Genomic DNA, 113,330 nt, shown 5'->3' with positions numbered 1-113,330 from the left:
AAAAGAAAGAAAGAAAGAAAGAAAGAAAGAAAGAAAGAAAGAAAGAAAGAATTACTATGTGATCCAGCAGTTCTATTTCTGTGTATAGCCTCACAAGAACTGAAGTCAGCGTTTCAGACAGATATTTGTACACCCATGTTTATAGCAGCAGGATCGACAACAGTCAAAAAGCAAACGGATGGAGTTAAGTCGCTGACAGATGAATGGATAAACAGAAGGTTGTATACACACACAATGCAATATTATTCTGACACTCACTACAACCAGGATGACCCTCGAAGACACTAAGTGCAATAAGCTAGTCACAAAAGGAAATACTGTAGGATTCCACTAATGTGGGGTGTGTGGTAGTCAAATTCAGAAACAGAAAGTGACAGTTGGGTGGAGAGAAACGAGTTAGTGTTTAATGAACATGGTTTCAGTTCGGGGACATGAAAAGGCTGTGGGGATGGATGGTGGCGAAGGTCGCACGACAGTGTTGAATGTCCTTCATGCCACAGAATCGTACACTTAAAAATGGTGAAAATGGCAAGTTGTATGTTACGTGTGTTTTACCACAAGGAAAGGGGAAAGGAAAGCCCACGAACGTTTTGAAATAGAGGTTTCTCTGTTGTGCGTACACAGTGACAGACTTGTTGAATTCTTCCGGATCTCCTAGGTGGATCCAGAAACGGACGGCACACAAATTCAAGCGACAGGCCAGCAGTGGGACTCTGTGGCCTTTACCACACAAAGGGAATCCTGCGAGGATTCGCGAACAAGTTAAAAGCGGTCTCTCAGCCCCGCCCAGTCCTTACATCGTGTTACTCCTCGCTTTTAAATTCTCGGAGTTGTCCTGAGAGACTTTCCTCAGGGGAAAAATGGGACAGACAGAGGCGCGCGTCAACCTTGTGTAACGTGATAAAGGAAACTGCCTCGGGGCGGCAAAGAGGACGCCACCACAGGCAGGAACCGAACGGGCCTTCCCTCAGTGGCATTTCGCCTCTTTTCCAGGCTGAAGGGCCGGGTGGGGTGAGGGACTCGCTCTGAGCCGGAGCCGCACGCAGGGCCGAACGTCTGGGAGGCGGCGGGCGCCCGGGCCGCGCCGGCGCGTGCCTCAGTTTCCCCGGCCAGAGGCCTTCGGAGCGCCGCCCCCTCTGACGCCGCAGGGCAGCCGGGCGGGCGGGCGGGCCGACAGGGGGCGCGAGCGCAGGGCGGGCTCCCGGAGGTGGGCGCGCGGGGACCGAGGCGCCCCAGGGCCGCGCGGCCGAGAGAGGCGGAAGCCGGGGCGGCGGGAGGCGGGGCGGCGGGAGGCGGGGCGGCGGCGCTGAGTCACACCGGATCGGCCCGCCCGCCGCTTCCAGGGGCGGAGGTGACAGCGGCCCGGGACGGGCGGCCGCAGCCAGCTGCCCGCCGCGCCGAGGGACCGCTGGGCGGCGGAGAGCAGGTCAGGGCCGGGCGGGGAGCACTAGTCGCTGACCCGGGGCGGCGGGCGGAGGGGACCCGAACCCCGAGGGACGCGCCGCGCGGTCCGGCCTGCGCCACCCCTTTCCCCGAGGCGGCCGCTGCCGTGGCCGGGAGCCCCCCGGGGGACGGGGGTGGGGGGCGCCGGCCCTCCTCGGAGCCCGGGTCGGGTCCCGCCCTGTGAGGTCCCGGCGAGTGGCAGAGGCTGGGCGGCCGGCAGTCAAGGGGATGCGGCCGTGGGCTCGTTAAACGGTGTCAAGCCCGGGGCTCTTTTCACTGCACCGCCCTGCCACTCGGGCAATGAGGCGGAATTTGAGAGCTGGGAAAGAATTCGGCATTAGCCCAGCCCCCTGATTTTACAGATGAAGAAATCTTCTGGCTTGCTCAGAGTCCCATCCAGTCGGTATGGGAGTCCGTGATTCTGTGTCAGGGAGGCAGGGAGGGATGATTTCCGAGGCAAGAGTAAGACCTGTTTGGCTAGAGATGCATGTTTGGTTATGCTGGAGTTTTGCTGTTACCCGCGCACACCTGCATTCCTGCCACAGGTCCTGACGTCCGCCAGGCATCAGTTTCTCAAAGCGCTTAACCTTGAAAAGGGTGACGGTGCTGTCAGTTGCGTAAAGGAATATTGGGGTTACAGACTGGTCAGGTCTGCTGCACATTAGGTGCTGTGGAGAATGCTTGGGGTGCAGAGTTCGTTTTTAAGTGCAAAAAAAGAAACCCACCCCGCTTTAAATGCAACCTCATTATCCTTTATTTTCATCAGGCAATAATGAATGGCTCTCCCAACGTGATTCTGTTATATTGATAACTTGCCTACTTTACAGTAATTTGCGGATCTTGTGTTGAAACACTTTCTTTACCTAATTAGTGATGCTGTGGTATGTGGCAAGCCAGTGGCAGGCTTAATGTTTAGGGTTTGAGCATAGTTTAGCTCCAGTTGTTTGAAATAGCTGAGTTCCAGGGGGGAGAGTAGCACTGATTAACCCCTAGTTGCATTTGGCAGACGAAGTCCCTGGCACCGGACAGGTGTGCGTTCTCAGTTAGTGCTGTGTTGATGACCCTCACAACAGGAATAGATTCCAGGTGATGAACGAGTTAGTTTATCCCTCCCCACCTGTGTTTCTCTAAATTATTGAATTAAAGGATCTCTAGCCCGTTTCCATCTCCTGACTTTATGTGTTAATTTGGAAACTGCCACTCATTGTGACAACAGAGAGTTTTCATAAAACAAGTCACTTTATCAGCATTGGCCTACAGAAGTGAAAAGTGATTTTTCTTTTTCTTTTTTTTTTCCTGGGTGCTTAATTTGTTTGATATGAACAGGTTTCCGTTTTGAAATGATTTCAATAGGTGTCAAGCCAAATTAAACATGCCTACTTTAAGACAATTTTTTTTCTGTCCTGCTTTTTATTTTTTATTTAAAAAAATTTTTTTTAACGTTTATTTATTTTTGAGACAGGGAGAGACAGAGCATGAACGGGGGAGGGTCAGAGAGAGAGGGAGACACAGAATCTGAAACAGGCTCCAGGCTCCGAGCTGTCAGCACAGCGCCCGATGCGGGGCTCGAACTCACGGACCGTGAGATCATGACCTGAGCCGAAGTCGGACGCTTAACCGACTGAGCCACCCAGGCGCCCCTCTGTCCTGCTTTTTAATTGGAAGATATATAATCAAACAAAGAAAAGTCCTTAAAGAAATCTGAAATAAATAACAGTATGATACCATCAGTTTCTTAGAAATAATGTACAACCTGTGATTACTTTTTTAATCTCAGCAGTGCCAAATGCCATACGTAATAACCTCTCAGCCATAGTGCAGTTCATAGAAATCAATCAAATGAAAAGGAGATTCAGCACACACATCTGAATGGAATTGCTTAAAATAAAAGCATCAAGCGTTTAAAAATTACAGATACTTCGGTGTTCACTGACGTTCAGAGACTGGAATGGGGTGCTTTGTGAGAACAGCTAAAATCTGACCTGGGAGTGGGGTGTATGCGGTGCACAGATAACTTTTGCAATAAACTGAGAACATTCTGCCTCAGGAAATGTGATAAGATGTCATTTCTGTAGCGCTCCTATTGTGTGTATTTTCGGCTGAGATATAATAATCTTTATAGACAATCTATCCAAATATGTACAGGTTCTTTATTTTGCTTTGTGGCCCTAAAGCAGAGCCTTTCCCACTTCTTGTTTCCTTTTTTTTCTGGCTCCTTCTGAGTGGCCCTCTTTCCCACAGAGACCCTTTCCCGTTCCTCTTTCATCCACATTGCAGTTCAGAGCCTCCTTCAAGCATTGCTTGAACTTACACCACTTCTTCTCCCCTTAAAGAATATGACAAATCCTAATTCTTGAGTCACCATGTAGGATCTCCTAAACACTAAGGGTGAGCGTTCATTTTTAGAACATAGTGCAAGACTCCTTGAGACTCTGGTTCTGAAAAAAGGGTGCAGTGGACTGCGTTTAGGTTTTTATCTCCTGTGTACTTGGAGGCTGCAGTCGAGGAAGCCTTGAGAGCCAGCAAACTCACTTATCTCTGCCTCAGAAGGAAATCCTTTCGTAGGATGCATGGTGAATCTTCAAATGTCTTATTGCCCTCAACCTTGCCACTTTACAGGATTGGGCTAAAATTAGCAAAAAGCTATTTTTCAAATTTGAGATACTTCAGTGATGTTTCAAATTGCAGATCCTTTTTACATTGTGAGGATTTTTTTTTAAATGATAAAAACAACTACAGTGGAATGCAGATGGAAACTTGCATGCCTATTCCCAGTATAAGGCTTGAACTATTCTCTAGGTTTATTATCCTGTTTCTGAAGTCAATTTCTTATCTACAACATAGCATTGTTAATGGGATTATCTGCTTTGACATTCTCAACTGGGATTGGTTTTTAGCTAAAGTGTCCTGAACATTCATTCAGAATACTTATGAAAAGTTTCACAACAACCGTCGAATTAATATTAAATAATTTCTTATGCTCAGTTTAGGAAGACATCTGGATAAACTAATTTTCAAGATTGGATAATGTAGTCTTGTTGGTCAGGTGTTAGTGATGAGATTTCAGGGGCATCTGGCTGGCTCAGTTGGTAGAGCATGCGACTCTTGATCTCAGGGTTGTGAGTTCAAGTCCCACATTGGGCATAGAGCTTACTTAAAAAAATTATGAGATATTAGTCTCTCACCTGGAAAGGCAGAAACCTCAAGTAGCAGCATCACAGAACAGCTCTATAATAAAAGGGCCCTTAAACCAAAGGTGTTAACTTTTGGTTGGGTGCTTTATCCTTGATGCTATAAAAGTCAGCCACAGGAGATAAAATAAACATAGAGTAGCTAAAATGTATTATTTCATTTTTAGATTTTAGGGCTTTCTAACTTGAAGGATGTAACCACCAAAACTGAGGCAGCATGGTGGAGCAAATAGGGCATTACACTGGGGGTCTCAAGTCTGAACTCCTGAATTTTGGTTCTGATTTGTTGATTCATTCACTACATGTTCATTGAGCACCCCTGTCCACCAGGCACTGTTCTAGGTGCTGGGGATACAGCTGTGAATGAAACAAAGCCCTGTTGACATGCCATAGAATTCTAGTGGAGTGGAGGCAGACAGATAAAAATGTGAATGGATAGACTGTCACGTGGTCGTAGTGCTATGGAGAACTTGAAAGAGGTGTAAGTGGGAAAGCATAAGTCTAGGGGTGAGAGGGTGGGCAGGAGGCCTCTGCTAAGATCACTTTTGATCTAGGACTTGAAGGAATTGCGAGGGTGAGGGTGTGGGGGGGGGGGGGCAGAGGGATGAGCAAGTTCCAGGCCCCGATGCTGCATATGTTTGGCATGCGTGAGGGATGGCGAGGCGTAGCGGCCACGCAGTGCCAAAGTGGGTGAGGGAAAAGCGGCAGCAGATGAGAGGTGGTGGAGTGGGAAGGGGCACATCAGTGTAGGCCATTGTAAGGATTTTGGCCTTGACTCTGAGTGAGGGGGAAGAAGCCAGTAGAGGGTTTTGAACAGAGTTGCTCATGATGACTTAAGTTTGACAGGCTCCCTCTGACTGCTGGGTGAGAACAAAATGGGGACAGGGCAGAGTCAGGAAGGCCTTCCTTTTCATGCTAGCTGTGTGACCCTAAACCGTAACCCTTCTCAGGGCCTTAGTTTCCTCATCTGTAGAATAACCAGGTCCTTTCTAGCTCTAGAATTTTAAGATTCTAGGTAGCGTGTAATATTTCTCTGGGGAGGCTAGGGGATTGCCTACAACGGGGTTCTAAAAGTAAATAGCTTCAAATGACCCGAAAACTTGATTCTGACCCGCCTTTAGCTGAATCACTCCAAATCAAGAGGTAATCAGGTCTTTTCGGTCAGGTTGTCAGGTCATGAGAACAAAAACACTGCTTCGTGAATAATCTCTGCTGATCCCTTTAGTACTCTGCTGATCCCTGAATTTTCTCTTCCTGCTTGAAAAAGGATGAAGAGCTGTTACTCATCAACAGAGCTGGCAAGCCAAGTAGCTTTTGTTGTTAGGAAAGTTGGAAACTTTGGGGAAGGAAACAATTCTAATTTTATATTTATCATAGGTCATTGAATTCTTTTTTAACATGCAAAGAGTCTGAAAGATTTCTTTTGCTTTTAACTCCCTTATCCCCTTCCCATTCCCCGTATGTATCGTAGGTACTTGTTCTAATGCACATGTGTTTCTTTTTGTCCGTATAGGATCTTGCAAAGTGGTGATGTTTGTTTTATGTGTATTTCAATTTATAATGTTGCATTTCATTTCGCTTCTTTTTTTCTCTAAGTACTGTTTTGAAGATCCATCTGTTTCTATGTGCACGTCTAATTCTTTGTTCTTGACTGATGTCTTACACTCCATGCTGTGTGCTCAAACCACACACTTATCTGCTGTCTGTGTGATAGATACTCAGGTTATCCCTACTCCCTAAGATATATATATTACTGCCATGAGCATCTTCATACCTGTCTGCTTATACAGCTGTGAGTATATATTCAGAAGGGTAATGGGCTTGCATATAATGAATTTGATTAAATAGTGCCAGATTCCTCTCCACAGTGGCGGCCCCAGTCTCTCTTCTGCCAGAAGTGTTGGAGGGTTCCTTTACCCTCACATCCCAACAGTGCTAAGCTTTATCCAGCTGTACATCTTTTCTAATCTTGTAAATACAAAGTGACCTCTTATCATTTTAATTTGTGTTTCTTTGGTTACTAAGGATTTTGAACATCTCTTATATATAATAGCTTCTTCTATAAATTGCCTATTCATATCTTTGCCCATTTTCTATTGGAGTTGCTATCTGCATTGTTCACGTTTAGACTTTGCAGATGTCTTCTCCTTGGTCAGCTGTTAATTTTGCCTTTGTTGTCCTTTGATCAGGAAACATTCTGGGGCAGTTGGGTGGCTCAGTTGGTTAAGTGTCCAACTTAGGCTTAGGTCATGATCTCGCGCTCTGTGAATTCAAGCCCCGTGTCGGGCTCTGTGCTGACAGCACTGTCTTTTTCTGTCTCCTCTCTCTGCGCTCCCCCACTCATGCTCTTTGTCTCTGTCTCTTTCTCTCTCAGAAATGAACAAATGTTAAAAAAAAAAATTTTTTTTAAAGAAACATTCTTAATTCTGACGTAATCAAAGAAATTCTTTGGCATGTTTAATACTTGTGGAGTTTTAAGAAGTCCATTTCAGTAGCTATTTCTGTAACTCATCGAGAGCCCTCATTGCATGTGATGTTAGATAGGGATCCAGTCCTCTTACTCTTCATTTAATGAGGCAGTATTTCCAATAATATCTCCAAGAACATCCATGCTTTCCTCCATTGAGTTGTGGTACCCTGTCTCTCATCAGTGGTTTCCATGGATACAACTGGTCTGTCTCTCAGCCTCTCTTCTGTTCCATTAGTTTGCCAGTTATTGCTCTATGTTTTATTGCAATGATTTTGTAGTAAGTTCTCATGACTGGCAAGTGTCCTGTCTCTGTTCTTCATTTTTAAGCTTAATTAGCTATTCTTGGACCATTATTTTCCCATATAAAATTTGGAATTAAGTTTATAAGTTCCTCAAACATTTTATTTTTAAGAAATTTTTATTGGGGTTACATTGAATTTATAAATTATTTCAGAGAGGTTTGACATCTTTTTGATATTAACTCATTTCCTCCAAGAGCATGTAATTTGTCTCTCCATTTATTCAGCTTTTTTTAAAAAAAGAATTTTGTTTTATTTGGAAATAACTTAAAACTAACAGAACAGTTCTAAGGTTAGTACAAAGAGCTCCTGTATATTCCTTACCTAGATGTACCAAAAGTTAGCATTTTGCCATATTTGCTTTATTACTCCCTCTGCTGTATTTCTATGCATGTTTTTTTTTCCTGACCCATTTGAGTTAGTTGCCTTTTTATCCCTAAATACTTCATCAACTCATTTTTAAATCCTTTATTAGAAATTAAAATTTTTCTCCATAAAAGTCTAGGGGGCATTTTTGGTTAAACTAATTTCTAAATACTTCCTAGTTTTTGTTGCTATTGTGAATCATGTCTCTATTATTATTTTCTATTTGGCTATGGGTAGTTTAAGAGAAATGGTGTTGATTATTGTATGATCTTGTATCTGACAGCCTTTCTTCCCCATCTCATACAAATAGCTGATTTCTGGGTCACCACCCCCCCCCCCCGCCCCCTGCCATAGTTAATCACATTCTTTGAAAATAATGATAGTTGTTTTTTAATGTTTTTTTATTTTTGAGAGAGAGCGAGCATGTGCACGCAAGAGAGAGTGGGGGAGGGGCAGAGAGAGCCGGAAACAGAGGATATGAAGTGGGCTCCATGCTGACAGCAGAGAACCCGACGTAGGGCTTGAACTCACAAACCACGAGATCATGACCTGAGCTGAAATCAAGAGTTGGCCACTTAACCCACTGAGCCACCTAGGTGCTCTGAAAATAATGATAGTTTTATTGCTTCTTTCCCATCCTTATACTTTTTATTCCTGCATTGGCTGGAACTTCCAGGACTATGTCAAAATAGTTGCTATGCTAGTCGTGTCTTTGTCTTGTTTTCAGTCTTTTAAGAGAATGAGTCTAAAGTTTTTCCATTTCATATACTATTTGTTTTAGGTTTCAGACTTTTTTTTTTTTCCTTTTAAAGAGAGTGCACGAGCTGGGGTGAGGGGTAGAGGGAGAGAGAGAGAGAGACAGAGAGAGAGAGAGACTGAGAATCTCAGCAGGCTCCATGCTTGTTGTAGAACCTGACATGGGGCTCCATCTCACAACCCTGGAATCATGACCTGAGCTGAAATCAAGAGTTGGATCTTCACCAGGCACCCCTGGTTTTAGATGTACCTGTGTCAAGTTAGGGTGTTCTCCTCTAGTCCTAGTTTATTGAACATCTTCATCATAAATGAGCATTAAGCCTTATCAGCTACCTTTTCAGGATTTGTCTCCAAAGAGCTAAGACGGCATCGGGAAGGTACGTACCCAGATTCTAGGCCTATGCTAAGGTTAAGTTTTAAGCAAAAGAAGATGAATAAGAGTCTTCAGTACTTCTGAGCCCTACTTATATAAATTTATGGTAAACATTTCATGTTTCTAATATAAGCTTATTTCACCATTAGATCAGCCTTTCCTCCTGTTAAGAGTCAGAATTTAAATAGCTGGTGTGAAGAATGGGAGAAAGAGCCATATTCAGCATCACAGCTGGGGCCGTCAGCATGATTGTAAATAGAAGACCTGTAAAATTATAGTTTGCTTACTCTGTGGATCCGTCTCTACTCCAGGTATAAATCTTATCCAAGTATATCTCACAGGCTATTGAGATACTTTAGCTCTTCAGCAACCGTAACTCCTGGGGAGTTGGGCAATTGATTGTCATGGCCATCTCTTTTGGTATATGGTTGGGTTTTTTTTTAAGTAGCTATTTTTTCCCAATTATAAAAACTATACATCTTCATTGTAGAACATTTGCAGAAATATAGAAAAGCAATTCTTTCGTCCTGACTTTTAGCACCAACTTGGAAAAATGTTGGTTATTTCTCTCTCTCTGGCCTTTTTTGGGGGAGGGGCAGAAGGAGGGGACGTGTTTGTGGAGGAGGAGAATGCACTTAAATTTGGGCTATATATAACTGTATCCCCCTTCCTCTTTCAAGGTTAGGCCGTCAACTCTTGTTGCTTTGATTGATCCTCTGAAAAAAGGCAAAAAGATAGGAGTAACTTATGGGGTGAAGTAAATGCATGCTGGTTACTTAGAAATTCTGAACAGGCTATGCCTGGGGGAGCCATTGTGCACAGAGAGCCCAGTCTCACTCTCCGAATATGGGGCAGTTGAAGCCCAAATGCTAATAGACCGAAGACTAGCTTGGTGCAGGAGAAGGGGAGAAGTCTGTCTGATGTCACTTTGCTTTGGTTCATTTAGGACTTTCCTTCTTTAGGCCATTTTCGGAAAAGAAAAATATGGAGAATATAGTTGTAATTTATCTTCTTTTGACTCTGAAATAAACCCAATACAGCTGTCTTGTTTCCCTCATCACCTGCTATGTGCTGAGTGGTGAGGGAGTGGTAATAAATAGCAGGAAGTGAGAATTTCTAGGTTAACATTCCTGTCAGCTGGAAGATTCCACATCCAACTGCCCTCCCCTTCTTACTCCCCATCCCTTTGTCTACTATTTTTTGGTTTTGTTTTTCATTTTGTCCTACCTAACACCTGTCACTTCCTAAAATGCTGTCTGCCTTCCCCATCCCTCAAGGAGGAAGTCCTTCAATGGCAGGGACCTTCTTTTGTTCACTGATAAATCCCAGGCAGGTGGCCGGCACATAGTGTGCTCTCAACAAATGGAAGCCGTAAAATGAATCAGTCTGTAAAGAGGCAGCTCTGTGATACACAGCAAGGAAATCTAAGGGAGGGGTGAGGAAAGAAAGTCCTCTCGGCCTCCTTTAAATACATGGGTCCAATAAGCCAGTAGAATCCCCGTTTCCTCCTTGACCTTGCGAACGTAACCTTCAACCAGCCACAGAGCTAATTTTTCTACCCCTGTTTCAGCAGTTCCTGTGGAGTGTAGGGTTTCTGAGAGTGGAGTGTGGGTGTCCGTGTTGCTGACAAGCACATGGTGGGAGGAGGGCCCCGGAGAGAATAATCAGTGCTGACGTTCTAGCCATGGGTTGTGGGCCGGGCACACACTCTGCATTGTTTTCATGAGGTGATTCTCTTAGGATAAATGATCTGCCCCATCAGCAGGAAAAGTTGCAATGGATGTGTCGGCCTGTGCTGAACTCCCCAGCCTCACGCCCCATGTCCTCCCACTTTCTAGTTTATTCTGCCCTCCCATCCCCAGGAACGCAGAAACCTTTTGGCGTTTCTGCCATTTCTGGATCCAGTTCAGGATTGTCATGATGAACACTCATGTCGCATATACCTGGTTACTTTATTATAAAGCGAGACCTCAGATTATATTGGTGGTAGCACAATATAGGGCGCTAAAAAAAGTTGCCGCAAATGCATCACAGTGTTGCCCTGGAGGCCAGTGTCACAGACCCAGTTTGTCTTGTACAGACCATTTTCTGACTCATTGTCCTGAAATACTGCTTTTGCTTATTACTCTAGTGTTCAATACTTGTTACCCACTGTTCCCCCCAATAAATCTTAAACCACTGCCTGGCCCTCAAGTCTGATCCAAATCTATATATATATTTACTTTTATGTCGCCATTTTCTACTCTCATCATTCATCAGCTTTCTTTTCTACAGCAATAATGATAGCAATAAGTATACTATTAATTATAATTATGGGGGTGCCTGGGTGGCTCAGTCAGTTAAATGTCCAACTTTGGCTCAGGTCATGATCTCATGGTTTGTGAGTTCAGGCCCCACAGTAGGCTGTCTGCTGTCAGTGCAGAGCATGCTTCTGATCCTCTGTTTCCCTCCCTCTCTCTCTGCCTCTCCCCCCCACATTCTTCTCTCTCTCTCTCTCTCTCTCTCTCTCTCTCAAAACTAAACATTAAAAAAATATAATTGTGAATATTTCATCTTTTATTTTACTGGGTTTCACTAACAGTCTGAATTCAAATGAAAGGGAAGGAATATAAAACAGCAATACTAATATCATAATGGCAGCTAATATTTTAGCCAGTCACCATACTAAAAAATATATCCTCATTTAATCTTTACAATGGTTTTATAAGAAGGTGCCAGTGTAATCGTCATCATACATATGGAGAAACTAAGGTACAGATTGGTTGAGAGGGGCACCTGGCTGGCTCAGTCGGTAGGGCATGTGACTCTTAATGTGAAGGCCTTGAGTTCAAGCCCCACATTGGGTGTGGAGCCTACTTAAAGAAAAAAAAAATTGGTTGAGAAACTTGCCCTGAAGTTATACTGCTTTTAAGTGGTAGAATCTCAGACCCATATCTATCTCCACAAAGCCCATGCTCTTTTTTTTTTTTTTAATGTTATTTATTTTTGAGAAAGACAGAGCACTACTGGGGGAGGGGCAGAGAGAGAGAGACACAGAATCCGAAGCAGGCTTCAGTCTCTGAGCTGTCAGCACAGAGCCCAATGCGGGGCTCGAACCCATGAACCGCAAGATCATGACCTGAGATGAAGTCGGAGGCTTCACCGACTGAGCCACCCAACCCAAAGCCCATGCTCTTAACCAGCATGCCATATGTAGTAGGCCTCAGGTAAGCAGGTAACTGAAGACAAGAAGTGACACACAATCTCAGGGTTATTGAGGACTGTCCTTTTCTCACGCATGCCATGTAATTTATTCACCAGTGCTCTGGGTTGTGGAGAGCACGGGAGGATTTTTCCTGGAGCCTGAACCCTCTGTGGGGGCTCCTCTCCAGATCCTGCACCAACTGCTGCAGACAGAGGAGGTGGCACCTCAGAAAGGATGGGCTCCGAAACTTTCCATCTGGGTAGCGTGCTTTGGCTTTTCAACCTTTCTCCTCAGGAAGTATTTAAGATTTGCAAAAATGAGGGGCGCCTGGGTGGCTCAGAAGACACAGAGACTGCTTCGGATTCTGTGTCTTCCTCTCTCTGCCCCTCCCCTGCTCACACTGTGTCTCTCTCTCCTTCAAAAAATAAATAAACATTAAAAAAATAAATTAAAATTCCTCATTTGTTTCAATTTTTTAAACAATTGACTTGTTTGAATCAGGATCCAAGAAACGGGCACATACTGCATTTAACGAATGTGTTTCTTAGGTGGTTTTTAATTGATAAGTCCTCCTTACTTTTTCACTTTAATTTTTTAGTTACAGTTTATTTTATTGAAGAAACTGGGCTTTTATCTTCTAGTTTCCCACATTCTGGATTTTTAAAATAGTTTTTGACTTAACTTTATTGACCTAATGTGAATTAAGTTACCCTTTTAATCTGTCAGTCACTACAGGAGGTTCCAAGTTATTCAGCTTCCAGAAATAGAAAGGATTCACTGGCCCACATACTGCTTGGTCTGGCCCAAAGGTAATTTCTGAGGAGTCTTCCAGAACATCCCAGGTGACAGGGAATGATGTTATCAACAGACTCTCCATATTTCAAAACATTTAGCCTCAGAAAGAATTTTATAACTTCTAACTGGCAAGGCATTTCTGTGTTCCCTAGGGTTAGTGGAGAGAACGGCAAAGGCAGTGAGTAGTCTGCTTTTCTTCCTTTAGACAGTGTTTGTTGCTTTAAGGATTTCTGGGGCTCAGTGCCAGAACCTCCTTGGGATATTATTGTCTTACAGTTTAGATCTGCTTATCAGGAAACAGAATCCCCTAGGGGTCAGGTAGGAGGAGAATGAGTTTACATTAAAACCAGACGTTGGTTAGTGGCTGTTGGGGTCCTGTATTCTCGAGCAGCTAGCGGGACTGTGGCATATACTAGTATATACATTTTCTAAAACCATAGTTTTCATTACTTCTTGCTGCTGCCGCCTAGGTGTCGTTGGTGTTGTTTAGTAATTATGAAAGCTGGACCACTGTAGACATGAAGAAGTCCAGTTTTGTCTCGTTTTTCTTGTAGACTTGCTGCCTTGAGCTGCTAGTCACCTGCGATAGTTCTGTAGGGCAGTGAGTCAGTATTAAAGTCCAAGGAATGAATATCGTGGAAGTACAAAGCGGTGCTTGGATTTATGTATTCACTGACTTGAAGATTGTAAGAATACAGTATCTCAGTGTCAATATTTTCATCTGGTTTCAAAGCCAAATGTTAATAAACCAAGGCTAAAAATCTTAAACACAGAATGAGGAAGGCATGTAATCAATTTAAGTATTTTAAGTAACTTTATTATAAGGCTACCTGCTTATTTTAAGAGGTGTGCTTTCAGGCATTGATAATAAAGGAATGAATCTCTGTGCTTTTACCAGAATGTTCAGACTCTATTACACTCTGTAGGTGCAAGTTAGGCTTGGTCTTTTTTCTCTTCTGGTGACTCTGAAAACTAACAAAGTAAAGCATATTTATTATTGGCAATTAAAGTGTTAATCAGAGCGATTTGATAGTTTACTGATTGTTGTTCCTTGCGGTGGTCAAGTAGCAATAAAAATAAGCACCTCACATTCACATCTGATCGCAGATGGCAACAACACATACATGAGATCATGTGTTTGAAAAGCAAGCTGTAGATTATTAGATTGTAATAATGTGTGTTGTAAAACTGTAGTGCCTTGCAGAGTGCTGCCAGCATTTTAGTGAGTCTAGAGTTTAGGGTATATGGGCGGTGGAGCGTGTCTGGAAATGAGGCTGAACTTGTGAGCGGGGACCAGGTCACGAAGGGCTTTGTACAGTCTGCAGAGGAGTTTTAGATACTTCCACAAGTGATGATTGGGAATCCCTTGTGGAACTTCAAGCAGCAGAGACTGACAGAATTTTGTGTTTAAAAAGATAATCCTAGTCACAGTGTGGAAACTAGAACAGAAGGAGACGAGACTGGTAGGGAACTAGTTAGGAAGATGTCACAGTAGTCCCAAAGGAAAGGTGGTGAGAGTCTAAAGTAGGGCAATGGCAATCTCAAACTTGTACATTTCAGCCCCAAAGAGCAATTTTTATTTTTTAATGCTTATTTATATATTTTGAGAGAGAGGAAGAGAGAGAATCCCAAGCAGGCTCTGCAATGTCAGCGTGGAGCACGAACGGTGAGATCATGACCTGAGCCAGAATCAAGAGCCGGTTGCTCAACCAGGTGTCCCCCCAAAGAGCAGTTTTTAAAAGGTTGATGTATTTGAAGGATTTAGTGTCAGTGATGCCTCTAGAAGTTCAGGATTTTTTTTAGAAGAGTAAATAAATTAATTTCACATCCCTCTTCTATCCCTGGAAGGCATTTGGCAAAGGTTTGCTTGGACCCATATGCAGGGATCTCGTTCATAAACTGCTGCCAAATCCTTGTGGGTCTGTTGTGAATACACAGCTCATTTAGAGCTTAGAGTAGAGGGGGTGTCAGTTGCTTTGTCCTTGTGACCAGTAACCACAGAATCACATTGTTCCCCCTTCTCAAGAAGATTGTAGCAATTTTGGGCAGTGAGCCCTCCCCCCCCCCCCCAAGTTGCTGCCTCCTCTGTATTTTTCATGTTACAATCAGTTTGAGTGATGATGATGGTTCTCTTACCCCTCCTCCTCCTTCATTATCATCATCATCCTGCTCATAGCTGACATTTACAAAATCTATGAGTACATACTATTTGCCAGGAAGTGTATTCAATGTTTTATCTAAATGGTTAAACTTAGTCCTCCTAACACCCTATAAAATAAATTACTATTATTATCTTCAGTTTACTGATGAGGAAACTAAGGTTCAGAGTTCTTTAAGTAACTTGCCCCACGTATGTAGCTTGACAAATGGTGGAACCAGAAATCGAACATAATTCTCTTTAATTTTAGAGTCTGAGCTCTTAACTGTTATGATGTGGTTACTACTTAATACAAGTTAGTATGATTTCTCTTTTTAAATTTGCTCTTTTTTGTAGCTCTGCCCAGTAAAGTCCATGTAATCAAACACAGTTTATTTACCCTCCATCTGCAGTTCATAGCAGGTATAAAACACAAATATAGAACATTTTTAAGACATGAAGCACAGGAAAAACTGTGGGGGAAAGTGGTGTGTGGGCAGAGTAGGGAAGCTATTTAAATTTCTAGCCTTTTTCAAGGCAGAATATTCATATATGCCTTCACTATTTTGCTTCAAGTATAGCAATTTTGGAAATAGGAAAGACAATTGTAAAAATCGAGATAACAATTCAGAAACTATAAAATTCACCCTCTTAAAGTGTATGATTGAATATGTTTTTTTGGAGTGTATTCATAAATTATGCAACCATAACCACTATCTAATCCAAGAACATTTGCTTCACCCTAAAAAAGAAATTCTGTACTCATTAGCAGTCATTCCCCATTTCTTCCTGCAGAGACACTTTCAACCCTACAATATACCAAAACATATCCCAAAGCTATGAAAAAGATTTTGAGAAGAATATTTATCCATGATCCCCTTCTCTTTAACACAGATAATAATAATAATAGCAGCCAACATCTGTATAATGGTTACTATGTGTAAGGTACTATTCTAAGTGCTTTACGTATTAACTCATTTCAATTTCACTATGACCCTATGAGCCAAGTTCTATTATTGTATCCATTTTACAGATGAGGAGATTAAGGCACAGGGATGTTGAGTAACTCACCTTAAATCATATAATTCTAATAGGGGATGGAGATAGGATATAAATCTGGGCAGTCTGTGGGGTGCCTTGGTGGCTCAGTAGGTTAAGCGGCCGACTTTGGCTCAGGTCATGATCTCGCGGTCTGTGAGTTCGAGCCCTGTGTTGGCTCTGTGCTGACAGCTCAGAGCCTGGAGCCTGTTTCAGATTCTGTGTCTCCCTCTCTCTGACCCTCCCCCGTTCATGCTCTGTCTCTCTCTGTCTCAAAAATAAATAAACGTTAAAAAAAAAAGTTTAAAGATAAATAAATCAATAAATCTGGGCAGTCTGACTTTGTAGTCTGTGCTCTTAATTATTACATATGTTTTAACGGGATCATATCTACATTTGAAAATGACAAGAGGACCTTGAGAACGTTATGCTGAATGAAACTAGTCACAAAAGACCACATATTGTATGATTCCATTTATATGAAATGTCCAGAAGAGGCATATCTATACAGAGTATTTATAGAATAGCAATTTACAGAGTGTAAATTACTGGTTGCCTAGGGCTGGAGGTGGGGTGGAGAGGGTGGGAAGACTGTTGGTGGGAAATAGGAAGTGACTGCTAATGAGTATGGAGTTTCTTTTTAAGATAATGAAGATGGGGGCTCCTGGGTGGCTCAGTTGGTTGAGCATCTGACTCTTGATTTTGGCTCAGGTCATGATCCCAGTGTTGGGGGATCGAGTCCTGCATCAGGATCCGCCCTGAGCATGGAGCCTCCCTAGGATATTCTGTCTGTCTGTCTCTCTCTCTCTTTCTTTCTTTCTCTCCCTCCCTCCCTCCCTCCCTCCCTCCTTCTCCCCCCCCCCCCCCCCCCCCCCGCTCACACTTAGTCTCTTTCTAAAAAAAAAAAAAAGTGTTCTAAAATTGATAACAGTGAAGGTTGCAACTCTGGGAATATACTAAAATCCATTGAATTGTACACTTTAAGTGGATGAATTATATATATGTGAATTACAACTTAATAAACCTGTTTCTTAAAAAAAAATATGAAGAGAAACAACCAGAATTATTTTTCTTAGACTACCTTTGTCTTCATCTAAAAAAATTTATATGTACATACACACACATCACCTTTTTCTCTTTTATTTGGGGATACTCAGTCACTTGCAACCAATTCTGATTCTAAGCACTCTGCTTGCCTACTCAGACATTCCAGATGCTTCCAAGTACCTAAAAGCCCAACCTCCTTAACCTGGAAGTGAGGCCTGTGAGATCCCATAGAGCTCTGTGGGAAAGAATAGCATGATTATCAGGAATGTGACTATATATATATTTTTTTTTATTAAATATAATTTATTGTCAGATTGGTTTCCATACAACACCCAGTGCTCGTCCCAACAGGTGCCCTCCTCAATGCCCATCACACACTTTCCCCTCTCCCCCACCCCCCATCAACCCTCGGTTTGTTGTCAGTATTTAAGAGTCTCTTAGGGGTGTCTGGGTGGTTCAGTTGGTTAAGCGACCGACTTCGGCTCAGGTCATGATCTCTCAGTTTGTGAGTTCAAGCCCTGCATCGGGCTCTGTGCTGACAGCTCAGAGCCTGGAGCCTACTTCAGATTCTGTCTCCCCCTCTCTCTACCCCTCCCCCGCTCACACTCTGTGTCTCTCTGTCTCTCAATAATAAACGTTAAAAAAAATTAAAAAAAAAAAGAGTCTCTTATGGTTTGCCTCCCTCCCTCTCTGTAACTTTTTTTCCCCCCTTCCCCTCCCACCTGGTCTTATGTTAAGTTTCTCAGGATCCACATAGGAGTGAAAACATATGGTATCTGTCTTTCTTTGCCTGACTTATTTCACTTAGCATAATACCCACCAGTTCCATCCACGTTGCTACAAATGACCAGATTTCATTCTTTCTCATTGCCAAGTAGTATTCCATTGTATATATAAACCATATCTGCTTTATTCATTTGTCAGTTGATGGACATTTAGGCTCTTTCCATAATTTGGCTATTGTTGAAAGTGCTGCGATAAACATTGGGGTACAAGTGCCCCTATGCATCAGTACTCCTATATCCCTTGGGTAAATTCCTAGCAGTGGTATTGCTGGGTCATAGGGTAGATCTATTTTTAATTTTTTGAGGAACCTCCACACTGTTTTCCAGAGCGGCTGCACCAGTTTGCATTCCCACCAACAGTGCAAGAAGGTTCCCGTTTCTCCACATCCTTGCCAGCATCTATAGTCTCCTGATTTGTTCGTTTTAGCCACTCTGACCTGCGTGAGGTGGTATCGTATTGTGGTTTTGATTTGTATTTCCCTGATGAGGAGTGATGTTGAGCATCTTTTCATGTACCTGTTGGCCATCTGGATGTCTTCTTTAGAAAAGTGTCCATTCATGTCTTTTGCCCATTTCTTCACTGGATTGTTTTTTGGGTGTGGAGTTTGGTCAGTTCTTTATAGATTTTGGATACTAGCCCTTTATCCAGTATGTCATTTGCAAATATCTTTTCCCATTCCGTCAGTTGCCTTTTGATTTTGTTGATTGATTCCTTTGCAGTGCAGAAGCTTTTTATCTTCATGAGGTCCCAGTAGTTCATTTTTGCTTTTAATTCCCTTGCCTTTGGAGATGTGTCATGTAAGAAATTACTGTTGCTGAGGTCAAAGAGGTTTTTTTTCCTGCTTTCTCCTCTAGGGTTTTGATGGTTTTCTGTCTCATATTCAGGTCCTTTATCCATTTTGAGTTTATTTTTGTGGATGTTGTAAGAAAGTGGTCTAGTTTCATTCTTCTGCATGTTGCTCTCCAGTTCTCCCAGCACCGTTTGTTAAAGAGACTGTCTTTTTTTCCACTGGATACTCTTTCCTGTTTTGTCAAAGATTAGTTGGCCATACAGTTGTGGATCCAATTCTGGGGTCTCTATTCCATTGGTCTATGTGTCTTTTTTTGTGCCAATACCATACTGTCTTAATGATTACAGCTTTATAGTAGAGGCTGAAGTCTGAGATTGTGATGCCTCCCACTTTGGTTTTCTTCTTCAATATTACTTTGGCTATTCGGGGTCTTTTGTGGTTCTGTACAAATCTTAGGATTGCTTGTTCTAGCTTTGAGAAGAATGCCCTTGCAAATTGATTGGGGTTGCATTGAATGTGTAGATTGCTTTGGATAGTATTCACATTTTAACAGTATTTATTCTTCCAATCCATGAGCATGGAATGTTTTTCCATTTCTTTGTATCTTTTTCAATTTCCTTCATAAGCTTTCTATAGTTTTGAGCATACAGATCTTTCACATCTTTGGTTAGGTTTATTCCTAGGTATTTTATGATTCTTGGTGCAATTGTCAATGGGATTAGATTCTTTATTTCTCTATCTTTTGCTTCATTATTGGTGTATAAAAATGCAAACGATTTCTGTATATTGATTTTGTACCCTGCAACTTTGCTGAATTCATGTATCAGTTCTAGCAGACTTTTGGTGGAGTCTGTCGGGTTTTCCATGTAGAGTATCATGTCATGACTATATATTTTGATATAGAACTTAAAACAGTTTAGTGTGTTATATCATCCATTCTGCAAATATTTATGGAGGGCCTTCTGTGTACCAGGCAGTGCTCTAGGTGCTTGATTGATATCAATGAATAAAATAGACACAAGATTCTTTGCCCTGTAGAGTGTAGAGGAGATAAGGTCTAATCCTATAGGCTTCATAGAGGAGGTATTATTTAAGTTGGATCATAAAAGATACCAGGATTTTATCTAGATGATAAGAGTTAAGTGTGTTTGATGGAAGAGTGAGGTGCCCAGCCAGTCCAGTCAAAACATATAGCATCTATATTGTGTCCTTTTTTTATGTTTTTAATTTAATTTTTTTTTTTTTTTTTTGGCTGTGCCACAAATAATTTTAAAGTCTCAGTGGTTTATACCAACAACCATTTACTTTCATTCTCATGGGTCTCTGGCTACAGTTTGGCTAATCTAGGCTGGACCAGGTAGAATTCAAAAGGCTTTCATTTGGGTTCAAGTCTCTTTCCCCTTGTCTTCCCTCTGGGGCCCTGTCTGAAGAGGCAGTAACTTCCCAGGGCATGCTCTTCTCTTGGTGGGTATTAGAGCACAAGGGGACAGATCAAATCATACAATATGGTGTAAAGCTTCTGCTCATATTCTGTACATTGGCACTCTCAAAGCAAGTCACATGGCCAGTCCAACAAAAATGTGACAGGCAACTATACTCTGCCCACAGTGGGAGGCACTGTATAGTCACACAGCAAAGAGTATGGAGCTGTAATTCTGTTATAAAGAAGGTGATGAATTTATTTTTATTTTTTTATTTTTGAGACAGTGAGAGACAGAGCATGAGCAGGGGAGGGGCAGAGAGAGAGGGAGACACAGAATCTGAAGCGGGCTCCAGGCTCTGAGCAGTCAGCACAGAGCCCGACGCGGGGCTCGAACTCACAGACCGCGAGATCATGACCTGAGCCGAAGTCGGATGCTCAACCGACTGAGCCACCCAGGTGCCCCAAGAAGGTGATGAATTTTGAACAGCAATTTGATCAACAAGAGTATTATAAGTACAAGAAATAGCTGGACAATGGGGCACCTGGGTGGCTCAGTTGGTTAAGTGTCCGACTTCGGCTCAGGTCATGATCTCGTGGTCCGTGAGTTCAAGCCCCACGTCGGGCTCTGTGCTGACAGCTCAGAGCCTGGAGCCCGCTTCAGATTCTGTGTCTCCCTCTCTATCTGCTCCTCCCCTGTTCATGCTCTGTCTCTCTCTGTCTCAAAAATAAATAAACATTAAAAAAATTATAAAAAAAACAAGAAATAGCTGGACAAGGCATGAATACAGAAGCGAATAGACATGGGTATAGAAATGACTAAAAGGTGTCAAAGATGTTGTTAGAGGATTGGAACAAATTGTGAATTATGGTGCTCCACTGATTCACAATACTAGTTTTCTGTGTTACTGCTATCAATTTTAAGTCACAGCACTATGGTGTAAAGACAGTAAATATTTCTTTATTTATCTAAGTCATATTTTACCTATCCCAAGTTCTCTTCCACCTGGTTGTTGGCAACTTTAATTTTAGGTATCATTGGAGTCCTTCCTTCCCTGCACCCAGTAGTACCAGAGAGATTCCTGGATCTACACAGTAGAAAACTGGAGGGGGAGCTGTATCTTTAGGCTACAGTGGTTGCTTCCTAATATTATGGAAAATCCTACTATTCACGTATACAAAATTCAGAGAGTTTAAAATGTAGAGTTAAAAAAAAAAGGTACTCTATGAACTCAAGAAGTTTAATATGAAACATTTGCGAATACAAAATGCTATGAAACGCTTCTGTCCTTTCTCTCCTAGATGGAAAAACCGGTATCAGACTTATATTCTCACTGTAAACAACTCTAAAACTGGGAAAACACAGGAGGCAGCTGTTTTCAGGCATCAGGCAATAGGCAGCGCTGGTCTGTGATCCTGGAAAGAAAGGAAACACCAGGTGAGTCCCGTATTCACCCTGGCTCTTTGCCTGGGAACATTTTCCCAATTACAGCCCAGGGAGGTGGCACTCAAGTGAGAGCAATTGGCCCCCTGAACAGAGGAGGAAGAACTCAGAGTTTAGGGCTACCAAAAGGGCTGAATTGTAGAACAGGGTACAGGAGGAGAGGGAGCAGCATATAGGTGTAGGGGGCAGGAATCTGCTTGGGTATTTACCTCAGTTCCTTGGCCAAGGGTCAGGTTGGGCATGCACAGGGAAGACTCTGTGAGACCTGATGCGGAATGGCTGCTGTGGGGCGGGCTGAGAAGTGAACAAAGACACCTGAGGGTGCACAGTGCTCAGAAATGTTGGTGTTCTAGTCCAGCCAGAGTGAGAGAACTTGATGAGCATTTAAGGTATGAATTTGGGATCCCAGATAGGACAACTTTAGGAGTGAGTACAATACCCTATAGTAGGGGCACCTGGTGGCTCAGTCCGTTAAGCATTCGACTTTGGCTCAGGTTGTGAGCTCATGATTCATGAGTTCAGGCTCTGCCTCAGGCTCTGCATTGATGGTCTGGAGCCTGCTTGGGATTCTCTCTCTCTCCTTCTCTTTCTGCCCCTTCCCCCTCCCCCTCAATAAATACATAAACTTAAAAAAATACCCTAGCGTAAAGGCTATACCTTAAGACTAGGCACAGAACCAAAATAAACCCACCTGACATGGCATAAAACCAAACCTATCAGGATCAAGAGGAACTGCCAGTAATTTAACTGCTTGTCAAACCAAAATTCAACACCCATTAAAGGAACACAACATAATCCAGACTGTGTACAACATATCATCCACCATACTTAGCATACAATAAAAATTACAAAAGCACAAAGAAGTGAAACTATGACAAGCAAAAATGTGACCCATCCTATGGAGAAAACATACAACACATCCTATGATGGTCCAGGTGATGGATTTAGCACACAAGGAATTTAAAGCAGCTGATATAAATGTGTTCAGATATTTAAAAGAAAAGATGGACATAATTAATGAATATATGGGGAACACTGGCAGAGAAATGGAACTATTAAAAAGAGCCAAATGGAAATTCTAGATTTCCAGATGGAAAAGTACAATAGCTAAAATAAAGATTAACTGGATGGATTCATGAGAGCAGGAGAGACATGCAGAAGAAAGAGTCCAATGAACTAAATAAACTGAATCTAAACTGAATAGCCAAGAGCAAAAAGATTGGAGCTAGGGGATAACAAAGCTGTAGTGACTGTGAGGCAATATCAAGTAGTTTAACATATATCTAATTGGAGTCCCATAAAGATAGGAGGAAAGACGAGGAAGAAATATGTGAAGAAATTAATGACCACAATTTCCCTAAATTTAGTGACAGACATCAACCCACAAGTCCCAAAACCTCAGTGAACCTCAGACAGTAAATAGGAAGGAAACAACACCTGAGAACATTGTACTCACCTGCTGAAAACCAAAGATAAAAACAAAAATCTTTTTTTTTTTATTTTTTTTTAACGTTTATTTATTTTTGAGACAGAAAGAGACAGAGCATGAACAGGGGAAGGGCAGAGAGAGAGGGAGACACAGAATCTGAAACAGGCTGCAGGCTCTGAGCTGTCAGCACAGAGCCCGACGCGGGGCTCAAACTCACGGACCGTGAGATCATGACCTGAGCCGAAGTCGGACACTTAACCCACCAAGCCACCCAGGTGCCCCCAAAATCTTAAGAGTAGTCAAAGTAAAAAGATATGTACAGAGAACAAAAGTAATAATGATAGCTGACTTCTTATCTGAAATTGGCAGAAGACAGTGGAACAACATCTCTAAAGTTTGAAAGAAGAAAAACAAAACTGTCAATCCAAAATATTATACTAAGCAAAAATACCTTCCAGAAATGGAAGTGAAATAAAAACATTTTCAAATAAACTAAAGCTGAGAGAATTTGTTGCCCGGAGACTTAATATTGCAAGAAATGCTAACGGATGTTCTTTAGGCTGATGGGAAATGATACCTGAAAGAAACTCAGATCTGTAGAGAGGAATAAAGAGCACTAGAAATGGTAATTATATAGGCAAATGTGAAAGACTTTTCCTTCTTTATTTAAAGGACAACTGATTATTTATAACAAAAATGGCATTGTATTATCAGGGTTTATAATAATTGTACCAATTATTTATTCCTGTGTAACAGATCTTCTCCAAAATTAATGGCTTAACACAATAAGCATTTATTGTCTTACAGTTTCTGTGGGTTGGGAGTTCAAGAGTGGCTTAACTGGATGTTTCTGGTTCAGAGTCTGTCATGAATTGCCATCGAGATATTGTCTGGGGCTGTACTGATCTGAAATCTTGACTGGGGCTCTCAGCTCTCCTTTTAAGATCTCAAATAGCTATTGGCAGGAGGCCTCATTATTCATCATGTGAGCCTCTCCATAAGGCTGCCCGAGTGTCCTCACGAATTAGTCTTGGAAATCACATACTGTCGCCACCACCACATTCTGTAGTTTAGAAATGAGTCACTAGCAAAGCCCACAATTAAGAGGAAAGGAACTATGCTCCTCTCTTTGAAGGGAGCGGTATCTAAAAATTTGTGGAGATACTTTAAGGCTACCACAAATATGTAGAGGTAATATATATGATAGAAATAATACAAGGTACAGGATGAAGTGGTAAATGGAATTATACTGTTGTACAGTTTATACAGTGTATATAAAGTGGTATAATATTAATTCTAAGTAGATGCATATTGTACTCCCTAGAGCAACCACTTGAGAAATCCAGAGGTATAGCTCAGAAGCCAATAGAGGAAATGAAATGGAATACTAAAAAATATTTGACTAGCTCACAATGTTGCAGGAAAGAAGGAACAAACCAATGGGACAAGTAGAAAAGAATTGCCATACCAATAACACTAAATGTAAATAATCTAAATATGTTAATTTAAAAGTATAAATGATCAGACTTATCAATTAACTGTTTAAAAGAGAGGCATTTGAGAAATAAGTCAGAGAAAGACAAATACTGTGTGAACTCACTTATATATGGAATCTGAAAAAGGCCAGACTCATAGAAACAGAGTTGAATGATGATTGCTGGGGGCTGGGGGATGGGAGAAATGGGGGAATATTGGTCAAAGAGTACAAACTTCCACTTATAAAATGAATAAGTTCTGGGATCTAATATACAAGATGGTGACTATAGTTAATAGTACTGTATTGTATACTTGAAAATTGCTAAAAGAGTAGGTTTTCAGTGTTCTCACACAAAAATTCTAATTCTGTGAGATGATGGATGTCTTAACTAATCTTATTGTGGTAATCATATTGCAATATACACATGTATGAAATCATCACATCATATACACAATGTCATATGTCAATTATACAATGTCATATGTCAATTATATCTTCATAAAGCTGGAAGAAAAAAAGATGTACTTTAAATATAAAAGCATAGATATGTTGGAAGTAAAAAAAAAAATAGAAAAATATAAACCATGTAAACAGTATGGAAAAAGCTGACATGGCTATATTAATGTCAAAGAAAGTAGACTTTAAGGAGTATTAACAAGATAAAGAGGGATATGTTGTTATGATAAAAGTCAATTCATCAAAATGATTGAAAAATTCGAAATGCGCTAATAACAGAACTTTAAAATACATGAAGAAAAACTAACAGAATTAAAGAGAAAAACAAATCCCAATAAGAGTTAGGGATTTAATTCCCCTTTCTCAGTATTGACAGAGCACGTAGATAAAAATCAGCAAGGATATTTATGATGTGAATGCTGCCATCAATCACCTTAACCTAACTGACATTTATAGAACACTATTCTCAACAACTGCAGAATGTACATTATTTTCAAGTGTGGGTAGAGCACTCACTAAGATAGACCATATGCCGGGCCATAAACATCTCGGTAAATTTTAAAGAATACAGAGTATGTTTTCCTACCACAGCAGAATTAAACTGGAAGTTAATAACAGAAAGATCTCTGGGTATTTGGAGTATTTGGAAAGTAAACAATGCACCCCTAAATAATCCATAGTTAAAAGAACAAATCATATGGGAAATTGGAAAATATTTTTGGTTGAATGAAAATGAAAGCATCATATCAGAATCTGTGGGATGCAGCGAAAGCAGTGTTTAGAGGGAAAGTTGTAGCTTTAGATGCTTATATTTAAAATGAAGAAGGATTTAAAATCTGTTATCTAAGTTTTCACAGGAATGAGAAAAAAAAGAACTAATTAAACGTAAGGTTGAAGGAGGGAAATAACAAAGAAAGAAGAAATCAGTGAAATAGAAAACAAACAGTAGAGATATTTAACAATGTCAAAAGTTGATTCTTTGAAAAGATCAATAAGATTGATAATCTTCTAGCAAGACTAAGAAAAAAAGAGAAAGCGAAATTTTCCAATATCATTACAGATCATACAGATATTAAAAGGTCAATAAAGGAATATTATGAACAACTTTATGCCAGTAAATTTGATAGCTTAGATTAAATGGGCACTTCCTTGAAAAATACAGCTTACTAAAACTGAGACAAGAATATAAATTTTCAATAGCCGTATATCTGATAAAAATATTGAATATTTAATTGAAAACCTTTCCTTGATGTTCTACAGGCCCAGGTTATTTTACCGATAATTCTATCAAATATGTAAGGTTGAAACAATACCAGTCTTAACATAGATTTTTTTCAGAAAATAGAGGAGAAAGGAGCACTTCCCAGTTCTTTATGCGGCAAGCCTGTCCCTTATACACAATCTGACAAAGACATTTAACAAAAAGATTAGAGACCAATATCCCTTTGGGAGCACAGGTATAAAATCTTCAACAAAATAGTAGCAAACTGAAATTTGCACTACATAAAAAGAATAATAGGGGCACCTGGCTGGCCCAGTGTGCAACTCTTGATTTCAGGATTGTGAGTTCAAGCCCATGTTGGGTATAGAGATTACTAAAAAAAATAAACTTAAAAAAAAAAAAAGAATAATACATCATAAGCAAATAGGGTTTATTCCAGGAATGCAAGGGTGATTTAACATTTGAAAATCATTTTAGTTTGCCATATTAACAGAATAAAGGAGAAAAAACGCGATTGTCTAAAAACGTTTATCAGTAGATACAGAAAAAACCATTTGATAAAACTCACTTATTTCATGTTTGTTTGTTTTTTTTTTTAAAAGGGCAGAACAAAACAGTACGCACGACTGAGGCAAAGTCCTGAACTATGCCCTTCGTTTCTTTTGGCAGGAATCACAACTATCACAGACATGCTAGCTGCCCAGAAGGCCCAGCAAAAGACCCCATGCAATCTCTAGGACAAAGTTAATTAATTGCTCTATGATTGTGTGCACTTGCTCTTTGTTAGGAAACTAGCATTCCAGCTTATCTCAACTACCAGACACAATTGTTGTTTTCTGTAGCAAATCTGTAATCTGATTATTAAAATGTCATCTTAGTTTTCTATCTGTCATGGCAGTCTGTCATACAGATCTCCCACCTGTTTTGTTCTCTTTTTATCTTATCCTAGCTACTATTTATGCATCACTCCCAGATTTCCATATAGGGTTTCCATATAGATACGTTATTTTCTTTACATATCCTACCACTGCTCCCTCTGCTCTTGTCAGAGATCTTTTCACACACGATGAGCCTTTTTACTGTTGAATTTTATGTTCAAACATCCTGATTTAGGACATTAAATCCTTCTGGTTGACACCGAGGAATCAGTCATTCATTGGGTTTGCCATGCCTTGGCCGTTACTCTCTGGTTCATCTTAAATAGAAATTACCAGAAGATTCCATATATACATTTTCCTTTCAAGTATAGTGGCTCTAGTTTCTACAAATGGCAAGTGTGTGGGTTTTTTTTTTTTAAGATTTAATTAAAAATTTTTTTTAGAGAGAGAGTGCCCATGAGCGGGGAGAGGGAGAAGGGGAGAGGGAGACAGAGAGAGAGAGAATCTTAAGCAGGTCCCACTGTGGAGCCTGACGCAGTGTTGATCCCATGACTCTGGGATTATGACCTGAACTGAAATCAAGAGTCAGCTGCTGAACCGACTGAGCCACCCAGGCACCCCAAAGTGTTAGTTTTTGTTATTTGCTTGTATAAAGCTGCTGGTTCCTGTTTTCCATGGTGCTTGGATAGTGGTGCTCTTTGAGAGAACCTAAATCACCCATCCTAAGAATGGTCTCAGCTATGTTTAACTCCAGTTGGACAGTTTTTCTTTCCTAGTTTTCTTCCTCAGAATCTTTCGTTTTCAGAATTGCTTTCCTGATTCTTCCTTCTAAAATATCAAGAGTATTTTATAAAGTAGGCTGAAGGGTAGAGAAACTCTTCATGTCTTTTTAAACCTTTTTCTTTAGCACAGAACTAGCTTGCCCTAGAAACAGATAAGGGAAAGAAACAAGATGCCTACCTTGCAGATCTTTGTAACATTTATCCTCACAGTTTGGAACACTGGGTTACATGTTCCCTGGAAACAGCCCTACAAACTGCCTGTCTTCACATGTTTGTGGTTATCTGTGCCTCACCCTAAAGTTTCATTTTATAGTGTCACCTTCATCGGCACTTCTGCAACTGCTAAGGGATGTTTTATCTGGGCATTTATTACACCCACAACCTAGTGGGGTTGTGAATTTTAATGTATCACTAAGCTGCTTAGCTCAGACATGTCCAATGTATTTACTCATGTGTCAGCAGTTCTTAAATTTCCACCCATAATTGAGATTCATGCATGATTTAAGAAATGTGTACCTGAAAGAGTACTTAAGGAACTCTTAGGTCGACCCATCTGAAAATATTTCTTTAATGCAAATATCCTCAACCTTGATAGGCCCTGAACTAGTAATTTTGGGACCTTCCTCCACCGGTGCAATTTTGTCAAAAAGACAAAATTGATGTAGAGACATATAAGCGAATTTTTACAAAATATTTTTTGGCCTCTACTTTATTTTAGATGAGAAGTGTTTGCTTTAAACCCTGAAGGGGACTGAAGGGCCCTTCCATGATTGGCAGAAAGTCAGATATATATCCTGTCCATCTGCTGAGGTTGCTGCCTTCCAGCTTGGGACCAGTTTGAAATAAGCAAATGTAATGTAAATTGTAAGACGGTTTATAATAGTAGATTCCTTTCCTACCTCCATTACTCTGATCATTCCATGTAAGTCAGAACAGGTTTTTCATTTTTTTCCTAGGAGTCCGACATTCCACAGCTTGTTTAACCAAAGTATATGTTGTGGAGTCAGTGCTCTTGTCATCAGAAGAGCAGTAGGCAGAAGGAGGTTGAAGGAGGACAGGTTGGCCCTGACTGTGTTACTCAGCCTCGTGGGGGATGCCATGATCAAGATGGGTTCTACTTTTCCTCCTCATCTGTTGCTAGTTCTCTGAGTAGTCACCTGGCAGTGACTGTTGACCTTCTGTCCAAAATGAACTCCGGTGACATAAACCAGAAGGGGAAATGCTGTTTCCCTAGCTTCTCTCATTTCCTTCCTGAAAGGAAGAACTTCATTTTCTGACACCTCTGATCCTTTCACACAAAGCAAAGAGACTATTCTTTTTATCCCTGTATTTTTAAGAATAAGACAACTGCACAATTGTCTTTTTTCTTTTTTTAATTTGAGAGAGAGCACACGAGTGGGGGAGAGGGGCGGAGAGAGAGAGAGAATCTTAAGCAGACTCCATACTCAGCATGGAGCCCAACACAGGGCTCGATCCCACAACCCTGCGATCATGACCTGAGCCAAAATCAAGAGTTGGACAGTCAACCCACTGAGCCATCCAGGTGCCCTCCACAATTGCTTTTTGAAATTAAATATTATTTCTCATTGCGCTATTAAAATTTTTAAAATGCATTTCCATTCCCAAAAGGTAATATTTTTGAGAAAGTCAGTTTCAAGACATAAAGAAATTCTCACATGCTCATGAAAGCATATTCCTTTGAAGGAACCTATACTGGAGAGTTCCCACAAAGAGGCCCCCTTCCCCAGCTTTTGTCAGGTAGGCAAAGATGTACCTGCTCCAGGGCTCCCCCCTTGCAGGACCAAACATGAAACAAGAAAGGAGAAACAGCAGTCCTTCGTTTAGGAAACCTCTTCAGAAATTTTGTTTTGGAATCCCAGAGTTTAGACTTACACTATGAATTGGGAAATCAAAGTGTCACTAGTGCTTTCTGAAAGAATAGATTTTCAAAACTCTCCTACATTGTATCCTACTTTCCTAATGGTAAAACAGATGGCTCGGAATTTTGAAACAAGAATTTAGAGTCTAGGTCCCACGCACGAGATCCATCAAAAGTGAGGCTATTTTTTTAGTGGAGTAATCCAGGCATTAATAATTTTATTCATATTTTTTAAAGGTTGCAAAATTTGCATCTCTAGCTCTTCTCTCTCATCTGGATTTAGAATGGTAGATTTAGGAAACCAATTTTACAGTTTTGTGGATTCTTTGTCCCCATTTTTTTTCATGCACATTTCTCAGAAATCCTGAAAATTCCTTTGGGCATGTATCCATCAGGGGCCTAGCAAAATATGGAAGGCCCGCCGAAGGTGGATCATTTGAGGAGGTTCTTCTTCAAATGGAATGGACAGGTGTGGGGAAAATAACAACCCCAGGCTTGCAGAAGAGCCACCCCAGGCCTGAAGGGGCAGGGAACCGGGAGCCAACTGATAGCCCAGCAGGGAAGGAGCCCGGGGAATAAACACCCCGACTTCTCTGTCCTTCTACCGTCAGCTCTTCTGCTATGCCACCCGTTGGCTGAACCCAACTGGAAGCCAGAGGCAAGGGAGCACCTTGCTGCGGTTCTTGTGGGTCAGCTCTGAGGAGCACAGCACAGGGTGCAGGGTGGAGGAAGGTGGAGGACAGGCCCAGGAGGGAAATGGCAGACCCTCAGCACACACTTATTGTTCAGTGTCCTCAATCTGTACCAGGCTCAGCTCTTTCCTCAAAAGGCTGGTTTGGAAATTACTTATTAAGCTGTGTGGTATCGGTATCAGGGTAAAAGTTTATAGTTTGTGATCTCAGGATTTTTTTTCAGTAATACGTTCAGACTTGCAGATATGTTACTTATTAAAAATTACCAAAGTTCCCCAAGCCTTCTCTCCCATCTATGACATACGTTTTAAAAACTCTTTTTTACTGTGGTAAATGTATATATAACCTAAGATTTACCATCTTAAACATTAAAACGATTTTTTTAAGTTTATTTATTTTGAGCGGGGGGAAGGGGCAGAGAGGGAGAGAGAGAAAATCCCACACAGGCTCTGCACTGACAGCACGGGGCTCAAACCCACGAACCATGAGATCACGACCTGAGCTGAAATCAAGAGTTGGATGCTTAACTGACTAAGCCACCCAGGCGCCCCCCATTTTGACCACTTTTAAGCGTACAGTTCTGTGGCATGAAATACATTGACACTGTTGTGCAGCCATCATCACCGTTTGCCTCCAGAACCCCTTCATCTTCCCCGGCTGAAACCCCATACCCATTTCCCCTCACCCCAGTCCCTGGGAGCCGCCATTGCACTTTCTGTTTCTTTGAGTTTGTTCTTGAATGATCATACAAATGAAATCACATAGTATTTGCCTTTTTGTTTGTGAGTTAGCATGATGTCTTCAAGTTGCATCCATGTTGAAGCACGTGCCAGATTGTCCTTCCTTTTTAAGGCTGAATGATGTTCCGTTGTATGTCTGCACCACAGTTGTTTTCTTTTTCTCCCAAGTTTTTATTTAAATTTGGGCTTGTTAACATACAGTGCAATATTAGTTTCAGGTGTAGAACTGAGTGATTTATCACTTACATAGGACATCAGGTGCTCGTTACAAGTGCCCTCCTGAATACCCATCACCCATTTAACTCATCCCCTCACCCACTTCTCCCCCCCCAGTAATCATCACTTTGCTCTCTATAGTTAAGAGTCTGTTTCTTGGTTTGCTTCCTTTTTTTTTCTCCCCATGTTTATTTTTGTTTCTTAAATTCCACATATGAACAAAATCATATGATATTTGTCCCTCTCTGACTGACTGACTTCACTTAGCATAATACTTTCTAGTTCTATCCGTGTCATGGCAAATGGCAAGATTTCGTTCTCTTTTATGGCTGAGTAATAATTCTGTTTTGTGTGTGTGTGTGTGTACGTGTGTGTGTGTGTATATATATACGTATATGTGTGTGTGTGTGTGTATATGTGTGTGTGTGTGTATATATATATATATATATATATATATATATATAAAACATCTTCTTTATCCATTGGTTGATGGACATTTGGGCTCCTTCCACAATTTGGCTGTTGTTGATACTATAAACATTGGGGTGCATGTAGTCCTTCAAATTAGTATTTTGGTATCCTTTGGGTAAATACCTGGTAGTGCAACTGCTGGATTGTAGGGTAGTTGTATTCTTAACTTTCTGAGGAACCTCCATACTGTTTTCCAGAGTGGTTGCACCAGTTTGCATTCCACTAAATGTAAGAAGGTATGCTACATTTTGTTTATTCATCTGTGGATGGATAGTGGTTGCGTGTTACACATTTTATTTTATTTTTAAAAGTTTATTTATTTTGAGAGAGAGGGAGAGAGAGAGAGATCGAGCGGGGGGAGGAGCAGAGAGAGAGGGAGAGAGAGAGAATCCCAAGCAGGCTCCACACTGTCAGCAAGGAGCCTGATGCGGGGCTTGAATTCACCAACCATGAGATCATGACCTGAGCCAAAATCAAGAGCCAGTTGCCTAACAACTGAGCCACCCAGGTGCCCCGTGATATACATTTTACTTTATGATCTTTTTAATTTTTATTTCTTTTGAGAGAGAAATGACACATGTACAAGCGGGGGAGGGGCAGAGGGAGAGAAAAGAGAGAATCCCAAGCAGGCTCCACACTGTCAGCACAGAGCCCAATGTGGGGCTCAAACTCATGAACCATGAGATCATGACCTGATCTGAAATCAAGAGTCAGATGCTTAACCAACTGAGCCACCCAGGGGTCCTCTGTGATCTACATTTTAAAATGTGATTTATTTCTGAGTATGTTCTCATTAAAACATTCACTATCATGACTGTAACCTACACATGTGCAGTGTGATGTCTCAGAAATCTACAAAGTGATATAAGAGGAAGGGCTATAGGAGCTGAGGCATGAAAGGTGGAAGTGAGCATGAGCAGGAGAGGTGGGCATCATTTGGAGAAAGTGGAGAATGGGGAGACTTTAAATATGTGCAAAGATGGGGGGACCCACCATGGAGAAAAAAGGGGCATGTAAACAAAGGAAAAAATTCTGGACAGAAACTGCTTTATCGGAGCAGAGAGCATTTTGATTGGTTAGGATTGCACTGAGGGCTACTCAAGTGGGGTGAGGTGAGGCAAAAAAAAAAAAAAAAAAAAAAAAAAAGTGTGCTGTGGGCAGAGAAATTTAGAAAACTGGTTTACAAAGGATTCTTAGGGGGCACCTGGGTAGCTCAGTTGGTTAAGGGTACAGCTCTTGATTTTGGCTCAGGTTATGATCTCATGGTTTATGGGACTGAGTCCTGAGTCAGGCTCTACACTGACAGCGCTGAGCCTGCTTGGGATTCTCTCTCTCTCTCTCTCTCTCTCTCTCTCTCTCTCTCTCTCTCAAAAAAGAATAAAAATTTTTTAAAAGCTAAAAAAAAAAAAAAAAAATTCTTAATTGGATTGTCTCAGTCTTCAATATACTAGTATTTTATGCCCCTCCTAGAGGGAAATAGTCCATAGCTTCCCCCAAGTTTACAGTGACCGTGGAGCTCTTGTATTAGAAGCTGCTTAGTGTCCTCAGAACATGTTTTGGGAAAATGGTGGGGATGAAGCTAAGCTTCTTGGGGGCAGGAACTATATCACATCTTGAATGTTCTTTGGACATCATGGTAGTAAAACTGGATTAAGAGGTACCTGCCAAGGATATCAGTCGATAGAAAGTGTTAAAATAGTCACTAAAAAAAAGTCAGTGCAGATTTAAAAACTCTCTTTCTCTGTCACTGTATAACTGAAAGAGAGAGAAATCTCCTTCTGAGATTAATGGCCAAGTTATATGCAGGGTTTTATTTTTCCCTAGGTAGGGTAGATACTTTGGGATAGGAGTTAAACTATTTCGGACAGTAGAGGAGAGTTGAATGCTCCTGTCAGCCACCAACGGGATTAGAGAATAAATATTTAAAGAATATTGGTCAAAGGGTCATCAAAGTACAACCAGAGTTTCAGCCTGCATGGGAATTTGAGTCCGTTAGGCTTGATAAATATTTGTCCAATATGTGAATAAATTAGAGAAAACAGGAAGACCTTGTGAATTTTTAAGCAACTGAACAACATGTAAAAATCAATAGTTTAAAAGATTAACTACGTTCATTGGAGAGAAATGAATTTTATCTTTGGCCAAGAAAAGAGGCAAACGACGCTTAAAAACAATAAAATATGTAAGCAGGTTTGCCTGGGTGGCTCAGTCGGTTAAGCGTCTGACTTCAGCTCATGTCATGATCTCATGATTTGTAAGTTTGATCTCCACGTCGTGCTCCATGCTGACAGCTAGGAGCCTGGAGCCTGCTTCGGATTCTGTGTCTCTCTGCCCTCCCCTGCTTGTACTCTGTTTCTCTCTCTCTCTCTCAAAAATAAACAAACATACAAAAAAAGGTAAACAGATAATGACCTCTAGTTAAGATATATATGCCAAAGTGCTGGAGGAAAATATCTGTGGTTTATTTTGAGATGCATCAAAAATAAAACAAAATGTTTGCAATATGTCAAAAAAATAACATGGATTGATAAATGGATAAAGAGATGTGTGATAAAATAACTGCAGTAAGATGTGAACAGTAGAATCTAGGTAGTGGGCGTAAAACTTTTTTAAGTTCACTGTGTAAAAATTTTTATAATAAAATGTTGGAGAACCAAAGAGAGGAAATTGGAAGTTTAGAAGATTTTGAGGGAAGAACCAGGGAGATTTCAGAGATGTGATACCTACAGTAAAAAGAACATGGGCACTGGAATCAAACAGACCTGAATTCTGGGTCTGGCTTAGCTTTTTATTTGCTAGAGATATAGCAAATATATATATATATATATATATATATATATATATATATATATATAATATATATATATAATATATATTATATATGTAAATATATCTAATATAGATATATTAGATATATTTTAATATATATTAGATACACATTAGATGTATGGCCCAGTGGTGGCACTGGGATTTGAACCTGGGCACCCTGGCTCTGAAGCCTTGCTGTCTACCTTGCAATGCAGCAATGATTCAAGCTTCCAGTTCGGTGTCTGGCACATGGTAGATTATCATCCAGTAGCTGTTGCTATTAGTGTACCATCAACTGTAGAGGATGAAGTCCTTCTAGTATTCGATCTAGAAGATTTATATGACACTATTATAGGAGCTGGAAGGCCAAACTGTTTGTGGAAAGAGATGGTTAATTTAGTTTTCGATAAGTGGAAGTTGAGATTTTGATACGAATAGTTTTGTGTATTTTCTAAAATCATTTGCTTGTTAAAAATTTGGAAGTGTGTTACGTGCTGAGCACTGCTCTAGACAAGTGAGCAAAACAGACAAAAATCTCTACCCTCTTAGGGTTTTGTGTTCTAAAAGAGTTTGAAGAATTAAGGACCTTTATATCTCAAATGCAGACTGACTCTCCAAAGGAAATGCCAGCAAGAGAAGAAGGTGGTGTTTTCATAGCAGACTTTCCTGATGTCCCTGACATCCTGCCGTATGGGCAGTTCTTTCCTCTGCTTTCTCTCAAGCCCAGCTGTGTTCTGATTTCCTCTGAAGTTCTTTTTACTTCCATCTGGAGTTGGTGGAACAGCTTATATAAGCTATTTATGATTAAGTTTCAAAATATCTGTCCAGGACTCTAAAATGGCCCAGACAGGAACAATAGTAGTTGCTTTTCATGGGGTTTACAGAGCAGAGAAGACGGAGATGAAATTCATGATATTCCATGTAACCCAGAGGGCACCAAGATCTCCTTTCCGGTCTCACACATGAGTCCTGTACTTTAGCTAGGCTCTGGCTCCAGCACCCTTGCAGGGTGTGTATTCCTCAGCGATTACGCACTCATTCCAACAGGGCAGGAGGTCAGTCAGTAACAGTATTCGTTGAGCCAGACCCTCCTCTGCTTCTGAGTCATTTTCTGGTACAGCAAAAAGGTTGTCAGGGAGAAGCTTTAACTCTTTCAGATCACAAAGTTTACTCCTCAGCGTAACAGGGTCTGTCTCTTACATCCTACAGAGTGTATGCTGATTCTCTCTTTGACGTTTCAGATAAGGAGGTATATATTTAGTCTGAGAGTGAGATGGAATTTGAGAAAACAAAGTAGAAGGAGAAAAATAATACCACCGTGGCCCAACCTTGGGGAGGTGTGTTGATAATGTATAGATGGCTAAGAGGTTTGCAAAGTATTATGCTTGTTTAAAAAAAATATTTATGACACCACTCTTAATGTGGAAATCTGACATCTGGCAACTTCAGCCATTTGGAAGACAGCCAGAAAATAAGAAAGGGGCATCAGAGCACATAAAAAGTAACTGTTGAAAAACTCTAGCTAACTAATACATGTAGTTTACCACCACGGAAGAGTTCGTTAGGTTTTCCTTTAGAGCTTGTTTACATTTTATTTATCTAGGGACTTCTAATAATTTTGGCGGCGTCTGTATGGTCTTCCCTCCCCAGCAGACCATGAACAGCAATCTAGAAAGAGGATAGAAAAACTGATAGAGGACGTAACTGATAGCAGAGGGACAGCTGACAGCAAAAGAGAAAGACCCAAAAGTTATACGGTACTGGTAGTATGCATCACAACACAGTATACTAATGTATGGTCTTAATGAACTTGTGTCCATCAGGCAAAGAGTAAATTATGTTCAGTGTCTTTCCTACTAGTGAAGGCAAGAGAGGTATATAATTTTTTTTAATGTTTATTTATTTTTGAGAGAGAAAGAGAGAGAGAGAGGGAGACACAGAACCTGAAGCAGGCTCCAGGCTCTGAGCAGTCAGCACAGAGCTGGACACGGGGCTTGAACTCACTATCCATGATTTCATGACCTGAGCCGAAGTTGGACACTCAACCAACTGAGACACTCAGGTGCCCCTATAATGTGTCTATTTTTAAACATGGTCAAAGCTAAACCAAGTTTTGACGTGTTGAAATGGTAGATTCCGTGGTGTTTTTGTACTTGTACAATGTGCTATACATTGTCTGGTGATATATCAGTGAGACAGATTTGAGCCTGTAGCTGATTATGGAAATAATGTTTAGTAACAACTGCTCACAGTTATCGGGCACCTCCTATACCAACCCTGTCCTAGGTGCTTTTACACTATCAGCATATGGTTAAGGCTTTAGGCAGATCTGGATTTCTGTTCCATCTCTGACTTACTGTATGACCTCGGACAGATTGCATCACCTCTCTGAGCCTGTGCCCTCATCTGCAAAATGGAAACTAATAATATGGGATAGGATTGTTGTGGGGACCCAAGGAGGGACATAGCACAGTGCATGGCATATAGTAAGTGCTCAATAAATATTAGGCATTATTATCATTATTTTTATCATCATCATCCTTCTGATGATTATTATCAAAGTATGATTATCCCCATTTTTCTGAACAGGAAACTGTAGCCCAGAGAGTTTAAGTAGTTTATCCAAGGTGAAATAACTAATAAAAGTTGGAGCTGGCATTTGAACCTTGATCTCTGACTCCAGATGCCTGGTTACTTTGCATTCACATTATGCTGCCTCTTCAGCATGGGATTGTAATTCAGTTTTTTTCTATACAGAGGGCAGAGGACGTAGGGAATGTTACTGGCCACTTCTCTTTTCCACTGTGGACCCAAGTCATCTCATTATAGACAAAAATTCCAGTAACACAGAGATAAGCTCCTTTTACTCAACAGTACAAATTAAATATGCAATATTTAATTGTGTTGCATGATTCATTAAAATTGTAAAGGTGCTCCACATTAATATCCTCAACTATTTATATGCATAACACGTTTGTGTACATCATTGTTTTCTTAGGTAATAAACTCAACAAAACTTGTAACCATCTTTTTTTTTTTTTTTTTTTTTGGTAACTAGGCATTTAGTGCTTTTTGATGTCATCATAGTTATATGTGAAAGAAAAGTTAGAAGCCTCATCTCTACCAACACCAGACAGATACGTGAGATGAATAAAGGAAAATAGGCTTGAGGCCTGGATACTCAGGAGAGCGTCAGGTGCTCTCTGTGAAACACCTGAGAAACAGGTTGCTAATCACAGCTTGTTGACAGCTGAGCACATGCCCAGTCTTTCCTCCTTTTCTGTTGTTTAAATGTGTATTGAGGAGGCTCCTTGGGCACATATGTCAAGGTGAAAGACCCTCTTAACAGTGCAAAGGATACTATGCAAGCTTGGGGGATAGGTGTCTTTGAACTGAAAACACATTCTTGATTTGGTCTATTGTACTAAATCTTGTCTGGAAGTGTCATTTTTATATCGCCCTTTCTTGTTCTTTTCATGGATTTTTACTTTTCAGTACATTTTAAATCTCTGCCATTGAGGTGTGATCCCACATTCCTTTTTTTGGGGGGGGGTGGCTAGGGGGTAAGTAGGAGCCTGAATCCTGGCCCTGCTGCTATGAACTTTGTGACAAATTAAGTTTTTCAACTTGCTGAGCATAGGTATCCTAATCTTGAAGATAGTTCTGGGGAACTATCTTATTTCATTATAAATGAAATGCCATATTAAAAACCCCTACTTAAAAAATTTTTTTTTCATGTTAATTTTTATTTTTGAGAGAGAGAGACAGAACATGAGCGGGGGAAGGGCAGAGAGAGAGGGAGACACAGAATCTGAAGTAGGCTCAAGGCTCTGAGCTGTCAGCACAGGCTCCCCAAACCCCCTACTTTTTAAATACCATATTTTAAAAGTACCATATTGACTGTACTTGAAAACTGTTAATTTCCTTATTGGCCCCTTCAGGCCTATTGAGACGTCTACATTTCCCAACTTGTACCTTTTCTGTCAATCACAGGTAAAGGTCACTTTTTTTTTCCCCCTGACTCCAGAAGTGCCATGAGAATCAAATGAAGAATGTATGAGGAAATCATTATTTTTGTCAGACAGTACTTAAATTTCTTCAGAATATAAAGTACAAGCTTCTTATTTGCTTAGCTTTGACTTGATTCTAAGTGTCTTTATATCTTAAGCTTTATCATTCTCAAGATATTGACCCACAGTCCAATGTCTTAAATAGTTAACACTTTCCAATGTCTTTTGACTTGTCTTTCCAGGTTATAAAACATGGAGGCTGGCTCAGTGGTTCGAGCCATCTTTGACTTTTGCCCTAGTGTATCAGAAGAACTACCGCTCTTTGTAGGAGATATTATTGAGGTGTTGGCAGTGGTGGATGAATTTTGGCTTCTAGGAAAGAAAGAAGATGTTACAGGTAAGAAGCTTATAATTCCTCAGGTACAAAATAGACCAAAGGCCCTCCAGTCTTTCCATATTAAAAAATAAAGGTTAAATGGGAAGCCCAAGTCAATAAACTACAGAATCCTTTTGTGTTTTTCCTGTGGTTTTTACCAGTGGGGAGAGAATGTTTGTTATCAATCCATCTATCCTTATTGGTTCCTTCCAAAGGCTGAGATGGTTCGATACCAGCTGCCCCAGGCCAATTTTCTGTTCACATCTTTACCTATCCTTCCCAGGTCTTTGTCCTTTGTGTTCAGTGCCATTGTTTACCTTCTGAAAATACGTGTTATTTCTTTATTCAGAAACCTGTTGTTTGACATTATTTTTCACTACCAGTCTTTACCTGTGATTTGTGGAACGTAAGTCCCTCTCCACCATATTTTCTCTACCTGTCTTCCTCAAACGTTTTCTACCCTTTCTTTCACTCTGTTTTTCAAGGGATCATGATGTGTCCTGTTCACTCCTTCTTAGATCCATGGTTGGCCCAAATTTATTAGAGCTACCCCTGCCCTAGGTGCAGCTACCTTCCACTTCTTATACACCTGATTTCCTTTCTTCCAGTCTTTCAAATATATGTTAGGACCAGTTTCTTTCATTAATTAGCCTAGGGAAGGGTGAAGATTTTTACCCCACACTATGCACCTGTGTTAAATCCGGTCCTTAACTGACATAGATTTATGTAATTCTGGACTGCAGCTTGTTATACAGACTCTGTTAACACTTAACCCACATTTGGGAGATAATAGATTATTTCGCAATAGAAATGATAGCTCAGCTAAGACAAAAATGATGAGTAAGAGTTAGCAACACAAAGAGGATAGACAGAGAGAATTGCTTATCCAGAGGCCCTTGAATGACAAAGAACATGGAGGGTCCGAGAAAAGTTCAGCCTGGCATGAGGTCTGAAAGGTTGAGGAAGGGAGAAGGTGCTGGGGAGAGGAGCTGGGGAGAGGAGCAGGAGCTAGATTGTGGAGGACAGCGTATGCCGTGGTATGGAGTTATGGAATGGGATACAATACAGGTGCTTTAAGCACTGTCAGATTTGTATTTTAGAAAGCTCAGTGCTACAGATTGAGAAATGATAGGGAAGGGCAAAACCAAGGGCAGGGAGGCAGCCTGGGAGGTTGTTGCAGTGACCCAGGTGAGACATGCTGCTGACCTGGACCGAGGTGATGGGTCTGGAGATAAGTGGATGGATACAAGAGATATTTGGAAGGTGGAATCCATTAAACTTTCTGATGCTTTCCAACTGACAGGCCCTGTCTGTCTACTACCACCTATTAAAACGCTACCCATCTTCAGACTTAAATGCAGTCTTTTTCATAAAATTTTTTGTATTCTTCCTGAACCATTTTCTACCTTCTCTAATGTCCATAGCAATCTGTGCATTTTTCTTGTGTCACTAGATTTCAGAGTGATTGTTTATGTCTGAATTCGATTTTAAGATCTTTGAGAGCAAGACCGTCTTACTCATTTTTCCCTCTGTAGTGTGTCTTGTCTAGAGTAGCACCCAGTTAATGCTTATTGGATTGAATTGCATTTTTTCTGCTCTGCATGAATGAAATTTTGTGTGCTGTACTTTTTCTATAGTAGATTTTCCAATTATGAGTACTCACTTTTCAATTTAGTGTCTATAAATGGGCTCAGAAACAAAGTTATTATGTCCTGGTACACAGAAAATGAAATTTCAGTATTAGAAACGTTTGCTTTTACTTTCAGGACAGTTCCCCATCAGTTTTGTGGAAATTGTGACCATCCCCAGTCTAAAAGAAGGAGAGAGGCTGTTTGTCTGTATCTGTGAATTTACATCCCAAGAATTAAACAGTCTTCCCCTCCACCGAGGTAAGTTGACCATTCAGGAGTAGACTGTTTACAATAAGTTGAATGGAGCTGACCCATTTTGACAACTAGATTTTTTTTTTTAATTTTTAAAAGTGGCTAACCTCTGGAGAGTGTTTAGTAATAGCAAGATCGTGCTGACAATAATAATGCCTTATATTTGCATAGCATTTTATAATTTCCATAGTATTTGCTCACAAATACATTCTCATCTGATCCTCACCACAGACCTGGTAGCAAAGTGGATATTATTAACTGCATTTAATAAATAATGAAAATGAGATTCAAAGGATGTTACCTGCAGATGAAAACTTTTGGCCTCAGAAGGTCAAGTCATGTCACCTGATTGTAAGTCCAGCATTCTCTTTCCACTGCCCCATATTGTAGCCACACTTCAGACTACATTAATCTTTTTTTCCCTTAAAAACTAATATGGCTTTCCCAGCAACATTACTATTTATTACTATATAATAATCAAGCAGGAATTGTGGTATAGAGATTAAGAGACGGATGTCAAATAGCCCCATTTTGACTCCCTATCGATAGGTAATATTACTTTAAAGTTATCATCAGAACCAGTTTAAAAGGAAGTGATTTAAGGGGTGCCTGGTGACTCGGTTAAGTGTCCGACTTTGGCACAGGTCATGATCTCACGGTTCATGAGTTCGAGCCCCACACTGGACTCTGCTGTCTGCGTGGAGCCCGTTTGGGATCCTCTGTCCCCCTCTCTCTCTGCCTCTCCCCTGCTTATGCTCTCTCTCTCTCTCAAAAATAAGTAAACATTAAAAAAAAGGAAGTGATTTAAAATGAATAGTTGTAGCCATGTCTCAGTGACATTCCAAGTATTTCTCACTTACTCTGATAGACGCATGAACTTCTCTAAAGATGGACCATAAACCGTTTCACCAAGGATACTTGATTAAGTCCACACATTTCTGCATGAGCACAGAAACCAGTAGTGTTCCACAAACTGATGTTTATGATGAATGCAATTTTTGTGATGACAAAGGAGGAGCCAGCAAAATGGTAGAATTTATTGGGCATGTTCTTAATATTGTTACTTGTTCTTTTGAGTGTATGGCCCTGAAGGACTAGGCTTAATTTCTTAAACCATGTGCACATCTGAGAGAGAGAGCTCGCAGAGGTGGGGAAAGAGAGAAACCTAGCAAACTTCCCTAACCCTTAGGCAGTGAGAAGGAGTATTGAATTTAGATCTTAATCCTCAAAATCTGTTTTGAGAGTTTCTTACACTTTGCATTGACCCTCTACCTCTGTTCTGAACGCTTTCTTGTTAATCAGTGTTGGAAAGGGAGAGAGAAATAGATCAAGATGTTATAGCAGGAAACTTTTATCTGTCTCCACTCACAGCCCTTCCACTGCGGGGAGAGGGGGGGTCTGTAGTCCACATCAGACCAGAGGGAGTGGAGAAAAGGCCAGAGCACAGTAGCTTCCTTTAGAGCTGAGCAGAAGATATGGGTGGCATGGATTTGTCCTTTCCTATACCTAGAGAAATAAATGGTATAAGAATATACTCTGTGGGAATATGCAGTATGTCTACAACATTTGGGGGAATTGGAAGATGTATCTTCTGGAATTAGCTTTTTTGCTTTATATCTTGTGTAGTCAGGTCTTAGATACTAAAAAGAGAGATTTTCTGCTGAATGCCTTCCCTGGAAAGACTGGTATCATGGGTTCTGAACTTGCTTTGAAGTTAAAATCTGCCTCAGGAATCCCAGGGCCACAAAATAGATTCTTAGGAAGACCCTAGCATGGATCTTTCAGCCAGGAGCCTCCTGGACCAAGACGGACTCAAGCTCAGGCTGGGTCTTAGACCCTGTAGATGTTATCTTGATTAGTTTTTAAGCAAAGGAAGAGGATGCAGCAGGGGCAATACGCAGGAAGAGACTAGAAAGAGATATGCTAACTGTCAGTGTTTTTATCTGTTCTCTTCTCTGATGCTCTCCTTCCAGTGAGTGCACTGACTATTCAGCTCTGTTTCCTTCTATGCTTTTCATGTCTCTTTTAGCTCTGTGTCTTCTGATTTGAACACATAAGCCTTTGAGAATGGGAGAGTTAGATAGATGCACCTCTGCAATTTGAATTTTTCTGGGAAGTTTAGCAGGAGACACAGAAATGATTTTCATTTCTCTTGTTTTCTATGCACGACAGTACACATTAACAGATAATAATTTTACTTGTGGGAAACAAAACCAGTAAAAAAAAGAAAGTATTTTTTTATGCCACCTATAGTTTATAAAACTTGAGTCTAGGCTTCCTGATTTTCAAGTCTAGTGCTTGGAATGTCCCTTCTACTTCTTAGGTTGAAAATTGTTTTTTTCCATTAGATCGGTGTCTCAGCTCACGAGTGGTATACATTCCTCTAGCCCTGCCTTCTAGTACTATTAGTCCTATTCCCTGTTGTTTCTTTCTCTCTCCTCAGTACCTTCCGTGTAGCAGTGAAGCTTCCTCTGTGCTGTGTAAATAAAACTTTTGGTGATTGAATATATGTCAGGAGGGGATTTGGAAACCTTAAGAGCATGTGGGATAATGTTTGAGACCGGTTTCGTTTTACCATGCTGCCTTCAGTTAATTGTTACCTACTTACTGTTCGGAAGTATCATTGGGATTAGTAAGAGAAAAAATTATATATTTTAATTGTAAAATTATGTTATTAAAGATACATATGTATTTGGAGCTTAGGAGATAAGAATTCTGATGGCCGTAGATTTAAATCCATCTCTACAACTTAGTAGCTGCGACTTTAGGCTAGTTACTTACGTTATCTCAGCCTCAGTAGGATAATAATACCTACCCCAGGTAGTTGTGAGGGTTGAGTGAGGTTACGCACATAAAGCATCTGGAACAAGGTAAGCATGCAGTAAAGATTAACTGTCCCTCTTATTCTTAACCTGGGATTCCTGGACTTTGTGGATGTGCTTTGGGGGGACGTTGTGTCCTAATAATGACATGAAGTTTATGTGTCTGTACATTTTTCCAGGGAGATTCTATCTGGAATTGGAATCACCAGTAGTTCTTCCAGCAGGTGTCACCCTTTCTCCTTTCCACAAAGCCATCCAGTTGTTTTGGACTATTCCCTGTATTCTGAGTTATATTTAAACTCCGAAAACAAGGCTGTCTCTGTATGTCTTCTTTGGAAAAATGTCTATTCAAACCCTCTGCCTATTTTTTAATCAGGTTGTTTGGGTTTTTTTGGTGTTGGGTTGTATAAGTTTTTTATATATTTTGGATATTAACCTCTTATCAAATAAGTCATTTGCAAATATCTTCTCCCATTCAGTAGGTTGCTTTCTTTATTTTGTTGGTGGTTTCCTTCACTGTGAAAAAGCTTTTTATTTTGATACAGTCCCAAAAGACACATGAAAAGATGTTCAGCATTACTAATCATCAGGGAAATGCAAATCAAAAGCCACGATGAGATTATCACCTTATACCTGTCAGAATGGCTAAAATCAAAAAGACAAGAGATAACAGGTGTTGGTGAGGATGTGGAAAAAAGGAACCCTTGTACACTGTTGGTGGGGATATAAATTGGTACAGTCCTGGTGGAAAACATGGAGGTTCCCCAAAAAATTAAAAATAGAAATACCATATGATCTAATAATTCTAATAATTCACCCAAAGAAAACAAAAACACTAATTCAAAAAGATATGTGTGTGCCTGTATGTTTATTGCAGCATTATTCACAATAGCCAAGATGTGGAAACAACCTAAGTGTCCACTGATAGATGATAAGGAACATGGTGTGTGTGTGTGTGTGTGTGTATACACATATACATATATATATACATACATATATATATATGTATGTATGTATATATATATATGTAATGGAAAATTATGCAGCCATAAGAAAGAATGAGATCATGACATTTGTGACGACATGGATGGACCTAAAAAGTATTATGCTAAGTAAAATAAGTCAGACTGAGAAAGACAAATACCAAGTGAATTCACTCATATGTGGAATCTAAAAAAAACGAATAAACAAAAAAGCAAATCAGGCCTATAAATACAGAGAACAAACTGGTGGTTGCCAGAGGGGAGAGGTAGTGGAGGGATGGGCAAGCGAGAGATATAGACTTCCAGCTATGGAATTAAGAAGTCACAGGGAGGGGCGCCTGGGTGGTTCAGTCGATTAAACGGCCGACTTCGGCTCAGGTCACGATCTCGTGGTATGTGGGTGGAGCCCCGCATCGGGCTCTGTGCTGACTGCTCAGAGCCTGGAGCCTGTTTCAGATTCTGTGTCTTCCTCTCTCTCTGACCCTCCCCCGTTCATGCTCTGTCTCTCTCTGTCTCAAAAATAAATAAATGTTAAAAAAAAAATTTTAAAAAAAAGGAGTCACAGGGATAAAAGGCACAGCATGAGGAATACAGTCAATAGTATTGTAATAACCATGTATGGTGACAAATGGTAGCTATGCTTGTGGTGAGCATGGCATAACATATAAAGCTGTTGAATTACGGTGTTGTACATCTGAAATAATGTAACATTTTTTGTCTACTTTACTCAAATAGAAAAATTATTTTTATTTTTATATTTTAGAGAGCGAGAGTAAGGAGGGGAGAAGGACAGAGAGGGAGGGAGGGAGGGGTGGGTGGAGAGAGAGAGAGAGAGAAAATGAATCTTAAGCAGGCACCATGCTCAATCCCACGACCCTGGGATCATGACCTGAGCCAAAATCAAGAGTTGGATGCTTCACCGACTGAGCCACCCAGGCCCCCTCAAACAGAAATATTTTTAAACAGAGAAAAACAAGGCTCTCTTAAAGGATCAGTGCAGGTGGCCAGGGCCATTTACTGTTTTAAAAATAAACAGAGGGAGAAAAAAAGAGAGAGGGAAAACAAAAAACAAAAAAAAAAAAGAGAGTATGAAAAGGAAAGTACAGAAAAAGGAGAGAAAAAAATTAGTGGGAATGATGAAATATCACAGATAATTGCCTCATATAACACAGAATGCTTATAACCTCATTTTCTAGGCCACCTCCTCACCCTCAAAAAAGACCAATAAAAAATGAATTCATAATTTTATTTTTTAATTAAATTTTTAATTCCAGTATAGTTAACAGTGTTACATTAATTTCAGGTGCAAAACGATTCAACAATTCTATATGTTACTCAGTGCTCTTCATGACAGGTGTACTCTTTTTTTTTTTTTTAATGTTTATTTTTGAGAGAGAGACATCAAGTGTGAGTGGGGGAGGGGGAGGGGGAGAGAGCGAGGGGGACACAGAATCTGAAGCAGGCTTCAGGCTCTGAGCTGTCAGCACAAAGCCCAGTGTGGGGCTTGAACCCACGAACCGTGAGATCATGTATGACCTGAGTCAAAGTCGGTTGCTGAACAGACTGAGCCACCCAGGTGTTCCTATGATAAATGTACTCTTAATCCCCATCACCTATTTCCCCCATTCCCCCCCGCCCCCAGCTCCCCTCCGGTAATCATCACTTAGTTCTCTATAGTTAAAAGTCTGTTTCTTAGTTTGTCTCTTTTTTTTTTCTTTGGCTTGTTTGTTTTTTTCTTAAATTCCACATATGAGTGAAATCATGGTATTTGTCTTTCTCTGACTGCCTTATTTCACTTAGGATTGCACTCTCTAGCTCCATCCATGTTTTGTTTTGAGAGAGAGAGAGAGAGAGAGAGAGCATGCTCACGAATGGGGAAGGTGCAGAGAGAGGGGGGGACAGAGGACCTGAAGTGGGCTCTGTGCAGATAGCAGAGAGCCTGATGCGAAGCTTGAACCTACAAACTGTGAGATCATGATCTGAGCTGAGGTCAGTTGCTCAACTGATTAAGCCACCCAGATTCCTCTCTGTGTTGTGGCAAATGGCAAGATTTCATTCTTTTTTATGGCTGAATAATATTACATTGTATATGTATGTGTATATATACACACCACATCTTCTTTATCCATTCATCTATCAATGGACACTTGGGCTGATTCCGTGATTTGACCATTGTAAATAATGCTGCAATAAACATAGTGGTGCATGTATACCTTTGAATTAGTGTTTTTGTATTTTTTGGGTAAATACCCAGTAGTGTGATTAATGGATTATAGGATAGTTCTATTTTTAACATTTTGGATAAATTTATGTATAAATAACCTGATAAATGATATAATGCCCAGGCCATAAATTTGTGATGCCGTGTGTGTGACAGATGAGGGTAAGGTTCTCATATGGCTCATATGGAAATCTAAGTAAAACATGTGGTGAGTCTGCCTAAAGCACATAGTCTCCTGGGCATTGTGATTCAGGCTGGGGGGCAGGGGGACCTAATACTACGGAGTCAGACTACTTACATTTCAGATTCTAAGAAGGCTTGCGTTTGTTCTTACCATCTTATTCCTAATGCATTTCTCGTTCGAATTAAAAAATCAACCAGCAAACGTAAGCAGCCTGGCGGCTGGGATTATTTGTGCATGAGTGAAAGGCTCAGGCTGACTCTAAGAGTCACCACCACACTTCCTATTTTTCTGTTTTTGAAATCTGGGCGCTCTGTTCCAGCAGTTCCTCATATTGTTGTTTCAGAAGGCTGGAAATGACCACCAGGAAGCCTCTTCCTCAGGACTCACCTGGGATGCCAGTGCAATAGCTGCACGACTCTTTCTGATACAAATGAGAGATGGTGCAAAAACTCAGTAACGGCTACAAAATAAGGGTGTTGAGCAAAATTAAATCTAACATGCTTTTCGGGGTTTAAACTGTGATTCTTAAAAAAATTCACCTTTTTGGGGGCACCTGGGTGGCTCAGTCAGTTGAGTGTCCAACTCTTGATTTCGGCTCAGGTCATGATCCCAGGGTTGTGGGATGGAGCCCTGCGTCAGGCTCCATGTTTGAGTAAGCTTAAGATTCTTTCTTTCTCTCTTTCTCTCTGTCTCTCCCTCTCTCCCTCCTCTCCCGGTGCCCCTCTCCCCCGCTTGCACACACTCTGTCTCTCAAAAAAAAAAAAAAAGAAAAAGAAAAAAGATCTTTTTTTATATAAAAGTAGCCAACAGAATGACAGTCTGCCAGGTAATAAAGCTTATTGAAACAGTCACCCGGGTGAAAATAGGAAAAGCAAGCCCTATTATAAGGGTTTCATGGAGATCTGGCAACACAAGGAAAATATTGTAATTCTACAGTTTAGGAAAGCCAGTAGAGTGGGAGTTATGGCATGCCTTTATTCTTCTGATTCACCCAAAAGCCTCTTGTGCCTGGATAGTAGCCATGTCTCCAGTGAGTTTCTTCTGTGGTTCTGATGGATTAGCCTTAGAGGTAGTGGGGGAAAAATCATTTATAAAATTCTCAGGACCCCAGGCTCTAACCAATGGATAGTGAGCCATAAATTAAAGGAATATAGAAATATAGGACCAAGACCCTATATATTTTTTTCAGGAATATCTAAGTAAAACATCAAATCAGTGAAAATGTGTTGGGTGCCTACCACCAAGTACAAAATCTTAACATTGGGTCCTGTGTAGTATATAAAAATACAAGTGTCAAAATTAATGATGTAAATGATAATTTCTTTACTAGGCTACAGATGGCCAAAGTGGATATGAGTTTCTAAGGTCTTTTAGAGAAGGATGCTAGGGTTTCAGACAGACAGTCTTGTTTGTATAGGAAATAATGAAAGTGTCCTTGTGTGGAATAGGGAGATAATATTGTCTGGCTGGGGTGGAGGCAGGGAACGGGTTACGACTGGATGTGGGTGCCAGGTTGCACTAAGGTAAAAACATAAGAATAGTCTTTTAGTAGTTTAGTAACTAAACCTTTTTAGAGAGTTTAGAGCAAACTTATTTTTTATATATTTCAGATAATAAGAAATACTTTTAAATTTTATTTTATTGTTTTTTTTTTTTTATTGTAGAGAGAGAGGGAAGCATGAGCAGGGGTGAGGGGCAGAGGGAGAGAGAATCTTAAGCAGGCTTCATGCTCAGCCTGACGTGGGACTCGATACCACAACCCTGGGATCATGACCTGAGCAGAAATCAAGGGTCGGACGTTCACCTGAGTCACTAGGTACCCCAAGAATAGGATTTTTAGAGAAGAATCCTATGGGAGTAGTAAGAAGCCTTCATGCCTCACAGGAAAAAATTGAGCGGGGGAGGGATATGATAAAACTGGTACGTTTATCATCTCAGTTTGGCTGGAAGAGACTGGAAAAGATGAAGTCTGGGACAAGGTTTAAGAGAGTGAGATGGCGAGAATTGGACCAGGGCAAGTAGTGAGTGGAAACACTATTTTGAAAGAAGGCATTAAAGGAAGAAAGGAAGGAAGTAGGCTGGAGCCAGTTTCAGAGGGAAGATAGGATTGATTTATTTGGGAGTTGGGAGTTGCAGAATCATCATCAAATTGGACAACGAATGCTTGCTCTGGAAAGGCATCGTATCAGACTCAGGCAATACAAAAGAGAAGTGGTACCTGCCATTAAGGAACATGCCATTCACTTGGTGAGAAGATAGGACAGACTTAAATTTTTTTTTTTTCAAATCAAGAGAAGTTGAGTACCCTAAAAGATACCCTAAAGTTGATACCCTAGAAGATAATCTAGTTATAACATATGCTTGACTATAAAATAACTTATGTGACTTTGGTAGGTGTTTGCTGTCCTGGTCTTATTTTACTTGGGCTGCTTGCATCCCTTGATCACCTCTGCTGATGAAAGTAAAATTGACTAGGCAGCCAGTAACAGGAAGATTTAAAAAGATTAAAACTGATAATCCAGAATATGAATAATTCATCATCAGATAATTAAGAGTTTGTTTTATCACAATTTATTACAAAACCATAGAGCAGTTCTTTAAGTTGGGGTGAATCCTCTAAGACTGAATTTTAATTTCATTTTTTTTCCAGAAACACTGTGCCCCTATCCTTTCTTTACCTCACCTTCTTCAACAGTAAGACAGATAGACACTAACTGTTCAGTTTACATTTTGTGAAGTTAACCGAAACATTGATATTGGAACTATTTTCGAAACAAAAGTACCTATTACTAGAACATGCTTTATTATAAGGTATTTTCAGGATAAGAATAATTCAAGAAGGCCTCTGGAGGATATAAATGAAGAATTTGTTGCCCACACCCTGTACCCCCAACAAAGAAACCATTCCTGAAGACTTGTTTTATTGTTCCATATTGGATATTAAATACGATTTAGCATGAGAGAGTAGATGCATTGGTTCAAAGGATTACAGTGGACATGTGTACACACACATACATATATTTTAAATGTTTTTATTTATTTTTGAGAGAGAGAGAGAAACAGACTGACAGAGCATGACCAGGAGAGGGGCAGAGAGAGAGGGAGACTCAGAATCAGAAGCAGGCTCCAGGCTCTGAGCTGTCAGCACAGAGCCCGACACAGGGCTCGAACCCATGAACTGAGAGATCATGACCTGAGCTGAAACCAGACACTTAACTGACTGAGCCACCCAGGAGCCCATATATATTTATATTTATATTTATATTTATATTTATATTTATATTTATATTTATATTTATATATTTATATATAAAATATATACATGTATATTTTAATGTTTATTTTTTGAGAGAGAGAGAGAGAGTGTGTGCACAAGCAGAAGAGGGGCGGAGAGAGAGAGAGAGAGAGAGAGACACCACACAATACAAAGCAGGCTCCAGGCTCTGAGCTGTCAGCACAGAGCCTGACACAGGTCTCAAACTCACAAGCTCTGAGATCATGACCTGAGCCAAAGTTGAACACTTAATTGAGCCACCCAGGTGCCCCAGATATGTGTATATGTCTTTTTTTGGTTTTTTTTTCCCTTTTTAAAAATTTTTTTTTTATTTTTATTTTTTCAATATATGAAATTTATTGTCAGATTGGTTTCCATACAACACCCAGTGCTCATCCCAAAAGGTGCCCTCCTCAATATCCATCACCCACCCTCCCCTCCCTCCCACCCCCCATCAACCGATATGTGTATATGTTTTATCATTTATAAACTAATCCAATGACACAGACTGTAAGAACACTGTTTAAAAGTAGTATTTTTCAACTTTTTGATCCTAGGAGCCCTTTTATACCCTTAACAGTTATTGAGACCCGAGGGAGCTCTTACTTATGTGGGTTTTTGATATTTGCAATATTAGCTATTAAAACAGAAAATTTAAAAACATTTATCAATTCATTTTTTAAAACCTATTATATATTAACATAAACAGCATATTTTTAATGAAAAATAGTTTTCCAAACAACAATTTTAATGAGAAGAGTGTCATTCGTTTACATTTTTGCAAATCTCTTTAATATTTGGTTTAATACAAGAAAGCTAGATTCTCATATTTGTATCTACGTTCATTCTCATTGAACTGTGGTTTACTGAAGTATGTGAAGTATATGAAGAAAATATAGTTCTGACTTTATAGACTCCGAAAAGATCTTGGGGCTCCCCCAGGATTCCATGAACCACACATTGAAAACCACTTGTTTGCAGAAACGTGTACTATTTTGTCACTAAATTGTCAAAATTCACTAAATTCACTAAATTATCAAAAGTATTATGCCCTGTGTGGCTCAGTCAGTTAGGTGTCTGACTCTTGATTTCGACTCAGGTCATGATCTCAGGTCATGGTTCATGAGATCAGGCCCTGCATCAGACTCTGCTGACAGAGCTGAACCTGCTTGGGATTCTCCCTGTCCCTCTCTCTGCTTCTCACCCACTTGCATACGTGTTCTTTTCTCTGTCTCTCTCAAAATAAGTAAATAAACATTAAAAAAAAAAAGTATTATGCCCTTAAAACTCCAGATGTGTATTTCCCTGAAACTGACGTTTAAAATGATGAGTTGTACTATTAGTTATGTTAATACTCTTTTGGGGTGATGACTCAGGTCATTATCTTTGCTTCTCTTTCTTTAGGCGACCTAGTGATTCTCGATGGTGCTCCCACTGCCGGCTGGCTGCAGGGCCGAAGCTGCTGGGGCGCGCGGGGCTTCTTCCCGTCCTCGTGTGTCCGGGAGCTCTGCCTGTCCTCACGGAGCCAGCAGTGGCACTCACAGAGTGCCTTGCTCCAGATTCCTGAGTACTCGATGGGACAAGCCCGGGCGCTGATGGGGCTTTCTGCCCAGCTGGATGAGGAGCTGGACTTCAGAGAAGGGGATGTGATTACCATTACAGGAGTTCCTGAACCAGGCTGGTTTGAGGGGGAATTAGATGGTCGAAGAGGCATTTTTCCAGAAGGTTTTGTAGAGCTTTTGGGGCCCCTGAGGACTGTGGATGAGTTGGTAAGTTCTGGAAATCACGACGATTGCATTGTTAACGGTGAAGAAGACACCCCTACAGGAGAAGAGGAGAGGGAGCCCGAAGAGGATGAGGAGCAGCCAGGGACCTACGGAATTGCCCTCTACAGATTCCAAGCCCTGGAGCCAAATGAGTTGGATTTTGAGGTAGGTGATAAAATCCGAATTCTGGGGACGCTGGAAGATGGCTGGCTGGAAGGATCACTGAAGGGCAGGACAGGCATCTTTCCTTACCGATTTGTAAAGCTCTTTCCTAAAACAAGAGCAGAGGAGACCATGGATGTGCCAGAGGAAAGCAGCCCTGCTGAGATCCCTGACACTTCTCTGGATTGTTCTGAGAACTCCATAGTAGTAGAAGGAAGAAGACATGAAACTCTCGAATATAAAGCGGAGAAGTCCAACTGTGTTATTTCTGAAACATCTGCTTCTCCCCTGGAGCATCTGACTTTTGCGTATGAAGTAAACAAAAATTCTCATCAGGACGAGGGCACCTCAGGAGGGCCCCAGAGAAGCCCGGGCCTGGGGCACGAACGGCCTCTTGCCAAAGACTGTTTTGCAAAGGATCCTTCAGAGACTATCAATGGGGTTTCCTCTCAACCTCAGGTACCTTTTCGTCCCAGACTGCAGAAAAACCAGTATTATTCTCCAGTGGGAGGGAGCCTCCTAAGCTCAGAGCAGTATCCTGACCCTGTTCCCTTCGAAGCAAGGACTAAAGACTACTCCAGCCTACCTCCCAGAGGAATGCACTCCCCACCAAAAACCCTTCAGAAGCCAGTGCGACCTCCTCACAGTGGCTCTAGTCTTTTTGCCCCTAGGGTAGTCAGACCCAGCCAGTTGAGCCCTCAGCTCCAGGGCATGGTAAGATGTGTTAAAAAGCCCCACACGCTCAAAGAAAATGCCTCTGGCTTTTGTTCTGGATCAGAGGTGAAACCTGGTCTGCAAGATAAAGGGTTCGCAGTGGAAGCAATGACACTTGTGCAGGGAGAAGGCAGCACTGACCTGGATTCTAAGTTGACACAACAGCTGATAGAGTTTGAGAAGAGCTTGTCAGGACCCGGCACAGAACCAGATAAAATTTTGCGCCACTTTTCAATCCTGGACTTTAACTCCGAGAAGGACATTGTCCGAGGTTCCTCAAAGCTACTCAGCCAGCAGGACCTGCCTGAGAGGAGAAAAGCCCTAAGGCCACCGCCACCCCGGCCCTCTGTTCCAGCATCCACTTCTCCCCAGAGCCTGAAACCTGAACCTCCCTTGGCAGTGCGACCCTCTCGCCCAGCTCCCCTGCCTCCCCCGGCACAGCACAGAATGATATCCCCCAGGCTCCTAACCTGTCCCCATCCTAGCTGTGAGACCCCAGAAAAGGAGGGCCCTGAGAATATGGAACAGACTCCGGACCAAACTTCCCTGTGTCCGTTAGTACTGGTGAGGATTCAGGAAATGGAACAGGACTTGGATATGTGTAGCGGGGCTCAAGAAGAGCTAAACGTGACGGTGGAGGAGAAGCAAGAGGAATCATTAAGGGCAGAGACCCTTGAGGACCTTGAGTTCTACGAGAGCAACATTGAAAGTCTGAATATGGAACTCCAGCAACTTAGAGGTGAGTGGTGAGGAAACAAAATGTACTCGCTTCTTGACATCCACAAGTCCGCGTTAACAGCCTCCCTGTGCTTTTTAAGGGAGATGTTACCGTCTTCGACAAAGAATGATTTGCTGTTTCATTACCTAATTTCATATCACAATTCGACTGGTCTGTCTTGGTATATCCTATGACCACTCACTGTAGCTTCCTGAGTTCACTTGATGCCCAGATAAAGAAGCTCAAACCTCATTGATGTTCATGCCTCCTGTTCTGGTGTGGTATGCATAGCAGTCAGGCAGCTGGAAAGTCCCTTAACCAGGCTGTAGTGAGGACTAACGACTCCTAGGCTAAGATTCATGAAAAACTCCTCCTTATGTCTTTGTGGTTTAAGGACCGGGTTTCAATAGTAACCATAAGTCCTAACATTTATTAACTTGTTCATAATAAGGACTGGTTACCATTTGCTTACACAAATAATCTTCACAGCCACCCTAAAGGCACTGGGATAATTCATAGGGCTGCTTTATAGATGAGAAAGGTAAGATTTGCAGAGATTAAGTAGCTTACCAAGGGAACTGGGAGCTCTTGTTTTTAACTACTGCAGTTCACTGCTTCCCACCTTGCACATTCAAATATTCAAATTCTGTCCCTTAATTTGGGGGTGACCAGCCTCGGGGACTCCATTTGTATTCACCAGACTTATGGGAGAAATAAATTATAAAGGAGAAGGAGAAAGGAAGTGAGGCACCAGCATTAGTCTAGGGCTCGCGGAGAACACGGCTGTGTCGCTTCGGGCAGGTGTGCCAGAGAGCTCCGAACCCACGTGTCCTCAGGAAGGAAAATAATACAAAGTAATGTGCGGATGTAGGAATTGCAGGATACTGATTGAACCCCCAGCAGGAGAATGGTGGTCCGGAGAGGCTGGCTCAAGAAGGCGGGCCAAGTACACACGCTCAGCTGCCCCTCTACTTTAGATCACTGCAAGCGACTGGAAAAATAAGTTCCAACAAGAAAGAGTATTATGGGAAGGCCAGAAGTGGAGTCATCTTCTGAGAGATGGAGAGCAGATGGTATTAAGGAGAGGAAACTTCTATCTAAACTATGCTCGGGAGAGGACCGCTATGCGAGCGCGTTCAGGTCTGAGGGGACTGCAGCCTCAGAGGCGGGGCAGGCCCGGGGAGTGTCCTGGAGCAGATTTGCTGTGAAGGATCAGGGAAGAACTAGGGCACTTGGGCTGAACAGGGGCGGCAGCAACAGTTACCCTCAAGGGGACTCGTGAGGATGAGCTCTTAGTCATGTCCTCAAGAAGGTGATCACTTAGGGGCACCTGGCTGGCTCAGTCGGTAGAGCATGCAACTCTTGGTCTTGGGTCATGAGTTTGAGCCCCACTTTGGGCGTAGAGTTTACTTAAAATAATAAAGGGGACATTAAGAAAAAAAGTGATCATTTAATATGAGTACCTGAAGTCCTGGGGGGATTGCCAGATACCTTGATGGTTTCAGTGTGCCTGAAAGGAGTTATAAGGGAATCTCAGTGCTGCATCCCCAAAGCAATAGCAAGTTCCAGGATCTTCCACCACCTTCCAACTTGTAAGTTTTGAGATACACCTGTAAACTATTCTTGCATTAGATATACGGGTGGCAGAACAAAAGTGTCTCAAATTTCAGGTAGTGGGAATTTCTCAATAATGAGGCTTTTTAGGAGGGCTTGGCTGGCTCAGTGGGTCATGCAACTTTTGATCTTGGGGTTGTGAATTTGAGTCCCATGTTGAGTGCAGAGATTACTAAAAAGACATTTTTTTTAAAGTAATACTTTTTAGAATTAATTGTGTTCCACAGAAATGCTATGTCTTCTGTGCTTAAGGATCCCATGCAGTGTTTTTAAATGGATGTATAGATTAATGTACTGGTACTAAGTGATGAAATGGGTATTCTTTTTCCTTCAACTGACCTTTTTTAGGACTAATTTAATAATTTAGCCAGTGTTCTTACCGTGCTTTTTTTTTTTTAAGTGCTAAAAGTTTAATAATGTGATAGATCTACAGTGGGTGTGTACAGTCTTAATTAAAAAGATTTTTCTTCATTTGAATCTATCAACAGCATAGGCTGTATTAATGTTAATTTTTTTTCAATAAGTATTATTTATGTCTATTGCTAATGTGATGAAATTATTCCTTGCAGTCACTAACAGTACCTCATAAGGTCATCGTTTTCTATTTTCATAAAAATGATATTCAGTAATATAGTCAGTACAGTGAAAAAGAAGGAAATCATCAGTTTGAGCACTAGGCTTTACTCTTCCAATGCTCTTGATACAGCATTCATCTAATTCTGACTGATATTATATTTAGTTGTTTATATGCCTCCCAATGTGAATTTTAAACCTACTGAGAAGATATACTTTGTCTTAGTGTATCATTTCCCACACACCTGCCAGAGTATTCTGCAGGTAGTAGAGACCCATTAAATACTTGATAAATTGGATATAGTTTAACTGAATGAAATTAGAAGTTGAAGTTTGCGTGTCTACTTCCCAGAGTTTTCATACATCTCCTACCTCTGTTTGTTACTTTGAACTTGGACCACTGTGGCTCTGGGGACTGTTGGAACAGAGATGCCAGTCCCCTTATCAGACACAGTTCATGGGTAGCAAAACAGTCCAGTGCTGTGTCAGACCCAAGGTAAGGTTCTTTGTTGTAGCTAGCTACACCTCCTTCTTAAGACTCTGGAATTACGGTGACATGAGGATTCATTTTGTAGAAGAAGCTCTATTTTTTTTTCAAATCTGAAATGTCATCTTTTATAGTTTTCTGTTTCCTGCAGGTAGCTTTCAGCTTGTTTTTTATTTTCTTTACATACGGTAAGCATAACTTTAGTATTAGAGTCTGCATATGATGATTCCAAGATATTATGTGTTAGTGGGGTTATTTTTGATGTCGCCTACTCCTCATTCATGTGGTCTAGACTCGTTATGTGTCTGATTATCTTTTACTGTGTGCTGGTCATAGTATTTGCAAAACGTTAAGGCCTACAATGAAGGCACCTGATTCCAGAGAGGATTTGCATTTGTTTCTATCAGTTTTTTTGTGATCTGCTAATGTTCCCAAATTCCCAAAGGATAGTAATCCTTGGGATTCAAGAAAAAGAAACTGGAATCTTTGTTAATTCCTAAACTATAAATTATTCTGAATTTTAAACTATTTATTTACATGTTCTTAAATAATAATAGTAATACCATAATCATCTACAATGAATAATTTTTCTTTGTTAGGCTTACATTAAAAGTTTCAGAGATTATAATTTTCCTGTCTTATGCTAATACTAAAAGAGATTATTATATTATCATGGCACACACACATATACATATATAAGAAATGTGTGTGTGTATATACATATATACACATATATACATACATACATACATACATATATATAAATGCATGGTTTGTAATGAACCAAATATTATGACAAGATTATGTATTTCTGTTTTTTTAAGATGTTTATTTTTTGAGAGAGCACAAGTGGGGCAAGGGCAGAGAGAGGGGGTAGAGGATCCAAAGTGGACTTTGCACTGACAGCACTGAGCCCCATGTGGGGCTTGAACTCACGAACCACGAGATCATGACCTGAGCCAAAGTCCAACTCTCAATTGAGCCACCCAGGTGCCCCAACAAGATTATATATTTTAATAACATGTAAAAGTGTTCTCTACCTGATAATAGACTTTTTAAAGACTTTAAAGACTTTCTTTTTAATTTAAAATAATTTTAGATCTGGGGCACCTGGGTGGCTCAGTCAGTTAAGCAGCCAACTTCAGCTCAGGTCATGATGTGTTTATGGGTTCAAGCCCTGTGTCAGGCTCTGTGCTGAGACAACTCAGAGCCTGGAGCCTGCTTTGGATTCTGTGTTTCCCTCTCTCTCTGCCCCTCCCCGCTCACAATCTTTCTCTCTCTCTCAAAAATAAACATTAAAAAAATAAAATAATTTTAGATCTATAGGAAAGTTGCAAAAAATTAAAGTTCTCATATACCCTTCACTCAGCTTCCCCTTAACCTTAACATCTTACATAACTATAGAATATTTATCAAAGTCAGAAAATTAACATGACAATAGGCAATTGAAAACATTAGAAGAGGGGAACATTAACATAAAATAAATTGTAAATAAAAATAATTTCTAAACTGTAAAGTAATACCACAAGTAATTAGTATTTAAAAGTTATTCTTAAAACAAGATTGTAAATACAAAAGCTTTATTTGCCCTGATCCTATTGATCATTGTTATGTTAATATTCCAGGCATAAGAAAGAGTTTCCATCTTAGATTGATGTTGGTTGGATTATGAGTGTAGCTAAAAGCATCCTCAGGTGGGGCCATTAGGGTACATGTAAGTTCATTTTCTTTTTTAACAATGAAGTATTTTGTGTACTTGCTCTGATTTTGACTTTGCCATTGAAATCAATATTGTTTTTGCTAATTCAAAATTTAGATAATATTTTTGCTAATTCAAAATTTAGACAAACTGGGTGGCTCAGTTGGTTAAGTGTCCGGCTTTGGCTCAGATCATGATCTCACTGTTCGTGAGTTTGAGCCCCATGTCAGGCTCTGAGGTATTAGTTCAGAGCCTGGAGCCTGCTTCAGATTCTGTGTCTCCCTCTCTCTCTGCCCCTCCCCTGTTCGTCTTCTGTCTCTCTCTGTCTCTCAAAAACTGAATTAAAAAAAAGTTAAAGAAAATTTAGACAATAAATTTTTAACTATTCATATCTGTAAAAAATTTTATTATTATAATTGATATACAACATTATATTAGTTTTAGGTGTACAATATAATAATTCAATATTCATATTCTCATGGTCTCCATAATCTTCTGTTAAAATATTTATAAAGAACTATACCCTATAGCAAATATTAAACCCTGAAGAATGCTGGACAGTTTTGGGTGGTATTCAAATAATGGAACATTCACTGCTCTGAGCAAGATTTAACACTGCACAGAATCATTTGTCAGAGTTGCCAGTTTTGCTTCCAGAACTTGATATCACTTACAAAGTTTGTATGACATACACTGTACAAATAAGCTTATTAATATTTATTTGCAAGAATGACTCACTGTTAGCAGCACACAAGGCCATGAACACACACACTTGTAAACATAACATAGCAAGAGCTACAAGCAAAACTAACTGATTAGATCCTGATCACTTTTCTGTGTACTCTTGTCTGGTCAACCTTAATCTTTCACTTTCTGTGTCAGTATTTTCTGTTCTTGCTTTCAACTGGACATCGGTAGATGCCTTCAAACCAGTAATGTGTCTACCTTTATTATTAGGCTTTATTCGTAAAGGAGAATTATAGTATTTTCTCTTGTCTTCAAGATTTCTAGGCTGATTTTTCTTAGGATTCAGAGAGACCTATACATTTCTCAAGAAACACTGAGAAGCATTTTCCACATGGAAGCATTAGTCCATCTCAGTTTGGTTCCTGAAATTAATTTCAAAGCTTAAAGTTCCATGGAAAACCAAGATATAGGAACCCCAACTGTAATTTTGCAAGAGGGCTGGTCCAATTCTGACTCACTCTCTGGGGTCCCTTGGGATCTTAGCTTATTTGGGGAAAAGTGCTGTTTTTAGATTTCTCGCCTTGGATAAGCTCTGGGCTTTGAGTTTTTGACCTTTTCTCCTCAGAGGACCATTGAAACAAAAGTTCCGTTTTCTGGAACTGGCAAGTGCTGTGGGGCAATGCCGCTTCTGTGGTTATTTGCTTGTCTGGATTCCAGTTTTCTTTTGGTTTTGGCCAGCATGCTACCATCTTGTCAGTGTATTGATAGTTCGGAGATTTTAAAAATATTTCCTCCAACTTTTTAAACTTTTTTTTTCCTGTGAGAGGATTGGTCCAAATAACGTAAACTTTAGTTATTAGAAATTTGAAAGCCCAGGATTAGTTTTAGAGAAGCCAGTATTTGGCTCCATCTGAGAATTTGGAGCTTTAAATTTGGAATTACCATGTAGAGTCAGAGTAGAATCAGAGTAGGAGGCATCTCTGATTATAGCATGTTGGGGAATGAAATGCCATTTTGCAGGCTTCAGGATGGGATTCAGTTCAGTCATTCATCCAGCAAATGTTTGTTATAGGTACTGTGCTAAGGGCAGGGTAATAAACACAGATGTGCTCTCTGCTCTCAGAGAGCTTCTGGTCAAATGAGTTGCTAGTTAATAAATTAAGGTACATATCTAAAACACAGTATCTTCAAATCTGATAAATAGGTTGACTTCCAGAGCAATGGAAAGATTTGGGGTTAATCCACAGACTTTCAGGTTTCCCAGTACATGTTACTTTTAGAACCCTGATTAGGACTACATAATGTAGCCCTGAGAGAATCTTATTTTAGAATATCATAGTGTTTTCCTGTCTCTAGGAGAGGTTCACATGCCTCTCAATTTGACAAGTAATCAGGGTTGTACATTCATTTCTTTATTCAGCAAATATTTCTTAAGCACATACTAGGAGGCAGGCACTGGCTATCCATTGATTAATACGAAGGACATAGTCATAGTATTATTCATATTTGTGTATCTCTGAAACTCCAGTGATCATAGTGATGTTGACCTCTGTACGTAATCACACTGTTGAAGCCTTTGAACCATGGTCATAGTTACTTCAGTGTGAGTAAGGACCCCATTAGTTCTACATCAGTGCAGGGAATGGTAAAGGGTAGAGTCAGCCTCTTCCATATTGGGAGCCTCGCTCCTAAACTTTTCTTCCCTTGAAGGTAATGTCAAGGGAATGTTGACCAGAGACTCTCAGGGTAATTTTAAAAGGCTGTTGCACATCAAATCAGAATGTGTTTCAAGAAAGTAACATTTTCAACAACATACTGAGATCTAAGACCCACTAAAGAGAGCCATTCATTTAATAAGTTAGAAAATTACTGATATGGAAGAGTAACATCTTTATACTGAAGTGATCTACAATATTCTAGAAAGTATAGGTGCACCTGGGTGGCTCAGTAGGTTTGGCATCTAACTTCGGCTCAGGTCATGATCTCACGGTTCGTGGGTTTGAGGCCTGCATCAGGTTCTGTGCTGACAGTTAAGAGCCTGGAGCTTGCTTCAGATTCTGTGTTTCCCTCTTTCTCTGCCCCTCCCCTGCTAACACTGTGTCTCTTTTTGTCTCTCAAAAATGAAAAAATGTTAAAAAAATTTTTTTAATTTGAAAGTATAGTTTATTTCTACATCCAGAAGCTATTTATTATTCTGAAGACTCCTTGGTGTGCCTCAGTATTAAAAATTCTTTCTCAGGGTGCTGGGTGGCTCAGTAGGTTAAGTGTCTGACTTCAGCTCAGGTCTTGATCTTATGGTTTGTGCGTTCAAGCCCCACATCAGGCTCTATGCTGAGTTCACTGGAGCCTGCTTTGGATTCTGTGTCTCCCTCTCTCTCTGGCCCTCCCTCACTCACACCGTGTGTGTGTGTGTGTCTCAAAAATAAAAACTAATAAATTTTTAAATAAAAAAATTATATTGAAAAAATAAAAATAAAATAAAAATTCTTTCTCAAACTAGTAAAACACAATGAGTTAAATAGCCAAACATTTTGTGGTCTTTCAAGATGTAAAAGTTTATGTGAAAGGAATAATAATCTTTCTTTCTGATTTGTCAGTACATGAGAAAAAAAAGCAAGTATCTTTGACTTGTGGCATGTGGTTCAGGATGTTGGCTCAGTAAAAATTAGCTCGGTTACTTTAAATGGATTTTGTCTTGGTATAAAACAGCAACCAGTTAGAAGGCTTTAATAGTCTATGTTAATTCAGGACTGAAACTAGTTTTCCTTTTACAATCGGGGTTCAATGTGTGTGTCAAGAAATGTAGCTTGGAATGGTTGACTTAGTTATAATTAACCCATGAATCACTATTCTTTTTTTTTTTTTTTTTTAAGTTAGTTAAAGAATCTCTATACCTAACTTTGTAGCATGGCTTTGTGAACATTTCCTCATGCTCAGCTCATGGCAGAGGGGAGGAGAAACTGGAATAGATCCAGGGATTTTAAGTATCGGTTTCAGATTTCACTGGGGCTTTGCAGGGATATAGTGAAAGGACCTGCCTGCCTCCTGCTAGCACAGACCCTTGGCCACAGTCATTCCTGCCACTACACGGCCACTGAGTGTGTCATCTCCCAGCCTACACTTTGCCAGATGTAGCAAGCCCCAAGAGATGAGAAACTCCAGGGCAGTCATTTAATCTGCATATATTGAGCTCCTGCTGTATTCCAGGCAGTGCTCTGGAGTTAGGGCAGTGATCTCTGCCCTCATGGGGAGAGGCAAACAGTAAGTAGAAATATGAATATGTACTAGAAGGCAAAAGAAGCTATGGAATCAGGGAAGGCCTCACTGAAAAGTGACATTCGCGTGAAGATCTGAATGATTGTAGGGAGCCAGCCAAGCCATTTTTGGGGGGTGGGGAAATCGTTGTAGGCAGATGTGCAGCTAGTGTTTGAGGAACAGCAAGGAGGCCAATTCAGCTAGAGCTAAGGTGTGGGTTTTGTAGTTCATTGTTCAGAGTAAGACAAGCCACGGGAAGGTTTTGGGCAGGGGAGCAGTAAAATCTGGCGCATGTTATAGCGTCACTCTGGCTGCAGTGTGAAGGCCAAACAGAAAGACGCAAGGTTAGGGGCACAGAGGCCAGTTGGGAGGCTACTGCAGTGATGCTGCAGGCAAGAGGTGATGGCGGCCTGGACCGGGATGGTAGACTGGAGATGATGCGGAGTGTGTGGTCCTGGGTATATTTTGAGTCTGAGCCTGTAGGATTTGCTGGTGGATTGGGTGTGAGGTGTGAGAGAACAAGAAGAGTCAAGGATGACCCCGCGGGTGAGCAACTGGAAGGATTGGAGTTGCCAGTAATTTCTCAATTCATGGTGAAGACTGCAGGAGATGCTGGTTGGTGGGGGAGGTGGGATGGGACAGAGGTCAGGAGCTCTGTTTTGGTCATGTTGATGAGCCCATAAAACATCCGGGTAGAAGTATTGATTAGGCAAGTTTGATATACAGCCCAGAGTTCAGGGGAGGGGTAAGGGTTGGAGACGTACATTTGGGACAAATCAATTTTGACAGCCCATAAACTTTATTTAAAGCCACAACTTTAATGAGATTACTTCTTAAAAAAAAGAAAAGAAAGAGTATAGATACACAGAAGTGGCCCAGGCACTGAACCTCACCATTAGCTGAAGGAAGTGAAAGACAGTGATCATAATTATAATTAATTGAGCACTTATTACTTGTCACACAGAGTGCTAGGTCTTTGACACACTTTCCTGAATCCTCCATATTGTGCATATATGACAAATGAGAAAGCCCAGATTGACCCAGACTGTCACAGTTAGTAAGTGGTAGGGCTGGGGTTCAAATTCAGGTCGGTTTCATTGCACAGCCTTCTGTGCCCTGTCACTGTGCCACACCATGATGTTGGCGTGTTTCAACTTGAGAGAGGACTGCTTGATCTCTGAGAGTGGGTGTAGGAAGCAACACCTGAAAAACCCAGAAATTCAAGGGCTCACAGAGGAGGGATCCCAAAAGACCCTTGTCAACTTACTTCCAAAATAGTTTATTGTCAGGCATAGCATTTTTTAGTACTCTCATGTGTTGAAAACTATAAGAGAATATATGTATGTCTTGATATCTTTAAAAAAAATACTTAACCCTTCTTCACAGATACACTTTTGGCTGCTTGCTTATCAGGGAGTCATACAGCTTTCCAACATGCTTACCCATTCATGCTAGCAACATCCCCACGCTGGTCGTTCGTCTCTCTGAGCCCTCACCTAACTCATAACCCTTTCAGTTCATCACGAGGTATAAATTCTGAGACATCTTAAGTGCTTCTCACAGCCCTGTCTCATTGTGAATATTCACACCCTTCAGAGCATATCACATTTCCCCCCAAACACCTCTTATTTTCCAACACTCCAGCCCTTATTGCCTTTTACAGTGCTCCCAGAATGCTCTCTGCTTCTGCCTTCCCTCCTCCCAGTCAGTTGTTGCTTTTCATTAGTGCTTCATTTCTTCCTCTGCTGGGGAACTTAACCTTTAGATCTTAGGTGTCTTTCTTCTCCTTTATTTCCAGACCCTCTGTCCACACCACCAGAGGCTGTAGCACTGATGTCCTATGAGTAGCTTTAGCCGTAGTGGTCTCCTTTAAATTCTTCCTTTAGGCTGAGAGGCAGCGGCACTGAATAAGATTGGAAACCACATTTCCAGTCCTATCAGTGTTCCCTGCATTCCTGCCATGTGCTAGGTAATTGCATATCTAGGAGAAGCCCTGGGGCACACCAGTGTTTGGGAGTGTAGAAGACCAGGAAGGTGAATCAGCGAAGGAGAAGACGCAGATAGTCCAGTGAGTGGGACCGATCCATCGGAGTGATTGCATTGCAGAAGCAGAAGCAGAGGGAGGGCCTTGTTGCTAGAACACAGTCTCTGAGGCATTAGGGGGACTGGGATCCAGGGAACCAGCAGAGAGACTGGCCTGTTATCAGAGCCGCGACAGTTTCTCCATTTTAACAGGAGGGAAGGCAGAGTGTGTGGATACAGACACAGTAGGATGGTAGATTTGCTAGGGAAAGGATGAAGAAACAGAAATAATTTATAAAGGAGGAAAAGAAAGGAAGTGAGGCACCAGCATTAGTCTGGGGCTCGCGGAGAACACGGCTGTGTCACTTCGGGCAGGTGTGCCAGAGAGCTCCGAACCCACGTGTCCTCAGGAAGGAAAATAATACAAAGTAATGTACGGATGTAGGAATTGCAGGATACTGATTGAACCCCCAGCAGGAGAATGGTGGTCCGGAGAGGCTGGCTCAAGAAGGCGGGCCAAGTACACACGCTCAGCTGCCCCTCTACTTTAGATCACTGCAAGCGACTGGAAAAATAAGTTCCAACAAGAAAGAGTATTATGGGAAGGCCAGAAGTGGAGTCATCTTCTGAGAGATGGAGAGCAGATGGTATTAAGGAGAGGAAACTTCTATCTAAACTATGCTCGGGAGAGGACCGCTATGCGAGCGCGTTCAGGTCTGAGGGGACTGCAGCCTCAGAGGCGGGGCAGGCCCGGGGAGTGTCCTGGAGCAGATTTGCTGTGAAGGATCAGGGAAGAACTAGGGCACTTGGGCTGAACAGGGGCGGCAGCAACAGTTACCCTCAAGGGGACTCGTGAGGATGAGCTCTTAGTCATGTCCTCAAGAAGGTGATCACTTAGGGGCGCCCTCGCTTGGCTCAGCCTGTTAAGCTTCCAACTTCAGCTCAGGTCATATCTCGTGGTTCGTGAGTTCAAGCCCCGCGTCAGTCTCTGTGCTCCAGCGCAAAGCCTGGAGCCTGCTTTAGATTCTGTGTCTCCCTCTCTCTCTCTTCCCCTCCTCTGCTCACACTCTGTCTCTCTCAAAAATAAATAAACATTTAAAAAACTAAGGAAAAAAATTTTTTAAGGTGATCATTTAATATGAGAAGTCCTAAAGTCCTGGGGGATTGCCTGATAGCTTGATGATTTCTGAGGACCTGAAGAGGGGCTGGAAGGGAATCTTGGCTCAGTGCTCCATCCCCAAAGCCATAGCAAGTTCCAGGCTCTTCCATGGCCTTCCATACCTGTGACTTGGTTTGAGATACATTCGAGAACCATCCTTGCATTAGATATACAGGTGGCAGAACAAAAGTGTCTCAAGTTTCAGGTAGTGGGAATTCATCAATAATGAGGCTTTTTAGAATTATGTTCCACAGAAATGTCATGTCTTTTGTGCTTAAGATGAAAACATGATGAAACAAACTTGGAGAGCTTAAGTAACTTCCCCAAGATTCTACAGCTGGTGAGTGGCAAAGTCCAGACTCACACCCAGGGCTGGCAAAGCTGTGCTCTTAACCTCCAAGCTGTCCTGCTCTCTGCCTGGCATCTAGCACATGCCCCATACATGCTGCAAACATCAGCTCCTCAAACCTGTCTGTACCTGCTGGGTAACCCATGTGCAGAGATGCGTTGAGGACTGAGATATAAGTTAGACATGGTCCTTGCCTCCAAGGAGCATTCAGTGTAATAAATGGAGATACACACGCATAATAAAATGACGTAGGTAAAATGAGAGAGAGATTTGCTCAGTGCTCTGAAAAACAGCAAGAACTGTAGGAATCAGAGAACATCACTGGGGCACCCTTAGTGTGGAAGCGTCGGTCACCAGACGAGAGGCATGACCTGCATAGTTAACAGAGACATTAACAGAAGTGTAGGGAGGCATGTGTTCTTGCTGGTTCTTTTCCAGTCTCCTCCCTCTTCTTCCTTTACCCTTCTGGCACCTTCTCCCTCTTTCTGTCTCCTTCTAAATCCTGCTGCCTGTCTTCCCTCCTACCATTGAATATAGCAGTATTTCTGTCTACTGGGGGTGAGGGGTGCACAGATAGTCACTGCAGCCAATCGCCCCCACTCTGGTGACAAACAGCAAGCATCAGGGCCCTGTGGCACTTTAGGGCCTCCATAATTTATCCTCTTTTATATCTTCTCTTGGTTGATGTACTAGGTGTGTTTCTTACAGTGCTATCTTTATCAAAAATACAAAGTAGCTAAAGGGAACTTTGTTTCCAGTAACAGTGGGGGAAAGATTAATCTTTATTTTCAGTATTTAAAAGTGTGCCTGGCTTACTTTATGTGCCAGTCTAGATGTGCACTGTGGTCAAATGGCGAGGAACGGCCCTGTGGTGGCCGAGCTGGGGGGTGGTGGCAGGGGGCACGGGCAGACTCCAGGACTGGAGGCACAGAGGGAATGTCAGGGGAAGGGAAGGGGCCAGTGTGAGCGCACCTGCCTCAGAAGTGGCCCACCTCTGACTTAGATCATGATAGAGTTTACTTGTTCGTTTGCTTGGTTTGAGGGAAATTAAGGTTTTCTAGTACATTTTTGAGTATCCCTGTTCGTCTAGTGCCACGAAGTCAAACAGATCTGAGTTCAGATTGTGGCCCTCCCTGGCTGGTACCAGCTTATGTGACCAGGTTATTGAAACTCTGAGACTCTTTCTTTGTCAGCAGTAAAGTAAGGGTAATACAGTACCCTCTTTGCAGGGTACTGAAGATAAAAAAAAAAAAAAATTTTGTTTTTGTCAGCTTGCTAGCCCTCGCCCCGATTCTAGCACATTCTCACACTGGAAACATAGAAGCTTCCAGGGCTGCCGCTGCTACGGCTATTGGTTTGGAAGGTGTGAAGGAACAGAACAGAAACCTTCACATCAGAAGATTTGGCAATCCAGAGATTGCAGCCAAAGGGTGCATACTAGCGCCTTAGGTATTTGAGGAAAGGACAAACAAGTTGTGAGGAAAATGGAACATGGATTTTTTAAACTGAAGGAATCAGAGGTGTCATAGAGGTCAGTGGGCCTAGATGTCTACATCGAGTCCCAGAGAGAGTGAGTGGTTCATCCAAGAGTCAACATCTAATTATTGATACAGCATCTAACCCTGGTCTCCTCACGGTTCTGTATATTGTTTCACAAATAGGGATTAGACAGTGGTTCAAGGAACCGTTCCTGGACGTTGATAGATGACCAGTTAGCTAAAACAATCATCTTACCAAAGCCTGTCTCTGAGCACAGTACTCTCCCTTGAATGAAGTAAATGGCATTCGGTCCCTTGGGATCTGCCCCAACCTACCGCTCCAGCCTTTTCTCTTACTACTTTTCTACGTATTCCATCCTCCAAACTGTTCCCCATCTCCTAGTCCTCCATATGTAGAAAGTCTAGGGAAATCCTGCTTGTGCTTAAAGGCACTGCTCAAATGCCGCCACTTCCATGATACCCTCCAGCTGCCCTGCCGGGGACTTTGCTTTGTTGCATTGCCCTTGTGTTTGTCATAGCACCTGTCACATTAGATCTTCTGTTGTGGGGTTGCTCCTGCATTGCAAGAGGCAGGGACTGACTTGTTCACTTTTTCTCTCTTCTTCAATACCTCACCTATAATAGGTGCCCATCTAATGTTTGTTGATCCACAGAGGTCTTTTTATAGGCACCTTTCTGCTTCCTAACCTTATTCCCCAGTTCCTGAATATTGCTGCATGATTGGATGGAGAAGAGATTTAGAAAATGGTTTTCATGCTTCTCTGGCATGGCACATATCAAGGGAAGTGTGAAAAACATACTTAACTACATTCTTGTAGGGGACACTTTTAAAATTACTCAGACACCAGATGAGAGTAAAAAGGAAGTTTTTTTTCTTCCTTTCAGTGGGATGCCCCATTGCGTCTGCAGGCAGGAGTTGAAACCACTTGCGATTTGAGTGTGTACTCACTAACTGGTAACCTGACTCCCATAAAAAGCAAAGCTCTCACAGGAGGAAGAGTTCTCTCTCTTAGGGAAACAGAGACCTGCAGAGTTTCAGATGTCTAAGGATTAGAAAGCTGAACTTGGAAGATGAGGAACAGAGGTCCAGGTTGAGCTGCACATGAAAACATTATTTATACCCCTGGTTGATTACAGAAATATCTAAAGAGGCCAATGAGATTGATAGATGACCTTACCTTGGCTTTTAAAGGGGGCTGTTCTTGCTCACTCTGCTTTTTCTACAAAACCTTTAGAACAGCAGAATACTTCCACCTTCAGCACAGAAAGCAGCCAAGCCAGTTTGACCAGCTTGAGGGAAACACCAAATGAAGCTGCCAACTCCAATCACATGAACACTAGTTACTAATTATCTTCTGGCCTCTGTGGGGAAAGATATAGCAGCTCACTGATTGGATCCGAGGTTGAAATAACTCCACATTTCTCTGTGCTCCCAGCTGGAGGAGCAAGAAGAGTGAGTGTCTCGAGCACTTTGGGAGACATTTTCAGAAGGACGGACACAGCCTTGGGCTAAACCGCACCTGTCCACATTTCAGCCCCACCCAGGCCCATGGAAGAGGGAAGCAAAACTCGAGTCTTTAAGTGCACTGAACATGTGTGAAACCCACAAAGATAGAAAAGAAAGAGGAGCGGGCAGGAAAGGGCACTGGGGCTCCAGCTGGGAGTATGAAGATCACAGGAGTCTACAGAAGAGGGATCTTACAGGGCTGGATGGACTTTACAGAGAAGGCGCCTCGGATTCCAGAAACTGGACGTCAGGGCACAATCGGCCCTTCAGAAAAAGGCATTGTGGATACTGGGCTTTTGGGCAGAGTGAACCAAGTTCAGACCACGAGGAAGCAGAGGAAAGTGGAAAGGACTGTATGGACTATGGAAGTGTGATTCAAGACTGTGATGGTTACTGGAACTCAGGAGATGTAGATTATGGGAATCTGAGCCCCGAGACGAAGGATAATTGGCTTACAGGCAGCCCAGAAAGCTGGAAAGCTGAAGGATATAGGGAAACGAATGGCTACGTAGATGGTCAGAATCTGAACTGTAATCCTGAGGACTCTAAAGAAACTGGACAACAGACTCGCCACAGTGGTTTGGATGATCCTGTGGGGAATGGTGGTCAACCTGAAAAGTGGCACGTGGACCACAGGAATTTTAATTATAATGCTGAGGATTGTAAAGAAACTAATATTTATTGTAGAAACTGCAGCAATTTATGTCAGGTTCCTGGGAATTATATTAATGGTCAGTCTGTGGACTTCCCAGATTTGAATGGTGTCAGTGAAAGTAAAGAATTTGCCAAATACTATGAAGGGGACAAAGGTGTGTGTCAAAATGATAAAATCTATCCCAAAACAAAGACTCCTGTCGTGGATCAGAGTGACTTTGATACAGAAAATAAAGGCCACGACACTCTATTTGCAAACTGTGAGTATAAATTTCAGAATTACAGAGAAACAGATTCTGCCCATCAGATGGAGGATTTGGAGGACAGTGGCATGGACAGAGCAGGAATGATGGCCCTTGGGAGCAGAGGGATCTTCCCGGATGGTCTGCGGAATCAGTGGACGAGAGGGGATCGGGGAGAACACCACAGCGGCATTCCGCAGGGCCCTTCCTTAGGAAAGAATACCTGGCATTTAGAGGACGAGAGAAAGACAAATGGCCCTGAGACTTGGAAAAGGAATAGTCGCTACCGCCGCACAGCACCCAGCACCCTGAGACGCTCAGAATTTGTGCAAAACAGGAAGAAAACTCAAGGTACGAACTCAGCCAGCCTTATTAGAATGCTAAAACATGAAAGTAGGTAATAGGGGTGGTTATCTAGGTACTAGGAACACCCATGTACTTAAGGAACCTGGCGCTTGAAATTCTTTTTTCAGTGTGTCTTGAGTGAGAACAACCTTAGAAATTTAATCCCTCTGGGAGGCACTTTTCAGAGCAAGAGCGGATACAGTACTATAAACACACACCATGGCCTCCAGAACGAGACCGTGTTCTCATGGGAAATATCTTTATCATTCTTGGTTTTGTTAGGGGTCTCTAATCCCAAATATCTTTCCATTCTTTCTTTAATATTTCTTTGTCTAATGGGAATGGCAAGTTCATTACTGAGGCACCAAGCGGAAGTTTATTTTCCTGGCAGGATCTTTCTCTCCATCTCTACGCTTCTTTAGACGTTGGGGAAAAGAGGATTTAATTTGTTTTATAGAGTGTTTGTATCTTTACACTCAGGAATCTTAAGTGAATGATGAGCACTACAACTCTTCTGGAAATCAGAGGATTATTTATATTCTTCATGATGCTCTGTACATTCAAATTACTTCATCTCACTTCGCCTTAACGAAGTTTTTGTAACATGATACATTAAGAGTCTTTTATAATGTAGAGGTTGTTTCTTTCTTGCCAGTTTGTCTTCTGCTGTTCTCTGAAATGAATTATGTTCATTTTGTTTTGTTTTGTTGTGGTTGTTTTTATAATTACTGGATTCCCTGTTAAGTCTTTCTTTTTATTTATGCTATTCTCTCACGAAGCCAACTTTCTGGTAGAGGCCGATTTGAGGGTGGTGTAGGTTATGAGCAGAGGATAAGGGTTAGAGTCAGAAAATGTGAATGACCTAGAAACTCCATCTCACACCTTCCTCCTGAGCGGGAAGTCTCTCATCTAGATCTTCAGAACAGGCTCACTGTTGGTGGGGGCATGACAAGTCCCTGGTGTGATCCCAGAACTGCCAGTGGTTTATCCTGTGGTCTTCCGTCACAGGCTTAACCTAACCAGAATTTCCAGGGCATTGTTTTGGATAAATCAGGGTCTCCACCTGCATTTATAAAGATAAAAATGAAACTAAGCCCGGCTTTAATTGGAAGGCTGAGGTATTTAGCAGCTAGCCATTTTTTTCTAGGTGTGTTTTTGCTCTGAGATGATAGGGATTGAATGACTTCTAAATTCCTTCCAGTTCAAATCAACAACAATCAAAACACACACACACACACACACACACACACACACACACTTACACAAGTGATTCTGTGTTTCCTTATATTGGTTTTTGTATTGCTCCTATTCCCTTCCCCCACATCTGTTCCGTACATGAACTTTGTTTCCTATCTTTAGTTCCTTATTGTATTAAGCCTCCTACGTGTAATCTAAGTGTGTTTACTCTGTCTGACTTAACAAGAGTCAAGCCCTTCTCTCCCGAGTGGTGCAATTTGCCCTATGATCTCTCTTAAACAAGCTCAGTTCCCCCTTCTGTCACTTACATTTTTACAACTCTCTCTTTATATTCGAGGGCTTCAGTTTTGATGCTATTCCTATTTAGCTTAATTGACATCCCTAGTTTATACCACTAGTGTCCTCCTTGGCCTGTAACAGAATCTTAGTCTGCCCTGAAATCCTTTTGCTTTCTAACATTCTTTGCTGGCCATCTCACAGCACAGGCACCACTGTCCTTGCTGAACGTTACAGTTACAACATGTAATTACAGAAACAAGTGTTAGAGTCTGTCTTCTGCTGGGAGTTCACGTCTCAGCCCCACCATTTACTAATAGTATAACTTGAGGTGAATTACCTAATCTCTCTGAGCTTCGGATTCCTTATTTATAAAATGAAGATAATGACACCTGTGTCAGTGAGAGAACATAAATAAAACCCTTAAAGAACATAGTAGGCCTGGAACATAGTAGGTGCTCATAAATTGTGATTTCTTGGTCTTTTGTCCACCCGCCTCCCTTCAGCCTTACAAGTTATTCCACCAGTCTATCATTGCATGGTCCCCTCTCTCCTGAGATCCAGATTGACCCCCACTGAACATCTGCCCTCAGGCCCTGTGTCTGCAGGTGTGATTATCTACGTGGAATGTCCCATCCCTTCCTCCTCTCCCACCCTCCCCTGCCTCCCCCTACTCCATCTGAGAAGCAAGGTGCTATCTAATGGCCACTCCCAGACTGTCTCTCAAGCTAGAAACCAAGTCCTTCTACCATAATGTGCCCTTCCCTCACCTGCCTTATCTGTTCATTCTCCTATGGAGGCCTCAGGCTTAGAGATTGTTAGGGCATGCCTGTTAGGGTTTTGCCCTTAGTCCTAGAGTGTGGGCCCCTCCTCCTGAGAGGTGGGCCTTACTTCTAGGGTGCAGCTTTTTTGATGTTTCAGTGCAACATGAAGTGTTTATTGAATCTCTTAACTTAGAGGGACTCAAATTTCAAGCCGTGTCTTCTCAGCCCCAAGCAGTTGCGAATATCTGCCAGGCTTTTTGGCCTCTAGCTGTTACTGCTTTCTGCTGGCTTCCCGGAGTCTCATCACCTGCATGCATAGTTCAAGGATTTGAGGGGAATTTCTGCACAGATTTTGGGCTGCTCTCTCTGTGGCTTCCTCTTTTCCAGGATTTCACTCATAATACCTAGCCACTTCACAGCCCCAGAAATGAGCCTTTGACTCTTCAGCCCAATAAGATTGCCAGTTGTTGGCTTTCCATTTTTGCTTGATTTTCCTCACATTCTAGAAGACTAGGGATTGACTTCGGGGTGTAAAAATTGGATAAATATGGTTCTTACCTGGTTTGCATCCCTTGTTTTGAGTCCTATCCCCTCTAGTTTTCGGCCTGCTTTTGGTTGCTTTCCAATACCTTCACACAGTTACTTTAAAAAAATGCCTTATCCAGGGTTGCTAATAGTTATCAATAGGGAGGTTGGTACAATGAAAGCTGCTCTCCCACTGCTAGACCAAAAGTCGGCACCAAGGATTTACACTTGCTAGTAACATAAATGGTTGTGATGGGAAAGGGACACGGTACCTCAAATTCCGTGTTAACTATGGGTTAAGTGATATTAGGATATGTAAATGAGGAATTGTTACAGAGAGGAATAGGATATGGAATTCAGGTGAGAGTCCAGGCTTGGAGGTTCAGGATTGGAGGGCTCAGTAGCATCCTTCTGTCTCACTACACATCAGCAAGCCCAGTGTTTTATAAATAATGGGTAACCACCCATGACTGGGTCTTAAAGTCTCTTCCGTGGGTTATAAGTAGCATTCTTGAAAAATAAAAGTGAGTAGAAAATTTCGTAGCACATCTCGTGTAGGAAAAGTATGCATGTGATACTTTCATGTGTGTGTGAGCGTGTGTGTATCCACATGCATGTGTTACATGTCATGTATATACTGAGTCACAGTGTAAAGTGTGGGCTACCGTAAAAAAAAAAAAGTTTGAAAAACACTTAAATCTGACCCACCGTTTTTATAACCAAAGAGCTGGAGCACAGAGAAATTGAAATATATGTCCCAAATCAGTCCCTAGGTCAGGAATAGAATCCAGGTCTCCCGATGCCCAGACCAGTGCTTTTACTGCGTCACCAGGGTTGAAGCCAGAAGCACAGCTCTGCGTTCATGCCATATAAATGAACCTAGAAAAAGCAGAAAGTGTTGTATTAGGGAAGTCAGGGGAGAGACTTCAAGTGGAGGGGGGCGTAGCCGTGTAACATGCAGCAGAGATACGGGAGGCGTGTGGACCAAAGAAAGACCTTGCATTTGCCAGATGGGGTGAAGAAGAGGAGCAACCAAGGTGCAAAGCACATTACATGGGGTTTAGGAGGGAAGTGGTGATGAAGATATACACGCGATTCCTTTAAAGTTTGGACAGTAATTGCCATGGAACAACAGAATCCAGGGAAATCTGTTTTGTTCTCTCCCAAGATGGTAAAAACCAGCACAGATTTGAAGGCACTTTTGCCAGTGTTCCACAGGTAGCGCAGTTTTTAGGACTCTGTGGGTCAAGGTTTCTTTTCACTGCAAGTGTACAAACATGATGTCTTTGTAGCTGCAGACTGTATTCAAACTATTGGAATAAAATGTCTGCCAGTCAATCCAAGACATTAGCTCTTCATCCTGGCTAATTTCATATGCTGATTAGAAGCCACGAGCGCAATAGATGCCAGGAGGTCTCTGCCACTCTGGAGACAGGGGCCATACTCCTGGGAATTAACTGGGCAGTAACTAATGGCCAGCAAAACAGACTGTGGAATTTCACTGTGGGTAGGATGAGTCGTGCTGGTGGAACCACTGTCATTTACGTGCTGGACATTCTCAGAGCACCTTGTGCCGCTCTCTCTAGTTTCATTCTCTTATAATAAATATTAGCCACTCATCTATTTTTATCTAACAGAACCGTACTGAGCACCAAACACTGTGTTACATTCTGGTTCCACCTAGATTGCCTGAAGATCCTGAGGAGGGATGAGGCTACTGTTCCGGTACAAGTGGGCTGCAACCAGCTGCCCTTGGGCCCAGCTCTTCACTTTTTGCGTCTCCTTCAGGGACCATCTTTCTCATGACGTTTGTACCCTTCTCTGAACTTCTGCATGGTCGCCTCTTATTGCAGACCAGCACTTCCCATTTACTCATAGTTTCTGCACCCTCTTCACTTTTCATTACATATAACCATACTCGTCCCAACACTGTCTTTGCGACATTATTGCAACTTCTGCTTCTATTTCTGTCTGACCCGGCTGATAGTTCATAATTCAGATTCCAAGGAGAGTGAGTGTAATTGACTCACCTTGTGTTTTTTTTAGTCCTCATCATATGAACTAACCATTCATTGATTAGGTACAAATCCCTGGTCCAAATGGTAGAGGTGAAGTCCAGGATGGGGGGGTCACCTGGTTGAAATCACGGCTACATGGATGACTGATGGCCGATTTGGTATGCAGTGGGCTCGAGGGGGCAGGCGATCTGAGGCTTGGCTGGCCCAGACCAACCCCAGGATGTGGAACTGGGTGGAGGTATCTTTTGGCTGTTACAGTGGCAGGGTACAAGGACTACTTGGGCTTAGAAGGCAAAGGCCAGGGACTCTAAAATTCTTCAGTGTGTAGACCTGTCCTATGCAATGTAGAATTGTCCTGGCCAAGATGCCAGCTGTGTCCCTATTGAGACACTGGAGAAGATGGATAAGACTTGTGCCTGCATTCAGGAACTTGCGGTTTCAAACAGAAAACAGCATATAAGCAAATAATTAAAATACAATTTTATAAGTCCTATAAGGGGAACTATTAGATACCTTTTCCCCTACTTGGCCCTATTTAAACTTGTGTAAACTTGTGTAAATTATTTAATCCCTCTATGTTGCAGTTTCTTCGTCGGTAAAACCAGATGATGTAACTATGTGGCAGTATTATGAGGGTTAAGTGAGTTTATAGATACAGAAGTACCTAGAACCGCACAGTAGAACCTGGCGTGTAGTAATGCAAAATAAACATGAGCTGCCATCATCCTTTCACCAGTATACAGATCCCGCATCCCCTTTGAATGCAGTTCAACAGGGATTTGGTAACTAGAACTTGTACTCAGCACTGTGCCAAGTATTGGGGGTATCCGGAGAAGGATGCCTCCCCCACCCCCAACACACACACAGAAGTTTCCAGATCAATTGAAGAGGCAAATGTAAAAATATGAATAATGTAATAAAGTACACGAGTATTTGGTTTAGATGGTGAATGCTGTGGACAATCAGAAGAGGGAAAGCTCAGTCTTGAGTTATGGGAAAAGACTTAAGGAAGATGTTTGAACTTGAGCTAAAGCTGAAGAGAGTGAGTAATGGAGGTTGACGTAGGCAGAGAGAAGCAGGGAGAACATTCCTGGTTGGGGAAACTTTATAAGCAAAGATACATGGTTGTGGTGACAAGGAGGAACCACAGTGTGTGGAGACTGGAGTATTAAAATCTTAGAAACCAGGTGCTAGTTTGGAGCAGAGCCTGAGGAATAAGGCAAGCTGGATCTGCCTGTGGGGAATCATCTCCTCGCTTGTAATCACTGAAACTGTGAGTGGATACGTTCTCTGAGGAAAGGAGCAACTAGGGAGAAGATCAGGTGTCTGAGAACTGAGCCACAGTTTGGGGGAAGGGGGAGGAGGAGGGAGGCCAGCAAGAGGCATAGGGCGAGATCATTATGAAGAGGTCAGGAGAAAACCAGAGAATTTAAAATAAGAGAGAATGGCCAGTGCTTTGAAGTGGCCCAAGGAAATCCAGGATAATGCCATTGGATTTGTCGAAGAGGCTGTTGGTTGACTGAAAAGACAATATTGTTGGAACCGTGATGATTCAGAATTACTTGCAAAGGACTTATATGGGGGATGCAGTCATAGAAGGAGGGCATGAAGACCACTCTTTCAAGACCTCTCACAAAAAGAACCAAAGACCTGTGACTGTAGCTGAAGGGGCACAGAGTTGGACACGGCTTTCATGTGTTTACTTTTTAAAATCAAGGTGTTGCTTGTTGGAGGATAGATGGGTAGGTAGGAGGTAAAGGAGAGGAAAGGGTAAATATGTGGAGGCAAAAGGCAATATATGTAGGGCCATATATCCCCAAGAGCTGGGAGAGAATTGAAGTCTGGGAAAGAAAATAAGATGATCCTGTGGTTGGAATGATCTAGTCTGGCAGACTCCCACCCAACCCAGAGACCTTGCCTCTGCCATCAGGAGCTGTATTCTCAAGGAAGGTTGTATGTTTTTTCCACAAGCCATTACCTAAATTGTTTTCGTATAATGTTTCATCAAAAACATAGGAATATTGGCCTGGGAAGATTCCAGGTCTCTGTAAAAGCAAAAGATATGAAGGAAAGGCAAGACGTCGAGTGTGGATAGGAAGAGGTGCCCTTGTGGGGCATCTCCTTTCACATGGACCTGGGGATATTAGAGGGTACAGTGGGAGGAGGGGTGAATCAAAGCTGCTAACTTGCAAAACCATGGCAGGCCTAGCCTTAAATGGAATGTCAAAGTGGGAGCTCAGAAACTTGACATACCCAGCCTGATCCCCCAGAGCTTTCCAATTTGATTATTTCCTGAGAAACCAGGAAGTGCCCATGCTGGGCATGACCATCAGGCTGTAAAGCCATAGTGCCCACGCACAGTGATTTCTGGTGGGAAGGGACATGTCTGTATACGTGGTTCCACAGCGGACCTCATTCCACCATATCAAGAAACCCCTTTTTTCTTTTTCTTTTTTTTAAGAAACCCATTTTTTTTCTTATCATAAACCAAGAGGAGACCAATAGAATATATTGCATTTCATTGAATCTAAAACACCATCTGTTATAAGACACTGAATGATTGTATGTACCAATAGAAAGAAAACTTCTGATTAAACATTACCATGCTATTACTTGGAAAACATATCTTGCTTTCAGAAATGCTAAAATGTGCAAAACTGTGCGTCTTAGTATCTACTGAAATGTGGAGATGCTTCTACTCAGTGCTGACCTTCCAGCAATACTTAGACAAAAAATATTAGAGAATTCTTCTAGCTCTTTCCTCAGTGATTTGGAGATAGGGAATTCAGTTTTCTTGCTCTCCAGCCCCTGCCCTGCATAAAAGAAGATTTAAACCTCATTTACCCCAGTGCCATAGGGGTAACTATGTACAAAATTGTAACTGAAATTTTCATAAAAGTTAGGATAGTTCATGATTTTTCAAAAATCTTTGGGTAGGGGCGCCTGGGTGGCTCAGTCGGTTAAGCATCCGACTCTTTTTTTTTTTTAATTAATTAATTAATTAATTTTGAGAGAGAGTGAGCAGGGGAGGGGCAGAGAGAGAGGAAGAGGGAGAATCCCAAGCAGGATCTGTGCTGTGAGTGCAGAGTCTGACCCAGGACTCAATCCTACAAACCATAAGAGCATCACCTGAGCTAAAAATCAAGAGTTGGATGTTCAACCGACTAAGCCACCCAGGCGCCACAAGCATCTGACTCTTGATTTTTATAGCTCAGGTCATGATCAAAGGGTTGTGAGATTGAGCCTGGTGGCAAACTCCATGCTGGGCATGGAGCCTGCTTAAGATTCTCTCTCTCCTCTCCTCCCTAAAAAAAATAAAATAAAAAAAAAATTTTGGGTAATGTCTTCTATCCCAGCTATAGCAGAGTAGTGCTCAGGGCACTCTAAGTTATAATAATTGTTGCCATTTATTAAGTACCAGTTGCTGTGCTAAGAACTACGGATTAGGTATGCACAAAAGTCCAGTGGAGTCTAAGCTTTGTGATGGTGGTAAAGGTAGCGTTTCTAGAACCCAGCAATACTTGGCATATCGTAGGTGCTCAGTGAATGTGTGTTGTCAAATTCTATTTTGGGGCACAGAATATGTACATCAAAAAGTAAACACCCTAGGGTTTTAATACAGTGTTCTGTTCCAAATTGAGATAGTTCCGCTCTATTCCTAGTTTTCTGGTACTTATTACTGTATATGGATGTCAGATTTTTACAAATGTATTTTTTTCTTTATCGATTGACTTGGTCATATGATTTGATTTTCAAAAGTTGAACTGGCATCACACACCTAGAATAAATGTGACTTGGCAGTGTTTTTTTTAAAAAAAGATAAAATAGTACCTATTATTTTGTATTGCTGCTTAAGGAGGGAAGTTGAGAGAAAAGTCTAATCCAGGGACTAGAGAGGCCTTTGTATGGCTGGGCTTAAAGGACAGTAGGTGAGCAGAAAAGCAGGGACACCAGCTGAGCTTGTCATGTTCAAGGATTAAGAAGGAAACAAATACTGGAAGTACACTGTTCTAGGTTCCATAATAATCGCAGCATATGCCTAGTCCTCAGGGCTCACTAAAGGAAGTGGCCAACTGTCTACATGTGTCCAAAGACACTTACAAGTGGCACTTCTTGTGGGACTAGTTAGAAGTTGATGTGGTTGGGGTACGTGGGTGGCTCAGTCGCCTAAGCGTCCGACTTCAGCTCAGGTCACGATCTCGCAGTTCGTGGGTTCCAGCCCCGCGTCGGGCTCTGAGCTGACAGCTCAGAGCCTGGAGACTGTTTTAGATTCTGTGTCTCCCTCTCTCTCTGACCCTCCCCCGTTCATGCTCTATCTCTCTCTGTCTCAAAAATAAATAAACGTTAAAAAAAAAAAAAAAAGAAGTTGATGTGGTTACTCCAAACTGAGAGGAGTAAGTTAAGTAACAGAGTAGGAAGTCATGTAAGATTTTAGATCTTGGAAGTGACCAACAAGTCCCCTTTGTTACATATACATGGAAACAATGGCCCAGAGAGGTCATGTAACATGTCTAAGATCACACAGGTAGGAGGGGAGGCAGGGCTCGATACCAGGGCTTTTGTAGTTTGAGGGCTATATTCACTACACCTGCTGCCCTCTCAAGATCTAGAAGTAGCATCATTGGCAGGCCCAAAATGGAAGCCAGGGGAGATCTAGGAGATGCCCAGAGCTTGTTTAAACCAACATGGAACTTATGATTGGGGTCCTAGGGAAAACATGATTCATATTTTCCTTGTATTGAGGTTTTATATTTTTCCATGTGTCAACTAGAAAATAAGATACTAGTATATAATGACAGATATCCAAAGTTTAATGAGATTTTACCATCAAAATATTGGATCATACTTGGAAATAATCTTTATTTTGAGAGATTGGATTCATTGAAATAAATATAACCAAAACCCTTAATGCTTAAGTTGATTCAATGTTTTACTATTCTTTTGTTTCATGAACTTATGTTTTGCCCGTTCAACTAGATTAAGTCAAATGGAAATAACTTTAAAGACATCTAGTTTAGCCCTATTCTGTTTGCTGTTCTTGAACACGGGACAGATGAAATGACTTTCCTGATGAGACTAAAGAAAGCTTTTGAGGGCATTTCAGCTTTCTCTACGTTTGCCCCATCGCCTAGCACTCTGGTAGCTCTCTATTAAGTATTCATAGAGGGGCCCCTGGGTGGCTCAGTCAGTTAAGTGCAGACTCTTGGTTTTGGCTCAGGTCATGATCTCATGGTTCATAAGTCCGAGCCTCACATGGGGTTCTGTGCTGACAGCATGGAGCCTGCTTGGGATTCTGTCCCTCTCTCTCTCTGTCCCTCCCCACTTGTGTGCACTCCGTCTCTCTCAAAATAAATAAATAAACTTAAATAAATATTCATAAGTTTTATAGTTATAACTTGAACAAGATTATAATTCAGGTGAATTGATGTGGGGGAATCACAGTTATAAAAGATACATAAAATACTGTGAGGGCAAATGGAAGGACTAAAAGTAAACCATCTCACAGAAGTTGAAGAAAGTCTAGTTTTATAGAGTATGTTAGAAAAATAGCCAGAGGGGCACGGACATGAGCAAATTTTGAAACATCACTGTAGTGTCATTATTAAAATTGGAAATATAATGCCAGAAATGGCCCTGTGCATACAGAGAAGACATAATCCAGAACAGGCCTTGACCCTTCACGGAAAGCACTGGTCTGGGATGCTGGTTTTGAATATGTAGCTTTATCAGCCCTGTGATCACAGGCAAGCTATTTCACTGGTTTGTGCCCCTGTTTCCTCATTTGTAAAATGTGAGCAATAATAAGTTCCTTCAAGAGACTTGGTAAATACAATATCAGATGTGTGTGTGCTTAGAAAATAAAGCTTTGTGTATAGAGTTTTGTTGGTTGACTATAATCAAAGCTTGCTTATTAAACAGTGATAAATTATTTTTAGTGAATTATTTTGTGAAAACTATCTTTGCCCTCTTGATAATTTCATTTCTGCTGCCTAAGGATTAAATAATAATAATAATGTCACACCAACAGCACACCCCTCTAGGATTTATGTGTATTTGGTAAGTGTCCAAAAATGGTGTTTGAGCTGGTCCTAGAATTAAACTTCCCATCCTGGCAGTGTAAGAAATTGCAGACTCCTGTACTTTGGGCACTTGACTCCTTTGCCCTCCTGAAGGCCACAGGGCCTGGAAAAGGAAAGGAGAAAGGAGAAATTTTGAGCTGAGCTTCCCCTGAGGTGGAAACTTTCCCAGCAGGGATTGTGCTGGAAGCTGCTTGCCAAAGTAGGCGGGTGGTTAATGAGTACAAGCCACAGGGAACGTTTTTTTTCAGTTGCTGTTGAGATTTAGGACCTAAGTGTGATGATTCCTCTCTGAAGTTGGGTGGCTGTGAGCCCTGAGGAAAAGCCAGTGACCACAGCCCCTGACGTTTTACTTTGAGCAAACCTTCTCCCTGTAGAGTTTTGTAGGTGCTGGAGGTGAAGACTTGGTGGGGGGCTGGGTGGCCTGGCCTGAGTCGTGTGGAGATCAGGAAAACCAGGATTTCTGATTCCTCCGGTTGGGCCTGGGGGGAAGAAGAGCAAATTTACAAAAGGTAGTGTGGTTTTGCTTTTCTTAGGAGACTGGCAAATTGTTGCTTCAGCAGTGTCTCCTTGCCCACGTTCTTCAGGTCAGGAAAGAAACCTCAGGTTATTAAAAAGCGAGGAAAGAATTTGAAATGGATTAACAGAGTAATTGAGAGCTGCTGGTATTAGAATATTCTCATCTTCTAGCAGATGTTCCCCCCCACTTTATTATTCTTTGTTATATCAACATTACATGTTTACTGTAGAAATACTAGGAAATACAGTCAAAGAAAGGGAATGATACCTGAATTTCCATCACTATCAAGACTTATGCATTTTCAAATATACACACTGAAAGTATTTTCCCTTTTTAACAGAATTACAGTTCTTTCATTAACTATTTTGTAACATGCTTTTTCATAGACAATATTCCATGTTAATAAATATAAATGTGTACTCAGGGGTACCTTAGTGGCTCAGTCGGTCAAGCGCCCAATTCTTGGTTGTGGCTCAGCTCATGATCTCATAATCTCACAGTTCGTGACTTCAAGCCCCACATCTGGCCCTGCACTGACAGCATGGAGCTACTTGGGATTCTCTCTCTCTCTCTCTCTCTCTCTCTCTCTCTCTCTCTCTCCCTTTCTCTCTCTTTCTCTGTCCCTCCCCCACTCATACTCATGCTCTCTCTCAAAATAAATAAAAAAGAACTTAAAAAAAAATAAATGTGTACTGAATGGCTACAATAGTAGTCTGTCATACAGATATATGACATACTTTATTTAACCAGGCCGCTTTTTGGAGAAAGTTTGGCAGTTTCTGGTTAGACTGTTTGTAAATTTTTTTTACACATTGAAGAACTTCCCTATATGTACATCTTGTGCATTTGTCCAATGATTTACATGTAATAAATTCCTAAAAGTAGACTCCTGGGTTAAAAGGTTTGACTTTTTTTTTAAGAAGAAGAGAAAGCATTAAAAGTTTTACCTGCTGCCCTATCCCTTTGGGTCCCGTGTCTTTCAGGGTTAACAAGAAAGAGCTGAGGTTTTGTGAAGGGGGCTCTCCCCTTCCCTGGGAAAGATGATTGATATGTAAGTCAGAAAGCTGTCAAAAGACAGGATAAGATAAGTCTTTTCCTTTGTTTCACATGTGTTCAGCCATAAACTATCCAGAATACCATGGAATATTTACTGTGTATTACAGTACTAGATTTGATTCTGTCTGAAGGATTATTTACATGATACTAAATGGGGTTTTATAGATATAATCACAGGAACATATGCAGATATGCTTCAGTACGTAATTGTTCACTTAATGGTGGGTAAACTGTGGCTCTACAGGGGTTAAGTTGTGCTTTGGAGCCACTCTGTTTTGTTAGTAGCTACCGGGTGGCCCCCAGAACCCACAGGTAGAATTTAGGTCACAACTCCCATGATTGGCCTGGAGGCAGAGTAGCTATTGGTCAGGGGCCCAGACAGGAGCCAGTCTTGAGCTTACTGGGCCAGTTACTGAGTTTGTCTTCATTCCTGCTCAGTATAATGGGCACAGTGTGGTTGTGGTGTTATGAGGATTAAATAAGCCAGTATTTATAAGGTGCTTAGATCAGCACTTTACACACACAGAAAGTGCCATAGAAGTATTTGTTAGAACATAAAGCTGAAAGGAGCTGCGCTAGATGGTGGAGGGAAGCCACAATGTGGGCTCCCAACCAGATGGGCCTCACAAGTGAACGGTGAGATTTTATTTTATTTATTTATTTATTTTTCAATATATGAAATTTATTGTCAAATTGGTTTCCATACAACACCCAGTGCTCATCCCAAAAGGTGCCCTCCTCAATACCCATCACCCACCCTCCCCTCCCTCCCACCCCCCATCAACCCTCAGTTTGTTCTCAGTTTTTAACAGTCTCCTATGCTTTGGCTCTCTCCCACTCTAACCTCTTTTTTTTTTTTTTCCTTCCCCTCCCCCATGGGTTTCTGTTAAGTTTCTCACGATCCACATAAGAGTGAAACCATATGGTATCTGTCTTTCTCTGTATGGCTTATTTCACTTAGCATCACACTCTCCAGTTCCATCCACGTTGCTACAAAAGGCCATATTTCATTCTTTCTCATTGCCACGTAGTATTCCATTGTGTATATAAACCACAATTTCTTTATCCATTCATCAGTTGATGGACATTTAGGCTCTTTCCATAATTTGGCTATTGTTGAGAGTGCTGCTATAAACATTGGGGTACAGGTGCCCCTATGCATCAGTACTCCTGTATCCCTTGGGTAAATTCCTAGCAGTGCTATTGCTGGGTCATAGGGTAGGTCTATTTTTAATTTTCTGAGGAACCTCCACACTGCTTTCCAGAGCGGTTGCACCAATTTGCATTCCCACCAACAGTGCAAGAGGGTTCCTGTTTCTCCACATCCTCTCCAGCATCTATAGTCTCCTGATTTGTTCATTTTGGCCGAACGGTGAGATTTTAGACACGGTGGGAAGGGCTCTTTATCAAAGCTGTCATCTCGGAGATTGCTCAAAATTTCACCAATACAGACGTTTCTTAGTATGACAGTTTATTTTAAATTACTGGCAATACATTAATAGATTCTTGTGAGATTAAAAAGTGCTGATTCAGGGGCACTTGGGAGGCTTAGTCGGTTGAGTATCCGACTTCAGCTCAGGTCATGACCTCAGGGCTTGTGAGTTGAAGCACTGAGTTCGAGCCCCATGTCCCCATGTCTTGGAGCTCTGTGCTAACAGCTCAGAGCCTGGAGCCTGCTTCGGAGTCTCTGTCTTTCTCTTTCTCTCTGCCTCTCCCCGTTCATGATCTGTCTCTCTCTCAAAAGTAAATAAATGTTAAAAAAAATTTTTTTTTTAATTTGCAACTACATGGATGGAACTGGAGGGTATTATGCTAAGTGAAATTAGTCAGAAAGACAAATATCATATGACTTCACTCATATGAGGACTTTAAGGGATAAAACAGATGAACATAAGGGAAGGGAAACAAAATTAATATAAAAACAGGGAGGGGGACAAAACAGAAGAGACTCTTAAACAGAAGAGACAAAACAGAAGAGACTCTTAAAAACAGAGGGTTACCGGAGGGGTTGTGGGAGGGGGGATGGGCTAAATGGGTAAGGGGCATTAAGGAATCTACTCCTGAAATCATTGTTGCACTATATGCTAACTAATTTGGGTGTAAATTTTAAAAAATAAAAAATAAAAAAAATAATAAATTAAAAAAAATTTTTTTAAGTGCTGATTCAGCTCAGGCCCCCATTGAGCCTTCTACCCTCAATCCAATTCCCTCCTTGAGGTGTGAGGGCAGTGTGTTCCCCTTCAATCCCTTTTCCTTTGGACTTCTGTATTATGTCCATTTATGGAAATGTGTAGTGATTTTTTGCAGGATTTCTTTTTTCTCTTTTCCCTTTTCTCTATTTTGTCTTGCAAAAAATAACCTTTTGTTCTGCAACTTTCTTTTCTTCCCAGTTACTTTCCAAGTGTCAGTGTTTGTGAGCTGTGAGCAGGGCTTCGGGTCCCTGTGAACTACTCTGTGCGGTTCTTGCTGTGCTGGGAGCAACCCAGCTGAGATCTGCATTCTGTTAGCAGTAGGGTAAGGTCCCCAAAGAAGGAGGTCCAGGTCCCTGGGCAAAGCCCCAGCCTGGTGGGCTGGCCTGGGGGGCAGGGGGATGCTGCAGTAAGCCAGGTCCTAGGGCAGACAAAATTGATAAAGTTCACCCACTTCACAGCATGGCCTCTTAAGGGAGAGGTGGATGGGCCTTCAGAATTCTTCCCTAAAAAGAGCATCCCCCAAACAAAGCTTAGTAGGGGCAGGCAAAGTGAGAGGTAATATTCTTGGGTTAAAAACCCCTGAAGTGAAATTGCGATGGTGTCAGGAGCAGGAAAGGAATGCGAGAGGGGAAGGGGTCTGAGCAAAGCTGGGCTGCTTTCTGCAGCTCGGTCCCTCTGGAGGATTCCAGCTCCATCCTTTAGAACCTCCCGGCGCGATAGCCTAGGGGGCTCGGGCGATTCATATGTAAATGTGGGAAAGCCTGGGGGAAATGCCTACCCTATTCAAAGGATTTGGGGGTTGTGGAGCATTCCAGAGCCCTGGGAAGACCATACTCGGCCGGTTACCCTGGGACACACACGTCCTCACCCCAGCCTTTTGGGGCCGCAGGTGCCTCCTGGGATGCTGGGCCCGGGGCAGCAGGTGGGGCAGCCAGGGCAGCCTGGGACCTTGGGGCAGTTCTGAGATTTTCGCCACCAAACCTGGAGCGAGCTTCCAGAGGAAGGAAGAAGTGAGTGGCTTTTCTCTGCTACTCTGCTTTGGTTTGTGAAGTTGCGGGTTCACTGGATCCCTTCCTCACAACACCGTGGAAGGAGCCTGATGACGCGCACTAACCTGAGGGCTGGGGAGATCTTGAGAGGAGGTGGGATCAAGGTTTTGTGGGGCAGGGGGTGGGGGGGCGGTGGGGGGACTGGGTAGGGGAACAAAAGGAAAATACAACCCAGTACAAATTATTTTATCCCAGAAAGTAAATCTGTGCAGTCAGCCTAGGCTCCAGCTCCTAAACACCTCCAGGGCCTTCCTCGGGTGGGGGTGGGGTGGGGTGTGGGGGGGGGGTGGGGGATGGGGGGGGAGGGAATCTGGTCCGCACCCTGCAGTGTAGGCTGCTACTGGGCTTCCTCAGCTTTTATTGTTCTTACGGAAAAGCAAAATGTTGTAGTATCTGGACAGAGCATTTCTACGTGGTGCATTTTACCTTAATCTGGTGCGGACAGCATTTTCTGACCCAAGTTGGGAAAAAAACTAACTTGTGTCAAGTTATTACCTTGTTTATTCCCTCAGCAGCTTGGCAAAGTGAACATTATTACCTTCATTTTACGGATGAGGACATTGAGGCCCAGAGGCAAGAGTGGACTTGCTGGGGTCACCCAGCTAGAGTAGGGAAGTGCAGGGTTCACAGCCCGTCTCCGCTGCAGCTCGGCGAGCGGCGAGGCCACCTTCTCTCACTTGGTTGTCCCAGATACTAAAATTTTAGATCAGACTTTTTCCTTAGGACATATTTGGAATAATAAAAGAGTTTTACATTTGGAGTCCTTTCAAGTCAGATATTTCTAGTTTGACTTAATCTTGAGAAGTCATATGTGTGTAGAGTTTGAGGGGTCATGAAGGGTCATCTACATCTTCAGAAGCATGTAGAATAATTTTGTCAGAATTGCGGATACATCCCACAGGGGTTTTAAATCATGCTAAAGTGTTCCTGTTTTATTATTATTATTATTATTATTTTTATTTTTATTTTTATTTTTACTTAAAGGCGGGCCAAGAATTTATAAGTGCACCTGCAAAAAAAAAAGAAAGCATGCTGGTAGGTTAAAAGAATTGTTACCATTTCTTTTTTTCTCTTTTTATAAAAATCTGAGTTTCTTAGTGTAGGTTGCTGGCGTTTGATTGATGAGTACTTGGTGGTATTCTAAGCTTTCAACTATAATAATTAAGAGAACTTTGATTCCCGAGATAGAATCGTTTCCAGAGAATTTTCAAGATTTGAAGCAAATAAACAAACCCCTGACCTTTTCTAGTTGAGATTCCAGGCTAGGGAGGCAAAATGGTACAGGATTAAGTGCATAGGATTTGGATTGAGATGTATTTAGATTCAAATTCCACAGCTGCCATTTACTCTCTACATAACCTGGGACAAGTGGGGCAACTTCTCAAAACCCAGATTTTCTATTAAATCGAGTAATCATACAACTTCAGAGTTTTGGCATGAATATTAAATGAGTTCAGGGACATAAATATGTAAAGATCATTGCATGCGATAGGGATTCAATAAATGTTCTTCCTTTCAGAACTTTTTAGCCCTACATTAAAAATGAGTTTCTTCTAAAAAAAGCATATCATCATGTTGTACTCCTGAAACTAGTATAAATGTTGTATGTCAATAATACTAAAATTAGAAAGATAATAAATTATTTTATTTTGTTTTTAAAATTTATTTATTTTGAGCGAGAAAGAGAAAGCTAGTGGGGTAGGAGCAGAGAGAGAGAGAGAGAGAATCCCAAGAGATTCTGCACTGCCAACACAGAGCCTGATGAGGGGCTCGAACCCACGAACCGCGAGATAACGACCTGAGCTGAATTGGATGCTTAAACGACTGAGCCAGCCAGGTGCCCCAAAGATAACAAATTTCAAAAACGAGTTTCTCTTCTCAACTTGCCACTTATGACTCTATTTTTTTTTTATCGTTTATTTATTTTTGAGACAGAGAGAGACAGAGCATGAACAGGAGAGGGGTTAGAGAGAGAGGGAGACACAGAATTGGAAGCAGGCTCCAAGCCATCACCCCAGAGCCCGATGCGGGGCTCGAACTCACAGACCACGAGATCGTGACCTGAGCTGAAGTCGGACGTTTAACCGACTGAGCCACCCAGGCGCCCCTATTTATTTTTTTTGAAAGAGACAGAGCATGAGAAGGGGAGGGGCAAAGAGAGAGGGAAACACGGAATTCAAAACAGGCTCCAGGCTCTGAGCTGTCAGCACAGAACCCAACGCAGGGCTCAAACTCATGAGCCACAAAATCATGACTTGAGCTCAATTGCAAGATCATGACTAGAGCCGAAGTTGGATGCTTAACCAACTCAGCCATCCAGGCGCCCCTCCTCAGTTATCTTTGATTGAGAACTGTCTCTCAGGCTTCCTTTTTCTTTCTTTTTCTTTTCTTTTTTTTGGGGGGGGGTAAACTGTACCCCCAATGTGGGGCTCGAACTCATGACCTCAAGATCAAGAGTTGCATGCTCCACCAACTGAGCCAGCCAGGTGTCCCTCTTTGTCTTTCAAACATGACATTTTGAAAAATGCAAATCCTCGGTTTGGGTTTGTCTGATCTTTCCTCAAGATTTGTTTCAGATTTTTTAAATGTTTTTTATTTATTTTGAGAGAGAGCAGCACACAGGGAGGGGCAGAAAGAGGAGAGAATCCCAGGCAGGCTCCCCACTGTCTGCGCAGAGCCCATCGCAGGGCTTGATCTCAGGGACTGTGAGATTATGACCTGAGCCAAAATCAAGACTCTGGACACTTAACCTACTGAGCCGCCCAGACACCCCTCAGATTATGCATTTTTGACTGGGATACCACGTAAGAGATAACTGTGTTGTTTCTAGATATGACAAATGAAGAAACGTGATGTCTCTTTGTCCCTTATTGGTGATGTGAATTTTGATTACTCAGCTATTATACTCTCCCTTTCTCCACCATATAGAGTCACTATTTTTCATTTTTTTAATTAATAAGTGATTTGTTATAACTAACTAAAAACTTTGCAAATATCCTGATCATCATCAGACTCACCACCAACACCAGAAGTCTCTGTTGATGATTTGTGCCTGGACCAAATTTTATTCTGATATTGCAAAATGATGATTTTCTAGTTCCCATCATTTCTTCTGTATTTATTAGTTGACATAATACCATAAGAAAAAACATGGTCTTCTGCCCCATTTATTTATGTACTTATATGTTATCAATATGAACTCTTGGATGCTTATTTTAGTATTAATGGACAGTCCATTGCTGTGCTTATTTGATACTCAGATTGTACCAGATTTGGCCAATAGGAGCCACTTCAAGCTGGCTCCTTGCCTTTTTGAAATGCCTCCATCATTTTATTGAGCACTTTCTTACTTTCTGCCATTAGATGTTTCAGGTTCATCTGTACTTCCTTTGCCTCAGTCTTGCAATTATCCATTTCTCCAAAGAATTCTGTTTTTTTGGGAGGGGGGTTGTTGTTTTTTTTAGTGGAGAATTGTTTTTGGAAACAGAGTACAATTAGAAACTGGGTGCATTCTTTTTTAAACATTGGAATTCCTAAATTCTTAGAGAAGGGGCAGTGGGGAAGATTTTTGGAGATTAAAATCTGATGTGAAAGCCTAGTTTTCCGTAAGTAGTATAAGCACTAAGGTGTTTTGCGTCTCAGATCTGGTAAATATATTCTTGTGATCACACTCAGACTAGTATATTTACTTACCAAATTTGTAGGTTTTTTAAAGTGGATCTTAAGAAATTTGGAATAAACTGAGCAGAGGTTGCTTCGTTGGTGGAATTGTTTTCAGTTGTTTATTTTCGTATTTAATGTTTATTTTAAATGAACAAATGCCATCCCATCTTTATAAATAACTCTCATCATCTGTATCTAATGAACAGGTTATTGTAAAAGCTAATGACAGGGTACATAGTTGTTTTAATTTTTAGATCATGAAGTATGGTTCTATACGGGTTCTTTTGGTTCATGATACCATTAAAAAGAACTTCATCTTTCTAGTACCTTTGTATTTTCTAGGGCATTTGATGTAACAGGGTACTCTAGTCTTCATTAATGTGTTGATATGGAATCTAAATAATTTTTGTATATTTCATTGTATATGTTAATCCTCTATCACAGTGACTGGAGCATGGTAGGCCCTACAGTCTCTCGGTAATTCCTATCTAACTCTTGTCTTCTCCTTAGTTGGCATTGTTATGTTCCCCATAATATTCTTTTTAATTTGCTGTATCAATGTTTTTAACTTCCAGATTGCTATTTCTGCTGCTGACCTCATGCATTGGGTTTTATACCTAATTAAGTGAAAGCAATTCTTTATGAGAACTGCACCTCTCTCAACCTCTTTCCCAAGAGGTTTAGGTTGGCCCTAAAATGGGCCACCTACTCCTTTCTAGGACAAATTCTAGAAATTTTATCACCCAGATGAGAGAAGTTCTCAGCCCTTCGTCTGTTCATGATTAGAACGGACGTGTGACCGGAACTCCTGATGGTTGACAGGTGTGAGACTTTGGTTCTCAAGGAATGTTTTCTGTTCAGCCTAAACTGTTGAAGAGTCTTGCTTTCAACACCCAGAGCTGCTGACTGGTTCTGTCTTTTGTTCTAGAAATGACGCTCCTCTCCTCCCAGTCCTCATCACCTGTGGCCCCTCCTGGGTCTGTGTACACCGAAAACCCAGAGCAGAGGATGCTGGAGAAGAGAGCCAAGGTGATAGAAGAACTTCTGCAGACAGAAAGAGACTACATTCGGGATCTGGAAATGTGCATTGAGCACATCATGGTGCCTCTGCAGCAGGCACAGGTGGGAACTGTGGGAGCAAGTTTGCTTTACCTTGAATGTGATTCTCCAAGCCTGGAGCATTAGGATATGGGCGCTTTCCCCACAAGAGTTACTGGGTTTCAAATAAAGTCTGTGGCTGCTGCTGCCGCCCTTACTTCAAGGGTCCCAACATACCTGTGTTGTCGACCTACCCTTTCAGCACCTGTCCCTTCTCAAGTCCACCGTTAACTTACCAGACTTACTGCAGTAGCTCCCAGGACGTTTCCTGCTGAAAACATTTCCAGGAAGTCTGGGTTGTCACTTTATTGGGAAGGTTGTATAATAATATAATACAGTCTGGGGATGAGGGGTTACAGCCTCCAGCACCTGACTGTACAGGGTGTATTCAGGAAACCCTGACTGTGGTGTATGTGCCAGGTACTTGTCTAGATGCTAGAGATAGGAAAAACCAGTTAACAGCACCCTGGGGATTTACTGTCCTTACTGTTACTTACTTGGCCATCAGGGCTTTGCTTGAGTTTGTACTTCTGGAGCATTCACTCCTAAGAACTAGTATAGGAAGTGGGCACTGCCATCAGATTTTGGGTACTGGATGGAAATTTGTATCCCAATGTAATTATGGACCAAGTTGGTAGTAGTCATTTTACTAAGGTAGTGGAGGAGGGGAGTAAAGCAGAGAGTAATTGGCTTAAGGACAAGTGACACTAAAGAAAATGTTGGCGCCTTCCTATTCTGGGAACTTTGTGACATTGCGTGAAGATGACCTTGAACAATTTTGTACCATCCTTGAAGAGATGTTCCTAATATGAATGATATGTCATTAATTTCATTTCCATGCGTTTTTACGTTTGGTTTCCCTTTCTCAGATACCAAACATTGATTTTGAAGGACTTTTTGGAAATATGCAGATGGTGATTAAGGTCTCAAAGCAGTTATTGGCTGACCTGGAAATCAGCGATGCTGTAGGTATGAGCTCCTGCCATTGCTTCAGAAGCAGCTTCCCCCCCCCCTTTTTTTTTTTTTTTTAAACTTCATGGATAGAAAGTAGGGGGTGAAGTAGTTTCGCTGGTACTAAATGGGAAAATGAAGCTTTGCTAGGAAAATGAAGTTTCAGTTACTTAGTTCAGAGGTTATTTGGCCCCCTGCTTTGATGTGACACAGGATGTTAGCAATAGAAGATATTTTAGATGTCACATGGTCTGATGTTTTCTAGACTGACGGTTGTAGACCATTAGTGGGTCATGAGATCAATACAGTAAGTTGCACCCAGCGTACTTTTTTCAATAAAATAAAATAGAAAATACCAGAGTGTACTATAAATAATAAGCATAGCTACAGGTTTTTGAAACTTACTTCTTATTTCAATTCTACATATAAGTACATGAGTCACAATTTAAAATGTTTTTATTCATGTGGGTCATTGTCAAAAAAAATGTTTGAAAAACAGCGATCTACTTTTAATAAACGAGGGAACTGTATTATCTATTGCTGTGTGACAAATTATACCCAAACTTAGCAGCCTTAAATAAGAAACGTGTATTATCTCACAGAGCCTGTGGCTGAGGAAATCCCAGAGTGGCTTAGCAGGGTAGTTCTGGCTCAGGGTCTCATGAGGTTGGAGTCAAGGTTGGACTCCAACTGCAAGGTTGGAACCCTTGCAGACACCTTACTGTGTCTCACCGAAAGGGGACTGGAGGCAGTTTCCAGAACCAGTTCTGTGTGTGTGTGTTCTGAAAAATAAATACGTGATGACATGGTCCTCTTAAATTTTGCTTTAAGTAAATATAATTTTGAGCGGTTTCATGGAAATTTCTTATAAATTGGATGGATAGTCTCATTATTATTTATTGTGATAAAACTACATTGAGGATACTGAGAAGAAAGTTACTAAACACTCTGTATGTTTATGCATATTCCAAAGGGCCTGTGTTTCTTGATCACCGGGATGAGCTTGAGGGAACGTACAAGGTCTACTGCCAGAATCATGATGAGGCCATTTCACTGCTGGAAATCTATGAGAAGGATGAGAAGATCCAGAAGCATCTTCAGGACTCCTTGGCCGATCTCAAGTAGGAGTTTTGTCTGCTTCACTTCTATCATAAGTCTTTAGTTCTGCCTTGTAGAAGTCATTGCATGCATACATCTAGACTTCTTGTGACACCTATCTTATTTATTTTATTTATTTATTTATTTTATGTTTATTTATCTTTGAGAGAGAGAGACACACACACAGAGTGTGAGCATGGGAGGGGCACAGAGAGAGGGAGACACAGAACCCAAAGTAGTCTCCAGGCTCTGAGCTGTCAGCACATCGCCTGATGCGGGTGCTCGAACCCACGAGCTGTGAGATCATGACCTGAGCCGAAGTCGGACGCTTAACCGGCACCCCAACATCTATCTTATTTTAAAACTAAAGTCCTGTTCTGTCACTTGCTCTTCTTATTCCCTTTTTCCTTGAAAATCTGAAGTGGCTTCCTGCTTTGTGTCTACAGATACAAAAGTGTTAAATTAGCATGTTCAGGTAAGAAGCAGCCAGAAAGATAGTTTGGTCCAAATTAACAAGAGTGTAGGTAAGAAGACCAAATCCACTTATTCTTGACCTTCAGGTGAGATTCTTCTGGAGTTAGAGAGGTAGGTTATAAGGATATAATGTATGTCTAAGTAGATCAAAGTGAAGTTAGGGGCTTATTAACTTTCTAGTGGACTAGATATGCCTCCACAGATATTCATAATTTTCCTTTTATGCCATGTGATTTTTTTTTGTCTGCCCAGCTGATAAGGCATTAGTTGAACTAATATATTCTGAGAAATTGAAAATTGGCATTAGTATCACCTCTAAGCAGCTGTCTGTTTTCTTTTCATGCCCGCCGCCCTGTAGGAGCCTGTACACAGAATGGTAAGTCCCTTGCCCTTGATGCACAGCTCATTTCTTTATTTTCTTCCTTTATAGACAGAAACCTAGGAATAGGTCTGCTGTGCTGTATTTTTCTCCATAGTTCTTCCCACCAAATGACACTTCATGTAATGTTTGCTTGTTGCCTGTCTCCTTCCACCAGGACAGGTCACTGCTAAATCCTCAGTATCTAGAACAGTACCTGGTATTTATTAGGTGCCCAGAAAATATTCGTTGAAAACATAAAATTGGAAAGGAGGGTGAGAGAACACAACTATCTTTATTTAAGAATCACAGACACCACCAATAGGCCCTGTATTATTATTATTTTTTTTAATATGAAATTTATTGTCAAATTGGTTTCCATTACAACACCCAGTGCTCATCCCAACAGGTGCCCTCCTCAATGCCCATCACCCACCTTCCCCTACCTCCACCCCCCATCAACCCTCAAGTTTATTCTCAGTTTTTAAGAGTTTCTTATGGTTTGACTCCCTCTCTATTTTTTTTTTTTACTTCCCCTCCCCCATGGTCTTCTGTTAAGTTTCTCAGGATGCACGTAAGAGTGAAAACATATGGTATCTGTCTTTCTCTGTATGACTTACTTCACTTAGCATAACACTCTCCAGTTGCATCCACGTTGCTACAAAATAGACCCTGTATTATTGACGGTTGATTAAAAGTCTCTGGTTTACCCTCTCTTACAGGGGATGCACAAATTACATTAACCTGGGCTCCTTCCTCATCAAGCCAGTCCAGAGAGTAATGCGCTACCCACTGCTGCTGATGGAGTTGCTGAATTCCACCCCAGAATCTCACCCCGATAAAGTGCCCTTAACCAATGCAGTCCTGGCAGTCAAGGAGATCAACGTTAACATTAATGAATATAAACGTCGAAAGGACCTGGGTAAGAAAAGCATACTTGCCAAAAAGGAGGAATGCCCTTGAGAACGCTCTCCTAATCAGAAGAATTGTTACTTCACCAGAGATGGGCAAGGCAGAGGGTGGGTAACAGGGCTGTGCTTGAAGAAATGGTGGCAGAATTTGGGGGAAATGGGATATGAAAAAGAAAGCAATAACATAAGGAGAGTACAGCCGTGGAGCAGAAGTAAGGCATCTGTGATCAAGCGTAGAGCAGTAAGTCTTCCCCAAGGATGTAAAGACTGATTGGAGTGGCTTATGCAGGCACCGGTGATTCCCTTCGCAGCTCATTGAAGGCGATCCTTTTCCACCCGTGCCTAGATTTGTCCTCCTGCATATGCCGGGTCGGATGTTTTACTACCTCCACTTCAGTTAGGAATTTTCACCTTCTTCCAGAAAACCCCAGTTTGCCCCGTCTCTGGGTCACGTGACTCCTCTCTGGTCTGAGCCCCGCCCCCAGCACTGTGCAGCCAGTTGCCAAACCACCCAGCGCATTCTTTATTATGTGGAATGAAGCAAACCGTTTCTTTTCTTTTTTCATCAAACCTCTTATGAGGCTCTAATTTGAATGCTCGATGAATATGCATGGTGACCAGGCTAACCTGGTTTGTTAGTCATATCCGCAAAGAATGGAGAGTATAACCTCTTTCTCTGCCTTCTGCTTCCACCCCGTCACCCACACTGGTATGTAATGTTGACTGTGCTGTTCAAGCCCTTGGGCTATCTAGCCCTTTGTCTTGGTTCATATCTCCTACTGTAATGTCGTCTTCATCTCCTGCAACAATAAAGTGTGCCTTCGTGGTGCCTCCCAGTTCTCTTGCAACCCTCTGGCATCTCCAGGCTTTTCTTGATATTGTACCTAAGGTATGACACAGTAGTTAGTCACATGACTCCTGTATAGCTTTTTACTGTGTGAGACAATTGGATATAAATATCTCATTTGTGGGGCACCTGGCTGGCTCAGTCAGTTAAGCATCTGACTCTTGATTTCAGCTCAGGTCATGATCTCATGAACTGTGAGATCGAGCCCTGTTTCTGGTTCCGTGCTGACAGCGCAGAGCCAGGTTAGGATTCTCTCTCGCTCTCTCTGCCCCTCCCCAACTTGCTCTCTTTTTTTCTCTCTCTCTCAAAATAAATGAAACCTTTAAAAAATACATTTCAGGGGGCACCTGGGTGGCTCAGTCGGTTAAGCATCAGACTTTGGCTCAGATCATGATCTTGAGGTTTGTGGGTTTGAGCCCTCCATTGGGGCTCTGTGCTGGCAGCTCGGAGCCTGGACCTGCTTCAGATTCTGTGTCTCCCTCTCTCTTTCTGCCCTCCCCCACTCATCTCTCTCTCTCTCTCTCTCTCTCAAAAATGAATAAACATTCAAATGAAAAATACATCCTGGGGCGCTTGGGTAACTTAGTCTGTTAAGCGTCCCGACTTCAGCTCAGGTCATGATCTCACAGTTTGTGAGTTCAAGCATTGGGCTCTGTGCTGACAGTGCAGACCCTGCTTGGGATTCTCTCTCTCCCTCTCTCTCTGCCCTTACCCTGCTTGCTCTGTCTCAAAATAAATAAATAAACTTAAAAATAAATAAATAATACATTTCATTTGTACAGGAGACCATTTAAGATGGTCTTATAAAGCAAGTAGCATTCCTTTCTACATTTTATTGGAGAAGGAAGTGAGGCTTAGAGAAGTCAACTGATTTATGGAAGACCACACCTTGATGAAATGATGGACCCAGGCATTGAGCTCACAAGTTTCCTTGACTCCAAATCTTAGACTCTTCTCCTGACCCTTCTGCTCCCTTTGCTCCTCACCACCCCTAGTCTGCACAGTCTCTCTCTGTGCTTTGTCAAGTATCCCGTCCGTCCATAATGGTGATCTTTATTCATGTTTTGTCTGTAGTCAGTTATGAGCTCACTGAATACAAGCACTAGCTCTAGTTTGGGTGGTTGATCTCATTTTGTGGCTCGTGTTGTAGTCTGTCCATGCTCAGAGAAGGGCTTTCTTGACTCACTCCCTAGTCCTCAAGTACCGAAAAGGTGATGAAGACAGCCTCATGGAGAAAATTTCCAAACTGAACATCCACTCCATCATCAAGAAATCCAACCGAGTTAGCAGTCACCTGAAGCACCTCACTGGCTTTGCTCCACAGGTGAGATTCCCACACTTGAAGGTTTGGCACATCTTCGCAGAGTTTTGGGGTTCCCCAGGGCATCCTGCGTGGTGTCGATTGCATGATTCCCCTCTTAGTACCTCTTTTAGTATTTGTCAGCTGGTGGATACAGGACCCTGCAGCTACTGGGTAGGTGAATCCACCCACCCCACTCCCCCAACCTTCACCCGTGCTTTGGTGAGCTGCTTACGATGTGTACAAAGACAAATCAGGCCAAATCGGTCACTATATCATAGTTAATGTGGTTTTAGACGCCCATGAGGAGCTTATGATCTATTTGGGGAGACAAAATTGTAGACATGAAGCTAGAAGGGATTTAAGAGATCACCATCGTTCAACACCACACGTCACAAATAAAGAAACATAAAGTCTGCGAAATTGAGTAATTTGTAAACAGGTCATGCACATTGCTGAGAGTGGATCTGAAGTCACCAGGCTTCATTCTACTCTTCCATATATGCAGCGTGCAATTAGTGGAAAACAGCAGCTAGAGAACAGTCAGCTGTTAAGTTTTGCAGTTTGTTTTCTGGATGTCGTAGTACTTAAAACAGGACCTCCATGAGAGTGAGCTTCATGTTGGCAAGAGATTTAATCTAAACCTCAAAGAAAGAAGGTAGTTTGGCATAGGGAGAGAGGAGGGTATACCAGACAAGGTGACAGCTTGAGCCAGGGCACCAGGGTGAACAAACATGGTGGGCTCCAGGGACAGGAAGAGAGCAAAGCTGTGAGGGTAAGAGGGTCTGTGTGTATTTTGGAGATCTTTCAGGGTCACATAGGGGTGTTTCGATTCAATTCAGTGTGATTCGGGGAAACCTCAAAGGTTTAAAATTTAGACAAAAGATATTTTTAAGAAAGATGCTTTTGCCCCTAGGATAGGTTGAGAGAGAATCCAAATCTGCTAACAGCACGTGTTTACTGTGAACAGATAAAAGATGAAGCATTTGAAGAAACAGAAAAGAACTTCCGAATGCAAGAAAGATTGATCAAATCTTTTATCCGAGACCTGTCTCTCTACCTCCAGCATATCCGGGTGAGTGAGGACAGCGCTCCGCTGAGAATCACATAGGGTGTAATCTTGTCTGCTTTCCTGCTTGCCAGCGTATTGTGGAATGCATGTTGAATAATCTGGACTCCAACGACCACTGTGCCCGGACATACGTGTTCCTGGGAGCCCTGTAGGTCATTTAAGAAGTGACAGCATTTGGAGGATGAGCACGCTGAGTTAATTCTAGGGTGGCCCAGCTTCTTCCTCCCCCTGGCATCTCTACCTTCCCACCACCTTTTCCCTACTGTCTCCTCCATCCAGTTACTTGTGAAGCACTTGTCACAGTTCATTTTGTTAAGATCATTTTGAAGATCGAAAAACACGAGAATGGCTCCTATGGAGGCATACATTCTATTAATGTTGATTGCCATCTAATTTAGTTGCTATACAAAAGGCCCCTAAAGTTGTTAGAACCATGAATTGCCCTGGAGAGCTGGAGGGGCTGAGGATACCAGGCAGTATTTGCGTCATGGTCAGAGCCAGGACTAGAATCCTTTTATCTTATTCTGTAAAGATATTTATTGATTGATTGATTGATTGATTGATTGAGAGAAAGCACACATAAGTGTGAGCAGTGGAGGGGCAGAGAGAGAAAGAGAGAGGGAGAGGGAGAATCCCAAGCAGTCTCTGAGCTGTTAGCTCAGAGTCTGATGCGGGCTCAACCTCACGAACTTCAAGATCATGACATGAACCAAAATCAAGAGTCAGACACTTAACCTACTAAGCCACCCAAGTGCCCTGAGGAGTCGAATCCTTTTTATTTGTATCTCTCATTCCCCTATGGACTTCATACAATCGTGTTTATGGAAGCATATCGTATACCCCTGGCCCTCACACATGAAAATCTCATCCTGTGAAACAAGCAGTTTTCTTTAAAAGAGATCCTTTGCTTTCTAAAAAAAAAAAAAAAAAAAAAAAAAAAGTGATTTTTTTTAATTGAGCAGAAAGGTACAAAAAAGATACCAAAGGGATAAGTAAAAAGTGAAAATAATTCTTCCTCCAACCCGTCTCCTAGTCACCTTCTATAGACAGTTTGCATTTATCAGATTCTTCTCTCATCATAGATGGTCGTGTGTGTGTGTTACACACTGTTGAGCATCTTGGGTTTTGCACACAATAGTGTTTTAGAAGTCGTTCTGTACGTATGCACACAGAACTGCCTTTTTTTTTTTAACACCTGCACACTATTTGATTATATGGATGTGCCATAACATATTGAACTTCTCCCCTATTGCTGGACATTTAGACTGTTTGTAGTTGGTAAATGAATTGATGCATTGGCACAAGGAACATCCTTATAGATACATCATTTTCTGATCTATGAGTATGTCTGAAGACCAGAGTCCTGGCTTTTCTGAGCCAAATCATATAGCAGTGTAGATTTTGATATTAGTAAATTTCATAGACATTATACCAGTGAAAACTCCCTACCAGTAGTGTGTGAAATGATTTCCTCATCCCTTGCTAACACAAAGTGTTACCAAAATCAGAATATCTTCTCTTTGCAAGATAGGTTAAAAATGCTATTTCAATATAGTTTAAATTTGCATTCCTTGTGAATGAAGTTGAGGATATTTTTAAGTCATATTCCTTTTTCTGTTGATTTGTCCATATTTTGAGGCACTTATTTATCTAAAAAAACTTTTTTAAGTTTATTTGTTTATTGTTGACAGAGACAGAGACAATGCAAGCAGGGGAGGAACAGAAAGAGAGGGAGAGAGAAAGAATCCCAAGCAGGCTCTGCACAGTGCAGAGCCTGATGCAGGGCTCAAACTCAGGAAACTGTGAGATCATGACCTGAGCTGAAACCAAGAGTCAGATGCTTAACTGACTGAGCCACCCAGACACCCTGAGGCACTTATTTATTGATTTGATGGTCTTTTTCTTATCAATTTGTAGTATGTCTGTATACTACAAAGTAGCCCTTTGTCTGAGATGATGGTTTACAAATATTCCCCCCCCACCGGTTTGTTGACTTTTGAGTTTGCATAAATATTTTCTCCATGTAGAAAATTTTTAGTTTTGCATGGTCTAAGCTTTTCTTTTATGGCTCTTAGCTCTGTGTCATACTTGAAAAGATCTTTCCTATTCCAAGATAATAAATATCTCCCAGGTTTTAGTATTTTTATCATTTCATTTTTTAAAGTTGAAGTCCTTGATCTGGCTGGAATTCCCTGTATAAGGTTGAGGTAGCAATCCAATGTGCTTTTTTTTCACCTGGTTTTCCAACTGTCATCATTATTGAGTAATCCCCATGATCTGAAATGTCCCTACTATTCTTCTAAATAGCAAACTCTCTCCCTTCATGTTTTAAGTATATAATTAGGTGAAAGTTAGGGTTTATAGAACTTTTCAGGGAGCACATTGGTTTAAAGTGAGAGATTTGGCAAAACGAATATTGGTATATCTCCCAAGTGTGTTCTCTGGTCTAGGACTTTGCCTTCCAATCCCTCTGATTTTGATATTCCCCTATTGGGTGTTTTCTTCCCATATGTTCTAAATGTGTAGCAAGCATATACCTGAGCCCCCAACTTTTTTAAAAGGCTTATCTCCATAGCAGTGAGTGGGATATACGTAACCTTGACGGCCATTTGATGGGCAGGTCAGTTTGGTTCTGACTGCTAGCCAGAAATGAAGGGAGAAGATGTTGAACAGTTTCATCCCTGACTTTATAAAATGAAAAGCCCTGCCAGATAAAAGTAGCTGAGTCAACTGAGGGAGAGAGAGCGCTGGCAAGAACATAAGCTGAGGGACGTTGACTATACTTTGCTATCTACATTGGTGCGTGGACTACTATTTTGAGACTTTGCGACATTTCTTTAAAAGAATATAAGAGGACATCACTTTCACATTCGTTCTCCCACTCAGGAAGAATTAGGAAGATTACAGTTTATCCTTCTGACAAAACGCTGGCTATGTCTACACATACAGGCATAGGACCTAAAGACTAGAGGTCTGCAAATGCCATGAAATAAAATGTAGTAAAATCAAACCGATGTATGAGGCACTGATGTTTTTTGCTTGGGGACTTCATTTGCCCTTGAAATACATTAATGGAGTTTTGGGTACATTTAGATTTTATTTGGGCTAATATCAAAGTAATAGGCATTCCCTGAACTTAAACTAAAGAAGGTGAAAGCCCAGCATTGTTTCAAGTAGCCAGAAAAAAACCAGCCCAGGATTTAATAACGGTCAAGATCAGCCAGGAAGAGTTTACTGCTTACTCACTTATTTATTCATTTATTCAGCAAATGGTAATTGAGTCCACGAACAAAACAGACAAAAATCCCTGTCTTCATGGAGCTTCCATGCTATTAGGGGTCTGTGGGAGGAAGATAGAGATAATAAACAAGCATTAGTAAATTATATTGTCCATGAGAAGGTATTTTTGCAGTGACAAAGGACAGAGCAGTCTGGAGTGCCTGAGTGCAGGAAGGGGGGCTGTAATTCTGTATAGGGTGGTGGCCAGTGTCTTTGAGAAGGTGACAACACGAGCCAACACTTGTAGGAGGAGAGGCGATTGCTCATTATCGTGATCTTGCAGGAATCATCTGGGCTCAAATTTGTTAATTTACCTCTTGATGAATTAAAAAACCCTCAAATTAGGAACATAAAGAAATGCTAAAGAGCTGATAAAAACCCTTACCATTTTTTCTATAATTAAGAGCCTTAGGCTTTTCTCTGTGGCTCATAAATCATAGTTTATGAGGGTGAGCTTGTTTCAAAGCTAAAATACTGCGCCAGAGAGAAAATTATTAATCATGGACCCCTTTTGTCCCATTCTGCTACCCAGGATGAATGGTGAAGGCTAGGAAGTTCTGTTTGTCTTATCGCATTTGTTTCTAACTGGCTCCAGGAATCAGCGTGTGTGAAAGTGGTGGCTGCCGTGAGCATGTGGGATGTGTGCATGGAGAAGGGGCACCGAGACTTGGAGCAGTTCGAGAGGGTGCATCGTTACATCAGTGATCAGCTCTTCACAAATTTTGTAAGTGACTCTTTCTTCAACCCTCTTTTTATAGGGCCCCCTCTTCTTGGGATTCTTTAACATCCAGTTTGTGGAAAAGTTAATTCCACAGAGACATGGTGTGTGTGCATCAGGAATACCAGTCTCCCTCTAGCTATATTCTATTGGGGTTTTATATTCAGAACAGTGGCTTTTAATTAGTTGAAAGGACAGGTTGGCCTTTGGGATTCAAAGAGATTTTTTTCTAGCTGTGATCAGTCTAGCTTGAAGAGACAGGAAAAGTGGGAAATTTAATCTGGTATCACTATTGATAACTCTGCATAAAAAAACAACTATCGGAGTACTAACTTAGAAAGGAATATGTAGGAATAGTTTAGAAGTTAACCAATGGATCTTTGATTTGGCATGAACTTCCTTAAAAAGACAGTACTAAAGGCCAAATTGCCTGGGTTAATTCTAAATAGAGACATGGGATTGTTTGATCCTGAGTAGAAACAGGTGGGTGGGGTTTGATGGGTTCTTGGAAATCTCTGAATGGCTTAAGCTGAAGAAAGCATTCATTCTCACTTTGGGAACTTGCAGGTGTTCCAACAACAGTAGCATCTTATGAAGTAATGTACTTAAGTGCCTATATATATATATATATATATTTTTTTTTTTTTAATTATTTTTGAGAGAGAGAGAGAAAGACAGAGCACAAGCTGCAGAAGGGCAGAGAGAGAGGGACACAGAATCTGAAGCAGGCTCCAGGCTCTGAGCTGTCAGCACAGAGCCTGGCACGGGGCTCAAACCCACAAACTATGAGATCATGAGCCAAAGTCAGACACTTAACTGACTGAGCCACCCAGGCGCCTCTCGTGTTTATTTTCTTTACGTGGCAATATCCTGCCCCTCCATGTCTGTCCCTCTAGAAAAAATTAAAGACAAAAATCTTTTGAAGTAGAAATTGATATTACCAAGTAGTCATGATTAGAAAAGGTATTATGGGTGTATGAAAGCTTCTCTACCCCAGATTGATGTAACAAAACTACACCTTCAGTGAAATCCAAGCTGTATAGACGTGTGCACGTAAGAAGTGATACCAGACGCACTGTCCCATCCAGGTTGTAATGCAGGCATCACATTAATGTGTGTGACTTAGCATTTGTCATTAGCTGTGGAGCTGAGGTGGGATTAGCATATTTTGCAAACTGTTTGGCATGTGCGAATTATTGGATGAAGGTTATAAATTGAAGATTTTTGTAGAATGGACATGTGCAAGTCCATCTGGTGTTGGATCAATAGAACACTATTGGATCTGTTTGGGTTTAGCTCGTGCGCCAGCAACAAAGCGGGTGGTACAGGATATAACAAATCAGCCTTAAGGGTATTTCAGAGAATAACAAATATATGTGGTGATGGATGTTAACTGGATTTGTTTTGGTGATCATTTTGCAATATATCCAAATATTGAATTATCACGTTGTACACCTGAACCTAATGTATCGGTTACACCTCAATTAAAACCCACAAATACCGGGTACGGAATAACTGAGCGATGTGACTTTCTTGTCCCTGCAGAAGGAAAGGACAGAGCGGCTTGTCATCTCTCCCCTAAACCAGTTACTGAGCATGTTCACAGGGCCCCATAAGCTGGTGCAGAAGCGCTTTGATAAGCTTCTGGACTTTTACAACTGCACAGAGCGGGCAGAGAAGTTAAAGGACAAGAAGACTCTGGAGGAGCTGCAGTCGGCCCGGAACAACTACGAGGCCCTGAACGCGCAGCTGCTGGATGAGCTGCCCAAGTTCCACCAGTACGCCCAGGGCCTCTTCACCAACTGCATCCACGGCTACGCAGAGGCCCATTGCGACTTTGTGCGCCAGGCGCTGGAGCAGCTGAAGCCTCTGCTTTCAGTGAGTGTGTGCTGTTGTCCATCCGTGTGTCCCACCCTCCCCTGCCAGCGGTGGGGAAATCTCTGAGGTTCTCCAGGGGTTTTTCTGGGAACGCACATTTGGGTTTCTTGAGAAATCATTCAAACTAGGTAGATGAAATAGATCATCAGGTCAAGCTTGTCAGGCTCGGAATTCTCCATCCTTGCTGGTGCCTGTTGCTTCTAAACGGCGCTTTCCACCCTGAGGATCCGGGAGGAGCTGGCCAGCGGGGCCTACCTGTGGGAGCCTGCCTGCGGTGGCGCAGGAGCAGTGTGCTCTGGGTGTGGGAGCCACGCTCCCTGCACCCTGGCCAGTCCTGGGATCTTTCATCCGCTGTCTCTTCTTTCTCTCCGCCTGCCCTTCCCATGGACTCCAGTTACTTAAAGTCGCCGGCAGAGAGGGAAACCTTATCGCCATCTTCCACGAAGAGCACAGCAGAGTTCTGCAACAGCTCCAGGTTTTCACCTTCTTCCCAGAGTCGCTTCCGGCGGCCAGGAAGCCGTTTGAGAGGAAAACCGTGGACCGCCAGTCGGCCCGGAAGCCGCTCCTGGGCCTGGTGAGTGGAGGGCTGGCGAGGGCACAGGTGGAGAGCGGCAACTCCGGCGGGGGTGGGGTCCGGGCCGTGCTAGCCGTGACTTCCTCTTGTCTCTGAGGCCTGGCCATTACACTTCCATCATTGGGTTATTAAAAGGTTCAAATGAGATCATATATGGAAAGCACTTAGAAATGCCTAGCACATAGTGAGCACTGTACAAATAAGCTGTCTTGTTATTATTGATGGACCCAGCTCCGTCTACAGATTAGTGATGTAATAGGAGTTCAAACATAGTAGTGCAGAATAAAGGTCCTCGAGCTCTCTCCTCTGTCACGGGCTCCTTCCTTCACTCTTCCAGAACATCACTGCTGGTCCTAGCTTGTGACCACCTATGATTTTTTCACACTCGATATGTATTTCAAAATGCCCTCCGAAAAGCACTCTAGGATCTTAGTCTATACAGTGAATGGAGTTTGTAAAGGATTAATATTAATACTTTGATCAATTAAGGAAACGGATTTAAGGGTATGTTAATTCTGCCAGGCTTCTCTGTGTTTGATCATGTATTGGAAAAACTCCATTTTACCTGGAGTTATAGTCCTTCAGAACTCAGTTTTTCCATATTTTGAAAAGTAGGGTAAAATACACCAGATTATATGGGATCATAATCTAAAAGATTACTGATCTGTCTCTGTTTATGACATTTTGCTCCATAAAATCTCGTAGACATTAATTTACCTTAAAAGGGGGAATCAAATTTATTATTACCTTTGCTTTTTCTTTCCTTTTTTTTTTTAAGTTTACTTATTTATTTTCAGAGAGAGAAAGAGCAGGGTAGGGGCAGAAAGAGGGAGGGAGAGAGAGAATCCAAAGCAGGCTCTGTGCTGACACTGTGGGCGTGGAGCCCAATGTGGGTTGAACCTACAAACCTTGAGATCAGGACCTGAGCTGAAATCAAGAGTCTGTCACTTAACCAACTGAGCCACCCAGATGTCCCTACTTTCGTTTTTTCTAATTTTTATGAACAGTAATTGTTTTTACAGATGGGGAATTCAAGATGAGGAAAGCCTCAGTTGTTCAGATTCATACAGCAAAATACAAGAAGTCCTTGTCATACTCCTTAGATATTTTGACTCTTTAGGTGGCACCTTTTATTTTTGGTTAAGATATTATTTTTAAGTAATCTCTATGCTTAGCATGGGGCTTGAAGTCACAACTCTGAGGTCAAGAGTCGCATGCTGTACTGACTGAGCCAGCCAGGCTCCCCAAGTGGCACTTTAATCGCATTTTTTTGTCACGAGATAAACAGGTGTAGAACTAAGTCTGTTCATTTTTCCTAAGAGCCACAAAGGCACTAAGCCATGAACTATGAGAATATGATTTTTACCCAGCCACACGGACTGACTCAGGCACAAAAACATCCGGTGGGAGTAGCGAGTGGCTGGCCGTCACTGCCCCCATTTCTGAGACTTAGCTTGTGAGTCAGGATTGAATATGGCTGCTGGGATGATGGGCAGGGAGGGCTTTTGTTGATCATATCTCTTGTGTTACCTCTTAAGCCAAGTTACATGCTACAGTCGGAAGAACTTCGGGCCTCCCTTCTGGCAAGGTATCCCCCTGAAAAACTCTTCCAAGCAGAACGGAACTTCAATGCCGCTCAAGACTTAGATGTCTCACTTCTGGAAGGTGACCTGGTGGGCGTGATCAAAAAGAAGGACCCCATGGGCAGTCAGAACCGCTGGCTGATTGACAATGGAGGTAAGAGTGTTAGACCTCAGATTACTGTAACTGTAAATGAGGAACAAGTTATTTTTGACCATACCCGAATCTTATCTTGGCCAGAAAAAAATGTGAGAGTATTTGATTAAGGGAGAAAAATAACCTTACAAGTTCTGTCCATCTTGAGAGTGTGTAAGGCCCAAGTCATTACTGAAACAAAACCTTTCTTTGTTTTTTTGTTTTTGTTTTTACAAATTCCAGAGGGGGCTCCATTACTTACCTTGCAGGATCTCGCCATGTTTTACAGCTCTTCTGGGTGGTGCTTACGGCCCACCGGTTCTGAGCCCTCTCAGCCTGTTCTAAGCGAACCACAAAATAAGCTGTCCTCTTCCAAGCTCTGTAAACGTGTTTTGTGAGTGTGTGAATTTAAACCTGTAGGAAAAGATTTTTTTGTTTGCCTTTTGAGTTTTTTGTTCCATAACAAACAGTTTTATCTCTTGACTAGGGAATGCGTTTAAATATTTTTTTGTGTGTTTAATTTTGAGAGCAAGAGAGACAGAGTGTGAGTGGGGGAGGGGCCGAGAGCAGGCTTCAGGCTCCGAGCTGTCAGCATAGAGCCCGACGCAGGGCTCTAACTCACAAACTGTGAGATCGTGACGTGAGCCCAACTCGGACACCCAACCAACTGAGCCACCCAGGCGCCCTGAAAATGGCTTTAAAAATAGCTTAGGGGCGCCTGAGTGGCTCAGTCAGTTAAGCGTCTGACTTCGGCTCAGGTCATGATCTCACAGTTTGTGGGTTCAAGCCCCGCGTCGGGCTCTGTGCTGACAGTTCAGAGACTGGAGCCTGCTTCGGATTCATGTCTCCCTCTCTCTCTGACCCTCCCCTGCTCGCACTCTCTCTCTCTCTCAGAAATAAATAAACATTAAATTTAAAAAATAAAAATAAAAAAATAAAAATAGCTTATAGTTTGTTTCTAGCAGGGGTGGTGGTGGGGCAGGGCTTGTAATAGAATTAAAGGAGAAGTAAAAAGAGTAATACTGATCCATATCCTTTCTCCCCAATTCCACAAATCCAAAAGCTCTGAAAAACAAGAATTCATTTGCCAAAATCTTCCCTTATCTGAACTTATTTGATAGCAAATTCCAAACAAAGTGATGTGAGCCTATATATAATCATTACTCATCTCTTTTGATGTGAATAGTCATACATTTTAGAAACATGAATTGGTTTAATTATGAGGTGTTGACCTAGATACTGCTGGAGATGTCATAGACAGTATATGTACTTGAGTCCTTTTCCAAAATTCAAAAAGTCTGAATTCCAAAACACATCTGGCCCTCAACATTTTATTTTTATTTATAAGTTTATTTATTTTGAGAGAGCGAGAAAGGAGGAGGGAGGGGTGGAGAGAGAGGGAGAGAATCCCAAACAGGCTCTGCACTGTCCATGCGGAACCCGACAAGGGGCTCAAACTCGGTAACTGAGAGATCATGACCTGAGCTGAAATCAAGAGTCAGATGTTTAACCAATTGAGCCACCCAGGCACCCCCTAAATAAGCATTTTAATAAGGACTGTGGGCCTATATAATAAACATCTATGTTCACACCACTGGAATGTAAAATTGTGACATTCTCAGTTTGAAAGTATTTTGTGGATTTTCTCTCTTCCATCCACTCCTGCTTTCCCCAAAGAATGGAGATTGGAAGTGGGAAAGGAAGGACAAGGATGGAGGGTGATGGGCCGGTGAAGCAGGTGACGGGTTCATAGAAAGACTCCTGGTCAAGATCCAGGCTGTTCAAGAGGCTGCTCCATCCTTGGGGCTTTTCTCTTCTCCATCCTGATGAGGGGTGGCAGGAAGCCCACAGTATTAGGATCAGTTGTTAGACCCTCTACCCCTCACCATCTGCCCCGGGGACCCCTCCCATCATTCAGCAGATGTAACAAGGGTGGCAGCAGTTTTCTTAGGTACAGAAAACACATTGAAGTTGAAGACGGAGATGGCCCTTCCTCGCACAGAGGTGACATTCTCCAGGTCCCTGCCTTGACAGATACTTCTTTCTTAACATAAAAAATGTTTCTGTGGATCAGGGATTTCAATCTTTTATGTTTAAAAGTTTTAGCTGAGGACTTCCTTGCAGTAGGGATTTGTATCTGACTTGGGTTCACCAACTGGGTGCAGTCAGAGGAGACTTAAATTCAGAAATCCGTCCAGAAGGGAGAGTGTTGCATCTTCCTGATTCCAGATTCCTGCTGTGATTGAGGTAGAAGTTCTGCTGGTATGGGCAGTTGTGCAGTAGGGTTTCGGGAGCCAAGCCCAGCCTAGCCCCTGATCCTTTAGACCTTCCAATAATTTTGTAAGCACCTGATCACTTGTATTAAAACTTTCTTCCCCACGCCCCCGCCCCCAAAATAATAAAAGTTTTAGCCGAGGGCCCTCCCTGTCATCATCTTAGGCAATTTATTAAAGTGAACATGTGCTGTGCCTGTGTTGTGTATATACTAACTCCTATAAACCGCTTCCTACTTGAGACTCTTCTCACAGTATTTCCACCACGTTCCCAAACTAGAAGCGGGATTCAAGTGCTCCAGATGGAAACAGAGCCGGAGGCCCTTTCTGAGGGGCTCTGTCACTATGAGGATGGTTTTTAAAATCCCTTTTTCTGTACTTGGTGTACCTGAACACATCCTTAGTTAAGTCTCTCCTAGTCTTTGTTTCCATGATGTAGATATCCTGTTAAATTCTCTTCATATGTTCATTCTCACACATGTGGTGATTTTTAATACTTTCCTCTTGAGTCTTCACGAGGGCTCCTGTCACTCATTGTTATGGGGTTGTAATGAGAACGCGCTGGCAAGCAGCCAGAGTTGCGTCTCCACCCACATCGGACCTGGGATTGAATGTCTCATCTTTTTTGTCCCTAGGCATCTTCTTTTGTCCCTCACACTATTGACCTAGCTTTCTTTTCTTCTTTTAAAGTTTTATTTATTTGAAAGAGATAGCATCTGTGCTGACAGCTCAGAGCCTGGATCCTCCTTCGGATTCTGTCTCTCTCTCTCTCTCTCTCTCTGTCTCTCTGTCTCTCTCTCTCTGCCCCTCTCCTTGTACTGTCTCTCTCAAAAACAAATAAAGATTAAAAAAAGCATGTGTGAGAGCGAGCTCTAGTCAGGGAGGGGCAGAGAGACAGAGAATCCCAAGAGAATCCCAAGCAGGCTCCACGATGGCAATGTGGAGCCTTATTCGGGCAGGGCTTGATCTCACAAACCGCGAGATCATGACCTGAGCCGAAACCAAGAATCGGGTGCTTAACCGACTGAGCTACCCAGGCGCCTCTTGACCTAGCTTTTCAACCACAGTTTTTTCTCTGTTGACTCCGCCTGCTATCCCTTCCACTAAAAGCTCTTCATGTTGATTTTTCCTCCCCGTAGTCACCAAAGGCTTTGTGTACAGCTCCTTCCTGAAGCCCTACAACGCCCGCCGCAGCCACTCCGATGTCTCTGTTGGCAGCCACTCCTCCACCGAGTCGGAGCATAGCAGCTCCTCTCCTAGATTCCCACGGCAGAACAGCAGCAGCACCTTGACCGTCAACCCCAGCAGCATGGCTGTGTCCTTTACCTCAGGGTCTTGCCAGAAACAGCCTCAAGATGCATTGAAGGAAGTAGACCAAGAAACTCTCAGTGCATCCTTAAACTTGGGTTGCTCAGACAGCAGTCTTTCCAGGTGCCCTTCAGACCCAGACCCCAGCTCCCAGCCCAGGCCGTGGGACTCTATGGAAGCAGTCAGAGACATTAACCAGCCTGCCCCTGCCCTCAGGAGCCACAGAAACTCCAGGCATCCAGAAATGGTAGGTTACTCCCTACCAGGGCGAAATGGGCAGGGAAAAGACCTCATAAAAGGATGTACAAGAACAACCCAGTCTCTGGAAGACAGAAGTGAAGAGCCAGAAAGCAGTGAGGCAGAAGGCAACCAGGTAAGCGCTCCCAGTCACCATGTGGAACAGGTAGCAGGAAGGCTGGAGGTGTGGGAGCGGGGATGTCCCAGGCACGCCCAGGGCCTGTGCGGGAATCGGGGCTGAGCTCATGGGCGACTCTTAGAAAATCTGCTGTTTATCCCATCTACTTAGGTTTTTATTCAAACAGCTATTTTTTTCTTCCCATAGAATTTAGAAATAACATTCTGGCTCAGGTTCAGTTTTTCCCATTCTTTATGTAATGGCCTATTCTTGTCTTATGAATTTGAACATAGCTTTTGTATCTTGAATTTTTTTTATTTTTATTATTTTTTTTTTAAGATGAAATTTATTGTCAAATTGGTTTCCATGCAACACCCAGTGCTCATCCCAAAAGATGCCCTCCTCAATACCCATCACCCACCCTTCCCTCCCTCCCACCCCCCCATCAACCCTCAGTTTGTTCTCAGTTTTTAAGAGTCCCTTATGCTTTGGCTCTCTCCCTCTCTAACCTTTTTGCATCTTGAATGTCTTAAACCTACATGTTTTAAAGTCATTTTTACATTCACAGCTGAGGAATCCCTGTCACCCACTTATGGCTTTTGCTCACTCTTGCAGCAGGGAGTTTCTGTGTGTGTTTTATAACATCTGTCTGTGAGCTCATCTCCATCAGGGTTGCCTTTGTTTGTGAGACTCCGAGGTTACGGAGGTATTTGCTTCTGTCAAGCTTTGGATTCCAGAACCAGTTTTCACACTGGATTCTCAGCCCAGTCTTTCTATTGCCACATTCCTCAGTGCTACAGATGAGCATAGGGCATGCCCATTTCTCTGGCAATTCTGTTACTACTCACTGCCCAGGACAGACATCTAAGGTCTGGGCTCCCAGTGGACAGTTTCTAGACATGTGGAAGGAGAAAATGGTCCTTTTTTAGATTCTGATTTTGTTTAAAGAGCTCACTTTGAACTTCATCAACTCCTGTCCAGGCCCTAAGACTCCTCAGGTGTGTTTTCATCCTTGTGCCCCTCAGGCCTCTTGGCTTCCCCTTCTGATCACTGAGTATCACCCATCTTCCATATTGACTGAAGGTTCCTTCTCCTCTTTAAGGCAACTCTGAAAGAGTAAAAGAATATGGATTTTGGTTTTCCTTGAATCTGCCCTGTTCATAATGGTAGCCACCAGCCTTGGGTAGCCATTTAAGTTTTAGTTAAAATTAAATAAAATTAAAACTTAAGCACCTCATGGGGCACCTGGGTGGCTCAGTCAGTTAAGTGTCTGACTTTGGCTCAGGTCATGATCTCACAGTTCATGAGTTCGAGCCCCACATTGGACTCTGTGCTGATAGCTCAGGACCTGCTTTGGATTTTGTGTCCCACCCCCCCCCACCCCCCCCACCCCGCTTATGCTCTCGCTCGCTCGCTCACTCTCTCTCAAAAATAAATAAATATTTTTTAAAAATCTCTTGAAAAAAAAAAATTAAGCACCTCAGTCTTACTGGCCATAATACTTCAAGTGCTTGACAGCCACACGTGGCTAGAGGCTGCCATACTGGATGGTGCAGGAATCGTACAACCCCACCACTGAAGGAAGTTCTGTTGGACAGTATTGCTCCAAGCAGTTTCCCATTTCCTAACTCACTTTCTCTCCCTCCCCAGGTCTATTTTGCTGTCTATACCTTTAAGGCACGGAACCCAAATGAGCTGAGTGTGTCAGCCAATCAGAGACTCAAGATCCTGGAGTTTAAAGATGTTACAGGAAATACAGAGTGGTGGTTAGCCGAAGTTAATGGGAAGAAGGGCTATGTTCCATCCAATTATATCCGCAAAACTGAATACACCTGAGCCATTCTCCCTCCCGCTCAACCTTGCTGCCTTCACTTTCCTTCTGCTGAAGGGTTCTGGTGGCCCCCAAGAGGGCACCTGCTCCTGGGACACAGGCCCTGTCTACATTGCTTAACCATGGCACAGTGGGGCACAAGATGGGTCTTGTTCACCACCACTGGGTTATGTCAATCTTGATGCTCACTAGACTTTCTAGGATTTGAAATGGACCCTAGGGCTATGAAGGATTCAGTGACCATGAGAAGAGGCAAGCCGTGGGTCAGCCTTTGGGAATGAGAAGCCGCCAGCCGGAAAACCAGTATTGTATGTATGCTGGAAGCTGTGCTACAGCATTAGATGTTGGCTCTGGTTACACCATACTGAGTTTGGGGTGGTCCTGTGCTCCACGAACAAATGACCAGAAATTGACTTGGATGACGAATTCTCCGGGAGCCCTTTTAGACTGTGCTTCTGCATGTGGCAAGGAGTTTGTTGAGATTGTATCAAATCTGGTGTTTCAGAGCTTCAGTGTTCAGCACACACATTCACGCATACACACCCGCCCCTAATTCCTAAAAGTCCCTAAAACACTACCATCTGCAATCTTTTCCTTATTTATTTCAAATACTGTATTTCCAGATTGGCTCTGCAAAATTCTGTTGTTTTCTCTTTTTAAAAAATATTTACGGTCTGTATTTCCCTTCGATCTTTATCTGGAAGGTTCTCTTCCCTTTTAGGTGTATAGCCACCTATACTTTCAAACAGCCACCTCTGCTTTATCGAGTCCGTGTGTGATCTCTCCTAGCCCTTCACCTGCAATCCAATAACTGATAGATTTTCTTAGGAGAACAGGCTCAGAGCTCCAGCAACCCCATGAAAAGGATTCGTTCCACAGGGAGCTGGAAGCAGTCTGGCTTTGTGGAAGACCAGATGCCTTTCTCCTTCTTCCACACCTACTACCCACAGAGGCAGAAAGCATAGCACACGTGTCTTATATGAATTAGGATAAGCAGTCCCAGAGGTAGCTTATCCTAGACTTGGAAATAAGCATTCTCTGTTTCACCACTAACCTCCGTGCTTCAGAGACCGTAGTCTAAGCCAAACAGATTCTAAAGTGCCTGATCGTACCTCCCTTTGGCCTCAGGAAACTATTTGCTAATCCTTACAGAAAGAATCTCCCCCTAAAAGTTCTATTTGAGGAGGGCTCTTATTCTTAAGGTCTGCCTCAGATATGGAGCCTACCTTGAAACAAGAAACTATGAATTCTGTCTTAAGGGAATGAAGAACACCTCCAGCCCCTGCTCGTCCAAGTGCACCTTTGGCCTTAAAATCCTGATGAATTGGGAGACACTTGTGGACCCCTTAGCTCTGTGTGTCTGTGGGTTGGTCTGAAGGCAGCAATGCGAGTCTCTTGTGAATAGTGTTTATATTTAGAGATGTTTATATTTAAGTAGTTATTTTATAAATAAAAGCATTTCTAAGGGCCATGAGTGTGTTTTCTTGATTTCCCTCCATGTTTAGCTTGAGCCTAATCAGATTTCTGAGGGTACCTCTGTGACAATTCAAAATGATGTCTAGATTCTGGAAAATGGGAGGCTAACTGAAGAAATCCAAGTCAAAAACTCATTTTGTCAAATATAATTTCAACAGAATGACTATACCCTCAAGACCCCCATGCTGCAGGCAATTGCCTGTTTGTTTTAAGAGTGTTTATCCTAGCAGAATGGAAGAGCTGAAGTCTCTAAACTGGAAGCCCTACGAGGTAAGTGTTTTCCTGATATTACAGAAGTGGAAGCCGGTGCACTAGCCGTTAAGTAACAAGGCTTGGAGTAGCAGCCAGACGGGGCTGGGGACGGGAGGTGGAGGATGATGTGTGGGTGACTGTGAAGCAATTGTCTGATATTGTTTTTTTTTTTTAACGTTTATTTACTTTTGAGACAGAGACAGAGCATGAACAGGGGAGGGTCAGAGAGAGAGAGGGAGACACAGAATCTGAAACAGGCTCCAGGCTCTGAGCTATGAGCACAGAGCCCGACGCGGGGCTCGAACTCACAAGCCGTGAGATAATGACCTGAGCCGAAGTTGGACGCTTAACCAACTGAGCCACCCAGGCGCCCCGATTGTCTGATATTGTTAAGGGATAGAAAACATGATTGAATAGGTAGACTGTGGTA

The 113,330-nt window shown here is 41.9% G+C and overlaps 1 protein-coding gene across 2 annotated transcripts; it reads left to right on the top strand.

Moving 5' to 3' along the window:
• The first annotated feature begins 1,274 nt into the window (after nt 1-1,274).
• On the top strand, nt 1,275-112,641 carry DNMBP (dynamin binding protein). Of its 2 annotated transcripts, XM_027062831.2 has the most exons (18): nt 1,275-1,426; nt 21,398-21,533; nt 38,842-38,996; nt 40,742-40,864; nt 51,747-53,723; nt 90,060-90,253; nt 91,099-91,198; nt 92,154-92,301; nt 93,111-93,128; nt 93,833-94,032; nt 96,062-96,192; nt 97,139-97,243; nt 101,115-101,243; nt 102,783-103,115; nt 103,510-103,689; nt 105,228-105,426; nt 108,818-109,359; nt 110,992-112,641. In XM_027062831.2, the coding sequence occupies exons 3-18, from the start codon at nt 38,852-38,854 to the stop codon at nt 111,175-111,177; spliced, it is 4,710 nt and encodes a 1,569-aa protein (XP_026918632.2). In that variant the 5' UTR covers nt 1,275-1,426; nt 21,398-21,533; nt 38,842-38,851; the 3' UTR covers nt 111,178-112,641. The 2 variants fall into 2 exon arrangements, with proteins under 2 accessions (XP_026918632.2, XP_026918633.2); XM_027062832.2 differs by lacking the exons at nt 1,275-1,426; nt 21,398-21,533; nt 38,842-38,996; nt 40,742-40,864; nt 51,747-53,723 and adding an exon at nt 67,740-69,800.
• The last annotated feature ends 689 nt before the right edge of the window (nt 112,642-113,330 follow it).

The sequence above is a fragment of the Acinonyx jubatus genome, chromosome D2 (genome assembly GCF_027475565.1).
Source record: "Acinonyx jubatus isolate Ajub_Pintada_27869175 chromosome D2, VMU_Ajub_asm_v1.0, whole genome shotgun sequence".
NCBI lineage: Eukaryota > Metazoa > Chordata > Mammalia > Carnivora > Felidae > Acinonyx > Acinonyx jubatus.
This window is presented reverse-complemented; position numbering and strand designations above follow the sequence as displayed.

Excerpts from the sequence above, each read along its gene's own strand:
- DNMBP (XM_027062831.2), top strand. The coding sequence starts at position 38,852 with ATGGAGGCTGGCTCAGTGGTTCGAGCCATCTTTGACTTTTGCCCTAGT. Across the intron at positions 40,865-51,746 it reads CAGTCTTCCCCTCCACCGAG|GCGACCTAGTGATTCTCGAT; the intron begins GTAAGTTGACCA and ends CTCTTTCTTTAG. Across the intron at positions 103,116-103,509 it reads AGCTGAAGCCTCTGCTTTCA|TTACTTAAAGTCGCCGGCAG; the intron begins GTGAGTGTGTGC and ends CATGGACTCCAG.